The following is a 144,179-nucleotide window of genomic DNA, read 5'->3' on the forward strand; positions in this document are numbered from 1 at the left end:
TATCTGTTCAACACAAGTATAGTAAGTAAGTTTAGCCTTGTAAAGTAATGCGACTAAACTTGCAAAGAATGTTGAATAGATATTTTGCTGGAATGTGCCAGGCTGTAGGGTTAAAATATAATTGATTGCACTATGTATTTTAGTTTTTCCATGAAACAAACAAAAAAAAAAAGATTTTTTTATTTATTTTTTTATTATTTTTATTTTATTATTATTATTATTATTATTATTATTATTATTATTATTATTATTATTATTTTACTCATTGCATTTATTTCAGCTATGCCAGCTATTTTAGTAAAAGTGTGTTCAGCATTTTACTTTCAGGTTACAAAAAGGACAAAAGCACCATAAAGGTATCATAAAACTGGCTATATATTCCTGAAGCCATATAATAATTTAATGGGATGAACAGACAGAAATTAATGTCATTTTCCTTGAAAAACCTCCCCTCTCTATATTATATATATATATATATATATATATATATATACTGTATGTGTATGTATTTATATATACATAATAAACATACACAGCACACACACACACCGGCGGCGCCAGGGGGGGTCTTGGGGGGTCTCAAGACCCTGCCAAAAAATGCCTTGACCCCCCATTTGACCCCCCAGCCTCTTCCTGATTAAAAAAATATATATATTCGGGATAAAGATCCAAAAATGTTTCTCTTCAAACTACGCAGAACAATAATAAATAATAATTATTTCGACATTTATTCATACACTGAACCGAGAACCGTTTCTGTCGGACGCGTCCGATTCGAGAACCGATGAGCTGATGATAACTGCGCATGCGTGATTCAGCGCGAAGCAGACTGACACAGAGCGCATCTGAACCGAACTGATTCTTTTGGTGATTGATTCTGAACTGATTCTTTGCTAATGTTATAAGCGCGGGTAAACCAAAGGCTTGAATGAAGGGCAATCATCGCCAATGACGGCATTACATCGAGCACAAAAGAACCGGTGAACCATTTTTTTTTCAGCTGGTTTATTTGATCGAATTGTCCGAAAGAACCGGTACACTTGAGCACCTGCTCCTTTGCCCCTTAAGTGCCCTTTTGTCAAAGCAAAATTTCCTAAATTTTTTTTTGTAATAACATAAACTTTTGTGAATGCCTGCCCACGCCCAATCATAATATTAGTACAATTTATTAATAATAATTTAGCCGTAAATAAAATGACCAACATGATGACAGTTCACCTGACTACGACCTCATCCAACCGGGAAGATTGCTCATGCTGCACGCGCATTTTTTAATTGCTAGAGGATATTTTCAACATCGTGGCAGCTGGTAAGTGGTGTTTCATTCTCAGCGAAGTGATTTTGATGTTTATTTACTTATTATTATTTTACAAGAACGATGTGATGTGAGAACATGCAGACGTTGTTTATATTGCTGTGTGTAGCCTGTAGTGTAGAAGTAACACTAGCGTGCTGTTTGAGGGAGAAAAGTTTCACAGGCATCGAGGGGTCTGGTCTTTTTTATGTTATTTGAATAAACTTTTATTATATTACAGTACTTATTTATTTTTAACACGTAAAAATAATTATCACAACACTGGTAAGGCTTATTCAGATTTTCTCATTCTCTGAATTATCATTATAAAAATAAAAAAAATTCAGAAATGAATTAAAATAAAATTATATTTTAAATGTGATGCAAATATTTTTTCTACAAAAGCAACAGTGTTTACAACAGCAAGACCACTTTAGCCTGTAAACTCAATAATATCTATCTGGAAATAAATGTAAAAATATCAATGTCAATAAAAATGCATAATATACCTGACATGAAAGTGCAGTGTGAAGGATATGAATAACAAATGTAGCCTGTCATTTGTTTACATTGCAAAGGTGTTTTTGTTGTTTAGTAGCAGAAATATGCAGTTATTAGCCATGTCCACTGTATTTTTTGTTGGTTTTCATGAGACCCCCCTTGAAAAGACCAGGACCCCCCCATTGCCCCCCCAATCAAAATTGTCTGGAGCCGCCACTGCACACACATACAATATATTATGATAACAAAAAACAACAACGTCGTTTTGGATGTGATTAATCTTGATTAATCTTTCGTCAGTGCTAATTACAATGCAGTTGTGCTAGTATATTTATAATAGATTATCAATTATAATTTTGAACCATTTAAACACTGGCAGAGGGTTCAATGGGCTCTTCTGCACTCAGATGGCAATGTCACACACGTTGCTCTTCAGCATTACAGCAGTCTATACAGTGAAGTTTCCTGTGCAACAGTGATGTGTAACCCTGTGACAGTATAAACTTTTCAGCACTGCATTCACACTGAAACCTTCCACCACGTCTCACACATTTAATTGCTGCGAGCCTTGGGCACGGTCTTGTATGAGGATATCACTGTTGACATTTATTTTGACAGGCTCAGAGCGTAATGGCATCAAATTATGTAGCAACACTTACTAAATAATTAGAAATTTGTCATGGACCACACACATGAAGGAAGCATCTTCGTCCTCATTTCTGTATTTTGATAACTAGAGAGGAATGACAAGTGATTTACAGCAATCCCTCTTGTGTTTACTGGGAAACATCATTCTTCTATGGTATTGATGGATGGCACAGTATACTCTATTGGTTACAGGGGTCAGCTACAGTAGCCACTAAATCTGAAGAGCACTTAAAAGGAGTGCAGAGACAGCCAGTAAAACACACCCTTCTGCTGCCCACATCACTCATTTTTATATCCTAGTCTTGGTGCTTTTTAACCTTTCTGAATGAATACTGCTTCCTCTTGGCTGTAATATTATCATTGCATCTTTACGCCACTCTGTAAATGATGGTAACATGTAAGGTCAGCAAGTTAAGTGAAAACTACATCAAAGATTAGCCAGAGATCTCTAGACCAATGGGAAGAATCCGATGGTTTTTGTAGAAAACAGTACAATTATTTACTCCGTTTCTAAAAGAAGTGGGCCATGATATTATTGAGGATGAAAATATATATTTTTTAAATCTATGATTCAAATTTAAACATGGGGAGAAGAACAAAAACAAACAAACATACAGAAAACAAGGATTTAAAAAGTAAAACAGAAACATTATCTAGTAAAATGTATAAATCCTAAAAAAAATTTGATTTAGAATTCTAAATCAATAATATCAACTTAATGTGTTCGATTGAGAGCCAAATTGTTTGCAGCTGAATATATATATAAATTTGACGTATATGATTTGGTTAATAATGTAACAGTGACTAGATTTAACTGACATTATACTCAAATTGAGTCCAGTACACTTACATCACTGTTCCTCATTTACCTTCCAATTCTGTCAGATTTTGTTGTCTTCATTATGAACAACTCTTTTGCTCAAACCACTGACAGTCTTACAGGTTCATTAGCTTTAAATTCATCCGTGCTGCAATGACGGGCCTGTGGGTGGATGCCTCATTGATTTTAATAGCCGTAAGTGATCCACAGACACGTTCCTATTTAATGATACAATACGCTTGCATGTGGGAGGCTTGTACTCCCTGCTTGTTGCCCTCTCTCTTAACAGTTTTTACCATGCATTTCTACACTGGTGAAGCTCATCCCTGAGGCTGTTTATGGTGTAATTACGAAGCTGTCATTTGACACGTCTGAACTGATTTTGTGGTGGCAGTGATATAAAGTGTATTACTAGTTGGCTTGCAAAAAGGACTATAACTCTTGGTTAATAAGGCTGAACGTGTGTTTTGGTGTTGTGGCTCTGTGGATGTGGATTTAATCAGCAAATACAGAATAAAAAAAGACAAATAGCTCTCCAAAAAAGGTGACTGTACTCACAGTTGATGCCAATAGAGTTTAGCATGACGTTAAACTAATGATCCACTCATCAGGAACAAAGCGGGACACCTTTCTGAAATCAGCAGGACACCCTAAAAAGCATAAAAAACAATTATTAATATGCAAATTGATGTATGAATAAAGTTGAGTTATATTAAATATGCAAATACTGATGACATCATTCCAGTTGAATATTTATAAGTACTTAGATAGATAGATAGATAGATAGATAGATAGATAGATAGATAGATAGATAGATAGATAGATAGATAGATAGATAGATAGATAGATAGATAGATAAAAAAGTAAAATTTGATAAAATAAACTGAATGCACATTTCAAATGTAAAATATATTTAGTATAAATTTTGTGTATATATATTTATATATAAATATATATAGAAACTTAAAAATTTAGCATAAGTTGTGTGTGTGTTTATAAATTGTATGTGTGTGTGTGTGTGTGTGTGGTACTTATTTATTTATTTATTTTAATTATTAAGTTTGCATTCATTCACACACATATAATTAATTTATGGGGTTTAGAAGAAATCAGAAGCAGGAATATTAAGATTACTATGAACTTTCATTATAAAAATCTGTTTTGTTTTTTTCCAAATGAAAACTTCAACAGATGTTTGACACCACAGACCTTTTGTCACGACACACCCATGACCTCTGAGTATTAATTATGCTCCCAAATGCTTCTGCATTCATTCCTCCCACATTTAAATCTCTTCGCCTCTAAATGTCAAGAGATAATTCATGGAACAGCTAATGCTGTTTATTCACTTACGACTTAAGCCTTCAAAACAGCGAGAGAAAAACAACACTTGCAGGTATAGCGTCGTTTGAGCCACATCAGCAGCCGAAACAGATGCTGGGTAAATGAAGATAAACCAGACACAGCAGAGAAAGGGGTTTGTAATGGGTGATCAACGGCTGGATTTGCACAAGGTACTGCTCTGAGACCCACAGTCAGCTCAGTAATTGGTGCAGAACAAAGTACCTTTTGCAAACGCATCCAGCTAATTGAATGGAAGCGGGGAGCATATGGTACCTGATAGTGCTGTACTGTATGAAGTATTGTTTTGATGATGCATACCACTTCATTGCACTGTAGTTTGGCGAGCAGAAGATTCCCTAGAGAGAAACACCTTTCTAAAGTTTGTGTTTTCATTTTTAGATTCCTGACATTTGCAAAAGTGATTTTTTTCTGTCTATGTCCCTGTGACATATAGTACCATTCCTACTAAAAATAACTGATGAAAGCAGCATTTTCTGATGTACACAGAACATCTAGACACCCTAAGAAGAACTAAGGCCGTCAAACTTGTAAAAATAAACGTTCTAAAATGGGGTTTTCACAGAAATTCTACTGAATAACCATTTTGGTTTTCCAAAGGACCTTTTAGTGAGCAGTTTTTCTCATTATGAAGAACACTTTATTAATCTACAGAGCCTTTTTTTCCACCGGAAAGAACCTTTTGTGCTCCAGGGATGTTAAAGATTTTTCATCAAACCATAAATGCCAATAAAGAACCTTTATTTTTAACAAAGTAGTGCTTTTCACACTCTGTGTTGTTACAAAGCAGCTTCACAAAACATGCAGTAATGCATTCATATCTTAAGCATTTAAAATGTCAAGGTGTTAAAAAAAGGTCTTAAATCTTACATATGCCTTTAGAAGATTTTTGAAGTGGAGTTTTTAAGCTCCAGCTCTCATGTGGTTTAATCATATTGCAAAGAATGATTGCCCTTTTGTCTGAGACATACCGTCATGGACAGTGCTGTGTCAAAATTTCCCAGCCTTGCACTCACTTTCTCAATTGGACTGTTCTCAAATCATCATAGAAGAAAGAAAAAAATCACACAGAATTATATGAAAGAGAATAACTTCATGTTTGGGTTAACTATTGCTTTAAAAAAATACTAAATTAAATATACATCTTACAGTTCAGTGTTTGAGATCTTTTAGAAGTACAGATGGTATACAGATGATCTTTAGCCAAAATAAAGCCTGACTGCCATAGATGTAGTCCATGATCCTTGCTCCTTTAATTGGTGGCAGGATTAAGTCATTAAGCCCTTAGTAAAGGTCAGCGCTCTCCAAACAGGCAGTGGACGAGAAAGGTGAATGAATCCTTGACCTGCACAAACGAAGTCAGATCAGATACTGAGCTCAGAGACATGACCTTTAACTCCATTACACACGGTGAGAGTGGAAACATGACGTTTGATGCGTGGTTAAAACTCTGTCACAACAAACTCCTTAACTTGAGCTGACCTCGGTAAAGTTTGTGGGGAAGTGGGAAGTGTTGAAGTCATGAATATTCCCAGGATGGCAAGGATTGAACCGTTGATGCTTTATTCTTTAGAGTAAAACTGAGAGTGGCAGAGAAAGAGAGTCCTCTGTCTCTGGAGTGATCAGAAAAGATTTACATCAACCTACCGATCTAAAGTCCACTGAAGGAAGGCCTGCTCGCGCTGGGAGTTTCTTGCTTGAATTATTCCTTATGCGGAAAGTATCTCACAGAAAGAGAGCTGATGCATGTTTTACATGCCAATATGTTGACACACACCTCATGAGGAAGATAAACCCATGAGTTTTCTAAAATAAGGTCACAAAACAAGTAAAGTTAACAAGTTATCATTCATGATAAATAAAGAATGTTTAAATGGCTTAAGATTTTCTGCATTAAAGCATCTCATTTTTACATGCATCGAAAAACTCCCTAACCGAGCACCTGTTTATTGGTAAATGACCGAGAAGGACTTCTTTATGGGTAATTTATTTATGAATTCAACCCTCACGGGACATTTAACAAAGGACATTTGCATTCTTTTTATGCTGAAATTTAATTATCACCAAAGCTTAATAAGTGAACTATTATCCACAAGCAAAACACTGTCATTCATGTTAATACAAAAATTAGCAAGGCCGGCTTGCATTTCCAGTGTGTTCTGATGCAGTTTGAGAATATAAATTAGTATCATCCACACTAATTGCACACAAAACCTAATAATTACAGAAATGCCGATTATAAATTTTTTTTCACTTCAAAAATGAAACTGTAAATTATTTTAATCAATTAACAGCCCTAGTTAGCATTAAAACTAACTGGAAGTAATATCAACAACTACCTTAACATTTACTTGGTGATCTAACAAGAATTCTATATATAACTTAAGATAAAAATTTACACTAGTGTGTTATCCTTTTGCTATGGTTATGCCTGTTGTTTACACTGCTCCAGCATTCTCGACCCTGAAAAAACAGGAGACTTTGGAAAATGCCGCAGACACCATTTTAGTTTAAAAACCTTTGGGGTTGTGTTTCAGTGTAAAAAAAAAAAAAAAAAAAAAAACAGAGACTTTTGAAAATGATGGCATGGCTGCCAACAATTGCTCTGCATATCCTTGACAACCATGTAAACAAAAGCATCATGCTCACTGTTGCACCTGCATGAATGGTCATGTGACATGCATTTTCCATTGTGTAGTGTGGAAGAAGATCATTCTGAAACAGTGAAAACATTAGTTTAGGTGAGGATGCATTCATTTTAAAGGGAACCTATTATGCCATTTGAACAAGATGTAAAATAAGTCTCTGATATGCCCAAGAGTGTGTATTTGAAGTTTTAGCTCAAAATACCAAACAGATAATTAATTTTATAGCTTGTTAAAATGATCACTTATGAGCCAAAATGCGCCATTTGGTGTTTGTCCCTTTAAATGCAAATGAGCCGGTGCTCCTGGCTTTGCAAATAAACATTAGTACACTATTAGTACAAGCTTGTTATCTTTACAGAAAACGTACTGAAAACAGTAATGGTAGACTGGTGCGTCTCACTCAGGGATTTGTCTATGCTAATAGGGCCGAGATCATCAGAAATGGGCAGGACTTTTTCCCTACAATGACATGTACGTAGGGAGAATCTGGAATCACTTGTTCTGAGAGACTGTTTCTGATTTATTGGGATTATAAATAAATTCTAGGTGGATTTTTACAATTAGAGGCTGGTTGTTTTCACTCACTGTGACCACACAACTGTGTTCATACACACATTATAAAAGTGATTTTTGCATAATAGGTCCCCTTTAGTCCTTAGTCTGCGGCCTGAGTCAGATAAATGAAAAGTTGCTGCAGTTAAACTAGTACATTATTCACTGTATAAATCATACTACATTCTATAAATATATATATATATATATATATATATATATATATATATATATATATATATATATATATATATATATATATAGCATTACATTCTAAACACTGCCATGTGACTTAACTTCCCAAACCGATGTAAACAGTTATTTCTTTAAAAGAGACAAACTGTTGTGTTAACATCATAAAATAATTGTTAGTAATTTTTTTTTTAACAACAATTGTCTTTTTTTTCAAGCAACTTCCTGTCAATGTTATTTGTCTGTTCTTGACTTAAGTTTGTTTCACTCAGAGCAAGCTGCAAGAACAGTTTCATCGGTCATAAAAACCTGTGAGTAGCTTATTCCCCCGGACACCTGGACAGGAAGAACACTATAATGACAGTCTAGACACGGTGGAAGAGTACAGGGTGTTTGTGGGAAGGCAGACCCTCCACAGGGAATGAGAAAGAGACTGGAGCTACAAACAAATCCCAACAAGGGATCTCTCATTTCCAGTGTCAATTCAAAGGATCGATCACTGTCAGATCAGCGAGAAATTACAATTTACTCACCCCTCAGGCCATCCAAAGATGTAGACGAGTTCAGAACAGATAGGTAGACATCACTTGCTCACCAATGCAGTGAATGGGTGCCGTCAGAGTCCAAACTGTGTATAAAACATCACAATAATCCACAGTAAAAACATAAATATTATGATGCATTATTACAATTAACACAACTATTTTCTATTTTAAAATGTAAATTATTCCTGTGATGGCAAAGCTGAATTTTCAGCAGACTTGAAATTTTAGTGTTACATGATCCTTTAGACATCATTCTAATATTTCCCGATTTGAATCAGAGGGTTTTCTACTGTCCCAATACTATCACATTCACTGTATTGTGAGAGCATGAGGCTCATTGGCCAGTGAGTATTGGCCAGACCTCTGAGCAACATACAGTCACTGTGCACCGAGCCTTGTAATTATCCTGACAGACGAAACGCTGTCACAATCAATTCCATTATCAGTCAGCAAGAACGTGCTGCAGATCATTCACGCTCCACTCAGCGGAAGAGAGGCCATCTTCATTAACACAAAACGGCACACTGTTCGTTAGGTGAGACACGTTTACGCAGCAAACTGAGCAGCGGCGTGCCTGCAGGGGTCGACGGTAGAGGTTGTTAAAAGCTTGGAGCATGTCTGAACTCCCAGTGCTGGCAAAAGTCAGTGCACATTGTGGGCCTCTTTAGATCGTAATACAAAGAAGCTGCAGGGCATTTCTCTAAGAGCCGGCCTGAATCTGCTTCAGATAATGATCTCAGGCCTCATCAAGAGTAGGAGATTCAACCAACATGATGCAACCGCTGAAATCACGTCCTTTGTTTCGAGGACAGGGTGTCATTGGCTTTTCTTTCAGTGGGGAGGCATTCATTTCCCATGCCAATTAAATTTTACCTTAAAATAAATGTTAATAACTTATCTGAGTGAGATACATTTAAAGGTTCAAGTTGCTTTTACATTTTTAACTCCCATGCTATTATGGGACAATATTTTATAGCATTTAAAAGCTGGAAAATATATTACATCCTGACATACATTAAAGGCAATAATATTTCAATTGTAGACAGTTTTATTTTATTTTTGCTTTCAGCTTTGTGGGAGAGAGGGGTCACAATTGTTACTTTTATTTTTTATTTATTTTTTTGTCAGAAAATGTTTGGCATAAACCTTAAAAATTTTGCCTCACACATAGAGTATTAGCATATTAGAAAATAACAGTACAATCAATAAATAAATAAACATCAATTACATAACTCAGAGTCAGATACATAAAAAAATGAAGGTACACAAAGGTCTATGTTTTATTTTTAACTCCCATGTTTTGTAACTGTTAAATAACAATTTATAAAATTATTTAAATGCCATGAAATATATTACAAATTATATTAACTGGCATGGGGTTATGTACACACACACACACATCTCAAAAATATATTATTCTAATATTAGCTACCTTAATGCATATCCATGAAGGTACTCTAATAATAAAATTACATATATTTTCAAGATTTTTTAATTTAAATTTTTTTTTACAATGGAATGTGGGAATTGAGATGATTTTAGGAAGAAATATTATGGTTAGCTACTATTAACATTCCAGCAACATGCAGAGTGCAAATTAAACACAAAATAATCCAATAATGTAATAATCCCAAAGACACTCGTCCCTTGAGTGAAAAAATAAGCCTAGAATAATGGACAGGCCTGTTCTAAAAATGGCTGCTGTCGTCTTTGTGTGCCTTTTCGACCTTATTTAAATTCTCCACAGCTTCTTTTCTGGAAAGAATGTCATGCACACACTAATTCATGCGTAAATCTGTGAGAAAATCACACAGATGTTTTCTGTTGCTACTAACACATGCTCTGCCATCTGCGGTTGTGTCTGCTTAAAGTATTACAGCGAATTCAAGAATGAAATAGGAACACACGGTTCATACGTTGATCTCTAAATAAGCCTCTTTAGATCAGGGCTGCTCAGGATCAAGCCAAGTTACACTTACACTAACTTTTTATGCATATGCTTTCAATTTACTGAACAAATGAATTCAAATAATGGTTACATTACCGTTATCCCAACCAAAAATCAAATCAAGAAAATCTAAATACTGTAGAAAGTGACTGGCCTGACAATTTAGTCTTAATTTTTTTGTACTATGGCCTCAAAAATTGCAACAACAACAATTACTTGCTGATGTGTCTGCTCTGTATTCACAGTGTGACTGAAGAGTGAATCTCATTTCTAGGCTGGATTATGACTGACAGACTGGAATGAGTGGCACACATCTTATCTTCATTGTGCTGGCGAGGGTGAGCTGCTGACACACTGGATTTTGCAAATGAGCCACTGATACATTCTTAATCGTTTTTTGCTTAATTTGAGTTGGGTTCGTCCGGTTGGACTCGGGAGCAGCAGATAACGGCAAACGGCAGAAAGCCTTAATAGACTTACAGAGTTTTGATCTCAGGGAATTCAAATGCATTAACTTTTACACCGTCTTTCACATCGGCCTCCGATGAGAATCAGGGTGAGGAAGGTTAAAAAAACAATGAATGCAGATGCTCATGACACAATCAGATCACCACAAACACCCTGAATAATTGAATTACAATTAAACATACTAATCTTTGTGATTATGACAATTTTGGCTTCTAAATGAGGGTTGTCATTGTAATTATGTTTATCCATTTGGTGAGGCATTTTAGTGAGTTTGTTTCCTTAGGATAGTTGCACAGTTGCATGCAAAGTTTTCTCTAGTTCTTGCAGAAATATAATCAATCTAATCTAATCTGACCAAAAGAATGATATTTGTTGGGAACAGCAGGGGAGAATTTATGTAAGCCCCTGAATTTAAATATAATCCGTGCAAAACAAAGAAGGCGCATGAGTGAAATAATAAGGAAGTTTATTTCCTCCTGGAACGGTGCACTGTGCTGGGCGAGAAATGAAACTATTGTTTCCGTTGTCATCGCCATCATTTCAGGCTTCAAATTAAATCATCCTCCCTGTTTGGCTCTGCCGTTTAAAGAGAATAAATGGAGGAAAGTTTCACTGAAAAAATAAATGTATTCTTAATTATCCATCCTCGGAGTGCATATGCAAATGCTGTGTTTTTTTCTTTCTTAAAGGAGCCATTTTTTGTAGCATATTCTACACTTTTGTAGCATATTATAAAAAATCATATTCAGCCACATTAAATCATGCACCTTAAGGTTTCTTGTAGCAAAATGTAATGCAGTTTTGCATGACTATTTTCCAGTCAGATTTAAAAGCTCTATCTTTGTCATTGTTGTTTTTGCTACTGTGCCTTCAAGAAACATCCAAATTTCATACAAATTAGCAAGAACAACTACAATTGGTAATTATATATATATATATATATATATATATATATATATATATATATATATATATATATATATATATATATATATATATATAAGATTTTTGTATAACTTAGAAACTATTGTGATTTTTATTAATATTTTGAATCACTTTAAATTTTAGATGTTCTGGGCTGCATTTCCCAAAAGCACCGTGAGCTTGAAACCAATGGAGTTACGTCGATCGTAACTCCACTGGTTTCAAGCTTACAATGCTTTTAGGATACACAGCCCAGATCAGTTCATTACAATTTCAGTTAAAGTTTTAATCATTTTTATGTGTCCTTTTGCCATTTTTAGTAGGTTTTTTTAGGTTCTTGAGTATGTTTTTGTCTATAAATAAATTATATATATATATATATATTCCAGGAGCGTTGCATCTGTATTTTTTTTTTTTTTTTGTAAGTAACAGTTTTTTAATGGTTTTAGTTTATAATAAGTCTGATACTTAAATACTGATATTACACCCAATTTTTCGAAGGTATATTCGGTACATCAGTCACTCTAGTACATGCTAAAGATCAAATACTGCATGCTAGATTAAAGAACAAGTATTCAGAGTAAATATTGAGTGACAGCTAGAGGCACGCTTGCAAAGATCACACACAGGTTACTCGAGGTCAGCTTGTTTGTTTGTGTTCTGAATATGGCACTCTCACCACGAAAAGAGCATCATCTCAAATGAAATTTCATTTCTGTCAAACACATTCTTCCTGTGCCAATCACCTCCAGAGTCATTCATGCTCTGCCCTGACAGTGCTTGAGTCAGAAGGTAAGTCATTCCAGGAGGAGATGAGGTGAAGAGACAGTCTGATGGTGAGGCATTGCCTTCTGAGTAACAACACAATGTTGGAGAGGTCTTCCGTTCTCTGCTGAATAAAGGACATAGATTAGAGCAGCACAGTCAAACGTGAAGCTAAATGCATTTCTTCAAATACTGCCATTCCTGAGAGCTCCTAGAAAGAGGGTTTCAACCCAGTTAATAACACTGGAGCCCAAAGAATGATGCCTTTAGAGTCACACCAAGTCATGTCACCTTCACTGTAAAAACAGGGAAAAAAATACTTACAAATGCTGAAGGCAGAGATGTTATTTTTGGAAGAACTATGCTATGCCTTCATCGACTGCTTGATATACATAGTCAAAGTTCACCGTTTTTATAATGACATTTTAATACGGTGGCCTTTGTTGCCCTCAGCTACCTCTCCTGCACTGAATTAATGCCACAGCACTCAAACTCCAAATAAAACCATGAAATTTCAGTTAAAGAATATAAGCGCCGCTATGCTCCTTTCGGCCAGAAATGAGCTGGATTGCATAGCATGGTCCTCTTATGAGGACGTTCCATGCTGAAGCCATTTAAGTGTGACCGAATTTAAAAGGAAACTCCGCTGTGCACGGTCTTCCATTAGGCCGCTTTCGGATTTCCAATAAAGGCTTCTAAATGTTTCAGTATTGGCTGGTTCTGGGACATAATCACTGACTTTAATTAAAAGCTGTGAATGTGCATCGACGTGCACACACATTGAGCCTGCGGAAAAGCTATTTAAAAATCCTAATGGAATTCATAATTTTCTTCATTTGTAAACGGCTCCAACAAGGGATGAGCAGCTTTGCGTGAACACTTCATCATTCTGTGTGATTGTTTGACAACAGGCCTCTGCCTTCTGTTAGCTGAATCACTAGCGGACTGCACTGAATGCAGATGCCTGCCCGTGACTGTATGCTTCGTAATAATTAAGAACAGCATGACCATTTATTAACTGCTCACTGTCACAGAATTGGCAAATCCATCTATGGAATGTAGAACCAAATGTTGAGTTACAGGACTAAAAATCCCAAATTAAAGTTATCTTTCCTCCTGAGTAAAACGGCATTTCCCACTTAACCATTTAAATGTATTAAATTTATTACATTTTATGTGCACTATTTGAAAGAAGTCGCTTATATGCCTATGCATTTACTGGATCGAAAACACAGTCAAACAGATATATTGTGAATTACTGTTAAATTTAAAATAACTTGTTTCCTATTTTGACATATTTTAAATTGTAATTTACTCCTGTGATTGTAAAGCTGAATTTTCAACATCATTAGTCCAGTCCCAGTGTCATGTAATCCTTCAGAATTAAATGCTGATTTATTTAATTTATTTAATTTCGTAATATTTTTGTGAAGTATTTACTGATAAGTAGAATGTTTAACAACAGCATTTATTTTAAATTTAAATCTGTAGTAATTTTTATAATATCTTTACTGTCACTTTTCATACATTTGATGCAGTCTTGCTTTTTCTTATATAAAAAGTAAATTAAAAATTAAAATAAAAAAATATATAAACAACTATATGTATATACATACAGCATATATGATATAATTCATATTATATATAAATATACATCCCAATTAAAAAATAAAGCAAATATTTTAATGATTCAGTATTTTTAGTTATTTCATATTTCAATCTATTCCATATTTTTAGTTATTCAATATGTATGAAATATGAATATAATATGAAAATTATGAACATTTAAGATGAAAATGACATGAAATTGCCATTATATTCAGTAGATGGCAGCAGAGGATCACTCATTAGATCAGTTACTATTTCCTCTCCCTAGTTTTTAAGTCTTTATTATAAAATGACTATTCTAACAAATTTTAGTATTGTACTGAAGTAATATACCAAGTACAGTTAAATAATAATGCATTAAAATATTGTGAAATATTTTTACATTTAATTTAAAAACAATGACAAAAATGATTGCCTTGAAATGGACACATCAAATAGAGTGTTTTAAGTTTTATCTTTAACTGTAGAAGCTGCTAAATATATTCTGTTGCAGTTTTGTTACTCTGAATTTACTCTGTATCACTTGCTGCACAGCTCTATTTTCGACATCGGCTTGTCAGATTATATAGTTTGTTCGGCCCAGTGCTACAGTTATTATCGTTGTCGGAACAACTTAATGGGTTTTCTTGTGTAATTTTTTACACTTGCCTTCATCACTCCTGAAACAGTTTCCTTGGACATTCAGTCCTCTTAGACAAACAACAACTTTTCTAAGAGAAACCGAGCAAATGGCTCCTCTTATTGCGCAACTGAGCGAGCTTACTCACGCGAAAACTCCAAATATTAATGAATAACTACACAAACAAATCTCTTATTTACATGGTGTGCATGGTTTTTCCTCTCTCATTGTAATAGGTCGCTCTGCAAGTGTGTAGAACTCCAACTTTGACTGGCCATTGCTTTCAACAGAGATGCCTGTGATTGGCTATACTCAATGCTACAAAAACACGTTGTAAAAATGAGTGGTGTTGTAATTCGAAACCAGAGCGCCCGCACAAAAACACACACAAAAAGTTGACTACAAGTGAATAGTCAACCCCCCGCCCCACCAACCGAACTTGATCTACACTAATTACACAAATGATTCAATGTTTTGGATTCAAAACAGCGAGTTTCACCAAAGGTGACAAGTTTGCATCCCTGAATTGAATTGTTTATTTTATGTTTTGTTCTTTGATACTACTTTACCATCACTTGATTTCAGTAAACCTTTAGCTTGTGTTGACAGTTTAGTTCACTGCTAACTTGGCTAAAGCAACAAAACTTAACATGCGAGCACAACATTTTTTCCCTTTTCCCCTCTTTTCATTTGTCCCTGAATCCAGTAGAAAACAACAGCTGTATTTGAACAACAGCCTCAAAGACTGACAATGGCAATGGAGTTGGTAGGTTCTGAAAAACCGACCTTACCAATGAGGTGTATGTATTATTTATCATGCATCATCCTGTATCCATTACAAATTCCCTAGCACATCTAATTATGGACAAAAAAACACATCAATAACCCTGACAAGTGACCTTCTTCCATTTGATATCCGAAAGGGAAAATAAATCAAAACCAAATTACAGTGCTATTGCGCTCTCGGGGGACAGCTGGCCCCGTGTGTGTTTATATTGATGCAGTCATTGTCCATGTGAGAGGATGATAAAAGCATCAGGGCCACAGGAGTCCATAAAATATGAAAGAACGCTGTGTACCTCACCCGCATTTATGGAAACACATTCAACAGGCCAAACCACCCAGATTTACCTGTGTGACACTGCAAATGCTGTCAAATTATGTACCTCTAACACAAATTTAAGCGGCGTTCCCTATGACAGCAGTTTTATCGCTGGAGGTCGCTGGGGTGTAGGCGTTGCTGCTGCTGGATGAGCGACTGGCCAAAGCTTTTGAAAACCTGATCACAAATAAGACATACTGAAAGCAAGATGTCATTATGTCAGTTCATTTCCTTGCAGCTAAAATGAATACTCTGCAGGGGGAAGCATTTGTATAAACTGTAGATTGCAGGAGCGCATAATGCATCATATTACGAACAAGATGATTATCAATGCATGAGTCAAATTCACGCAGATTCTTAACAATTTCTGGCTGGCATGTTATTGGTTTTTGTATTATATCCCTGCATGTGGGGAGAGACAAATCATATGGAACAGTGAAATCACTCAGCGACATGAACTTCTCCATCTGGCTAAAGCTTGAATGCAGGATCTCACAGGAGAAGGACCACATCAGCTCAAGTGTCTGCACTCCTATATGTATTCGCCGCACTGCATCACTGCTCATTTGCATAATGTTAATATCTCAAGTTGCTGGGCACCCCCACATAATGTTGCTGACATTTCAAAAAGGACGAAATTCTTTTTTCTTTTTTTTTATCATCAGTGTTAAGGCCCAGTCACACTAAGAACAATAACTATGAAGATAATGATAATGATTACTGTATTAGCATCCACACAGTGCACAATATCATTGTTTATTATAAATGCATGCTGCAGTTTTGTTGTCTTCAGGATAGATTCTGATTGGCTGTAACTGTTTTTATCTTTCATCAGCTGAAAAAAGAAAATTGTACTGAAAGTGATCTCAAAAATATAATTCCTCTATGCTGTTATTGTTAAAGTTGTGTGAACTCTGCGATGATTTCATTTAGAATTATTTTTTAAAATATTTCTTTATTGTTATAGTTATGGTCCTTGTTGTGAAAAGGCCTTTACATTTTATTATTTAATTATTTATTAATATTTTTATCTTTTTCATATATATATATATATATATATATATATATATATATATATATATATATATATATATATATATATATATATATATATATATATAATTTAAGCACTTTAACTTATTTATTTGCCAAGACAACATAATATGCTTTTTATTTTTATTTTTTATTTCAGCTCTATTTCAGTCTTAAAATATTTTCATTTTAGTTAACTAAAACTATACTTAGTATTAATTTTTAATTTCCAAAACTAAATTGAACTACAACACAACAGTTTATTTTCTGAATTTAAAATATTACAATCATAACAGAAACAAACGCTATTATTTAAATGTGCTCTACCTGGTAGAAATCTTTCATTTAATTAATAAAGATATTTTTTCTATAATATAATTAGTTATATAATTTAGAATAATAATAATTACCAAATAAATAATAATAATGTAATCATAATTGCATTTTTACATTATCACTCAGGGATCACAAACATGGAGCGGATGAGGATGCCACTCAAGCCAGGTTCAATCCTCAGGCTCCTAAAGGAGCACTAAAGCTCAATGTATCTGCAGTGTGTGCACTAAAGGTCACAGCTCCAATACCACCGGCTTCACTTCTGGGTGGTAGGCTATAACACAAAATCAAATTTCCTAGAATCTGTGACTGGTCGTCTATCCTTGTTGTGGAATGACTATTTTCTTTCTAACTGTGTGAGAATCTCTTGAAGAATCTGACTGTTACTTGAAATTCAGTAGATGTTTTAAAACTTGCACCTTTTGTGCTGTGAGGTCAGGTCCTTCCCACTTTGCAACCACCATCTGTGCACTTGATTTGAACACAGACAGATACTATAAAAAGTGATATATTCCTAAATCTATTCCTTCTGACTCTCTAAAACCCATTTCCCAAGTCTGTCAGGTATTCATATTGAAAAACGAGCTTGATGATGAATTTCACAGTCCCAGATGAAGCTGCAGAACATATCAGCGAGGATTCGCAGAGGATTGTGAAGAGTATTGCGATTGAAAGTCAGGGCCGCTGTGAATCCTGATAACCTAGTGGGCTTTGCTTGCGCTGACAGCACAGATGTTGGTCAGATCTGGTAGTCGGGCTAAAACGAAAATGCACTTTGTGCTTTAAATTATATGAAATGTTCTCAATTTCAGGCCATCCAGGCTGTAGATGAGTTTGTTTAAAACACACATCAATAATCCACATGTAAGTAAAACACAAGCTTCGTGTTTATTAATCATAAATACATTTTAACTTTTAACCAGCTAAAGTACGTCTTCTATCTGTAATATTGCTTACTCCAATAAAAAAGTTGTCTCATCTGAATCAGGAAAGAAAAATGCACATACTGTATAAAGCACCATTTACAGGCATACATTTACAGGACATGGAATTTTTCCACTGGAAGAAGTGTTATGGATTATGGACTAGTATTCTTAGTGATGGACTTGGTTTTTAACAAACATGCTTTTCACTTCACAAGATGTTAATGGACTGGTGTTGTATGGATTGCTTGTAGATTATTGTGATGTTTTTATCAGTTGGTTGGACTCTCATTTTAATGGTTCTATGATGACAGCAGAAGATCCTTTGGTGAAACACACTCATCTACAACTTGGATCGCCTGAAGGTGAGAACATTTTCAGAAGCATTTCTGAACTATTCCTTGATGCTACTTGAAACATCGAGTTGAATGCTTTTTAAGTCCTGGACACTGTACATACTTCTAAAAATCCTAAATGATCTCCAAGATGTGAATCTGATGCACTATTCAAATTGTGCACAGAACATACTTTTGGGAGAGTTTTTGCAGAATTTGCATAATTCCTTCACAGCGCTGGGCACTAAAAGAACATCGCCAGTGTACAAATAAACAGTACCTTTCACTGGCACAGTTCATTCCTATTAAGTTCTGCCCATGGTTTCTCTTTTTCCAAGCGTCTGACTTAAAATCATTCATCTTTCAACAGCGTTCACCATAATTAGCGTTTCTCTCACTCCAGCCCGGTACTTTTTTCTCTAGTGATCTTTCATGTAGTGCATGGCCCTGGGTAACAAAACTTGTAGAGAGATTAATTAGTTTGAATGAATCAGTGGGTAAAGGAGTTCAGAGACTTCACCCCACACAAAATACATTCAGCTTTCAAGGCAGGAGCGGACAGGGAAAAGACTAAGACAGCAAGAGTTATACACTAATTGTCTTGTTTGCACCACTTGTATTCAAATATCATTATTTTAAGTTCTTATATAAAAAAAAAAGCACATCGAATTGTACTAACTGGTTATGAAAATGTTGTCCATTCAAAGTGCCATTTTTTTGTCAATTGATCTTGAATGTTCATCAGGTCCCATTCTCATGTTCTGAAAGGTCTTTCAATCCATGAAAGTAATAATTCTTGCACTGCCAAAAGAGCTTAATATTCAGTTTTAAGTAGTCTGGTTTTTAATAGTTTTTCAGTAAACAAGATCAATTTACTTGAAAAGCAACACTTTGTAAAATATTAAGACTAGATGTTGCAAGATGCAATGGATTGGTTGCTTCATAAAAGCCTACTTTGCAAAAGATGCATTCATAAATAAGTTTACAGAATTTATATATATATATATATATATATATATATATATATATATATATATATATATATATATATATATATATATATATAAATATCCCCCTGAGTTGAGTGCTGACAGTTCTTAATATAGACTGGGGTTCATAATAAAATCCAGAAGAATTTAAGCAAATAATTACATTTTCTAACATAAGAAAAACATTGTCTTTAAATCAAAAAATTTGGCCAATATCAGTTCAGTGTGTTGCCAATTTGTCCAACTGAATGCATGGGCTTTCTGACTGACATCTGTCAAAGAGGAATCAAAGTGAGTCATATATATAAAAATTGGCTGCTTTCTGACTAGGCAGAGTGAGTGCAGCATTTTATTTTCCTTGATCTAGATACTAACAGATTTAAACTAAATGTACTGCAGTATGTGTTCGGCAGTATTCTTTGGAAGGGTTCTGCACTAGTTTTGCCGTATTTATATTTTAAAAAGTGAAACAAAGGCAGTATTTGTGCTGAGTGGACTATTTTGTTGTATAAATAAACATAACCCAATGCAAATTCATCCCTAATGAGCTGTTCATCTCTGTGGATTAATCCATAGCATGTTACATGTATAATTCAAAGCAGAATAAAACATATGATATATGGCCTCTTATGTGATTGGGAAAACAAGAACTTAAGCTTTGAATATTATATAATCAATGCTACTTTATGAATTCATACTGTAAAAGCTGCTAAATGCAAGACAAAAATATCTGAGATCACATATTTATATTAATATGCATGACTCATCAAATTAAATTTGTGCATGCCTTTTAAGTGTATAAATGCTCTGGATTGTATAGATTAGCAATTTCTTTTAGAAGTTTACCTGAACTATTAGTTATTTTATTAGTATGATATAATGCACAAAACTGCAAAAATGTAATATGCATTTCATCAAATTAAATTTGTGCATGCCTTTTAAGTGTATACGTGCTTTGGATTGTATAGATTAGCAAGTACTTTTAGAAGTTTACCTGAACTATTAGTTATTTTATTAGTATGATATAATAAACAATACTGCACTACTGTAATAGAAAATAATAAATATACTGAATATTATATATATTTTTTAAATGAATGCACATTTTTTTAAAACTAAACATACCGATTTATATATATATATATATATATATATATATATATATATATATATATATATATATATATATATATTTTTTTTTTTTTTTTTTACAGACAAAAAAGTTTAAACAATGCAGTTTAGATTTGTGTTACTACCTGCAGCTATTCATCTACAATTAGCTTGTCCCGTCACAGAAATGCTAAAGTTTGGCTTTTGATAGGATAAACTGATCCTAGACCGCAGCAGCAGTTATAGGCTGCTTCGTCAAGCTGTCGAGTGAGCTAATTCTAGTGAAATCTCCTGAGGATCATTTTCTCCTCATACTTGGCAAGCCATTTTGGGTGGGCACAGCATGTCACTGCCCCCTAATGCCTACTCCTGGCGCATGACCCTGGCAACGGCTCAGCTGTCAGAAACTAAGCAAGAACTAGTTTACTGGAGATGTAATTAGAAGTGCAAAGTTGTGAATGTCTAACTTCCCCAATGCTCTGCCCTACATTTAGCACGAGGAGAGAAACTCCTGAGGGTTTTGTAAAGTGAGAGTTGTGTCAGTACACGGAGGTGGCAGTCTGATGGTGTCGAGATGGAGTGACTTACACCGTTAATGAGCATGAGAGATCAGGGAAGGGAACCTGAAAGCCCTTTGGCACTGTTGCATCTGTTGTAATCATCTTTCTGTCTCTCCCCAATCGCATATGACAATTACCTCCCACCTTCAAGCCAGATTCTCTTGTCACCAGTTATATGTTTGAGACCTATGAAGACAAGCAAAAACACAAAAAGGGAAGGTATGCGTGCATAGGATGATATAACCACAAATAAAAACAACAACAGCGATGCAATATAAAGACATTGTATCAGAGAGAATGAGAGACTCCTGGGATGGTTGCATGGGGCGCCAATTGTTTCACAGCTGGTGCCTGCGTTTGAACAATAATCCAGCTCATAGTCTAGTGTGATTCAGAACAACAGGATCTCTCCAGAATGCTCCACAGGGTCCTACAAAAACCCACTAAATCTGCCTTTTTATCATCCTTTACTGGGTGGAACAATCAAACAGCTTTAAATGAGCTTTCAATTAGTATCTCCACAATCAATGCACAAGGTCATCTATCTATCTATCTATCTATCTATCTATCTATCTATCTATCTATCTATCTATCTATCTATCTATCTATCTATCTATCTCTCTGTGTTTTCTATTCATCCATCAATCTATCATTTACAGTTTTCTATCAATCTTTCAATTTATCCATCATTCAATTTGTCCATTTGTCTATCCATCATCATTCCTTCCATAGTTCCATCCATCCATTGATCCATTAATCCATCCATTATTCCAACCATCGATTCATCCATCTATTGTTTCCAGTTACCCATCGATCATTCCATTCGTCTATCCATCTGTTGTTTCATTTATACATCTATAGTTCCATTCATCCATCCATGCTTCTTTTCATTTATCCTTCCATTGTTCCATACATAGTTCTAGTCTTCCATCCACTGTTCCATCCATCGATATATTCATCCATCCATCATTCCAACCATCCATTCTTCCATCTGTCATTCCATTCATCTATCCATCCATCTTTCTTTGCATTGATCCATTCTTCCATCTGTAGTTCCATCCAGTTCATTCATCTATCCATCATTCTGTTGTTTCATGTATCTTTCCCTTGTTCCATCCATAGTTCCATTCATCCATACATCATTCCATCCATCTATTGTTCCATCTATCTACTTATCAAATATCCCGTATAGTTTAATCTCACTTCTCCTTCAGTTTCAGAGATCTCAACAATATTATTAGACTGAAAAATTATCCTGAAATTATTTTAAAACCCAATCATCCGCACAATGCTATCCACATTCATAGCAATGTTCCTTCTTTGTCAAAATATTCTTACTTGTGTATATATATATTTTTTATTGAGAATTTTAGAAGAAACATCTGAGACAAAGCATATAAGTAAACATAACTCCATTACATAAAATATCAACTACCGAGCATGACTATTTGCTTCTAGATCTGTCTGGCATTTAGAGTAAAGGCCAGTTCAGAGTGCAATGACTGACGCAGGCAATCAGCAACAGACATGTTTGTCAGGTTTTGTAGGATCAGTGTGTCACCCCTTTGGCATCTGTTGGCGTTGGTCAGCACTTGTTTTAGACATAACACAACCCAACAAACTCCAACTGAATGTGTTAAATATGCATTTGTCTGGTCTTAGAATGTCTGGTGACCGTCAGTCGTGCTCTGCATCTGTGGGCACTGTGTGAATTTACTTTAAAATGTATTTAATAACTGTTAAGAAGAACACTGTATTCCCAGATGAGTGAACTGGCAACACAAGTGGACGTTTTTCCTTCTCCGACCTTTTTTAATTGTTTCTGTTTTATCTCAAAGCAAATGAGAGCAAATAAATCTCACAGATACGGCGTATGCTAATCAGTCCGGCTTGATGTATTCAGCCGTCTCACAATTTAGGTTCTCCACATGAAAATCAAGGTCCACTAGGTGTGTAATTAATACCACATGAAAGTGATTCTGCAGGCTCATATATCACAGTAAAGCCACTGGGTTAGGCAGGTTAATGCGTGCGGTGTCTATGCATCCCTCTGAACTGCTTTGAGAAACTTTTTAAAAGATCTACAATTAAGCGAAATCTTTTTGTCTAAAGCTGTTATTGTGTTTTTCGTTTCTTTTAAACAAGCAGCCCTTCATCAAAAATGAACTCAAGTCAACCCCATGCAAAAAAAGTAGGCAAACTACTAAATACAATATTCTTCTGACATTCAGCAAGCAATCAAGCGAAGTGGAAACACAAGGAAGATAAAACATGTTATATAATCTTAATAAACATTAGCCTGTTTGCAATTGAAAGCTCCACTCTTAACCTTAGTGGCAAACCTAAAGCAGAAATTAATCTAAATCCAAATTCATAGAGAACATTGAACTCTCGTCTGCTTTAAAACACATAGGTAGAATAAAATTTACTGTTCCTATTCAGTCGCATGCAGAGCATGCTGGGAACTGGGAATCCCATGCTCAAATGAATGAAAATGATTCATGAAGTCAAGTCAATGCGAATGCAAAAGGAAATTTAAATAATTTTTTCATGCAACTCAATTAAGTTGCAACAACAATTCAGAAGTTGTGCTGCTTAGGTGCAGCTGAGTTCAGCAAACAAGCAGCAACTCTATTTCGGAGTGCTCTCAATATCAGGGTAGAGGAATTATATATTCAAGCCATCATTTAAAATTACAATGGTGTCAAGATATTAAATAAAAAAAGGATGCTTTCATTAATTGTGGTTTAATTTGTGATGTTTTGTTTGAGAGACACGCTCCTCTCATTTCTAAGAGATCCCAGAGGTTCATCCTCCCACGACTACGAATATAATTTTAGTGCAAAAATGTATGCAGCTAGAGAAAATAACAGTAAGTGAGATTTATGAAGATGCTGCCCACGCCGAGGGCTCCTCGAGTCTGATGAGACAAGACCACTTGATGAAGTGTGTTGTCAGAGGAGAGGAATACTAATTGATGATGGGACTCACCCTCAGAGGTGGGATTATGTCCACATGAGACTGTATATCTCAAATAGAGCTCAACCACTGATGAAATGTTCTATATGTCCCATCACAATCATCCACTTTGCAGTGAGATCCTCTTAATTATAAGTGAAGATAGTGGCGTTCAAAAACAGTTTGGAGAAAATTCATGATCATTTATGAAATAATAATTCAAGGAACACTGTGGTGTTTAAAAACAGTTAGGGGAAGATATAAATAAAATAACAAAATTTTGAATTCCAAAAAATTCCTCAAAAAATAACAATAAAATAAAAATAATACAAAAATTAATACATTTTATAGTTTGTCTTTAACAAGAAATAACAAACCATCATTTGAAGTGATAAATAAGACTGTTATAAAATCGTCTTTACAAATTTGTAAATTAAACCAGTCAAGGAAATTAATTTTGAAATATAATACTTTTGATTTTGTCAGCATATTAAGCATTGAATTGTTGTCGGTGAAGACATTTGCAAAAAAGCAATTACAATACAAGCATATATGAATTACTGTTGTTCAAAAAACTCCACATCTTGAATTTCATCAAGAATATTTTGCTAATTAATTATGCGTTCAGCATTTAAATTATGCAATTATGCAACAAAAAAAAAACTAATAAATAAATAAATAATAAAAGAATACAATTTTAATGATAAATAACTAATATTACAAATAAATTACAGTTAAATATAAATTCTTAGGTCCTTTGCCATATAATTAAACCCCAAGACAAGATGTGAAACAGCCACCCTGCGAAAGGACACCAGTGGAATTACAATCCCTTCCTTATACGTCTTGCTCCCCTGGCAGTCATGTACTAATGATAACTACAAGATAGAAAGTCTCAGATCAGAATAGTGTTGCAAATGGAACTGCTGGAGTGTGACTCTTGATCCTTTCCCTTTGTAAAGCAAATTCCCTATGGGACAGTGCACAGATGAGAACTCATAATCACCAGAGATGGGGCGATATAGATCAGACAGACCTTGAAGTTGAATGCGGCAGGTTTTCGGTCTATTGACGGCCTGATCTACAGTTTTACACTGCTAATGTCTCGGTAAAGCATCTCTCTGCAAATGTCAACCTTTCAAATTTCACTTCGCCAGTGGAGCGGTATCTGTAAATATGAACATTTCTGCCAAAGTCATGCCGTGAATTAATGAAGGACAATGACAATTCTTTGACTGGCAAAAATTATAAATTTTGCAGCCTGGATTTAACAGGCCTTTGGCTTACGCAATGAAAACCAGAGCAAGAATAAAGACTCACAGGAATCCTAGTACAAACGTATCCCTTTATTTAAGCTTCTCACATCAGGTTTTTATTCCATGCCTCAAGGTAGCTTGAAGACTACATTAGCCAGGGGAGAAATATGTGGGACCTGAGAGCATCCATGAGTTATGAGTGCCCCAACCACTGCACAGAAATATTAAACTCTATTGGAAACTGCTCAATAATTAAATACATGTACGAATCTAAGCAATCCCGCTACAAGAGTTATTACTGCTCACAATTCACGCATGGAGAAAACCACTGGTCCTTCAGAACCATCACTGGCTTATTCATTTATAATGCAAATAGCTTTATCCAACTGAATGAACACATAAACAAACAGAGAGAAGAATTCCTTGAGATTTATCAGGACGGGGATCCAAAATAAATCCGGTAACTTTGCGAGATTGGAATTACACAGCATGAAGAACCTATTATTAGGATCATTGCACAGGGACGATAAAGAAATCCCAAGGGCTTTACAGTATATTTAATTCATTTTATACTCTGCATAATGATTTCACTAAAGTGTACAGTCATATGTTCCTTATAAAAACACATATTGCTGCATAAGAATCTGACTCATCAAGCATGTAAACTCACATTTGCAAAAGTTGTAATTCTTATGTCACCTTAACATTTAAATAAAGTTCAAAATCAAAATTCATTTCTAAGGTTTGACTGTGTTTCATTTATGTTGTACAACAAAACATGTCACTTCAAGTAATTTTTATCAGACCACATGTTTTTCATCAATCTAAAAACACTTTCAAATACCCTTTGGAAACCCATGGATCAAAAATGCTATTTTTTTTCCAGGTTTTAAGATTACAAGCTGAACAGCTCTGTTCTCCAATTATGCTTATAATGCTTGGTTTATAGTACTTGATGTATTGAAGTCATTTTGAATCTAGTTTACTTTTATTGATCTTTTTTTTATGAATTCTGTGTGCAACTTCTGCACTTTTTGTGCAGTTGAATGTGCTTTGAAAACTACAAAGCGGTTGTATTTACAGCATCTAAAATGTAGAAGTATTTACTTATGCACAGCTGTACAAATTATTAAAACGAGATGTCCGCAAGGCAGCCTGAGAAGGAATCTGTGAAGCTACCATTGGATCATGTGGTTGAATGGAGAGAAAGAGCTGTGTGTTATCAGCATAGTAATGGTAGGAGAATTCATGTGCCTTTATGATTGAACCTAGTGATGTAGTGTACTGTATATGGAGAAGAGGAGGCATCCAAGAACTGATCATTGAATAACCCCAGCGACCAGCTGATGTGCTTTGGATACCTCACCTCCCAAAGCCACCCTGAAAGACCTACCAATGAGATAAGAATGCAAACCAGCAAAGTAGAATCCCTGTGATGGCCATTGATGAGAGGGCAGACAGGAGGATCTGATGATTGACGGTGTCAAAAGCAGCAGATAGATCCAGCAGAATAAGAACTTATGATTTGGAATCAGCTTTTGCAATCTGCACGGCTTCCGTGACTGACAGTAGTGCAGTCTCAGTCGAATGGCCATTCCTGAAACCTGGCTGGTTAGTGTCCAGTTATTTGTTCTGTGAAAGAAACAATGATAAATGGTTGAAAAAAAAAAAACAGTTTGATGCTTTTCACTATGAATGGAAGGAGACAGACAGGTATGCAGCTATCTGTATGTGAAGCATTTAATGTAGGTTTTTAGCAGTGGGGTTACCCGAGACTGCTTGAACGCAGTGGGGAAAGTGCCTTTGAGGAGAGATATGATGATAATGTGTGTGAGTGCTGGTAAGAGTGTAGGAGAGATTGTTTGGAGGAGGTGTAAGGAGATTGGATCTAGAGGGCATGTTGTAGGATGGCTGGAGAGGAGAAGTTTTGATACAGTGAGGGAACAGAAGGAGAAGATGCGAGTTTTAGCAGTGGGTGTGGTTGCTTTGAGGTGCTGTGTGTGGGGGGCTGAGAACTGACTACTGATTGTTCTAGTTTTGTCTGTGAAGAATCTGGCAAAATCATCAGCTTTTACAGAAGGGGTGGGAGGTGGTGGAGGGAGACAGAGGAGAGAAATAAATGTTTTGTAGAGATTACGTGTGTCTTGAGCACTTTGGATCTTGATGTGGGATAATAAAGATTTGAAAGTATGGATTTCAGCAGAGAAAGATTAAAGCAAAAAGAGACTGATTCATCCTCAGGTCTGAAGGATCTTTTAATTTGTGGCATTTTCTCTCTGCTGCCCTGATTTTGGTCCGATGTTCACAAAGAACACTGGATAACCAGAATTTAGAAGGGGCAGGCCATCCAGCTCTTCTAGGAAGGTTTCCCTTCTCTTTCCCATCAGTGCACAGACATTGAAGAAATATACAGTCTAGGAGACTAAAGTGAAAACAAAAAGCTGTGGCCGCCTTCTTATTAGCATAGCCAATAGCTTGATTGTGACTGGATGGTTTATCCCTCCAGTTTTGAATGGATAGAAGGCAGGGCAGTTAGAAGCAATTACCTGTCTATAAAGTCTTTTCGAGTTTCTATCATGGCGCGTCACTTCCCATTGTCCTATGGGTTGCCCTTTCCGCTAGCATTCTACGGGCACTTTGTCATTCTCCACTTCACTCTTACCATGTGCGATCTTGTTATGGCAATCCTTTCTGGTAAGTTATATTCTTAAGTTTGATATACTGTGCATGTAATCACTTCATAAGAGCATGGATATTGTTTTAGCATATTTCAGACATACCTGTATGCAACGTACTTAGCCAGAGGCTTCGGGATTCAAACTTAACCAAACAATAAGGAAGCGTGATCATTCGGCGTGCTAGACTAAGATGTCCAAGCTTGTTCATCTAGTGTAGTTGTGGGGAGTTGCTGTTGTTCTGCAATTAAAGATGGAAGGAACACACACTCTGTTATGTTTCATGTTGCTTATTGCCGGTGTGTTCCAGACATTTATTGTTTTAATTTTTTGTCAGTTTGTGGGTTCTGATTTGCAACTGTTTTTTTTTTTTTTGTGCAAAATTAATTATTATTGTAAGCAAATTATATATATTTATTTTTTATATGTTCGAGGTCAGAGTGGTTGAAATACCGCTTATTGTTTTTTTTGTTGTTGTTGTTGTTTTTGTATTAGACTGTTGGGTGGTTGATCTATGATGTTATACACTTAGGTTTCTATACAGATTCATACTTGTGATAATTTGTTTACGTGTGTGTGCGTGTGTGTGTGTGTGTGTGTTAGTGTGTGTTTGGGTTTTGCTTGCAGGAGCTGAGGGCTACAGGCAGGAGTTTTCTCTTGATCCATTTGCGTGATGGAGGTGGGTTGAATACCTGAGTAGGGTGTTGCAGTATGGAGCACGGATTGGGGTGTGAGTGAGACTTGGTTCTTTGAAGACTGATAGTATTCTGGTCCTAAGCCCTCAGCCCTATATGTAATTTAGAGTTGTTAATTTGTGTTTTTTTTTGTCATTTTGTTACAATCCTTGACAAGTGATTGTATGAATTCTCCTTTTGTGTGTAAACTCTTTTATGGTTCAAACTATAGCCATGGCTTTCCACTCTGTGTATTAATGACTTGGCTTTATGTATTAATAAAACTACTTTGTATGGGCCTCATGTCTCTGGTCCATATTAGCGCACAATCTTGTGTGCTTTAACTTAGTTTCAGTTATTCTCAGTGTAAAATAATAGAGGGGCATAGTCGGGTTTCAGTAAAGATGAGCTCTTATTTTTTGTAATAATTGGACCCTCTCTCTTCTTTTGCCCTAGCCTGGTCACATATAGCAGGACAATTGCTACAGTTCACACTTAAGTGCAGGAAGAGAGCAATGCAAATAACACAGGCTCCTTCTTAGCCTCTGCAATTATTATAATTACCCGTAAGTGCAATCAAAAATACAAACTGCAACAAAAATACAAAGTAGAAATAGGTAGAGAACAAAATATTCTTTCCTAGCAGCAAGTAGAAACTTAAACAACAGATCTACAAAGTATTAAGAAAAACACTCATGCTCTGCCATCCATCTCTTCTGTTTACTAATCGCTTCTCTCATTTTGGTTGAAATGCAAATTGGTTGTTTGTCGGTTTCTAATTAGTATTCTACTACATTTGATTATTTTAGTTAATTCTTTACTTTATATTTACTCATTCATTAGGAATCTATGTCACTCAGGGTATATCACGCCTGCCGATGTACCCCACAATCACGAATCCTCCAGTCTGATCAATAATCAGAGGTTGACTATGAATTATTTGATGAATAGAAAAGTTACGTTTTTTTTTATTATTATCTTTTTTTTTTGGTATTACTGTCTTTGTTGATCAGTTTAATTCATCCTTAATGAATAAAAGTTATAATTTCAGTAGTGTACATTTTTTAAACATCAAAATACTGAATACCTAAATTTAACTAATGCCATTGATTAAAATCAACCTATTCATTCCATGAATTCAATATTCTATGATCCTAAAATTATTTTTTGTAAATATATTGCACTATATACATTTATATGCAAAATTTAATTACATCATATTGCTGTTGCCATTTTCTAAACAGAAGTCACATCATGCATAAAACCCCCTTAACACTGGTAAAAATCATTGCATTGCATGGCCTCATATGGCTTACTGCTTTAATATATAAAAACTCATTAGGTGGTCAATAACCTCATGCAAAAAAATAAATAAAAAAAAAACAACCCCGGCCAACAATAACCTCAGGTCAAAATCCTGTTCCTAAAAGACTACTTTGCTATTCAATTCGGATTAATATGCCCCTGAGCTTCACCATTTAAATGCTGTAAATTATTACAGATCTTTCTCATATATCATGTCACTGATCTAATTTATCTCAGTGAGCTTACAGACCGAACACATTAAGACTCACCCAGCGCCTCACAGCTGGTGAACTATCCGCAATTTCAGACCTGGGTGAGCTCGTGATTGGAATGCATGCTGTCAGCTCGGCTTGAAAGACAATTTTTTGAACAGTCTGCGAATGAAATGTATGCCTCCCTCCTCAGCTGGAATTTCTGAAGTCAGAGGCACATAATTAATGATGTCACTCATTGGGCATTGCACCACCAGCATGCTGGGATACACAGAGTCAGAGCCGAGTGCACTAGTGTGGCTTTTCTCATTGTGTCCAGGCCACCAAAAGTTGTTGCCACAGTTAGAAAGAAATATGACCGTAGTCTCCCACCTCGATGTGTGTCCATGTGTGCATGTTATTTCCCTGCAGGGCTGTAGTGATGTGGGTACAAAGAGGAAGGCGCACGCACATAAAAATGAGCTACTTTTATGCCCTGTGTGCCCCACTCCCCTCCCTCCATTCGGTTCATGCTGGGCTTCTATATTACACCCACTCAAACAAATTCCCATCCCGCAAGAGCGCATCCCAGTTTAATGAGGCCAGAGAGCACATATTTACTGAAATGAGAAACTCCCAATGAGAGCAATATCTCTCTCTTATGTGCACAGATATTACCAGTTATATGAAAGGTTGTTGAACGCTCGCATTCCCAATGAGCAATCAGGGCTGGATTGTGAATTCACAAAAACCTTAAAAAAAAAAAGAAAAAAAAAAATTGGATGATTTATAAGTTTGTAAGCAAGAAAAGTTTTTTTTTATATATATAATTTCTCTCTCTCTTTCGCATATATACAAATTCATGTATATTATATAAACAAATAAGATACTTGAATGGAAATGTAGTTAAATCTAGAAATAGTTAGATCTGTTTAATATTTAAATAAATAAAAATACATAAGAATTTAGATTTCATTTTCTTCAAATGCAAATCTCTATATTAAACACACACATAGACCCACAGCAAGAACACTTCTAATAATGTGAAATCTTTTTAAAAAAAATATATATATATAATTTTTTTTATGTAACAAGCACCTTAAGGTTTTCTAAAACACAGGTACATTAGACGACAAAAGTAAAATATTGTGGTATTAATAAGCATTATGATTTGAAATGTACTATTTCAGTTATACTGAAATAGGTTATTTATGGGGATGTTTAAGATTTTGCTTAATTTTCTTTATTTGTATTGTTTTTCTTATGAACAATTAAAAAAAAAGTAAAAAAAAAGTAATAATATAATAATAATAATAATCATTTGTGAATCCAGCCCCAGACTCCTTAAATTCCTTAAAATCCTAATTTCAAAGTTTTGTATTAAAATAGTATTTGATTGTTTAATATAAAAAAACAGCAAAATCTGAGATTTGTGTACATTGTAAAAATATAATTTTTCAAAGTTGTAAAAATAAATAAATAAAACAACCTCATTTTTAATTCAATATATTACTCACAGTTTCTTTGTAATTGTTTGAAATGGAATGGAAATTTCTAGTAATTTGCAATGTATTTTTATTTTTCTCTTTTTTTTTTACAGTGTAGTCCACTCTCTCTCATCATAATTTTCAGCACTCCAAGTCCTACCTATCATATCCTGACCCTGTCCACTGCTTCCATTCTGCTTATCACCTTCAGACAGTGAAGAGGAAAAGGGAACTCTGACTCTGGTCAAAAGCAGATAATTCACTGCAGGACAAAAAAAGACTGAAGGTCACAAAGTCTATAATGGAGGAGAGAAAGAAATTAACAATCTCTTGAATAGCTAAAGGACAAGATCTAATGATCCAGGCTTAAACAGTAGACTACAAGCATGCAATCAGCCATTATTGATTGCTTTATAAAATAGCTGAAAGCATGAGTATTTTTGGATGTCCAAGAATGGCAGTTATAGATGGATTATTTGATCAGTGGGTGCAAAACACAGCTATTCTGCATCAGTGCTCTATATAATTTAATAACGGTGAGAAGTAAACTCTTTCCTCTTTTTCAAAAGAGTTGAATTATTCATGTATAAAGCTGCAAGTTTTAGCTCATGTACATGAGCTGATACGAATGCATGTAGGTGCGGCAACATATCAGATCAAATGTGCTGCAGACGACCTAAAAACATGTTTAAGCCATACTGGATTAATATTTAATTTTTGAACATATGCTTCAAAAGGGGAAAAACTGATTAGGTCGGCCACTTGGGATTTTTTTCTAAGTAATCATCTTATTTTGGCTCACACAAGGTGATCTGCTTTGCTGTTCCTGTTCCTAGATCAGTACCTCGATATTATCCCTTGAGACTTAAACATCTGAAAGGCAAAAGAGCAAGAAAGAAAACAGTGTAACTTAATGAAAAGCAGATAAACTCTGAGGGTAAAGTAGTAAGGAGTACTGTATTGCTAAAAAATTGTGAAAACAAAATGAAGGAATGTGTAGGCTAATCAATTTCAATAAATAAAAATAATAAGAAGAAGAAAGAAGAAGAAGAATATGACCTTTTGAACGGATTAATTAATAGACATGTAAAACTGTTGATTAAATTAATGTTTTAAATGTAGTTAAATAAGATATTAAAATAAATTAATAAATAAATTTCTTAATTGAAAATTAAATGGATGTACTTAAAACTTCATATGATTCGTGTTAAAAATTATAAGATAAGACTACGAAATAATGACAAAAAACACTTTCTGTGATTCGTCAATCAAAATGACACTGGAAAAGTTCTAAAAAATGTTTCATGCAAGAAACAGTCACACAGGTTTGGCGCAATGAGAAAGTTTTCATTTTCAGGAGAACAAACAAACTATCCACCCAACTTAGAGACTAATTCATCTCCAATCCATAGTGGAGAAGTTTTTGATCCAAGCAGAATCGCAATTCATTATTTATTTGCCAGTGATGATAACTTTGAGAAACTTTGCCTGGGGTTGTTTAGAACACCGTAAGTCTCACAACAGCCCAAGCGTCCAAAAATAATTGTCTCTACCTCTGTGATGTATGTTTAATTTAAAACAAGCCGTGCAACCGAAGACCTGTACATCTTTGCTTTGTTTTCACCACACACAGCTACAGAGGAACGTGGAAAGATTACAGACAGCGGTCTGCAGTTGTGTGAATTAATGGCCGTATCTCAGGGGTGTTGCTGCTGGCCAGACGTTCCTCTGACTCTTGTATTGTTATACCAGTGTCAGGCAGATTAATGGCAGTAATGGAGACCTCTCCCCAACCACCATAATCACAGCCAGAAGACACCCGGCCTGTTTTCTACATCCGTCTCACAAGTAATATTTTAAGACCAGAGACTCCAGATGTAATCAAAAACATCCTCACATAAAACCGAACCCCGCTCGATCACCGTCGCTTAATGCCTTCCCTGGCAGTCCAGGACATTGGCTCCACCAGACCAGTCATTATCTAGCATGGGGTATAATCAACAAAATCATGAACTGGCAGTTTCGACAGCTTTATTAATGAAGGGTGAGTTCTAGTTTAGTTTGCAGGTGATTTCACCAGACATTTCACTGGTATCCCCCAAAGGTTTTTTGTTTTGTTTTTTTCTCTCATTTCTTTCTCCAAATGGAGTTTGGGATCTTTACACCTTGGTTGAGGTTTTGAATTTGGATTTGTTCATAATTTATACATTTTTCAACACTGACACATTGAACTTAACTGAATCAACATTGAATCGACTGAATAATGACACAACTGTCCTAGTTGATCCGATTATTACAGAATTGAACTTGTTTTGTAATCAATATACTTTATAGGTATTGAAATGAACTGAATCAACAACTAACTTGTGTGGGGGGGTGACACTATTGTCTTTTGTAAAGCTGCTTTGTAGTTGAATCAGATATTGTTTATAATTGAGTTTTGCAACACTGACAATGTTATTGAACCAAACTGAATCATCACTGAACCATCTCGAGATATATGACACACACACATATACACATATATATATATATACACATATATATACATATACATATATATACATATACATATATATACATATACATATATATATATATATATATATATATATATATATATATATATATATATATGAATATATGTGTGTGTGTGTGTGTGTGTGAATAATGACACTGTCTTCAGTTGAGCTGCTTGAATTTAACTTGTATTTTAGTATTGATATACTTTATAGAAATTGAATTAAATGAACACTGAACTGAATTGAGCTGAATAATGATATTGTCTTCTATAAAGCTGCTTTATAGCTGAATCGAATTTGTTTATAATTGATGAGTTTTGCATCATCTACACTGTTAATGAACTGAAATGAATCAACATCCAACCGACTCAAGCTGAATAAAGTCACTGTCTTCAGTTGAGCCATTTATTGCTGAATGAATAAAAAAATTCACTTGTTTTAGAATTGATTTACCTTAGACAGATATTGAACTCAACCAAATCAATACTGAACTGAGTCTTCTGTAAAGCTGCTTTATAGCTGAATTTAATTTGTTCATAATTGACTAATTCTTTCAACATTGATTCTGTTATTTTACTCAACTTAATCAACATTAAATTGACTCGAGCAGAATAACACTGTCTTAAGTGGACCTGAACTGAATATTTATAATTTATATACTTTAGAGTTACTGAACTAAACTGAACCAACACTGAACTAAAAAAAAATTGAATAATGAACTGTTGTTTATTAGCTGTTTTAGAGCATAATTTGGATTTTACTTATATTTGATGAAGTTCACGTCACGGATTCTGTTAATTCCCTTTTTAATACTGTTAGGATGCTTTAAAAAATCTTTATTGTATAAAGCTCTATATAAATAAGGGTGACTTGCTTTGAAGATCATTCATCCAATGCTATAGAAAAATACAAATACCAGTGAATTTATCGTGGTTTAGTGCAGAATAAACAATGCAGTGATATACCTCCACAGTTTGAGAGGACGGCCTTGACCCACTCTCTCAGCATAATATAAAGACCTACGGTTCCAACTCCGTAAGGACTGATGAGAAAATAAGACTCTCGCTGTGATAGAAACACATCCATCACAGAAAGTACAGCGTTCACCAATCGACAGAGGAAAAACTGCACCTAGACACACACAGTGCTCACACACATACACAGAGAGACCGAAAAACTCATTTGAAAACAGAAAGCTGAAAAGCAACATTCATTCAACCATTTTTTTTTTTAAAGCTTGTGACGCCCAGTTTTCAAATCCCGAAATGGAAAAACAAAGTAAATCAATCTCTGATTTATTGAATCAAAGATTTATTGAACCATATTTAAATATATCAAATAGTGATTTTTGACTCTTAGTTTAGCAAGCCGTCTCTGCACAAATACATATTCTGGCTCTCGGCAGCGTAATTACTTTTCAGATTGCAGTCAACCATCATACTGCGTGCAACATTGAAAAATATGACTGAAAGACCCTCATTAGGCGCTCTCCAAGCATATGGGCTTTTACTGTGCAACTGAGACCTTGAGAATTCAGCCATGAATGTGCGAGCGTCTGCAAGGGCATAATTATTGATCTAACAAGATAAAGAAAAGCTCTGTACGAAACAAGTGCTTACATGGGTTTGCGTCTCAATGAGTGTTTCACCTCGAGGTGAGAGCGTGACATTCAGCAGGAAGGACTGAAATTATGATCCACACACCTTTCTCAGTAATTACTCATATTGTGCAAATGCAAATTTGTGCATTGAATGCATTATTTAAATGAGTCCAATTATAAAGCTTCTATTTTGCTTCCCCGTCGCAGACTGAAATTCTCTGAGATTGCCATCTGTGTCATTTCCTTTAAGGTTAAACTTGAGGATCACTTCTGGAGTCTATGATAAAAAGGGCTTCTACACAAAACACTTTACTGAAGTTAGTACCGATACACCTTTTTTTTCAGAGTCGATATTTACTTAGATGCAAACACAAATGAGGCTGCGAGAGATGAAAAGTCAGCTCAATACGTCATATAGACTTATGGTCTTTAGTTACGTTTAACTTTTAAAAGTTTTTTGTCTACAGGGCATTAACTGTAACTATAGTCTTATTTAAACAGTCCATTGACTGATGCAGAGATGTCTATCATACCCGGAGAGAGCTGCAGGAACAACTTACAATGCATTCAGTTCATTTAATTCTCTGTGAATCGAACCATTAAAAGAAGAAATATGAAAAGTTATATAATCTATATATTCAATTAATTTGAAAAAATGTACTAACTAAAACTAAAATAAAAACCGCTTTATAGAAATAAAATTACAGCACCTGACAGTTACAGCATCTACCAGAAGGGCAAACTGTCCATACGAACCAACAACACCTGGATGCATGATGACACAAAAATATTTAATGGATTTAAATATGGTAAAAGTATTAAAATGCATTTTCAAATTCATCAAAACAAAGCACAGCAGAATTCCGCAGACACAGTTTCCGTACAGACAGGCCTGGTTAGAATCCTGTTCTGTGAAATGTGCATGTGTGCGTGTGCATTTCCTGTTGCTGTGCTAATGAAAGCTCATTGAAACTCTGAACACAGCTTGTGCAGCCACTGGGGCATGTCACTAATTAACACCGAAATAATCTGTGTCCCGCTCTGACCTTTCCAGGCCTTCCAAGGTTTGTGCTGCTGGCACCAAAATGTATGTCAATTATTACAGATTTCATGTATTTTCACCATGAATAAGTATTGTCTGAAAATGACTGATGATTATGTTTCATGAAATGTGATTAAGAGGACAAAAGGAAAGTGTGCTTTGAATGGGCTATTCCTGCTTAGTATTTTATTCGATGATGGACACATTTTGATTACATTTCAGATTATACGGTCATTTATCTTGCGCTTTTGGATATTGGACCATAATTCATAAAATGCTAGAAATGGCTTCTGTTATCAAAGTAAGCCCTTCATGATCAATGAGAAAAGAGTCTAGTGAACTTTAAAGGGCTTCTTTATTGAGGATATATAGTGACCCCAAAATGCACTTGAATATTTAAGCCACACATCAAAATGTCTGAATTGTATCGCATTAAATATGAAAATATAAAACAAGGTGGATGATAGAACTTTTCTCTGAACTATTAAAATAATGCATGAGACATTCTGTGGCTTCAGTGTCCAAACACTTTTTGGGGGAACAAGCAATGCATGCTTGGAATAACAAATTAGAACAACTTTTGGGTGGAACAGCTCTGGCAATGGTGCAGAGGAAAGCACAAAAACATAAAGAATAACAACAACCAAAAACTCTTTGAGTGTCAGACATCAGCGCTGTCTGGTGTTGTTTCACAGCTGACACCAACAGATCTGTTTAAAGGGGTCATGTTAAATGCAAAAATATCTCTAAAGCGGCAGCCTCACAGAATGTATTGAGCAATCGAAGTAAGAAATTCCTCAAAACCACCATTAACCCTAAAGACCCATCAAAGCATAATTACAGCACTTGTAAGCTATTAACTAAAACCTATTTTTCACTAAATACAGGTTAACCAACATATTTTTCAACTTTAAAAATGCAGTATTGCAATGTTGTGCACCGTTTTTGAATAATTCACCCCAAAACAAAATATGCATAAAACGTGGCCATCAAAAATGAAACATATTATCAGTATAAATACTTAGGTCTCTGAAGGTTAAACTCATGTTGAATCTATTTCAAGGCCTCGTTGTACCTGAAAGTTGCAGAACAACTGTCATTGTCCCCCGAAGCACCATAGTTCTGAATCTCATAACCATCATCACTTCCAACTGCTGAGGGAATGAAAAGATGCATCAGTTTAGAGAATGTATGACAGTTTCATATTTGATGTATTTCAGGTTTTATACTTAGCACATCTGGCGGCTAATATCCCACAATCTTTTCCCATCTAGTCTTTTCTGCTTCAGTAGTACAAGGCTATAGGTCTACTCAAGTTTTTACTAAGAGTAAATTGCTCTTTGAGTCACAGCTCTAATCTGAAAGAATGCTCTGATGATTATATCCCAAGGATTTCATAACCGCAGATGATTTAGTATCGTGGCACCAACAACAGGAAATAAACAACAACGCCGGTCACAAATAACCAAGGAGGCCATTTGTAAGAATTTAGAAGTGTATTTTCATCACAGACATCCTTCTGAGAAAATGGAACAACGGCCTCTCTCTCACCAAAGTTTATAGATCTAACCGTATTCTTATAGCGTGTAGAAAAATAATAGCAATCTGCAAATCAGCTAGAAAAAATGTCAAATCGGTTCAAATGGACCAATTACCAAGTTAACAACTAACTCACTTGACATGATTTTAGATTCCAAATGAACTTGAACTCTTGAGTTGATATTAGCAACGATGACTCAGCTTGGTGAAATCTGTAACGCCTCTGACCATTCATGACACTTTGCACTGTCTACAGCCAATTTGCTGACTAATGATCTGAAAAGGAGTTGACTATTCATAATAATAGCAGAACAACAGTTAGTGGTAATGAAGTAGAAACAGAAAATATTGATACTGTATTGCTGTTATTGTTTTCTATAAATTGTTCAACTTGGTTTTAATGTATGAAGATAAACATAAGAAAGAATTATAGAATCAGTGTCTGCTTGATAGTATAAAAAGCTTTAAACTGGACTAAAATCAAAACCAAGAAGACTTTGTCTCATTCCAGAAGACTGAAATGACTACTGGAGTGTAGATGTGTGTGCAGTTACCAGGGTTAATTGTCAGTCTGATCCCGAAGATCTCTGTTAGCAGCTCTGCCATGTCTCAGACCTTTCTGCGGTGATGCCTGTCATTAATGTTTCAGAGCTCAAGCACTCCATTGAGATTGTTGCTTGTCTGCTGATGGTGCTGTATTGATAAATGAAAAGCATTAAGCAGAAGCTTGTTTGTTCTGCTCAGTGGAGAAAGCCACAGAAGCTGCTGGCATACAAATTTACACCCATCACTTATCTTTCCTTGGATGCTGTCTCTAAGCACTCATGTTTATTTTTAACTATATATTGTTGATATGAGGTCTTGGGGGTGGGCACTTTTGATATGGGCCAATAAGCAATAACGTAGAAACGACACCTTCAAGCACTATCAAATTGTGGCAGGAAGATCCAGTCACATTTTCCCCCTGTTTTGTAGTCCAGAGAATGGTATACTGTATATTAATATGCAACGGGTTATTCTAGGCAAAAAGCAATCAGACAACAGATCCATCTACTGCAAAACACACTCAGTAACACCTGTGTGTGTTTTGACTGAACTCCCATCTGCAGGAACGAAATGAACTTTTGCAAGGAAAGATGCCAACTCACATCACCATTAAATGGCTTCATCAGTTTGTGCCGCTTGTTTATGCGCTACACAGGTGTCAATACATTATGTAAAATCAAGACCAATATAATGGGCACATCACACTAATAAAGGAGGCAGGAGACAATGAAAAAAAAAATCTCTCAGCTGTCCACGCAATGTGACAGTACAGATTTTTTTCAACACCCACAATTCCATTTGGCTTGTTCTTTGTACTGAAATTGATTTTGTTTCCTTTTCACAGTTAAGTGGTGGGATACCAGTTTGACCTCAAGCTAACTGAAAAGAAAAATGTGTCTAAAAGTATCAACGAATTAGTACATTATCATAAAGACTGATGAAAAATGTAACTGATTTTTGGTTTCCGATGATGAATCCAAAACAGCAGAAACTACAGTATCTAATATTCTTGAAATAATTAATCTAACCAGTTGGACCAGCTTGATAGATTCTACTGGTCACAGACTCTCGTTTATCCTTCTCACGCTTAAGAATGACTGAACTCAACTCAAATAGATAGCTAGATAGATATGAATGGTACAGTGTGTGACAGCAGACAGAATGGAACGCTCTCACCTCAGTTGCGTATTCTTGGCTCTGACATGCACTTGTGCTGTGATAGCTTCACTCAAACACTATCTTCAATCTCTGTTCCTGTGGTTCGAAAAGACAGAGACATTCAAGAATAATACCGTTTTTTTTTTTTTTTTGCCTGGGTTATCTGCACTAGTTGATCATCACACTCTCATATTCGATTCATTGGACTCCTTCTGTGCTCTGGTAAGTATTGTGTTTCTGGTAATTCAAATGGCTGCCTGTATGATAACGCTAATGAGACTTTTTGCAATTAACCCGATGGTCTCGTCAGGTGGGCCTGAGGGGAAATTTGTGCTGATGATGTCATTATGGGTTTAGATCACAGCGAAAAGAGAATATCTGAAAAGAAGAGTCTACAAATACATCAGGAAAGGAGCCAGAGGACAATGTTATGCTACTGCAGAACCGCGATACGATTCAAAAGGGTGGTATTGATGGTGTGTGATGAAAGCAGCGCTCCAGCATGACTGAGGAAGCGTGTGTACAATACATAATGTGTGTTATAAATTATTGGCTTCTTCTGACAGGGAATGGATGGGTTTCGCTCGAGTGGTAATCTTCTTCTGCCTCTCGTCTCCTCCTCTTCGCTTCCTTTCTTCAGTGCCTACTTTGAACATAAAAGAGTTTTACTTTTTTGCACAAAGTCTGTAGATTTTAACTGTTTTAGTTTGAGCCTGATCCATAAGCCTATTCTATCCCAAAAGGACCAAGAATTGACTTCTACCATCTCATCCATTTAGCTGACCTATCGTTGATTCTATACTGGGCTTTGCATAAGCGGACAGGGAGCATTAAAGTCATTCATTCTAATCACACGCTAATCAGTCCAGATTGGAATTGATACAGAGAGAAATGGATTCATCCCCTCACCCCTTGAGATTCTGGAGTTTAATAGAGATGGCTAATGCTTGTGATATCTTCTTCAAAGACCCTCAGATTGATTGTGTCCATCAATACAAAGTAAGCAGATATCCAATGACTGACACTTGAACATCAGTGCTAAAGAACAACCGTCATGAGCTTCACCTGAAGTACAGGACAAATTCAATACTGGACAGTTAGCAAAAATTACAGCAATAAGTATGACTAACATTTATTTGAATAAAATACTACTGACAGAACTGCATCTTTAACTATATGTTGAGATATAAACAATCAGTCAGAAAATACAGTTATTAAAATCTTAAGCCCCATTCACACCAAGAACGATAATTATTAATATAACGAAATTAGCATCCACACCAGTGAACGACATTGTTGGTTTAAGTGCACGCTCGTCAGTTGCTTTAAATTTGAGATCATTATAGCAGGATTGATTCTGATCATTGATCAGCTGGAAAAAAATCATTCTGAAAGTGATTCCAACAACATCGTTTCTCTGTGCATTTATCATTATAGCTGTAGTGTTGACTCTGCTATTCTTAAATATTTGGAACGATTCTTAGAACTATATGTTTATAGTAATCTTTAAGATCCGTTCACACCAAGAACAATAACTATAAAGATACCTATATTAGCATATAGACCAGTCACCGATATCTGTTTATTTTTTGCACACACTCAGGATGGGGGGGGGGGGGGGTGAAATGCTATTTCATGCATACGGAGTTCTTTACACCATTAAAGAGTTGGATTCCCATGCTAAACATGGACAAAGTTTAAAAAATTAAGTTTCACGTTTGTAGGAGTATTTTTGTTCCAAAAATACCTCTTCCGGTTTGTCACAAGTTTCAGAAAGTTTTTTTCGAGTATGGGTCTGTGTGACGTTAGATGGAGCGGAATTTCCTGATATGGGTCCTAAGGGCACTTCTGCCGGAAGAGCGCGCGCTCCCGTATAGCAGAGCACAGACATTCACTGATCAGAGCGAGAGGCCGAATTGTCACAAAAGAAGTGTGTTTTTGGTTGCCAGGGCAAGACAACCCTGCACAGATTACCAAACAAAAAACAGCATTAAGGGACCAGTGGATGGAGTTTATTTTTACAGAGCATCAACGGAGTTGTGCAAGTGTTTTTGTTTGTTCCCTGCATTTCGAAGATACTTGTTTTACAAACAAGGCCCAGTTTGACGCCGGATTTGCACATCGTTTATTTCTTAAGGATAATGCAGTCCCAACAAAAAAGGGTCACGATCGTGTGTTGGAACCGCAGGCGGTAAGTAAAACTGCTTAAAATATCTCTGTGTTGTTAACTTAGCTATCGGCGCGTAAGCACATCAAGTAAACAACATGCGATGTTGTCATCAAACTGTACTTTCCACATGTACAGCTTAAAAAAAAAAAAGATGACATAAAGTGGAACTTAGTCATTTTCCAAAACCGCTAAGCAAATATATACAGTTTCAGTACATACCACATAGAGTCGTCGTTGCTGATGCTGCTCTTGTTAAATTTCAGCCTCTGGATCTGATTCTGGATCATAAATATACGGCTGAATCTGACTGTTAGCCATGGTTTGTTTTGGATGTTTTTTTCCTCACGGTAAAGTCACAGCTTCCAAACGCTCTCAACGCAAAAGCTTACTGGCGCTCGTGATTCTTTAGCTCTGCCCACACGTCACGCCTCCAACCGGTCGTGTTTTTCCGGGAAAAACGGTACAGACTATCTTTCTCTTATGAATATAATAAAACTAAAGACTTTTTGGAGTTATGAAGGATGCAGTACTACTCTATAGGTACTCAAGATTAACAGGATATTGAGTGAAAACGAGCATTTCACTCCCCCTTTAAGCTCGTTATAGCAGGATGGATTCTGATTGGGTGTCACAGTTTTTATTATTCATCAGCTGGAAAGAAATCGTTCTGAAAGTGATTCTGAAAGGTGTGGGTTTCACTATTCTTTAATATTGATGATTAATTTTTAACTGTATTTATTTATTGTTATGTTTATACCTATCATCCTTGGTGTGAATGGGCCTTTAGAGTTAGTTGTTAGTGTCAACGCTAATGCACAATAAAAAATTTTATTATAAGCGTACACTGAAATTTTGTCGTTGCCACTGTAAATGCTTGAGTTGAGTGGATTGAGTGGCTGTCAATGTTTTTATCGTACATCAGCTGAAAAAAAAAAGTGTTCCAAAATTGATTCCAAAGATGTAGTTATTCTTTGTCATTTTACAGAATGAGGACAATTATTAAAACTTTTGTTCTCGTCCTTGGTGTAAACGGCCCTTAATACCCTGCACGCTTCTTATTACTTTAAAGTGCTTTTCAGAGTAAGTAAGGGGCAGTAATGCTCACTTTCGTATGACTTTCTCCCATTCGTCAAGCAGATTCTTCACAAAGATGGGTTTTGGCAGTCATAAGGGAGGGAGATAATTAATGTGAAGGAGAATAAGAAAGCATATTTACCAGAGGAAGTCAAGTTAATGCAACTCCTCAAGCCTAATACAGATACAGATGGGGTCTTAATTATCAGTTAATCAGTTTAATTACCCATAATTAGCCTTTTCTAATTATCCTACCACTTTGGTCTGCAGATACATCATTAACATCCACGTCACAAAAGCCTTGTATTGTCAATTTACAACGAGCCAACACAAGACACACACATCTTTCCAAATGATTGTTGGCCAACAATCAGTCATTAAATCATTAACCTGATTAACATACAGCTCGTTATGATTACACAAAGATGAAAATCAACAGATTCTTTTTTTGTTTATCTGAGCATAAACACATTAGTTTACGGGTGATCCTTAAAAAAAAAATGTAATGCAATGGAGAAAGTAAGTAAAAAATATGCACTCTGAGGGAACTTTTTACAACTTAAAATTATAACTGCTTCTGCCTCCTACTGAGTAAACAGTATGCAATATTTAGCAGTTCTTGTGAAGGAGAAAGACACCTCTCTAATGATCTAATTCCTTATTCACTGTGTGAGTTACAGATGGCGAGGGTAAGAGATTGCATCTATGTGCTAATGACGGCCTGTCAAAGTGATACCGCCTCTCTATACAGCTTCCTTAGGATGGGAATAAGAGACTGCAGATGTAAATATATAACTTAAAAAAATAAAAAATCCAACACACACTACACAACAACACTGCGTCAAGTCATTGTATACATATCACATTCACTTCATGTTTGATTGTCTATTAAGACAGCAATCAAGCATCAAAAGCTTAGATTTTTTCCTTATTTACTGATGTCATAAAACAGACTGAGACTGGAAAACAACTTGTGCACCTATACATGGGGTCAGCATTATTGAAATTTGGGACAAAAAAGTGCGTTATCTATTGAATCAATGTATGAAGCACAGCTCATACAGAAGTCAAGCAGCTTTTTGTTGGTGATTGCGGACTCATGTGACCAACATTTGCCCACATGTAAAACACCAATCATGTGGATTCTTATTAAAATGACTGGAATTTGCCAGTGAAAACTACAGAACAAAGCTAAATGTGTCTGCCCTCTATGAATGCTATTTATCAGACTTTACAATGTGAGCCCACTGAGTTCTTGGGTAAAAGAAATACATATACATCCTAAAGATTTTACAATGATTAATAGCATTGACATAATCGTGTCATATTCCAACATCAACAGTGAAGTTACAAGCAGGACTGTAGATACAAAATTACATATGCTGTCAGAAGTTTGTTCGAGGAAAAGATTAATAAACAATTAAATTATTTCAGTCCAGTAATTAGCCTAGGACAGGAAAATTGTACTTTAGGCACAAAAGGCTAAAAGGAAAAGTAGACTAATGTGAAATTATATATGCACCCACATATAAGCCTAATATATATAATAATTTAGCAAAAACAAAATGTAACACTTTTTTTTTTTGGTGTGGAGGGAAGTTTGATAATGCTTATGGTATGTAGAAAGGTTTGCTTTATCATCCTTTTCGCACATCAATTTTGACCGATTTCCTGCACTTATTTATTTACTATGCTTTATGCATCCCACTGAGTGGCAATATGGCTTTGAAGAGTTTGTGTTCTTATATTTATGATTCCCTGAGTGAGAATACTTTATCAAAGGGAGTAAATGCAAGTGGGATATATTCACAATGTGTTTGATAAAACAGTGTTCTCTTCACATAGAGCATGTTGTGTTATAAAATCATTGCAACATTTTCAGTATTATTCTGTACCACAAGCACTTTCAGTCCCTGCTGATCTTCGGTGGTCTATTTGCTTCTAGCTGCTCCTTGGTAAGATGCTCCTCATGTCCGAGAGCACCATGGATCTGTAGTTGCGTTCCAGCCCCTCCATGTACTCCAGGTAATTACTCACCCTGAAGCCGTGGATTGGCTCCTCCTGCAAGTGGGCAAAAGAAGCACAGATTTGATGAGCAGCGCTTGAGAGAGCCGGTTTGTGGTAAAGAGGTAGAACAGGTTTATAACAGCTTTAGAATAGATTGCGCTCAATCTGTTTCAAGCAGATTATCCTGCACACAGAGTGGCTAAAATCACCCTGAAAATTGTGTACTGCTGAATGAAATCACGCAAGGTTTTACACATTAAAAATATTGTGCCAAATCTCACTGCCTATAGTAACAAATGGCATATATTAATGAAACAAGAGGTGCTATGTGAGATGGGGCTACACATTCTGGTACTAAATAAACAATGCACTGCCTAATATATTCTGACATTTAGCTAGGGATAAATAATATTGTTTAGACAAAGTCAAATGAATTACATTTGGTTTACGATGAGTCAGCGAATGCAAGTCCTAAAGCCATGCCTTAAGTTACAGAAGGACACTTCGGCTCATGGTGAATGGATGAAAATGAGAGAAAGGATAATAAATCTTTATGAGTTTGCTGCATTAAATAAAATACGCCTGCAGTGTAAGAAGTTTTGTGATATAACCGCAGACCACAGCAGTTGGTATGACAATCACAAACAAAATAGATAAGAGCAAACAAAAAACTAATGACTGGAAAAGTCTATTACAAAAACTTTTCTCCACTGCTGATGAAAGCTAGATTATGCCATACATTTTAATACAAAGCATTTATATACAGTACAGCTGAATATAGTCAGATAATAACTGACAATATGTGAAAAAAGTAAACTAAAGAAAAATAAAGATCATGAACAGATGAATTCACCTTCAAGCCAGTCCAAACTTGAAAGAATTTCTTACTTTCAAGGAACACAAAATTAGATACATCAGTACCAGAGGTGCTTAGTATCCCTTATGTCAAACCTGGTGTGATGAAATTTGAATATTACATTTTGGGCTTTTTTTGTATGTCAAAAAGCAGCTTGGAGATTCTGCTAAATATCAAATTTTGTAATGTGTAGAAGAACAAAAACTGAAATTTGAAATGACATGAAGGAAGGGGGGGGGGGGGGGGCTGTGGAGTAGCAAAACAACTACATAAAACCACAGAGCCTTTAGGAAGCAAAACTGTGAAAAGTCCAGATGTTTCCCTAGAAAATTTGCCCACAAAGCTATTCAAAACTAGAAAATGGCTGCACACTGGTGTGTTTAAAATTAAACACTAAAAATGACATTTTAATTACAAGTACCCATTATCTAAAGGCATTAAAACTTTCCCCCTGCCTATTGTTACTGATACAAACAAAGAGAAAAGGCCTAAAATGGTTCTGCAGGATGCTTTGAACTCACTAGCCAGACTGTGTCATGGTTTTCAAAGTGTTGGAGATATTCGGCAGTGACAGACAATTGCTTTTGAAATCCTGCAAACAAAGAATGACTTTAGTTGGGTTTGATTTCTGCAGTGTTGAATCATCCAAAATGGATTCATTGTACATTTACTCTAGCATTCAGCTTCAGAGTGACATCGGGAGCGATTGTCACGAGTAATTTCCTTCCAGATCTTTAATTTAGATGAAATACAGATAGGTTTTGTAATCTTGTATATGTACAAATCCTCAGAAACCTTTCAGGGATTGTCTGAAATGCTTTCACTATTGTACAGGGTACGCCGATGCACAAACAAAGACTGAAAAGTTGAAACTTTTAAGGGTGAAACAAGGACAAGAGTGTTTAATCTGATTTACTGCAGACACGCTTGTATCCTTTAAAACCACACCGGCTCAGGATTTTCTCACCTTAAAGGACTAGTTCAGGCAAAAATGAAAATTCTATCACTATTTACTCACCCTCATGTCTTTCAAAATAAACTTACTTTCCTCTATAGGGCTCTTTTATGAGTTTATATGGTGCCTTTTTATCCTTTTTGGAGCTTGACTGTCCCAGATCCTCCTCCACTTTCATTAAATGAGCAGTGTGAACATTCAGCTGAACATCTCTTTTGTGTTCCACAGAAGATAGTCATACCTGTTTGGACTGAGGATGAGTAAATTATATATTTTCATTTTAAAAAGTTATACTGCACCTTAAGAAAGACCTGCAGGTCCTGTGTCTGTGTGTGCTGCAGAATATCCTGCTGCAGGTGACGGAGGGCAGAGACACACAAGTACACCTGGTAATCTGGTCCCATGATGACGCATGTGGCTACATAATGACAGATCTCAGACCAGTCCAGGTAGTTCCAGAAGCACTGGCCAAGCCACTGAATACAGATCTGCATAACAGGTGGAAGGACAAAAAGAGTGAGGAAAAGAGAGAGAGAGACAGAAAAGTAGCAACGTTTGCACCATGAATGTTTTAAATCAATCGATACGAGATGTTGGAAAAATAAAATGAGAGATCAAAAACTTCTGAGTATCGAACACTAACATGATGCCCTCGAGGTCTGATGCGGTCTATTACTTGTTAAGAGCCATAATAAACCAAAAACCAAATCATTGCATCACTTTCTTAAGTGTATATGCTTTTTTGATATATTCCATTTTATTCAGCAAAGGTGCATTCAATCTGAGTGTCAATGAAGACATTAATATTGATACAAAAGTAAATGCTTAAAATAAATGCTGTTTATCAAAGAATACTGAGCATAACATTGTATAAATACAACATGAAACATAAAAGAGTAAACCTAACAATCTAAAGCAGAAGGGCATCAAAATTGATGGTAATAATAAGAAATATTTCCTGAGCTGCAAATCAGAATATTAGAATGATTTCTGAAGCATCCTGGAATAATGGCTCCTGAAAATTCAGCCTTACCATAAAATAAATAAGTAACACTTAAAATATATTACAAAGAAAACTGCTATTTTAAATTGTAATAATATTAATGTCATAACTGTATTTTGAGCCCTGATGAGAACCAAAGTTTATTTTTGACTTCCATCTTGTTTTAAATATAAATCTAACAAAATTACGTAGTTTCTGCTTATAATAGTATTTTCACGGGAAAACAAGACAAGAAATTACTTTGTATGAATAACAGGAAAAATGTTTCTTGAGATCAGACATAATATATATATATATATATATATATAAAAAATCAAGTCTCTTAAATCATAATTCAGAAATCCCTTTCATCTACAGGCTTGATGCATTTCTGTTTTGTTTCTGTGGCAGTGAACTAAGTTCAGGTCATATAATCCTCCCTTAGAAGCTGTTCAATTATTCTGGGGTATTGTAGATGGGGTTCCAGTTCTGCCACACGTACATGCCTCCTGTACATTCAGACAACTCCAGCAGGCAATTTATACAGCATCGGCGTCTCTCTTTCAGACACTCTTCCTGCTTTGTCTAGAATTCGAAACACTCTCCCCGAGTGCACAGACACGGACGCCCTCTATGATGGAGGTGACACTCAATTTAAAACAGAAAATCTTCTTTCCTTCGGTTTCTGCCCATTCAAAACTAGTTAAAGTTTTAGAACTTTACGTATTTTTGTAGCAACTGCAGAGTGTTTTTGTGCATTATACTGCTGTGTAAAAGATCCCACACTGATGACCTTCAATCATATATCGACTGCAGCCCTTACCAGATCAATACTTCGGTCTGGTATAAATCATTTTCCCGTCACAACTTCTGTCATGGATTGTCATGTTTATTTTTAAACAGATGGTCACATTTATGTATCATATAAAGAGACTTTTTCCCCCCATTGTTCAAGTAGTTGTCTCTCATAAACTCATGTGAAATAAAATAATAAATCTTACATCCTCTGTTTTACAATACAATAAAAGAAGAAGAAAGAAGAAGAAAAACATGTTGCTCAGGTATTTTTATATTTTTAGATGGGTCTATGAGTATGTGTGTGTTTTGGTAATTTAATTTGGTAATTCATTTGTTCCTATTTTTATATATATATATATATATATATATATATATATATATATATATATATATATATATATATATATATATATATATGTAGCTACTAAAAGCATCTTTCAATCTAACAACAGTAGTGAATTTCAGGCACATAGAGAAATACGTTTTTAGTCATGTCAGAGGATTTATACAAGATCCAGGCCTACTGAAAGTGTTCAAAGGATAAAGCATCAAAATATATAAATAAACTAAATGCAGAAAACACAGTTACTCTTCAATATATTTGTCCTTGACTGCTAGAAAAAGGTCATATCTGACTCAATCAGACAGAAGACTTGAGGCAGAGATTTGAGATCATGCATATAAACCCCAGAGAAAGCACAGTGTTGCGTAATCACTGAATGTGTCTATGAAGATTGCCAGTCAGTCAGGTCAAAGCAGAATATCCTTGTATTTTTATATTCCTACCCTGGCAGTGTTGCACTCCTTCACTGAGCGATCACGATTCACACCATCAGTGATTTAACTACCACAGAGGTTTGTGATGAAGTAACATATGATTATCTTAAATACAGGACATGCTGTTGAACATTATTTGTCTTCTTTTTTTTTTTTGCCAATGCTTTGATTAAATGTAAACCTTAAATCTTCTTTTTTTCTGGACAATGTATTGATAAACTCTTCTCTTTACAGATTTGGGAAGAAGGTTGCTGTTCTGGAACACAAAAAAAACAGATCTGCTACACAAAATGCATGTTGGCACTGGCAAGTCTGCTTGGTTGTTTACCAACAGAGATGATTGGTGTGAAGTATTTTAAAATGAAGAACTTAAAACACAGCACCTGAGAGGGAGTGAAGCCAGACATCCTGAAGGCAGAAAAAACCAGAGGAACCTCGGCCTTGAGCAACATTTCGACGTAATGAGCAGTGCAAGAGTAGATGGGATGAATGCCCGACTGAGCGATCTCTATAGGGAGATGTACCTAAAAACATGAAAAAAAAAAATCCATTAAAGTATGAAGATGCATTGCGCAAGATGGAGTGACATTATGCTCCTGCATTAGTTCTTACGTGTCATGACTGATCATGAAGTGCAAGTTAAATTTGAGAAATCTGTAAAGGGCAAGATCTTCAGTAAATAATGACTATTTTAGTCTGTTCTTGACACAAAGCAATGATATCGCTTCATCAGATTCGAACATAAACACAAAACCACTTTTATGATGCTTTCTGCCCATTTCTGGATTAAAAGAAAATAATGACAGAACTGTTCCTTTAAGAGATCTGGCCACCATGGAAAACAACAGAACACCACACATGCTAATGACTCGACCATTAGGACCACGAGAGGACTGAGACAAATGTGAGGGCTGCGTCTTCTCTTTTTCCTGATTGTCATCATTGTCTCTCAGCTAAATGATTTACATGCATGGCCACGCTGACAGCACAGAAATACAGAACTGTAATCAGACAAACTCGTGTGTGTGCATTATCATATCCCGCACATACTTTTACAGCTGAAACTCTATTAACTGAGCTCTGTTTACTATCCGCTGTTCCAAGAGAGAGAGAGAGAGAGAGAGAGAGAGAGATTGCTCCATCCAAATTTTATGGTAACCACTGTAATGACTATTGCCCCAGTAATATCATGATATCCAGCATTTCCTCCCAGTATTAACTTTTCTGCAAATGGAGATTAGAATGATAATGCAGGTCAAAATGCTGAGTTTTGTTTACGGCACATGGATATGAGAGCTACACAAGCATGTGCATAATATAAATTCAGAACATTAGTAAACATGAGAGGGATGCAGCTGTTAAAAGTAGTACAAAATTGCAACCTGGGCTAAGTGCAAGACATTTAAAGGAATAGTTCACCCAAAACACAGCAAGACGGCTTTAATCAAAAATAGAGTAAAAACTGCAATATTGTGGAATATTATTACAATTTAAAACAACTTATAAAGACTTCAGTGTGACATGAACCTTCAGAATGAAGGATTTGCTGCTCAAGAAACATCATTTATTATTTGCAATGTTAAAAACAGATGTTTTTTTTTTTCCAGGGTTCTTTTGATGACAGCTACCCCAGCATGTACTAAAGGTTGACATGAATGAGAAGAAAGAGAGAAATGAAACGGCTGTAACTCACAGAGCTGTGCAGTCTTGGGGGCCACAGGAAGGCAGACGGCAGCAGACGGGAGAAGCGCAAGAGCAGACTCAGAGAACGACCCACGTCGCCATGCATGAGCAGAAAAACTGAGGCGGCAAACCAATCGTGACCAGGATATCCACCCTGAAAACAGGCTGACAGTCGGGTCAAGGAATCTTCAATACATTCTAGAGGCTGACCTATTTTCTCCAACAGCTACGATGGCAAAATACTGCCCAAAAAGTATTTAGACATAAAAGTCAATGATCTCAAGTGAGTGACATTTATACATTCATACTTTTTTTTTTTTTTTAATGGCTTGCGTATGCAATTATGTTTTGGGCTAATTATTCAAAATTTAAAAAATAAATAAATCACTGAAAACAGAAAATGTGTCCTATCAGTGGATGGGGGTAGATTTTGGAGCTACTATTTGACTAATGCATATCTGATACTAAACTTTTGTCTATAAAGGAAAACATTTAAAATGGCATTCAGCTGATCATTATGATTCATCCACATTAACATAAATCAATACGTGGTCTACAGCAAATTAGAATATTGTGCACAGACCCATGTAACGTCTGAATTTTCGCTTGATTAATATTATAAAGTGTAATGAGAAGGATACAGAGCTCAGAAGTGACACTGACTCGTTGTTGAGAGAGGAACTCCTGACAGTGCTTGAGCAGAAGACACAGATCCTGCTCTGAATCTTCTCTCAAAAGCTTTAGGAACTTGCCATACCTACACACACACACACACACACACACACACAGTTTTACATGGCAGCTTCATTTAATATCCCATTCAATAAGACCTTGCTAAACAAAGGTGAAAATACATTGTTAAAATGTTCTTCCCCAAACGCCAACTTACAGACATTTACATAATTAGAAATTTCTCAAGGCAATATTTCTTGACTAATAAGAACAAATTTTGCAACCGAATTAAATTCTGTTTTATCACACATGTACAGTCTCTCCCTGAGAAACAGGGAGTTACAATTATCCCAATGTGCTGAGCACTAGAATGCATTGCCTGATTACAGTCATTGTGGATTGCCTTAAGACAAAATATCTAAATGGGTTCATATTGAGTTTAACTAGAGCGCTGACATACCGCAGAATGCCAGTGGCTTTCAGTGAAGCTGAAATCATTTCTGAATATTCACACTGCAAAAATCGCTTTCCAAAGCAGTATTTTTTTCCTGTCGTCCAGTACAAATATCGGAACATCTTTAAAGCAAAATACATGCGTTTCTTAATATTAAATACATTGTTTTACTTTCATGATGATAATAATAAAATATAAATGTAATATTTCTGTATATCTCGGTAATATAATGATTCTGCATGTTTTATGATGGCAAATTTAAATTACTTTTTAAATGAATTATACCCCCCAAAATAGCTTAACCAGAATATGAAAATAACTTTTACTGTACATTCTGATCACAGTGTAACACGTGCTGTTCTTCCTGCATATTTTTCATCTCGTTTTCCAGCAGATACATTTATTTCAGAAGCAAAACAACTTCAAATAAAAAGTGGGGGAAATTGAATTTAAAATAAGAACAAAAATCTGCCTATGGGCTAATAAATAATTCAAAAGGAAAACAAGCATTTCGTTCATCATTGACAGATGTGTGTTCTTGTTTCAAGCATCACTTCATTATGTTCACTTTTAATGTTATTTTTTGCAGTGCATGCATGCAACATTTACTGCCATGACTATGAATTTAAGACTTTCTGCTTCGATGCAAGACTTTTTTTAAGGCCTTTATTTGTGAAAGGGAGAATTAAGACTGTATACCAATACAATACATAATAATTAGGGCTGGTAATTTGATGGGTTAATTAGATTAATTAATTATGGAGAAAAATAATGCTCCGCTCCACACCTATGTGGATCATCTGTCATTTCATACAGTTGATTGATGACTAATATGAGGCAGGGCAACAACTTACTGTTTGATGGGGCCAAGAAAATATCCCTAAAATTCAAGATATGGGGCTGAATGCACATTTGAAAATTTGTCTCACATGACATCAAAGAATCGAGAGAGCGATTCAAAAGCACAAGGAGTCGTCTGCTATGATCTTGCGTTTCTTTGATCTCACACACCGGTCGGTCTGATGGTGATGATCCGCTTCAAGTCGAACAAGCCTAATGATTCAATGAACCATTCATAAAGAACCATTTACTTCACTCCTGAATCAATCAGACATTTGAACGAATCGAATGAATAAATGACCTGAAGACATTTACCATCACCAACTGGCAGTTCTAGTTTATTACTTAAGAGTATCATTTCATTAAAGAAATAATTGAATATTTTCATAGTAATAAAAATACAATTAAGAAAACAAATTATTTAAGTTATAGTTCACCCAACCAAAAATGACAATTCTGTCATCATTTACTCACACGGTCCAAAAGAATATAAAGGTAATACATTTTATCAAACAAAGTATTTCTTGCTGAACCTACTTTTTGTAATCTCTGTTTGATGCTTTGCACAACAATGATTTTAAATGATCTTTTAAGAGTAATTTCTCCAGATTTGATGTGCGATTAATTACATTAATTAATCACCACATAATGTAATTAATTAGATAAAAAATTGTAATCGCTTACCAGCCTTAATAATATACATTTCTATTGTAAAATATTTTTAAAGTATACATTTGTGTTTTAACAAAGGACTTCAAAGTTGATTCACAAACTCTAACACTAGCATTACGTTTAGCCTGGATATGGCATATTACCTGAGGGATATCCCCACACCTAACTGCTCCACAGACGACAGGCTTCGAGTCTTTACACTGTGGTCCACCACTGAAACCAAAAAAAGAAAAGAAAATCACATCCCATTTGCACCTCCTCTTCAAATACCCATTTCATCTCAGTAAATGGAGCACAGAGTAGCAAAAGAGCACTGCAAAATGTGCTGTTAAATAATACATTTTCATTTCAGCATCGGCTTACCCACAAATCAACATCAGCTGCGTGATCTACATTCGTCATGCTTAAGAATGGCCTTAATTGAGTGAACGCCCTTGGTGAGACGGAAATGGGCCTACTGATATAATTATGGGGCCATTCCTCCATCCTCATTAATATAACAACAATATCAGGGTTGTAATGATGACATAATGCAGAAAGATGTGCACCTAGTGAAGTGACTGGTCTTGACTGGCTGGCAAATGAACCAATAGGAGAGAAGGGTTTAGGTGGAATGACAAATCATACTTCCTGCTGCTCACATCAGTCAGCGATTACGACATGAACGGCTAAGTGAGATGAAGTGTGACAAGTCACCCCTACTCCTCTGCTAAATGAGAGGGGAGGATACAGACCTAGAGGCAGACGAAAGGAGAAAACGAATGCTAAATTAACATGACACAATAATACTTGCCATGTCAGGCATCCATTAATATACCCATAAATCCGATTGAGAAGTCTGATTAATTTGTCTAAATTCTCATCAATTAACCTATCATTCAAAACTTTACCCAGAAGCTACATTTTATGTCTTCTTTCTATAGTAAGCTCAATACCAAAGTATTTAAAAAAGAGAAACATTTTTTACTCGTAGTCTCCGACTCCGGACTTCATAAATGAAAGAGGATGCTTGTCATTAAATTAAAAGTTCATGAGCTTACCAGAACCGAAACCACTAATAATCTCCAGAGTTAACTGACCCCTGACCCTCAACATACTTAATAAACGAGTTTTCAAAGAATTTCAAAGTAGAAAAACTTTAACTCTCTGACACGGAATACAAAATGTGATGTTTTGATAGGGTAGACGTTTTGAAAGATGTTTAATTGATGTCATGGAGTCAAATACAAAGCAAAATAATCCTACATTTAAAGGTATATAAAATATTAAAACACTAATAGGTTGAGATCATTCTTTTGAAGTGGCCACACTACTCAAGCGCAAGCCAGAAGATATTCCTTGCAGCTGGGATTTAAACAAAAAGCATGACCAAATGTTATTTCTGAGAACCATTATGTTTAATAAATGAAAACCCCACAGAGGCTCAACTATTTGCTTGTTTTCTAAATCATTCTGCTTGCGCGAATGGAAAGCTGACAAATCTTGTCCAGATGGATTTTTACAATGAGCATACCACGGAGAACTAACAGCATGTCTTAACCAGGTGGGATGAAGAAAGTTTCAAGCAGAAAGCTATTTTAAATTTTTTTTTCACGATCACACCCAACCAGATAACATTTCATGTTTAATGTATAAGAAGCAGGACTATGGTACGCAAAGTTATATTCATATATATATATATATATATATATCCTTGCGTGTTTTTTATTCCATATATGCCCTCTGAAGTGAATGATCTCATTGTGAACTGTTTACAAGTTGGTCACATAAAAAAAGAAAAATAAATAAACATTAAAGTGGTGTTGACTGACCTTTATATTCTGCTGGTGGAAAGAAGCAGTCAGTGGATGAAGACGAGAGATGCAGCACGACCCTCTCCAAAAAATCGGCAAGAACTGTAAGAGAAAAGATATGTGAACCGTCAAGACAATTTCCTTTTAAATTAAACCTCAAATCTCCAGCAAAAGAGCCTCTTTCATATAAGGAGACGATGCTAGAGAAATCAGAGAATGTCTTGAGCTACAGTACACTGAGTTTACTTTCATGAAAAAGTTTACTTGTAATCTCATTTCTTTAGTGTTGCACGTATTTTCCTGTTTGTTGAAATGCATAACTCCAGCAATGCTTAAAACTCAGGCTGCACAGTGAGAAAATATGAGTGACTGTTAATTGAATATCACTTTAATTAAGACAGAAAAGCCTAACACAGTGTTACACTGAATCAGAGATTGGCAGGCATACAGTAACAGCATGTACTAAGACACTGGCCAATGGTAAACATTCACAATATAACAAAGTCCTTGAAATACTTTACTATCTTAATCCAGAAAACACACATTCAAAGGGTTTTACAGCTCTATTATTAATATACTGAAAAAACAACAACAATTGTCTATAATGTCTGTGGAAATCAGAAGGCAAATTTCAAGGAAAAAAATAAATGCAAATCACTTTGTTCTAAAAACAAGTGTGCACTTCATATTGTAAATTATCTATTCTGAATTTACAGAAATTGGTCTGCATAAATTGATAAGTTTTATTTTCCAAAATAAATAAAAGTTGGAACATATAATGCAACAGAGCTGTTTTGAGCCTTTCTTTATCATTTTATTTGTTTTTCCTCCAGCAGTCATAATTTAGTTTTTTCATGACTATTTTCCACTATCTCTCTGACCCTTAAAATTAAACAGGCCGTTTTGTGCTGTTGTGCCTTTAGGTCCTCTATGTAAATGCCCTGTTTGCATGTGAAATGAGTAACAACACTGACTCACGAGCTGCGGCTTTGCTGTCAAACTCAATATAGTTTGTGCAAGCCCCATCCTTCAACAACAGCCTCTTAGCAAAGCCTGCATTGCATTATGACAGGATCACGAAACAATTTGCTCTGAAAATTGCTGCTGAAAAGAATAGGATTGTAGTAGGACAGGATAGCTGCTGAAAAGGATGGGATACTGTTCATTCTTCTGGCATTAAGAAGAAGGGTCAGGGCCTGAGACCCTCTTATTGGTTATTCTATATCATCCTTATTCCCTCACGGCGACCGGCCAAACATATTGTTTTAAACAGATATCTGATTCCTCATTTTGACCCCTTCAAATGCAGTAAAACTTCAGTATAAGATTAGAGAAGCTGGGCATCTTGCTGTGAATTTCAGACAGAGCTGAATGTGGGTCATACCGTATCCAGTGAGGGTGTTTGACTTTGTAGCCATGATCTTGCAGAACTGTCTCCTGCAGTCTTCCATCCAGCTAGCATCTCTCTCTGTTTCTTTAGACGAGGCCAACAAAGCACAGATCTCTGACTCTGAGAAGAAACCGTGTTCATTTTTAACAGTCGAAATGATTGTCTTCTGGCAAAAACATTTGAACAAAAGTACACAACAAATGCATTTACTTATTACATGCCCTTTGGCAATCTGTGACTTTGACTTGTAACTACTAACTGTATAACTTCTTGGCCTTCAAAATAACACTATACTGTCTCAAGCCTAACATTTAAAGACAGGCCGAAATAAACACCACTGATGCTTCTTCCTGAAGGAAGGGTGTTTTCTAGATGTTAAGAACCTCTAGACTCTATTTATTGAGCTGGAAAAAGCTGTCACATTGAAATTAAGATGTATAGCTGTAACAGTAAAGAAGAGAAATGAGTCTGTCATAAAGAGAGAATGTGTCCTTGAAGTTACTACAAAGCAGAACCATGAAAAACACTGAATTAAACTAACAGTTAAATAAGATAATTGCTTTCATAAATTACATAAATATCACATAACTCATATATACAGTAGTATCTAATTCTTTAAACAGATTGTTCTTACCCTGTTTATTGCGTAGAGTCTTGGGCATGTCGAGGATGTAATATTTAGGCAGGGGGTATGTAGACACCATTGGCCATGGGTAAGGGTCATTCCCCTATGGGAAAGATGGGGCACTTTCCATAAATATGGTATACTGTGGTTTCCAATTATAATTATTTTTTAACCTACAGGAGGCACAATCGCATGGTTTTATTAACTTTTAAGCTATTAAGGTATATAACATAACATTGTACAATGTAATTTTGTCATATTATGTTGAACTGTTATTTAATGTGTTGCAGAAAAATAGTAAAGACTAGATTAATGATACTGAAAATTCTGCTTTCCCATCACAGGAATAAATTATATTTCTCACAATACAGTAATTACTGTTTTACCGTTCATGATCAAATAAATGCAACCTTTGTGAGCTTAAGAAACTTTCAAAAACATGAAAAAAATAATAATAATAATTGTAGTGTAGTAACTGTGCATTTTAAATTATTTTAATTGAATTTTAATTTGGTAAAACATGATACTCACAGTAGCCGTATCATAATTGCAAGTACAACACTGTTAGCACATAAACATTTTCTAATATATGGAGAACACACATTTATCTTCACACCAATCTTCGGTCTAAAACAAGCCAGACACTAGCACCGAATGACAGCTTATTCAGGGAATTGTTTTTTCTAAAAGCATTCCATTTCATTGTGCCAAACCACATTTTTTTTATTCTTACAATAATAAATATTTATTGCAGTTTCAAATCAAGAGTCTAATTTCAGTATAAAACACATGAAAAACAAAGGAATAGCAGGGCCCTGTTTGTCAAACACAAAAGTGTGCAGGTTTATTTTTAGCTCCAGTCGTTGCAATCACCTAAAGATGTGTTGAGTCATCAACCAGAGCCTTATCCTATATGTCATGAATGTCATATTCTGTCATCACTCAAACGGTCACATACGCATCTACTGCCTTGTTTACAAATCTCTTTACATTACAACAGAGGCTTTATCTGCAAAGCTCTTTTTAAAAGCATAATTTTGGTTTCCTCACATGAATCCTGAGACATCTGATATACATTCTACATAAGGCAACTGCCAGTGCAGCAGTAAACCCCTCCATGGAGTTTATGTTGATATATGAATACTGATATATTAGACCCTATTTAGTTTTCTCACATTCAAAACATAGGATGAAGATAAGGCATCTAAAACTAGAATATTGACTGGGGCCTATTACAATGACCGCAAAATTGTAAAAAGCATCCTGCATTCAGTAACGTATTAAATCTCAGTTCACATACCTTTTCCGAACTGAATATCCAATATAAAACTGCTTTTTAATAGTAAAATAATGTTTATTGCAACCAAATTACATCTGGTGGCATTTTGCTTCCGTGGTATTATATCTACAACATGATCAACTCAACACAGTTTATTGTACTATACATACAATAGATAAGGAAGGAAAAGGGAGATGCTCTCACTCTCTGCAGGGCTCTGGGAGGAAGTCTCCTCTCAGATGGGCCACCAACTGTACCGATTCGAACAAGGATATGGTTTCTTTCCACAGACAGTCCATCAATGATGAATTCCCTGAAGAACAAACAATATACAGAATCAATACATACTGTATCTAAAGTATGCTCACATTTTTAATTCAAATGATGTACAGTAGCCTACAGTAAATAAAAAAAAAAGTTTTTTAAATCTATTACTTTTGGAAAGTGACTGTTGGTTGACTCTGAATTAGTGTGTCGTGCTGAACTACATTCAAGTAAATAAAGGAAAGTGAGAGACGGTCACTCACCCTTCACCTGAGGGCGGCTCTGTGACATTGTCCCTCTGACCCTGCAGCAGTAACTCAGAGAGGTTATACTGAGACTCCAGCAGAAGAAAGGAATCCAGGTTACAGCACAGCACGCTCAAGAGCCTGAAAGAGCACAGATGGAACAGAGAAGTGTGTACCGGAAAACAACTAACAAGCAACATTACTTCAATTTTACATAGCTGAAAAGTGCAAAAATGCTTGTTTTTCATCTACCAAAATCTTTAGCAATCCATCTTCAAGACAGTAGCAAAAAACTATGACATTTGCCTTTAAAATCAGACGTGGAGCATCATTTTAATGTCAATTCAGATCAAGTTTACAGCCAGCAGTAGTTGTGTGTACACTATTGGAGAATATTACATTTAAACTCCATGACGCATTACCAGGGAAATTAGCATGAAAGCTGTGAAGAGTAATAAATCATGAAATCCTGCACTGGACTGATGAGATGAAGATATTCGGTGTGAGTGGAAAACAGTATAGTGACACACATCCGTTCTGGAGAAGCCAGAGGGACTGAGCTGCTAGAATGGTGAGGTGACACAGATTTTCCTCTCTAATGGTTTCTAATGATGGGATTCAATGCGGCTGAGCAAAGCTGATTGTCGAGGGTTTTCAATGCAGCCATTAAATGGCACTGTACTGTGACAGAGATTGAATCAGTGCAGCATCAGCGCTTCGTTTGAAGCTAAAAACTACAACCGTTTTCAATCTACATTTTCTTAATACAAACTCCATCTACTGTAAAGGTAGAAACATTAGCTGTGTGCCTATTTGCATACTATACTATTCCCAAAACTATGCACCTTGGAAAATAAATACTGAGCATGCAGTGTTCAAGTATTAGCATACTACCACACTGTATCACTGAGACTGGATGCAACTGTTTTATAACCTTGCTACAGCACCTTAAAATTCATAAATCATTTTTTTATGTTTAAATTCTCCTATCTCAGCTTAAAAATGCATAGCCAACTATAAACCATTTGCAGGTAGGTGGAAAGAGCAAAAATGGCATGTTTAAAGGAGTAGATTAATTCATAAACGTCATGACTCATTAGTAGACATTACCTATGTCTAAAGTTCACGTTTGTTCTCGATCATTAGACATGATGTTATAGTGCCTGAAACCAGTTAACTGGAGATGTGCCTTCAGACAAAACCGCTGGTTAAGCCTTAGCTCGACGCAGTCTCTTCTCTGCTAATGGACAGCGGCTGTGATCACAAGAGTGAACTGTCCAAAGCATAATAACTGTCAGATGTTTGGATACTGATAATCCTAACAGCACTCAGCTCTTCAAAGTCTGGGCAATGCTATATGTATTGACGCTCCACTGATGAAAGATTCTGTGATGCAACACAAAGGCCAGAAGATTTTAGATTAGATTCACAACTGCAAGAGAAAGGGATTTCGATAATCTATTATGTGTCAGAAATACATCAGCAGTGGTGATAAGCCTAAAATGTAAACATTTGTACATCACATGTGAGTAATTTTAACAAACGGGAGCTCATACAAAACGTATGTTATTTTTTTATTAGTACTGTCCTGAGTAAGATATTTTACATAAAATGTTTACATTTAGTCCACAAGACACAAAAATAATTAAAATAGCCCCATTCAAAAGTTTGTGGACCCTCTAATGTGTATGGTTACCTGGATGATCCATGAAAGTTTTTTGTTTTGTGATGGTTGTTCATGAGTCCCTTGTTTGTTCCTGAACAGTTAAACTGAGCACCGTTCTTCAGAAAAATCCTTCATTTCCTGTGGAATCTTAAGTTTTCCAACATCTCTTGCATATTTGAACCCTTTCCAGCAGTGACTGTATGATATTGAGCTCCATCTTTTCACATTGAGGACAATTTAGGGACTCAAACACAACTACTAAAAAAAGGTTCAAACATCCACTGATGCTCCTGAAGGAAACGGTGCATTAAGAGCCAGGGGGTGTAAACGTTTGAAAAGGATGAAGATGTCCATATTTTTCTATTTATTTCTCCATTTAGTAGTGCCCTTCGAAAGCAAAAGAAGATATGAGCATGTTTCCCAGAAAACAAATTAAGTACAATTTAGGTTTATCCTTAAATTCAAAAGTTTTCACCCCCGGCTCTTAATGCATCGTGTTTCCTTCAAGAACATTAGTGAAGAAAACATCTTGATATGTAAAATATCTTAGACAGGACAGTACTACATACAAAATAACATGCATTTTGTATGATCTCTCTTATTTTGTTAAAATTACTCACATTTTCACAGATTCTGCAAGAATCTATAGACAGTCTACAGTCTATATTAAAAGATTTTAATACATTATCTATTAACATAGGTTATAATAATATATAATTACATCAGATAATATATATTCCTGTGATGGCAAAGCAGAATTTTCAGCACCCATTACTCAGTTACTACATCAATGTTAAATTTTTATCTTAAAGAAAAATCTAACACCTTTACAGGTCGGATACATAACTAACAAAACTGGTTAACCACAAATATTTTAATATTGCATAATCTCAAATCTGACACAAGGGGGCGATTTACACACCCGGAGTAACTGAGCAGCATGCTAATATTTCGCAAACGGACCATCTTCCACAAACACAAGAGTGTGGGATTGGTTCATATATATGTGGTTCTCTCCACAGACACAACAGTCACCGACCCATGTCCAAGAACTCATGTTGTTTTATGTGCCTGTTCACCTGCCAACAGCCAGATATCTCGATTCATAAACCAAATAGGTCCCTAAAATTCATCTTGGTCTCCTATTCCTAGATCGAAGCTCCATTGCAGAGGAGATCGAGCCTTCGCTGTTACTCGTCCTAGTCTATGGAACAATTTACCAGCTTCTTATTAAATTAACACTAAATGAATTACTGAATTAACATCTTTTTTCAATAGCTTTTATCTAGCCAAGTCAATTGTTTTGTTATATTGTGTTTTGCTGTTTTATGGTTTCTTATTTGTATGATGAGTAATTGTATTAAATCTGGCTGTGGTTATCATTACTCCAAGCAATGTCATATGTTTAATCTTGTAAGTGGAAATCACAGTTTACGGTTACTTTAAGAGTTATCTTAGATAAGTAGACAAGAATTCAAAAGAATGAACCTTGACTCATTTCTGGTTGCTGGTTAGCTTGCATTATGTGCTGATCAAACACTGTGTGGATGTTTTCTGAGACTTCCTTCCTCTGGAATGATGTAACCTAGTGGATGTGGGCAGATAACTGGAAGGTTGCTGGGGAATGGTAATATTACTTATTTAGTAAACAGACTTGAAGATTTCCCAGTGCAGATTTCGCAACGTATTCAAGTTGGTCATGTGGATTCACCACACTGAACAGAGGAAAGTTGATTGGTTTGAAAGTGATCTCTGTATTAGCTGTGCTTTATACATCATTATTGACAAAAGGCACCCCCCCCCCCACCCAGTTTCATGGAATTTTACTAATGTGACAACACCTTTATCTAAGGACCAGACCATCATCACACACATTTTTTTCTTCAGAAAATCGAGTTAGTAATTGATACTTCCTCTTTATTTCTCTGTATTACTCTCCTTCAATTCATCTCACTAACTTTTGAATGCATTATTATGAACTGTTCTAGATAAACTGGGTAATTATGAAAATGCTACATTTACATATATTTTTACCAGAATATGCCTGAGGATCTCACTCTGGTCTATCTCATACCTTACATCTTGACTTTATTAAGGGAAAGACAACAAAACTAACATGACAGCAACAAATGAACAGCACTCAGTTTCATCATCGCAATCGATCTTTAGATTGCCAAAGGCAACTTCCTCTGCACTGAGGCGAAATGCCATATAAAGATTTAGATTCAGGCGGAATAACACAAACACACGCTAAGAAACACACACAATGTTTATTTAAAATCTCAATCAAAATTGAGATGTTAACCTAAGATCTCAGCTGTCATGCTCCACTGTGTAAATTCAAATGATTTGAATACTCAAGAAAGACACCTTTTGGTATCCATTACATTTTTACATTTAAATAGATAACCTAATCTTCTGAGATTGAAAAAACTTGTTGTACTCCACCTCAGTGGTTCTCAACAGGGAAAAACAAAGCTGAACCAAATAATAACTTCTGCTGTCAAAGGCCATACATCGTATTGACCTCTACAGTATTTTGGCGCTAGACTAATTAAGTAGATGCCAGCATTGGCAGGTTGCTTTGGAATCTCCTCAGCCATGAAAAGCACCAATAAAACTACACGAGACAAACTAAAACACGATAAAATAAATAAGCTCACTAACTGAGAGCGTAAACATGGTTTACGCTGACCACAACGTGTTTTTTCTAATGAGAAACCAGCATGAAACCACTGAAAGTCTGATGAGTTTTTCAAAAACAACAGGATCTGAGCACACAGTGAATCAGCAAAAAAGAGAGCCTATATAAAATTCAGGTTCTATCATGTAATAAATAATATAGTTGAGCTGTTCATGGTAATATTAATACATTATTTTTACTACTACCTTGTTCCTTATACTCAAATAATTTTTCTTTTTAGAGTCCTAGATTCAGGTTTCTAAAAAAGGCTCTTTATGAAATGTGGTGATATTGACATAATCCTTTTTAATATAAATACCACTGGTAAGGGAAATAATCGCCACAGCACTGTTTATCTATGTAAATCTGATCTCAGCCTGTGGTAAGTGATCTAAAGAGCTAACCCCATTCTGTTTCTTAAAAAACAGAATTTATTTTTAAACTACGGTAATTCCTTGATACGTGTTGACCGAATGCATCAACAGTGCTCCTTTTAAATGAGTAGGTAGATTACACCAGTCTTTCAATTCTACTTCCTTTGAGAGCCTGAGAACTTATTCTTATCTTGGTATCACCCTGTCTGGCATTAATTCGGAATAATCATAACACAGTGAACACAAAGGGCTGAATCAATCAGCCACTGATCCCCAGAGAAAAAAGGCTAATCAGATAATAGAGCTCTATAAGGACCCTCTATCAGTTCTGTGCCCTTCCTGTTCATTTACTGGTAGAGAGGACTGAACTATTGATCTTACCTCAGGCCAAACGTGTGGGACTGCTCATAGTTGAAAAGGGAGTGAATCTTTGCGTCAGAGTTAATAATGATGAGGCGGTCCATCAGGTCCTGACGGGAAGAGTGAGTGAGTGATTATCAAAAATGCATGATTTCAAAATAATTGTTACAAGGACCACAGCTAGTCCTGGGATGTGCGGTACATCATCAATCAAAGTCTGCCCTCAAACTGTCATGATTAGAACTGCAAATAAAGAAAATCTGAGCTTAAACATCACATTCATTACATATATTAATACATTTTAAATCATGACTTATTCTTGTATGGCAAAGCTGAATTTTAGCAGACATTATTGTGTGCACAAGATCCTTTAGAAATCATTCTAATATGCTGATCTGGTGCTCAAGAAACACACACACACACACACACACACACACACACACACACACACACACACACACACACACACACACATATATATATATATATATATATATATATATATATATTTATTTATTTATTTATTATTATTATTATTAAGTACACTTGAAAACAGCTGCATATTTATTTTATTTTTTATCTTTTTTGTAGAAACAGTGAAACATTTTACCAGGATTCTCTGATCAATAGAAAGTTCAAAAGATTAGGATTTATTGGAAGCAGATTTTACTATAACCTGTCACTTTTGATCAGTTTAACATCAGTTAATATTCACTTTATTCTGAATATTTTTTTTTAATTGTAGTGTATATATACTATGGATAACTATCTACCTTTAGTCTGCTTGTACTGAGTAATCACTCAATAAATCAAGATCAGTGAACAGACTGTGGACGGCTCATGATTGTGGGTTGAGACTAGACATGTAGGCCAGTATTGGTTTGAGACGCAGGTTGTCCAGTCTATTGTACTCACTATAACTGATGTGGCCATCTCTCTCAGATTGTACTCGGTCTTATTAGGAAGCGCTTGATGTCCCAGCAGCTCCCACACAGCGTGAGGTGAAGAAAGCAGATTGACTAGAGAGAGGAAGGACTGCGCACACACACAACAATTACTACAGCTCACTCATAACCACTTTGAAATAGACACTCTAAAAAATAAATTATTTATATTTTGGGCCAAATAATGTAAGAGGAATTTACTTTTTTTTTTTTAAGGCTTATAAGCTTTTATCAAAATGTATTAATTTGCCACTGGTTAATGTTAATCAAGTAAAATGAGTTGTGAATGCAATTTCATGTTGACTTTCAAGTGGTCGGTGGTTGATTGTGTGCACTTCTCCTAAAATGATTTATTTATGGAATTACTCAGTGTAGCTTCTACAGGCACACTGTGGAAACTGGAAATCAGAGCCTTATCTAAATCCATAAAATCTCAATGAAGCATGTCATTTGCTTCTAAATAACTGTAAATAGCAAAACATTACTGAATATTTATTGCAAGGTAAATAGTGGGGGAGTCATAACCTTGAGGCAGCTCCTGTCAATAGGGTCCATTGGAGTAGATTTTGGATGGACCACCCTTACATCCTCTCGACCACATTCCAAGGCTGACCACAGCTCCACCACAATCGTCTGGACAAATCCTGTAAATCCGCTCAAAGTTTAACTAGTTTAACGGCATCAGATCCTAATTTCCATGTTAAAACATTAGCCTCTGTTTTAAGCAATGCTGTCTCAGTAAATAATGTCATGTACAAGCCCTAAATCAATATAGTAACAGGAAATGTAATGATTGCAGAAACACTAACAGTGTAAAATACATTCAGAAAATGTTTAACATGACCTTTGCTGTCTGAATCTATAAGGAGAAAATGTAGAAGATGCTGCTCTTAACTCTCAAGATGGACATTAAATTGATCATAAATGAGTCTTCTAGCTACCTGAGCTTTGCAAGGCCGTGATGCCTGGAGCTGTAGCGGCCACCTGGGTCACCATCACACCGTAACCAAACTTCTCACACCTGCTGACCTGAGATTAGAGAAAGAATGGAGGAAATACACAGTAATAGGTTATCTTTCTGAGTCTAGCAACTTCTCAAATAATAATAACATTCATTGTGCCCCGTGACAACCGAGTAGACACAAGCAATAAAACAAATGCTTGCTACAAATTGTTTGTACATTTTTTTTACCAGATTTGTATTTTCCTAATTAAAATAAGTAATGCTTGCACATGCAAGACTCATTACCACTATACTAGGGCACTTTGCAGTGTTGCTACATATATTATAAGATAAAACAATATGTTGACCACCATATTGAGATCACATGATCATCATCAGATCCAACAGCAAAATATAGACAAAAATATGTATTGTTATCACAGGTAAAATTGTTTATTTTATATAATGTAATTCATGTTATTGCAAACCTCTACTTATTTTTTGGAAGACATCTTGAAAAATTTTTGGTAACCAATTTTGGTTCCAAATTGACAACACTTTTTTTGGTCATACAATCAAAGTCAATGGGAAATTAAACCGTTTTATCACTAACATCTTTTAGAAGAAACTGAAGGGCTTGAGGGTGAGTAAATGATCCCAGAATTATCTTTTTTGGGTGGACTATCATATCACTAGCCACTTAATATCAGAATAAAACACTTTTGAAAGTGGCATCTGGTTTTAATACCTGTAGTTTTTTGGTAAATCTCGAGAACATGTAGGTGACGCACTCATTGATGGCTCCGGTCTGTTGGAGGAGCAGCAGTCCTTTTGGTGTGGCAGCGAAATTCAGCAGATTGTCCAACAGCATCTCTTCCCAGGCCACCCTGCAGCCCAAGGACAAAAGATTCAGCATGAATGCACATTTTTTCTTGTTCTTGTTGATTTATTTCCACAAAACAGCGCTGGCAGGCCAAGCTCAAGTTTAACACAGAAATAAACAGCTTGTGTAGGAACAAGAGAACACTGGAGGCGTGATGGAGGCATACTCACACGCTCTGCAGCTCCTGGGAAGTGATCACTGGGGGAGCTCCAGGAACAGGAGTGGGAACTCTCTCCGACACGGAGCTTGTCTGCGGGGGAAGAGAATTTACTGTCAGGCTGGACTGCTACACGCCATTTATACCCTTCGCCTAAATAATGAAGACGACGCGTTGAATGCAAAGTTGATTCTTCACACCGCTCCAACTCGCCCTTATGAAGGCAGGGGAACCCCGGGAGGTTTCATTACTGATGGTGCATCACTTTACTGCTTCTTATGTATTCTACAAATCCTCTTCACACAGCCCACAGAAAAGGACGTAGTTCTTCCAAAATGATTACTGTTTTGCTTGGGGAACATACACTGTATGTAGGCTGTAAATCTGCTGTCCACACAAAGTTGAAAAGGCAACTTTCCATGTTTTGTCTCACTAAACATGTTTTAGTGAAATGCTATTATGAATTAATAAACAAACAAAAAAAAATATTTGAACACAAATTAAGTTTTAAGCTGTGTGCCAAGAGATACACTACTGATTAAAAGTTTGGGGTCAGCAAGTTTTTGCTTTATTTAATTTTTCCCATTATTATTTATCTATTTAAAGAAAAAAGAAAGAAAATAATTTCATATTCAAAAAGCATACATTCCATTTGTTAAAAGTGACAGTCACTTATAATGCTACAAAAGATTTCTATTTCAAATAAATGCTGTTATTTTGAACCATTTATTTGGTATTTATTTTTGATTCAACAAAAATACTAAGCACAACTGTTTTCAACACAATAATCACATCGGGTGATTGTTTTGATTCAATAAATGCAGCCTTGATGAACAAAGCAGACTTTTAAAATCATTTGAAAAAAAATCTTATGGAAATTTTGAACAGCAGTGCATTTGTCAGTATGAGACAGGGAGGGGTCAGATTCCCAGACAAAAATTCATCAGACAATTTAGTAGATGATGTGTTCCAGTCAGTGATAAGCATGACAACATCAAGGACAGATTACACAAGTTACTTTCCGGTTAAAGGATTGCTTTTTAAAGTCACCAAAAACTCTGTGCCACTGACCCCATAACATTCATACAACCACAGATCACCAAAAGACTAAATATGATTAAATTCTGACTTTTTTATAATCATTGACAGGATAACCGAACATCTGTAGGTTTAAAGCCCACAAGGGCATGACAGTCCACTCCATTTTAATTGAAAGGGTCTACCTCTGTTGTTATTGTATTGTAAGTCTGGAATGAACAGTCAACCAAAGAGTAAACTGAATAAGTGAGGCTGCTAGTGTGTATAAAGGTCACCGTTCTCCAGGCTTTAGCGATGCACTCATGCAGGCTGTATGGCCGTAGGACTTGCAGCCCCTCGCAGGTGTTGTACATCTGCCGACAGACAAAGATGAAGGCCCCGCTCACACCAGGAGGAATCTCCAGCTCGCTGAACACATGCAGCTCTTTTGCCAGCAGCCTCTGGGTAAACTGTACCACCACATGTGCTGCTGAAATACTGTGAAAATAACAAAATATTACAAAACAGTGATATAATACCATATTAAAAATACGTGGACCTCTGAATAGTTTTAAACTGCACTTTTAACTGCTGAAATTGTTTTTTCCAAATGAATTGTGGTACAACTGTATTCAATGATAACCTGGGCTATGCTATGCTATGCTATTCTATTCACATTTTGTTTCTTTTACAAAGTATGCTACAACTCATCTCACTGAAGACACAGGTGTCAAAGGTTCCCTTCTTTTATTAAGAAACTCATTCTTTCATCTATGCATGTTGATGATATATATGGCACAAGTGCCGACTAGTTCGAGGTGACACTAGCAGGAAGAAGAAATAATGAACGTAACCTGAGAGCAATATTAGATTTACTTACCTTTCACCCTCGGCCGAGACGAGATTTCTGTCATAAAGCAGGAGTGATAAACCTCGTTCGGTGCTAGCGATCCTCGCCAGCGTGTCTGCTATGTGAGTCAAGGCACTTTCTAGGGAATTTAATTTGGGCTGCAACAAAAGACAAATTGGAAATCCTGGGGGTGAACAGTATAATGCATATAAAAGGCTGCAGATGAGGTCTCTGATTAGATGTTATATGTAAGGTTACTCTTTTATTTCAAGATTTAAATTAACAGGCTTCTTCTGTAGTGCTATATCTAAAAAAAATAAAAAAATAAAAATGTATGTTTATGTTTTCCTTGAAGATACATCATGGAAATGGCATCAGCTCCTTTCTTATATGTGCTGTCACAAAGTTAGCATGGAATCGATCGTGTTATTTTACATTATATATAATAGATTGTTTTGTTCTATTTTTTAAATAAATTCAACAAGGATGCATTGAATTGATCTAATGTGATAATGAAGACTTCTTTCAACAACCAATAACAAAAAAATGTTATAGCTGCACTCTAATATGTATATACTGAATTAAATGTATATACTGTCTGGCTACACAGGAAATTGTTGTTTCAATGTTAAAATAGGTTAATAAAATCCAATGGAACTGATGTCATGTTAACAAATTCTTCCCATGTTAGTATTTCAATTGCTATAAAGTATTCAGCAACTTTTCTTTTTGCGGGAGTGTGAACTACAGTACTTGTGAAGACTGCGTTTTTCATGTCAATTCAATGACATTTTTTCATTATATAAAACTGTAGAGTAGGGCCTAGTTTAGAATGATTTCATAATCATGTCTAGACTCTTGATTACGTGCTGAAGGGAGTGTTCACGTTGTGCTGACCAGCTTTCCTTTGAGCAGGGAGATAACAGGAGCCAGGAGAGTTTCTATGACAGGGACCTGGTAGAGACACTCCACAGCACACTCAGTGCGGTCACACAGGGTCCTTAACACCTCCATCACAAGATTAGTGGGGGACAGGGAGTCTAGAGAATACACACAAACAAACACACACATACACACGTCTGTGAAAACTTGTTAGGAGCTTCAGGACACCTTGTTTGTTATCGGCCTTAAGTGTTACTGCAGAGCTCAGTTAATGAATGATTTAAAGTGCAGCACAAACTGCCCAATAAGAAAAAGAAATGGGAAAAAAAAAAAACATAGCCTCTCTCTAAAAAATTATGTGCTTCAATATGTGATTTGTGCTTAATGCTACATGGTTAAAGCCTGGTTCACCTGAAAATGAGAATTCTATCATCATATGCACCAAATTTGTAAGACTTTCTTTCCACTGTGGAACCCAAAATGAGAAATGCTGAATAATCTGAGGGTCAATGTTTTCGATGCAACTACAATAGATGGGGATTGAAGGTTTCAAACATTAAAAGGGACATGGATATTATTCAAAAAGTTCGTGTTCCATGCTATTCCATGCTAGACAGAAAGTCATATAGGTTTGGAATGACACAAGATTGAGTAAACGATGACAGATTAATATTTTTAACTAATTAATAATCAGTCCCACATAATAAAATGCTGTAACTAAGTTTTCTTGATAAGACTGAGTCATTTATTTTCCCAGAGAAGTGAGGGACATTAACCAGAAGAAGATATAATAAAAGTTTATCCTGGCACTAACAGTAATGTCACTATGAGATGGTTGATTTGACACACCCACATCAGCACTAACATCTACATAAAAAGTCATAAAGATCCCATGCTTAGACTTTAAGACACAGGCGTGGTTGATTCTGAGCTAGAGTCGATCAGAATTGATTTCTCTAGTATTCTTATAACGCACCTGCATGTGTCATCTCACCGCAGGATGGTTTTGGGTGTTGGTACATGATATTGATCAGAATCACAACCAAGTCGGTCAAAGTTACCGGATCTGAAACAGACAACAAATGTAGAGATAGTTTAGTGAGTCAGAGTTGTTCTTCTCAAACATTATCCACAATCTGAGTATGTTTCCTCCCCTCTGAACCTACCTCTCCGCTTCTTCACTTTAATGGGAAAAAGTTTCCTTCCATTAGTGTACATCACAAGCCTCCCGAGCACACACAGCGAGTGAATGAGGTAAACAAACTCCAGCTCTTTAGAAGTGTAGAGAGTTCTCCGAGCAGGGCCTGAGGGGCAAAACACAAGAACATCTCATTCGTAGAGCATGCTCTAAATGGATTCAGTCATTTGCATGTGACCTCCTGTTTCTAAATTAGCACTGAAATCTTAAAAAAAACCTGAGAGCAGAAAGGTTGAATATTTAAAAAGCATTAGAGAAGAAGTGGAGTGGTTAGGATTATTTTTCTGAATTCCATAATCAGAAGAAAGAAATTAAATACTGCTTCAAATTTATAAACCAATTAAATAATATTTTGTAAATAGAAAAGCATAAAGATAAATATTTTTAATTTAATTTTAAATAAAATAAAAAAATATTCTGAGTTTTTTAATGTAATTCTCATGACAAATTACAGTAAGTACATTTCCTCCAATGGCTCCCATAATGCAAAAAAGTTATTCTCCATACTGTAATTATGATTTTTGTGTATTGATAGATGATGGTATACCTCATTTGATTTATGCTGATTAAAATAAATAAACTGCAATCATCTAATCGGAATCCTCATTATGAGCAGAAGTAAATTTAAACAAGCAACATTAAAATGTCTGTACGTTAAACAACTGAGAATTTGTGAACGGAAATGTGCTGAATTGCAATGAAAATGATGGATTATCTTTTTTCCTTTTTTTAAATGTCATCTGTATGTTTCTATGATATTCACCAGTTAGATATTTTACAAGTGTTTTGACCTTTTAAAGATAAGGTAGATTGATTCCACTGAAATGTGACCTCTTTAATTTGTTGTAATACTATACGAGTAACCAAAGTGACTGTGAAACAAACATAAACTGACCCTGATTACAGAAACTAGATAAGCATCTTTTGAATACTGCTGATGTGTTATGAATGTTTTACAGCTGTGGGCGGTTTGAAAGTCTGATTGCTATGGCTGGTGAATACAGCAGAAGATCAAGTACATACTGTGTGCTTGCTTTGGTGATTTGTTTTTGTTTTTCATGCGAATCTTCCAACTACAATACAGAATCAGAATTCTCGTAAAGCTCTTCACTATCCACAAATTCTTGGAATTATCTCTGGCAATGATAATCTAGCTAGTTGACCATGAGAGGACAGTCTGTAGCAGCATACAGGGGAACATAAGCCATCTGTCAGATAAAGTATGAGACTCCATGTGCAGATTGTGGGTAAAAGTTCAGCCGTACCAATCTGCTGATGTTCAAGGCTGTGGATAATTTCCAAGGTTTCTTCTCTAACTGCATCACAGGAATCGAAGTAATAAATGCACTGCTGCAGAGCATTAACAATCTGGGGAAAAGGATCCATAAAATCCATTATTAATTACTTGAATACATTATATCATTAGCACTGAAAGAAAAACTGTCCATTTCACCAATTACATTTAAACTAATCTGAAATTTAAGCCAGTGAATGTTGATTATGTTCGGAATAGAAAATTATAATACGACAAAATAACTTATAATTTCTACAATGTAGAGAATGAATACTGTGCTATTGCATATTTTAGATGTACATCGTTAAAACATGCTCATAAAATCACGTGACAACAATGTAGTGTAATATTTTTTTATAGTCTACTATAGTTTTTACTGCATGGTATAACTACATGGTATAACTCACCAAAGTCTTGTATTTCCTCTCCAGAAGTCTTAAGACAACAGTTCTGCTGTAGTAGCCATGCTAGGAGACAATAATTTGACATCCGTTTTAACAGAATTACATACTGTATACATTATTTCACAGGAAACGTACCTAAACAACCTGAAAAAAGGTAAATTTACTTGAGAAGCAATTGAATTTCAGAGTAAACTGAACTGAAAGTTTTCCTGTTTTAAGTGTAAAAGACCTGTTCATACCAAGAACAATAAATAATACTCAAAGTTTAAAAAATCCAGACTAAACCGATAAAATTGTCAGGCAATAACGACCCTTACGTAATTTAAAACATTTACAGCATTTATATTAACAGAACATAAATTAATTTTGTGCTTACAATAATAAAAACATTATGACTAATGTAGTTATTGTTATAAGAAAAATCAACTCAAGATATATTCAAGGCATGTTCCTTTGTTTTAATGAAAAAAAGTAAAGTTAAAATTCAAAAATATTTATTTCGAAAATGGTATGTGCGTTTAGTTTTTTTGGTTTTGTTTATTCTTTGATAAAACCTTGGCTCACCATCCATTTCTTAAACCAGGTGGCTTTGATATCTAGCAGAGAGATTAAGTGTATAGGCTCTAGGGATTTTTCTGAGCCGGGGCTGCTCATGCCCTGTTCAGAATGCAGAGCGAGAAGAGAGAGGGTGTTCTCAATGATTTCCTCCATGTACCTAGAGCACAAGGGGAACAAAAATCATTTCTATTTAAGCCAATCTGACACAATAAAGACACAGCATACAATATTTGGGAAATGTGAACGCTCACTTCTCAGGATGGCGTATCCAAAATGTTGTCACCTCCTTCTGAAAGTCATTTATTAATCTCATCTAGAATGACCAGAAAGAAACTCATCTTTATACAAGCAAGCGAAACTTTATTCATATTTGTATCCAAGCTAGCTAAACTTTACTTCTCTTCATTCATAGGAGGAAGGAAATGTCACATACTTGTTTGAGGAGACGGGCCATATCTGGTCTGTTCGCATCAATACTTGTAGAGCCGCTGGGAAAACTCAACTTATGGTAGAGGAAATGAGCCTCCAAGCTTTTAGCTGAAGAGAGATGTTGACACCGTTGACACTGGCGGACTGACGTTCACATACTGTACATACTGAATATTAAAAGATACTTCATACTGCTAAAATAAGGTTAATCTATTACCTATGGTACTGTAGATATCCTTAGTCACATTTAATGGAGAAGAGGAAAATGTTTTTGCAAAAAACTGAAGGACTTTATCCTGTGAAAGCACAACATGTTAACAACAGTGTTATTTAGGACCATCCTGATAATATGTATTAATTCATATTCTGAATTCGTTTAGAAATACAGTTTAATTCTTAATGTGTTTCTATTTTTTTTTCTATATAGTTTATATTATTAATAAAATGTATATAGTATATATATTTCACTTAGTTTCAGTTACTGGAGTACACCAATTTAAACTAAGATAAAATGTTTAGGGTTTTTTAGTAAGTTTTATTTTACTTCATTTAATTATTTTATTTCAAGTAATGATTTTTTACATGTTTTTAGTTTTAGTTGATTATAACAACCCTGGTTCACAATACTTATATTAAAGTAATACTGTTAGTAGAATAGGTCATGGCCTCCCATTTTCACATGACACCTCTTCTCTGTCAACTGCTTGTAAATGTTGGCCCTTGTATTTCCACATTAAGCAGCTAAGGAAACTATTTTGTTGTTCAGGGTATGGCTAAGGTCAGTGCTTATTTAGCACTTATCTCTTACGCTGAGCTCAGGGTCAGGGTCAGTGAGTGCAGCAGAGAGATTTCGGCGCAGGCCAGTCCAGCTTTCACAGCTCAGGACATCAGAGGGAGGGGCATAGCACAAAGACTGCAAAGCTTCCAAGCGAACCTGCAATTAAACAGTCCAGGATGACCACATCACCTCTGAATCAGAATGACTGTTCTCTTTCTACAATTGAAACTATGGGAAGTGGGTGTGTCAATAGATTTCACCTCTCGTGGTCTACCGGGGTCAAGCTTCTCGGCGATGACTTGAAGTTGTTCATGCTTGATAAATGCATAGCTCTGCGTGTTGAAATCATTTAGTGATTAAGTTTATGGTATGAATGTACAGTCATAGAGTGAAAAAGGCGGAGATAATCACAATGATATGCTTGTCCAAGAAACAATAGAAGCCTCTGTAACATATCTGAACTTATATAACAACAACCTGATTGAATGAAGAGTCACTGTCAGAGCAGTTGTCAGTGTAATGACTGCTTGACTGCTCATGTTGGCTCTTCCTGTCCATTTCCTCTTTCTTCAGCTGATCTTCCTCAAATTTATTGATCAGTGATTCCACAACCACCATCATGGTCTGTTTCAAAGTCTGCATCATCTGTTTATACCTACAGATAAAAAAAAAAAAAAAAACACATACGATGTACTTAACTACCCATACTCGGAGATATCGCCGAAACAATAAAAACAGAAATCACTCCCATGAATCAGTCATAATACCATAATCAAGTTACGACAGTAACGGAATGCATTTACTTGAGTATTGTATTGTATTGTATTTTTATTTCTTTATTATAGGCTGAGTTTTATCCGATTTTGAATCCATTCAGCTGATCTCTGGGTCTGGCGGTAGTACTTCTTGCTTAGCATAGATCATTGAATCTGATTAGACCGTTAGCATCTAGCTCAAAAATGACCAAAGAGTTTCAATAGTTTTCCTATTTAAAACTTGACTCTTCTGTAGTTACATCATGTACTAACGCAGACTACCTTTTTTATATTATGTAAATGATTGGCGAGCACAAGAACAATTTTTTTTTTTCTTACCTACCCCTAACTTTATTGTACTTATATATATATATATATATATCCTCTTGTTGGCTCAGATTAATTTATGTAATTTGCAATGCTTTATGGGATCCATAGTTAATTTTATCCTATAAGACATTATTTACATAGTCTTGAGCCTGTTCTCTGTTTAAAATCAGTGACTGTAATGTTTATTTATTCGGAAGATGGCTAGTTTGATTCATGGCTTAGAATTTTTATTGAAAGAGCTTTGAAAATATTTATGGAGAAAATTATGTGAAATAATTTTTGCATCATGAAATGAGAAAGTGAAGTGTTTAATAAAACATCTTATTAGTTACATCGGGAAAACACATGGTACGTTGACTTTCATCACAGCATTACATCATTATTTTCATTTTCAAAAGATTCCTGACAATATTTACTTTCTCCGTTGCATTGGTTCAGATATGTTTGCATCATGCAGTGAGCAAACATCCACAAAAACATCTTATAAAAAATAAACACTTGGTAACCAGAGTCATAAAAACACATACTGTGCGGACTCCCTAGTCCTCTTCGTAACAGCGTGGACCAGGGTGTCCTGTCCCGGCCCAATAGCATGACCATCACCCCTGGTGAAATTCTCAGTCTCTTCTTCAATAACAGTTCCCAAACTGCTCTCTACATATGCCCGCAGGTACTTAACAAATTCATAGCTGGAAAACAGAGAGAGGTCATGAAAACAGATCAAACAAACAGTAATCACAATCAGGCTTAACATGTACTGGAAGAAAAAGGTCTCTCACTTATGAAAGTTCTTGTCAGTTTCCTCCAAATGAAGCAAAATCTCCTCCGCACATTCTACTGATGGTGCTCCTGAGATTCTATCTTTGACACTTTTCAGGAGCTCTCGCAGCAGGCTCTGGAGCTCCGCCTCATCCTCGCTGGAGAACTGAGACATCGCTTCTCAGGGGTGTGATCAGCTCTTCTCTACAGGGGGTCTCCTTGTGAAACAAGGTGCTAAGTAAGGTGTGCTTGACCTGTAGTAGCAATGGTGGGAAGTATAGACAATCTATGCGTTATATATTCCCACAAAGTTTAGATTCCTGGAATGATTTTGAAGGATTGTTTGCTGCTTTTCCTTTGGTATCGGACACATTCCATAATACAGTAAAATAAACAATACTTTTTAAAGATTAAATTAATATGTAGCTACAAATTGCATTTGTCTATAAAACTAATTTCAAACATGAAAGCCATTTCCAAATCTTAAGAAACATAGAATCATGTCTTGTGTGCTCAAATTTGATTGGTTTATCTACATACACAAGGCTACCTAATATCTCTAATAATATCAAACATGGATACACTGATAATAACATTTAGGCTACATCATATCCCATCCCATGTCATTAAATATCATGTAAGTACTTAAACTTGAGATGTTCAGAATTCAACTGTTGGTATTAAGCTTATATTTTCTCATAAAGAAATATAGATTACACATACAGCTCACAGTTTCAAACATTACCTGCAATAATTTCACATCATGTCCAAACAGCTGAGCTACGTCGCTTCCATAACATTAAAAATCTTTCATAATCAGTCGTTTCATAAAGCACGGCGCTGTGTATAAATCAGCTTAGCATCTGTTAGCACTACACGTTTCTATGGAAACAAGCCCAGCTGAGCTAAATCATCCGCATTAAAACACCCGTTATTTGCAAAACATTACCTTCACGGTGCAACCGTAAGAATATATCCGGTGTCTAAACGTTTACGTTAGCGAATACTGTAAAAATAAATAATATAAAACCGCAGAAATACGAATAAAGGTGATGTTTGCATTTGTGTGACGCTGACTGAAAACACCAGTGTTGGTCACGTGACGCGAGTGTATCACGTGACTTTTAAATGTTCCGGGTTTCCTGATTCACGTTGTGTGACAAATCCAAGGAGGAGAATCTGGTGAAATAGTACTCGTATTAACAAACGTACTCTAGCTAGTTGAGTGCAAACTAACTCGTTGAATTAAAAAGAATATTATTTTTCGTTGGCAACTCATATAGAGTAAATAATTGTAAGCATTTCAGCTTATAATGGCTGCTGTTGACAGCTTCCAGCTTTTGTATAGAGAAATTGCCAGATCGTGCAGTTGTTATGTGGAAACGCTGGCGCTCGTGGGTGCGTGTTACACAGCCAGCAAGGCTGTGATATTTATGAGGGACTGCTATAGTCTGATAAGGCTTCACTTTATTCCTCGTCTTGTCTCCCATAGAGATCTTAGTCAGCAGTATGGACAATGGGCTCTTATATGTGGTAGGTTTAAAAGCGAATAATCATCATGTTTGATTATCTAATTCATGCATTGAACTTTAGTGTTATAATACTGCATACTGATATTTACCAAACTTAAATTGACAAAAATGACCCCTTCTTCCAATAGGTGCTTCAGAGGCAATAGCAAAGGCATATGCGGAGGAACTGGCCAGGCATGGCATCTGTGTGATTCTGATCAGCAGTGACACCAGTAACTTAGCTGACACTGCCAAAGCCATTTCAGACACATACGGGGTAGAGGCCATTTTAATTGAAGCTGATTTCAGTCAGGGCCACTCAGCCTGCAAACCTATTAAAGATGCCATTAGCGGTAAAGATATTGGAGTTATTGTTAACAGTCTGGATGGATCTCTGGACCTCTCTCAAGGCTTTATGGACATATCTGAGTCTATGTTGTGGGACACTATCAATAGAAATATAGTAGCTGCCACTCTTGTCACCCGTATGGCACTGCCCAATATGGTGGAAAGGGGAAAAGGAGCAGTGGTCAACATTTCTGATGGGCGCTGCTTGTGTCTGACTTCCAGAAAGGCTGCTCTTTCTGCATCTACGGTCAGATCTTTACTCGTTTTCCTGCCATGACAATGTATTTTTGTAGACCAATCAGGAAGTGAGCATTACCATGGTTTTCTTGACAACACCCCAACAGGATTTTACAGGATTTTGGATTATTGCAGAAAATAAGCTCTGTGACTAAAAAAGTAATTCTCCATGTTTGGATAATCATGATAATCTTCACAAATGAACACAATAGAATTTAAACTACAGAACTACACCATGGTCACATGACTTTATCACATGACTTTAACAACAGCTCTTTTCTCTGAAAGTTTGAGTTGGAGTAGTTTATAGTGGGACTATTAACGCAGTGAGACTGTAAAAGTTGACTAGTGAGTAGATGAGTTTGGCATGATGACCTTTTACTTCAGGAATCAGGACAATGGAACCAGAGTTGTTGTTTTTTAGCCTACCAAAATGTCATCTCTGCAGCACTCTATATACTGTACACTGTTTTAATTTGTCTTATGATTCCCTCGCATTTTAAATCCCCCACAGGCTTTTCTTGATAACTTCAGTCGCTCTCTGCACTATGAATATGGCCATCGAGGAGTCTTTGTGCAGAGTTTGCTGCCTTTCAGAGTCTCATCTCAAGCATCTGAGGGTTACAGTCCTGTTGGCTGGCTGGAGCCGAGCCCACAAGTGTATGCCAGCCATGCTCTTTCAACTCTAGGCATCTCTCACCGAACCACGGGATACTGGCCTCACGCCATACAGGTAGTCAAGCAATCATTGTAGACAACTTTCTATATTATAAGGTATGTGTGTATTTAGTATTTCTGTGCTTTTCTTTGTCTAGTTTCGACTGGTGCAGTGCATGCCAGAGTGGGTATGGATGCTGGGATCACGCATATTCACGAGGGCCACCTAACAGGGATGTTTCCCCTCCATGTGAAAGACCAAGTTGATTTTGCAAAGTTGATTTTGACCAGACTCATAATAACATGAGTGATGAAAGGGTTGAAACTGAAAATCAACTACTCACCCAGTCCCTTTACCGCCTTATACTGAGTTCTGAGTGAAATGCCTCATTTTTTTCAGTATATTTGTTTGCACAAATATAAAAAAGTTGCTCGAGAGGTTGGAACGTGATAACAAATCTATAATGTTTATTTACTACTGTTTTTTTCTTTTTCTTTAATCCATTCTTTATTTATTTGCAAAGGTCAGATTCATATATTAAAAAAAGAAGTTTTAAATTAAATATTTATTTTAGATTCCAAGTGTTTTTGAGTGTACTGGCTATACTCAATACAGTAGATATTGAGTATATATTACTACAGTGTATCTAATTTCTTTGTTGCAGCTATGAAATTATCAATAAAAAGCTTGAATGTTTAAATTCTGATATCGTCTTCATTAACTGTAATGCAGTTTAAAACTACATGAAAGTGTTTTGCAATAGATCAAATCTATGTTGTAAAATTACTTCGTAATAGATAAAAGGTCCAAGATTTATATATGCTGTCAGCATGACAAGAGTTTATACAATCCATTGTATAAACTCCAGTCATGCTCACACAGCCAGTATTATCTTTGAAAGTGTAGAAAGTCTACTGCCAAGAACACGTAATGCACTTTACTCATGTAATATTAACATAGGTCAAGTAAAGTTCTATTGTTATTCTGCTATGAGTGGACATACAGTGGAATGAAATGTCTGACAGGACCATGGTTCTAGATTATTAAACACAAATATGAACATACAACAATAGAAGTAAGAAACTATTTTGAACCTATGCAGTACATAGCAAACCTACTGAAAGCTGTAATCTAACTATACATACAGTATACTATAATAGTTGACTATACATAATCTAAGACAAACAATACAAGTACTTTACATAAATACTGTACATGACATTGTGTAAAAGAGGTATTTCAGGGTAAACGGTGAATAGAGCACTGTGTATCGTGAAAATGTCCAGGATGGAGGGGAGGGGGCGCCGAATATGCGGCTGAAAGACTGGTGAGCAAAGGAGTATGTTTAGAAAACCTTTTTGAAAACAATTACTTACAATATTAAGATTGGAGTAGTGCAGGAATGTAAAGACGTGTAGTACAATATATAAAACAAAAGCTATTATATAATGCATGTCATATAAACTTACATACAAAACCCATTAGAACATACATGACTAAATCTTCCAATTCCAGATGTCAAGGCTGAGAACTGGTAGTAGTTCACATACTGATAATGTCATAATTGTTTCAAAAGCTGCCTCTTTATGAAAAGGAGGCTTTGAGAAAACCTGTTATACCATCTCCCTGGAGCCCTCACTGAGCGGGTGAAACTTCATCTCCGTCTTATTAAACTTGGTAAGCAGCACAACTGTTTTCAACGTGGATAATAGTCAAGACTGGAGTAATAATGCTGAATAATTCATCTTTGCCATCACAGAAATGAAATAAATTCTTAAATATATAAGATTCTTACAATATTTCATATTGTAACTGTTTTAATGGATACTTGACCAAATAAATTCAGCCTTGGTTACTATAAGACTTATTCCACTAACATGAAAGAGTTTTATTAACCCAAAACTTTTGAATGGCAAAAATGGTTAAAACAAAAAGAAGAAGAAAAAGAAAATGTATGTTCAACTTATGCCTCCAGACCTTTTAACACAGTATTTTCTGAATCCATAAAGAGTGCTTGCATAAAATGTGTGAAAACCAATTATGAGCATCGTTGCATGTAAATTGCCGAACTGCAATGTCCAATAAACGATATTGTCCTTTCTTTCAGGAATTCAATTAGCATTTAAGACGGGTGATTGGGACTTTCTCTGAAGACTGCTGGATAGAGTCCATGCGCAGTCAATGGTGGTGGGAAAATTCTGTCTCACTTTCCTGTTTGTGTTTAGCATTGTAGTCCTCTGCGCCGGTGCCATGATACTGTGATACATGATACTGACGAGCAGTCGGACTTCACGTGCAACACAGAGCAGCCGGGCTGCGAGAATGTCTGCTATGACCAGGTGTTCCTCATCTCACACATCCGCTTCTGGTTACTGCAGATCATCTACTCTGACCTACCTGGGCCACGGATTTCCTGAGTACAGCAGGGACAATGGGAAGGTCAACCTTCAGGGGCATCTCTTGAGATGATACATTCTGAGTTTGCATTGCAAGATTCTTTTAGAGATGGGTTTCATCTTAGGCCAGTACTACCTTTATGGCTTCATTCTTCAGCACCAATATGTCTGTGGCCGTTTTCCATGTCCTCACAAGGTGGACTGTTACTTGTTGAGGCCTACTGAGAAAACCATTGTCATTTGGTTTTACGCTGATGGTGGCCTGCCTCTCTCTACTCCTTAATGTGATTGAGATCTAATATCTTTATGTCAACGAGTGTCTCAGTTGCAAAAAGGACTATGCCATCACTCCTGTGACCCCGGTTGTAAACAGGAAGGACTTCAAAACTACAGATCATGTGATACTTGATGCACCATGAGCTAAAGCTTCAGAGGAGGGAGCTTGCAATGAGGCAGCCAAGAGCGTGGCTTCAGAGAACCTCAGTGCTGACATGCCAAAAGTCCATATCTGTTTAGCAGGTCTCTGTACACAAAGGCTTTCACACGGTCAACTTGAGCAAACAGCCACTGATCCAAGAGACTTGTGCATGGTCAAGACCCCCCAACTTCAAGCACACTATGACTCTCTCTATGTTTAACAAATCAATAATGTATTGCTGGAAATGCTTGTCTGTTTTTGTTTTTCTTCTTTTCTCATTTAAGTCTGAAATTGTACTCTGTAGAAATGTTCAATAAAAGTAAAGCATCAAATTGTGTCGTTGTTGTTGTTGTTGTTTCTGCTCCCTTTCTGTATTTAGGGGAAAAAATATTTTTTTAAGGCGGAAATAATAAAAACTGAATTTATTTGATCAACAACAATTTGATAAATAAGTCAGTTTTCTATTTTATTATATTTTAGAATACAAATTATTCCTGAATATTTAGTAGCCATTACTCCACTCACTGTCAAATGATCCTTTAGAAATAATTTTAATATGCTGCTTTGGTGCTCAAAAAAAAAAAAAAAAAAATGATTACTATCAATGTTGAAAACAGTTTTGCTGCTTAATATTTTTGTTGAAATCATTATTTCTTTCAGGATTCTTTGATAAAGTTCAAAAGAACAGCATATATTTGAAATATAATTCTTTTGTAACATTATGTAATGTCTTTAGTGTAACTTCAATTCTATGAATATCTGATGAATAAAAGTATTAAAGTACCTTAAAATCATATACACGTATAGATACTTTAAAAAAAAAATTATAATACAGTGTAATGTTAGTTGTGTGGTTTAGAGACTTAAGTATTGTTCAAAAGCCTTTCAATCATTAATGTGGCACTCCTGCGTACTTTCATTCAAGATCTTGTTCTTTTACCGTTGGACAACGTGACAGCAGGCCACTCTCAGCTATTACGCAAACTTAGCAAAGCCCAAAAATCAAGGTTCAACTATTCTCAGCTATCACTTGGTATGCGGCTTAGATTCTAATAGGAAGAGGTACAACTAACTAAAGGTAAGTGTGAAATCAATACTACATTGTACATTTTTGTTCAAGTATACATAGTTATAATGTAGCATATAAAAAAGCTGTTTGTCTTGTGGAGTGAAAAGACAATATTTAAGAATTAATTAAACACAAAACATTAGAATCCAACTAATCACGCTAGGTGCTTAATTACTAATATCCAATCAGTCAATTTCAGTAATTGCATTTTTTAATACAGTAAATGTTTTATAGACAGAGTGAAGTTTTAGAGGATAAATTGAGCATGTATTTCATGTAAATCCATTTTTAAGTATTTTAGATTTACCAGTAGCCACGGATGCTTAGTCAATGAATAAGATTCAGAAATAATTATTAATAAGTTATTTCCATGATCCAGTAAAAACACTGTGTAGTACATTTAGATGCTTGCACCATATGTTAATTTATTACAATCATTAATGCATTTTATATAGTTTCATAAAATATATACTTTATTTAAAGTTTGTTGTTATTAATTTATTACATTTCTTAATAAAACCTCTTTTAACCGTACAACCTTTTTTATGTTTTGCTTTTCTTTATGGGCACAGTAACAACTTGTTTGAAGGAGTTATTAATGATTAAGTATATTAATCTATTAAGAGCATACCATTAATGATGAACATCATTTAAAGGTTTATTGATTAAGTTACGTCTAAAATGAACTTTGTATTTAATCTTCCTTTTCTTCCTTATGTCTTTTTTTTTACAGGAAAGTCTGAGTATCCGCAAAAATGGGAGACTGGGGATTTCTCTCGGCATTATTAGACAAAGTACAGTCTCACTCCACCGTCATCGGCAAGATATGGATGAGCGTCCTTTTCATCTTCAGGATCCTGGTGCTGGGAGCAGCGGCGGAGAGCGTCTGGGGGGATGAACAATCCAATTTGGTTTGCAACACGATGCAACCCGGTTGCGAGAACGTGTGCTACGACTGGCAGTTCCCCATCTCTCATATCCGCTTCTGGGTCTTGCAGATCATATTTGTATCCACTCCAACTTTGCTGTACCTGGGCCATGCAGTGCAGGTCATTCACCAAGAGAACAAACTCAGGGAGAAGATACAACATCTCGGCGAGGGCCACAAGTTGAAGGCCCCCAAATACACAGATGAAAGTGGCCACGTCAAAATTAAAGGAAACCTGCTCGGCAGCTATCTAACCCAGTTGTTTTTTAAAATCATTTTGGAGATTGCGTTCATTGTCGGACAGTATTATTTATACGGCTTTGTGATGATCGCCAAGTTTACATGTTCCCAATCCCCCTGCCCTTACACTGTAGAATGTTTCATGTCCCGTCCAACAGAGAAAACCATCTTCATCATCTTTATGCTAGTGGTAGCCTGTGTGTCTCTGGTGCTGAATGTCATAGAGGTGTTTTACCTGCTGTGCACCAGGGTCGGATGCCGGAGCAGCAAGAAACGCACACATAATATCACTTCGGCTAAAAACCCCGCAAGTTTGCCATCATCCTGGATGACCTCTGAAGATGCGCTGAAGCAAAACAAACTGAACAAACAGTACGAGAGCGGGCAGAGTCTTGGAGGAAGCCTGGATGGGGCGAAAGAAGAAAAACAATTGATGGAAGACAATTAGATTTAGACTTGATCTCCGAAATGTCTCCAATCTGCCAAGTTTAGAGAAACATATCTACAGTTTGATTTTTGTAGCCCTTAGCTTATGGTCCATTATTTACACACTTGAAAAAGGAAGTATTGGTATAATACACCTCAAACTGAGTGTTATTTAATTATTTTATCATTTTGTGCACAATGCATGTTTGACTTTTAATTGGATAGTTTTGATATAAAAACTCACTGTTGTATGATTGTATATATTGTGTGTAAATATATGTATTAAGAGTCAGTAAGCGACTTAAGCACTGTCTGTTTGTGTGATGTTGTCATTTTATTTGGCCATATTTTACGTTACAAAGAAACTAATTTGTGTTAATGTGTATTCTGAATGTAAACTGGCGTCAGTGATCATTAGAGAGCATGATGACAATATCCTTCTTTGAAATAAAACTTTTAAATCAGCAGAAGTTTCTTTTTTCCCCGCAAAATATCTTCTCCTGTTTAAAACCTGTTGCCTTGTGGTGGAAAATAACACTATTAAGGAATGAACAATTTCTTAATTAGACTAATAATTAAACAATTAAAGATTGCTAACATCTAATAACTGTCTTAGTAATTGCTCTTTACCTTAAAGACACAGAATGTTTTAACATTTCTGTACAAATTCAAACAATGAATGCAGTGCTGGTGCTTTTATTTATTTTACTTATTTTTCAAAAGGTACACTTTGTACCTATTAGGTTTTTAATATGTACACTTTAAGTACCAATATGAATCTTTAATTTACAGTCATGTTCCCCATTTACGTACTTATTATAGTAATTACAATAACTATGTAATAACTAGGTACTAGCCCTGAACCTACCCCTAAACCTAACCCTAACCCATGTAGTTACCTTGTGTTACCAGAACTTTCTTAGATAAATACACTGTAAATACACTTTAAGTTCACCATACTGTAAGTACATGTAAGTACACGTACTGTAAAATAAAGTGCAACCATGGACCCTTTAGATACAAATATGCACCTTTTGAAAAGTTACCACTCCTGTGACAGCTGTTGTACCTTTATTTCTGAGAGTGTACTGTATGCACATAAAAATGCATTTTTTTTAGTTATTCTCTTTGTATTGCTCTGCAAGTTGCGTTATCTTTACGTTGATATGTGTTGTTCTCGCATATCTCAAATATGACCACGCTGCTGATTTTTATCACTGTTCTTCAGCGTAGAATAACTGCATCTTATAGAAGATGAATAGCCTAAAGCACTAAAACGCAAAGATTCATTATGTTATAAAAGCTCCTTCTCTTGTGAATGCCAAGAGAATATTTATTCTGTTCTCTTCTCTTATGATGAAACATTCAAAACAGAGTGGCTTTTACTTCACAGTTTTTATTGTGTTCAGAAATTTCAGTAATGTTATGAATCACAGTGATGACAAATCAACCCCTTTGGATGGATTTATCTGTATCTTTTATATGCATGAGTACATGAGAATATAAAGGTACAGGGATCTTGTCTCACGTATCTCTCGTAGATTCTCTAACAAGATTAATAATTAACTTTGGACTCAATTTCATCCTGTTATCCTAAATATGGCCATGGAACTTTAATCAGACGTCAAGAGGAAGGTGGCAGCCAAAAAAAAAAAAAACAGACATTGTGAAATCCAGTGCACTGAAGTTCAATCTTTACACCTGACACATCTCATTTAATCATTGAGCAACACAGTCAATAAGCTCCGCACTGAGACGCAAGCTGTCACAGGTAAAAATATGTAATTTCCATATTTAAAATTCTTCTGTGTTTCTTTTATATGTGATCTTGTGTATTTTAAATATGTACCAAAACTGATTATAATTTAAACATGTTAAATTGTACTGATATACAGACGGATTTTGGTGATTTCTGAATGTTAACCATTCACTCTTTCAAACTGAATGCTAGATTGAAAAAGTCAGTCATTCACATTGTTAAAACATTTCCTATTTTGAAAGCTGATATTGAATCATCTGCTTGCTAATTATTTGCATATTCTATTCCTCATTGTCAAAGAGCCCTTGAGGATATATATATACAGCAATCAATGTCGTTTTGATTTTGTCAACAGAAGTGCAACTCATAATTTCTTTCTAAGTATGTTTTGATGTTCAATTCAAATTCATATTTTTTTTGCTTAATGCGATTTAAGTTTATAACACCGTATCTTGAACGCTCTTATCTTCTGAACATCAGAATCCACAAAAGTATTTTTTTTTTTTTTTTTTTTTTGGTATACAGAATTATCTAATTATTTTCTGATAATCTTGCCTTTATACCAATACTCTGTGGGCCGTGTGAAGATTCAAAATATTTATGACTTTATTGAGTTCATGATATAATTGATTGCAATCAGCAAGCATTGGACATTGAATAATCACAAAAATTTTGCCTATGGAAAATAGAAGACCATGCAGTGTTAAAAAAAAAAAAAAAAACATTAAAATGAACTATCCTTGATGGGAATCCCTCCTTTTTGGAATTGCTTAATGCATAAAAATTCTACTTGAGTTCACTGAAAACTAATAACACATTGCTAAAATTTGAATTTCCTTTTTAGTTTTTTTGTCTTGTTTTTCATAACAAATATCTAAATATATATATATATATATATATATACAGCTTTTATATACAGCAGTCAACAGGCAACCTTAACAATAAATCCTTTTATTAGTTTGTGGATTTGCTTGAGCTAGAAAGAACTACTGAACATAAATAAAATGTGCAAAAGGATTTTGAAAATATACCCTTAGAAAGAGCTACTGCATTACTGCATTCAAACTTCCAAACTGACTCAAATGATTCGCGAACCAGCTCCGAACTCCCGAACTGACTCAAATAAATCACGCTCCGAACTCCCGAACTGATTCAAATAATTTGCGATCCCCAAACTGACTCAAATGATTCGCGAACCCGCTTTGAACTCCCAAACTGACTCAAATGATTCGCGAACCCGCTACGAACTCCCGAACTGATTCAAATGATTTGCGTTCCCCAAACTGACTCAAATGATTCGCGAATCTGCTTTGAACTCCCGAACTGACTCAAATGATTCGCGATCCCACTCCGAACTCCCGAACTGATTCAAATCATTCGCGATCCCCAAACTGACTCAAATGATTCGCGAACGCGCTTTGAACGAACTCCCGAACTGACTCAAATGATTCGCAAACCCGCTACGAACTCCCGAACTGATTCAAATGATTCGAACCCTATACGAACTCCCAAACTGACTCAAATGATTCGCGAACTCGCTCCGAACTCTCGAATTGATTCAAATGATCCGCGAAGCAGCTCCGAACTCCCGAACTGAATCAAATGATTTGCGATCCCCAAACTGACTCAAATGATTCGCGAACCCGCTACGAACTCCCGAACTGACTCAAATGATTCGCGAACCCGCTCCGATTTCTCGAACTGATTCAAATGATCCGCGAAGCTGCTCCGAACTCCCGAACTGACTCAAATGATTCGCGATCCCGCTCTGAACTCCCAAACTGGTTCAAATGATTCATGCTCCATACTCCGAACTAGGAAGAATTAGGAAGCGTGCATTGTGAAGGGCGCTCTGAAAAATGGCAGTGAAGGCAAAGGATTAAAAGTTCTATTAAAACAGATGTCCAAATTAACTGTACCTGTACGCTAAAAGCACGTTCTGGGCAAGGAGAGGTGGTGGTACGCTCAAGACAAGAGCTATATTTGGAAGGGGCGGAACTGAGTACCAGTGCTGGAATATAAGTCTTAATTTCTTAAGTCTTTTTTTTTCTCGTTTAAATTTAAGAAAGTTTAAATATTTGAACTGGAAAACAAGATGAACATATTGACTAAGAAATTCATTATTTATTATTATTATTATTTTTTTTATTTTTTTTTCACTGCATAAGGGATTTGATTTTGAGTAAATTCATTTATAGGTCAAATAGATAATATATATATATATATCAAAACCCAGCACCTCAAAATGCTGTCTTTTCTCCCCTAGTTTTCCAGGCAGAGAAGATACTAAAGGCACAAGCATGGGAGAGTGGGGCTTTCTCTCCAAGCTGCTGGACAAAGTGCAGTCTCACTCCACGGTCATTGGGAAGGTGTGGCTCACTGTCCTCTTTGTCTTCAGGATCATGGTTCTCGGAGCCGGGGCTGAAAAGGTGTGGAGTGACGAACAATCAAAAATGATCTGCAACACTAAGCAACCTGGTTGTAAAAACGTGTGTTACGATCACTCCTTTCCAATCTCCCACATTCGCTTCTGGGTTCTTCAGATTATCTTTGTGTCGACACCAACGCTTCTATACTTCGGCCACGTTCTGCATATCCTCCACAAAGAAAAGAAACTGAGACAACAGATTGAAAGCCATGAGGAAAAGCAAGGCCTCAAACATACCAAATACACTGACGATCATGGCAAAGTTATAATCAAGGGCCAGTTGTTAGGTAGTTACCTAGCAAGCTTGTTTGCTAAGATCTTGCTTGAGGCTGCGTTTATCGTAGGCCAGTATTATATTTACGGGTTCGTAATGATCCCTAAGATAGAATGCTCCCAATCTCCTTGCCCTTATACGGTCGAGTGTTACATGTCTCGTCCCACAGAGAAAACCATCTTTATCATCTTCATGCTGGTGATGTCGTGTACCTCTCTGCTTCTGAACGTGATCGAGATGTTCTACCTGATATGCCGCAGGTCAAAGAGACATCGTAGCAAACAGATGAGCACGTTCTCGGCAGGTTTAAACGGATCTAAGATGTACATTACAGGAACTTTAAAGTCTACCTAAACTTAAGGCTGCAAAGATTGATGTTGTAAGCTTGTCCATAGCTTAATGAATGTAGGGTGTGGGTATTCAGATTCATTGTGATCATTTTGTTTTGCGGTCAAATGATTATGTATTTTGAACAATGTTTGCACCAGGATGAATTTTGATGAACATCTGCATGGTGCCGCAGGGTATTTCAGGTAATTTTATTTAACTTTAACATTTCTTAAAGTTATGTCTTGTCATATGACTTATTTATCTCTTCTTATAAACCCTTGTTAAACTCTATTTGTTTTGAATTGTCATAAAACACTTAGACAATTGTTCATTTAGTAAATTTACATATGTTCATATTTTCCTCTCTATGTTTGGTTAAAGCAAACCACATGTAACTATATGAGAGCAGTGTTAGTATATGATATTATTTGTTTTACAAAAGCATAGCTCACGCTAATTTTAGCACTTACAACATTGTGCTTTAATCATGAACTGTTTTCATTATTTGTGTTAAAAATTGAAATAATGTTACTATGTTTTTTCTTGTTAAGGTATATTAAAGTATTGCTGAGTAGTGCAGATCGACGTGTAGGCCTATATCAGCAATTGTTAGTTTCCTTAATTTTAGCAAAAAATTAAAGGAGCATCCAAACATATATATTGGCACCTTTTTCCTCACATTGTTCCTCACATAAAAGCACTTCACACATCTCATGTGCTGTTGGAATCTAATTGGTCCTATTTGAATATGTGCATATTTTAAGGTTTAACTCATAAATATTCAAATAGGGTGTCACGAGTCACTGAAGATTTGACATTATGAAGCCAACACTGTTTCTCGGGTGTCTTGTTACTGGCCTAATATTTCCCTTTGGGGGTCTATGGAAGAAAGAAACACTTTTAAGTAAGTTTCTACACTTGTAAGGATTTTTTTTTTATTTTTTTTTTTTTTACATTTATCTTTAAAATATTTTTTAATAGAAAAAATGGTGTAATGTTCTAAATGTTAAAAAAATATATTTTTTTCAGTTCATCACGCCTATAAATATTGTATTAATCTGTCTGAAGTGATATGTTTTATGCATTGAAAATACACCGGTGTCTGAGTTGCCAGAGCTTTGAAATATTTGTAATCCTCATACGCCCTCGTGTGGTGGAAAGATGGAAAGACTTTTCCTAGTAATTTCTCTTGCATCTTACAAACAACATGCTTGGTTGATGTTTTATTTATATTTGCACACATGACATGTTCACATATTACAATAATGGCTGGAATTGCTACACTGTCAGAAAAAAAAGTACAAAATTTGTCACTGGGCCTTTTAGGCCTACCTTATAAAAAAGTATACTGCACCATTAAGGTACTAAAACGTACCATTTACACTCTTAAAAACAAAGGTGCTTCACAATGCCATAAAATGAACTTTTTGTCTAAATGGTTCCATGAAGAATAATCTCTTATAATCTTCTTCAGATTATAAAAAGGTAAGACAGAGATGGTTCTTTAAAGAGTCTTTGAGTGAATGGCATCGATGTGAAGAACCATTTAAGCGCCATTATTTTTAAGAATGTAGGTACTAATATGAACATTTAACACACATATTTTTATGGATAAATATGGCAGAATATGGTATTTTATACCATAATACGGTATAAAATGGTGTAGTCCACCTTCTGAAAAGGTACCAACCTGCAGTTATGGTGGGACTGAAGACATCCAGGGGTCTTTGAAAAACAATAATCTTTCAGAATGTGTGGGGATTTGTATTTGTGCGGGTTTATAATAATTGCTACAATCACCGGTATTATAGTTCGAAATGTATGCATCATTTTTATAGTCGTTGTAAACAGTTAAAATTGGATTAGAGTAAATGCATAATTTGTTTCCTTAAACCAATAAAAAATATGGTTTATTTAACAAGTAAAAAGTGCTGACATTGTAAAGTTAGTAGATACAGTAAGTTTTATGGTAAATAAGATTCATTCAGCAAAATGTCTCGGTGGGGGTTAATTTCTGCATCTCAGACCTTGCAGATGTCCTCCTCTTGTGTTCGCCTCTACGACCCATCAGGTAGAACATCTCTCCTAGATTTAAGACTAAGGACACACACGCCACAATGAGCATGAAGATAATGAAGACGGTCTTTTCAGTTGGGCGGGATGTATAACAATGCAGACCGATCTTAGGGCAAGGATCTACCTTACATTCTAACTGTGTGGGCATCCAAAGGCCGATTAAATAATACTGGCCCACAATGAACCCTGCTTCAAACAAAATGGTGACAATGAGACTCAACATATAGCCACAAAGCAGACTCCCTTTGTAATAAATCTTCCCGTTGTCATCAGTGTATTTGGGCATTTTTACCCCCCGTTTCTCTGCCTCGTTTTGTAATTGCTGCCTCAGTTTGTTTTCCTTGTGGATGACGTGCAGAACGTAGCCGAGGTAGACCAGATTTGGCGTGGCCACAAAGATGATTTGGAGCACCCAGAATCGCATGTGAGAAATGGGGAAGATGTGGTCGTAGCACGCGTTCAAGCAACCAGGAGTTCTGATGTTGCAGACCATACTGGACTGTTCATCTCCCCAGACTTTATCCAGCCCAGCTCCAAGAACCATTATCCTGAAGATCAGAAGAACCGACAGCCACACTTTGCCAATATTGGTTGAGTGAGACTGCACTTTATCTAAAAGCTTGGAGAGGAATCCCCAGTCGCCCATGCTGACCTGGAAATGAGAAGACTTTTGAAGAAAACTAGAACATTGGAGAACTGGAGTTACATGAATATTAAAGGAGTTAGATTATGTGATTTAAAATGTTCCTTTCTCTTTGGCGTGTTACAAGGTATTGGTGCATAAAGAAGATCTGTAATGTTGCAAAGACTAAAGTTTCAAATCCAAAGAGATATTCTTAATCAAAGTTAACAGTCAACCACACCCCTCTAAAAATAATTCCAATACTCAATAATCAAAACAGTTTAAGTTATTCCATTTTTTAAGTAAACTAACCTTTTATATGATGACAGGTCCACTTGTTCTTTATTTGTGTGCAGATGAAAAGATGATATCAAAGCTTTCAGTCTTTCAAGATCTGACCTTCAACGCGTTTTGTAATTTTTATAAGTGTAGGTTTCATTTAGTGTCCACCCACAAAAAAAAAAAAAAAAATCACTTCGGGTCATTGAGCACGTACTCATACCCAGTCCAAAATCACGCAAACAGTTTTACAACACATCACCCTTTACATTGTCCAGCTTTGAGATGTTGCAATATACGAAACCAAGAAATGTTAAGTCACTTCCCACTTAACATGAGCATGAGATTCTGTGATGAAACATTTTCCATAGAAAGTTCTTTTTGAAAACACAAACTCAATGTTAAATGGAAAGACAGTTTGCATTTTGCTAATTCGGTTTGTTAAAATACCTTATATAATACAAAGCATTAAAGATGCAGTCCAAGCCCATGATCATTACAATATTTTATGCTGGTTTTTGTCATAGGTTCATACAATGTACTGTTTCAAAAATACGCAGATATGGCATTTTTTGTAGTATTCATTTCAATATAAACGTCTGTGATACAAAAGCAAAGAAATCATTTGGATAAATTAATCTGCTAAATGAATAAATTAAAATGCAACTGTTTAGAAGTGTAAACGTAAGTAACATGCACGTCTGAACTTTATCCAGTTATCATGTACAGTTACACCACAGCTATTTCCTACATTCTCCACAGAAACCATAATTATAGAAGAAAATGGGAAAAACAGGATTCTTTTCTTGAGGTTCTATGAAGTGGTGTTGTACAGTGTAGATATGGTTGTTCACACTGAATGAAAAAACACAGAAACGCCACATGAAAACACAAATTTTGCACTAAAAATGTCCTCACCACCCATTTATAGATCACCCAGATCATCTTAAATATCATAACTGAATGATTGCTTTGTCCTGCTCAAGTGGAGTCTTATTGTTACGAAGAGAGAGTCAGAGACTTTCGGATCCAATTGCAATTCCAATTGATCAGGAATGGCGTCAGGTGTGTCAGGGATAACCAGAATCGTAACCAGAAATAAGCAGACATCGGGACGGGCAGCATAGAATCAGAGTCGGAATACACAGTCCAAAGGTCCAAACAAAAATAACAAACACAGGGGGAAAACTCTCAGAAATGTAGACAGGGCTAAACAAGAGTTCGCAGTGAGGGAGAGTGATTGTGGTGCTAATATGTGTGTGTAAATGAGGTGCAGGTGTGGCAAGGAAATTGGCTGATGAATGAGGTGCAGGTGTGGCAAGGTGATTGTGATGCAGTGACTCATGGGAGATGTAGTTTGGGTGTGGTGCAACAGGGATTTTAATTTTAAATGAGACGTGTCTTTTGTTTTGTTGCTGCTGCTGTTGTTGTCATCCATTTTTGACCAAGTTTGTGCATCTGAAAGAACCATGTGTTGGAGAAGCTACTTTGAACCTGTAACTTATCAGTCTAGCTACTCATGATTTAGTGACAACCTCAAACTTGAAAAAATATCCTGCAATTACATTAAATAGGCTAACTGTTAAGGACATATTAGAATAATCCTTAATTTATACAGAAATTAAGAAAATATGTGATGAATAAAAATACAAAAAATGGCCTTAAGCGACTCGAATAGTTAGAAAAGTTAGTGCCTCAGTTAAAGCGGCACGTGAAGTGATCACGTCTTCCTCTATACTAGTTGTAGCATGAAATAAACATGAATGATAAGAAGGTATCATGTGGAATGTCTGTGGAAAGGCAACAATACACAACATTTTTCAAGTTCACTGACATTAATCTCTCTGGTCTGGTCTGGTTTGTTTGTCAGACAAAAATGTTAAATTATGGGTTATGATTGGTCAGATCACCTGTCAATCAAGTTGCCCGCAAAGGATAATAGAGTAGGGGAACTATGAATTCAGAACCCAGAAGATTAATTTGCTGCGGGTTCCTTCGAGATCTGCCTATGGGGTTTTAAAATGGGGTTTTTCCTTTTTTTTAGTAAAATAAAGCCTGTGATAAACATAACTTGATGATACGTTGACGTTTTGTTCTGCAATGTAAACTGCACAAACTCACAAACATACATTTTCAAAAATGATCATAACTGCTCCAACATTTTTGTGCTGGGTATGGATGTGTGCATGTGGTGAAATGAAGTTTTTCAGATCCCAAGTGTAAAAATGTTCGTTATTTATGTCCCGTAGTTGTCCCCTAGATCTCACTTCAGTGTTTCATAAGATTACTCAGAGACTCGAGACAGACTAAAAGTTCACTGTGACGATGACTATCCACAAATATCTCTCCCACAGTTACCACAACTAAACAAGAAGTCCAATTCTTGAGAAATAAAACTCCTTTTTACTGGGGGGATTCACTTGAAAGAGGTTGTCAGGGTCAAGTTGTTTGTGCAGAAAATTATAAATATATGTTTTCCTCCATATTTCATGAATTAAATGTTGGGATTCATAAAGGCGTGTTTCTAATTAGGCAAAGTAATATGAATGGTGCTTTTTATTTAAAATTCCTTTTAATTGTTAGGTTGATTTATTATTGTCATTTAATTAAAACTAACAGATTTAAAGGTTTCATTATAACATATGTCATTTAAAATGATCAAAATTGATAAGAGTTCAATTGTGTGTGTGTGAAATATATACTCTATTTCACAAATTATGACTCTTACTCAGTTGTAACACCAGTTTCAACACAATTACCAAGTTTGGCACCAGTTTTCTCAAAAGTTAGATCACCTCATTTATTTATTTATTTTATTTTTGTACAAAAAAAAAAAAAAAAAAAAAATCAGTGTACATACACCATACACTGTGTCAGTGAAGAGCTTAAGAAAATCAAGGTAAATATAAATTATTTTGCATACTTATCAATAAAGCATGTAAATGTAAAAGTGTGAACATATTGTTCATTTGCATTAATTTAGCCTACATTTTTATTTTTTTGTTCAGGACAGAAAAAAAGCAGTGGTTAAGTGTCTTCTCAAGGCCATAGTGATTGTTCCTCATGGGACTCAAACCCAGCAACCTTACCAGGCTTGATCTGTTGCCACTACACCACCACCATCACGTAGAGACGCCGCTTCCACTTAGCGACATAATGTAAACGAAGCTGCCGATTGCGCTGAATTTCGTAAGTGTGTGAAAGTGTACTCCAAAATAAAGTGCTGAATTGGTCATGATGTAGAAAAGAGAAGTGGAATTGTCTGGATTTACTGGTTTTCTTATCATACAGATGGGTGGAGCATCCAGTGTCCCTTCACATATATGTTAATCACATTTTACAGAGAGAAGATGATTGATTGAAACGGTTAAGTCTTGTCTGAGAGTCTGCATGTGATCTCGTTTTGTTTTGGAATTGATTTTAAATTTCAGGAAGCTGAATAAGGAAGTTTGTTAATTTAAATACATGCTTATAAATAATGTTAAAATAATATTTAGGATCATTTGTAGCAGTTAGAGCATTACGGGAAATTACCGTCCGGATCCATTTGTTCAGGTAAGAATATTTTGGAATTTGTTGGAGTAAGTAACTGCATTCCCAATCTTATCCTTAAATTCTTTAAATATATTTATATATAAAAGAATTTAGATATGCATTCTTTTATATCATTAAATCCTATACGTTTTAGAAACATCACTCAAAAGTAACTTTTCTTCAGATTATTGAGTCTTAAATATCAAATGTATTTAAATCATTCAGATTAAGTTATTTTTTTTTTTATCAAATGAAATACATTTTAAATATTCTACAGTTAAAACTATTTTAATATCTTAAATGGAATAAGTTTATATTCATTTATTTTTCAATTATTTATTCATTAATTTGTCAATAAACCGAAACTTTGATTTCAGAAGATTCTGAAAAAAGAGATCTTGTTCTAAACCGTAATTATGATTTTATATTTTTATAGGGTGGCAACAAATACAGTACTCTGAGATTACAAGACAGCATTTATTCTCCATAATATCATTTGGTGAGTATGAAGTTTAAGAGATCAGATGTAGAGCAAGCTCTTTCAATAAAGTAGAAATATATTGGCAAAGTGAAAGCAGAAGCAAAATGGTCCGTGTGCAGTAGTCTATTAAAAAATCTCAGTTGCTGTAAGTGCTGTTGTAGATTTGATCAGGTCTGTATTGTTGATTTGCTCTGTAATGTTCATGGTGGTCTTAAGGTGACAATTTACATATTCCTTTGCCTTTTTGACTATAACAAGAACATAGATTGCTCATAACGAAGAATAAAAAACAAAAAAGTTGGAAAAAAAGACCTCCTCTATATAGTTTTGATCTCCATGGTGTTATGTAGAAAGCTATTGTGGACACTTCAGTGTAAATCTGCTGTTTATCCTCCAGGGAAGCCCTGAGCAACTGAGTACACAATCATGGGAGATTGGGGATTCCTCTCAGCTTTACTGGACAAAGTACAGTCCCACTCCACCGTCATCGGCAAGATCTGGATGAGCATCCTCTTCATCTTCAGGATCCTGGTGCTGGGAGCAGGAGCGGAGAACGTGTGGGGTGATGAGCGATCCAACTTAGTGTGCAACACCAACACGCCTGGTTGCGAAAGCTTGTGCTACGACTGGAAGTTCCCCATCTCTCACATTCGCTTCTGGGTCATGCAGATCATTTTCGTTTCCACTCCAACTTTGGTGTATCTGGGCCACGTGGTGCACGTCATCCACCAGGAGAAAAAACTGAGAGAGGAGCAGAAAAGAAACCCGATGTCAAAGTCTCCAAAATATACGAATGAAAAAGGGAAGGTTGAAATCAAAGGAAGCATGCTGGGTAGTTACTTGACCCAGCTGTTTATTAAAATCATTATTGAGGTGGCTTTCATCGTTGGCCAGTATTATCTGTTTGGATTTATTATGGAGCGCAAGTTCCACTGTAAGCAGTCGCCATGTACGGTGGAGACAGAGTGTTTCATTTCTAGACCCACAGAGAAAACCATCTTCATTATCTTCATGTTGGTGGTGGCATGTGTGTCTCTGGCCTTAAATGTTCTAGAAATCTTCTATTTGCTTTGTAAGAGGATAAGTGGGAGAAATAAGAAATATAGAAATGTAACGTATGCTGGTGATTCCCATTATCCTTCACCTTTTTCAGCAGAACTTGATTCGGCTCATTCTATGAGACACAATGAGTTAAACATGGCCTTTCAGAAAAGATTGGCTCAAAGCAAAGGCAGCCATGATGAAGCAGAATCTGAGCCATAGGGCAAGAAGTCATTGTGGTAACATGAAATGCACATAACTTACATATTCAACTTTGTATATCCAACAGAGCTTATGAAAAAAAAAAAGAAAAAAAAAAGTATTTTTTGCTAAAAAGAACACTAGATGGTGCTGTAAACTTCTTGAGATGCACTCACTAACCCCTAACTTCTGTCACTACAAGGCCATTTTTTTTTGTCTGAGTTTTTCCTTTTTAATGTTTTTTTTAGCAATGCAACACGAAATATGTATAAACAACCTTTTATTTTGTGCACTAAGAATAAACATTGTAAGATAACTAAATAAATGAATGTTTATCAGTTGTTTTCTTATACAGAAGGGACATCAAGAAGAAATATATTAAATTATTAATAAACATGCAAATACACACGCACATGATTGTGTAATATTTAACACTATACGTTTATTTATAATATATTTTATATTAAATATTTATCATATTACAACACTTAAATTACTTTTAATATTTACTGAATATGTCAAATTAAAACAGCAGTAAACAAGAATAATGTTTTTTTTTTTTTTTTTTTTATAGACATATATTTATATTCTCTAAGGTAGGCTATCAAATGTTCCCTTTTAGGGTCTATTAAATTCGGATAATCATGGAAATTCCCGACTGCTACTGCTTTAACGATTCAATCACGTTAGAAATGCCATTATAGTATGCGATATTTATTAATATGCAATTTATATTGTATCATCATTGTCAATTTTTGTTTATAAAACAAGTTTTCCGAGAGAAACATTTGTTCGTCTGAGTTCACCAAGCTAAAGAGTGCGTGAGGAGGATCCAAAAACTCTTTCTTGTGACGTACCCAGTCATGTGACCTTGCCAAACTTTTTGTGCGTCTGCTTTCCACTCTCTTCCCTCTGAGTCTCTTATAAGCAGGGAAAGTTTGACAAGTGTTCCTCAGTTTCTCCATAGTCGCTTACTTGGATTTGGTGACTGATCTTCGGAGTGACGGAGTAAGTCCATAACAGGGCTCTCCTCTATTTACTGCTCTCCATGTAAGTTTTTACAGAAAGTCTTAAGACTTTTCAGAACTTTTTATTTATTTATTTATTTATTCATAGCGGCACTAATATGCAGAACTGAGCAACACAATGGAAAGTTACTTTTAAAGAGTGTTTACGTTTTAAATGCCTCTTATCATATTACATTTGAACGTAACATTTGAGTTCAGAAGTTCATGTGATTATCGTAAATCTTATGAAAATAAATTATAGTGACATGGTTCAGTCTATCATATTTTCGAATTTTATTCACGCTCGGGGAAAAATAGCTCATTTAAAAGGCATTTCAGTAATTTAAAAAAATAAATAAATAACAGACATTAAAAAAAAGAAAAACTTTGTGTGTGGCAAAACGTTTTGAAGAAAAACGTAAACAGGTATCAAAACCATTAATTTAATAGGAACTAATTATAACAACAGTTTTTTCTCATAAAATACGACGAAAAACAACTGTGGGTCTTTTCTTCTTTTGTTTTTAGAACTGTAATAGGACTTTCTGGTGAAAAAAAAACCGATCCGTTTCGCCTGAAATCTGCCAAGTAGGGGGCGCTGTTCAGTCCCTCAATACAATGTTAAGCGGCTTGATTGTGGCAGGACTTTAACCTATAAGTCCCAAACATTCCTACATTATTTTGTGCAGTGGATGTAATGACAACTTTGATTTTTATGTGTTTAAATAAATGCAACAAACAGTTATTATTCTATATACTTTACTATATAAAGATCAAAATTCAGTAGAATGTGACATTGAGCTATTGAAGACACAAATTAAAGTCTTTATGTACTTTTAACAGTGTTATAATATAGCCTACATTCCACATACTCCATTTAAACTTTTTATTAGTGCCACGAGACCCACAAATTGTCCAGGATATTGAAGTGATGCTCTGCTTCATGCCTGCACCACATGAATCAGGCGGTTCTTTAGAACTTTTTAAACAGTTCCTTATGATATTTGATTTTCCATGCGGCGCAGAGGATTTAATCAAAGACTTGCAGCCCAATTCTATTCAGATTTCAAGTGAATGTTATTGTTCATTATTTAAACATCTCTGATGTGACTGGAGGGACCAACATCTTGCTAAATAAACAAGGATCTTTAAATTCTCAGTTTTCCTAGAAGCTTAGTCATGTTTTCTTCATGGCATTTAAAAGGTTTTGATCAGCAGTTAATGAGCCACTTTCTGTCATGGTAGCAATTGCTTGAGATACTGTATTTCACAAAGCAAAAGACGGCACATCCTCGCATTGCTGGCAGTTATCTTTACAACCTCAAACCGAACCCCTCCGTGTGTGAGCCACATGTTTGTTATCTGAGCTATCTGAGACCAGGTGTAGTTTATATTATGATAATCTTGAGGTCACTGTCATGATTATTTTCATAATAACATCCTCAGCAGGTGCTGAAACTAACACTTTCATCATGTGCTTCATGTACAGGAAAATACACTACATGTGGCCACTTGCTTTGCATTACATAACTATATGTATGTGTGTGTGTGTGTGTGTGTGTGTGTGTGTGTGTGTGTGTGTGTGTGTGTGTGTGTGTGCTTGTTTAAGGACCGAATGGATGTGGATATTCCCACAAGGATAGTAAAACCTGAAATTTTGCGGTCCCCACGAGGAAGGGAAAAATATAAAAAAAAATATAAAATTATGTTTATCTGAAAGTGTAACAATGCAAACAGGTTTTCTGTAAGGGGAAGGTTTAGGGTTAAGGGATAAAAATATAGTTTGGTGAGTATAAAAGTAATAGAAGTCTATGGAAATTCACCTCAATTCACAGAAACAAATGTGTGTGTATGTGTGTCTGTTTGTATATACGAATATGACATCCACTAAAAGTGATGGACTGTTTGATTAAAAATGACAGAAAAAAAATCAAAGTGAAATATTATCCGTTCAGACATGTCACTTTGGTATTTTGCATCTAATGCGATGATATTCAGGCATACAAGTGTCACTGAAGTCTCCAAAAGTGTCTAAATACATTTTGTTACATCTCAGCTTTCTATTTTCCACTAGAACTCCCTCAAGATGGGTGACTGGAGTGCATTGGGAAGACTTCTTGACAAGGTGCAGGCCTACTCCACAGCCGGAGGGAAAATCTGGCTCTCTGTGCTCTTCATCTTCCGGATCCTAGTTCTGGGAACGGCAGTGGAGTCGGCCTGGGGTGACGAGCAGTCCGCTTTCAAGTGCAATACCCAGCAGCCCGGTTGCGAGAACGTCTGCTATGACAAATCGTTCCCCATCTCGCACGTGCGCTTCTGGGTGCTTCAGATCATCTTCGTGTCCACGCCGACGCTCCTGTACCTGGCGCACGTTTTCTATCTGATGCGCAAGGAGGAGAAGCTCAACCGCAGGGAGGAGGAGCTGAAGGCCGTGCAGAACGACGGCGGTGACGTCGAGCTCCATCTCAAGAAGATAGAGCTCAAGAAGTTCAAGCATGGCCTGGAGGAGCACGGCAAGGTGAAGATGAAGGGTGCCCTGCTGCGCACCTACATCGTCAGCATCCTTTTCAAGTCCATCTTTGAGGTGGGCTTCCTGTTGCTCCAGTGGTACATCTACGGCTTCAGCCTGGCCGCCGTGTACACGTGCGAGCGCTCGCCTTGCCCCCATCGGGTGGACTGTTTCCTCTCCCGCCCCACGGAGAAGACCATCTTCATTGTCTTCATGCTGGTGGTTTCGCTCGTGTCACTTTTGCTCAACATCATCGAGCTCGTCTACGTGCTCTTCAAACGGATCAAGGACCGCGTGAAAGGCCGCCAAAACCAGTTCCCCACCGGCACCCTGAGCCCCACGCCGAAGGAACTGTCCACGACCAAATACGCCTACTACAACGGCTGCTCCTCGCCGACCGCGCCACTCTCGCCAATGTCGCCTCCGGGCTACAAGCTAGCCACCGGCGAGCGGACCAACTCTTGTCGCAATTACAACAAGCAGGCCAACGAGCAGAACTGGGCCAACTACAGCACAGAACAGAACCGTCTGGGCCAGAACGGCAGCACCATCTCCAATTCGCACGCTCAGGCCTTCGAATACCCTGACGACACTCACGAGCACAAGAAACTGACACCGGGCCACGAGCTGCAGCCGCTGGCGTTGATAGACGCTCGGCCATGCAGCCGTGCCAGCAGCCGAATGAGCAGTCGAGCGAGGCCTGATGACCTGGACGTCTAGCTGTGCCACATCACGACACTAGAGGACTGACCCAGGCAATGAGACACGCTCATTTCCTGTACTGAGGGGGTGGGGCTTCATCCGCACAAGTTCCTCACTCTTGACTCTAGTCGATACAGAGACATAAAATTACTCACACTGCTGGAGGTACTATTCATTAATAATGATGTTGAAACTAGCAGAGCTAACATGTCCTAACAACCGATCAGCCAGCGGGGACTCGGAAGGGGCACAGACGGGGCCATACCTGGCGCATCTCTCAATTCTGCCCACCAGAATATGCCTTGGTGATGTGATTGATTTTGATGTGCTTACTAGTATTGGGTTTATTAAAATGCCACACAACAATTCCATTTTAACAAGTTGCACTCTTACAGTAGTTGTAGATTTGTGTTTTAACCCCCCTACAGGCCATCCCGGTTATTACATCACATGACCTCAAATCCACATCGTCCAACAGAGTGTTCACAGTCACAAATTAATATTTATTTATTCATTACCATTAACAGGACATCCACCACTAGATGAAGATTGACTACTACTCAAGGTCATGGCTACATAATTAATACCATCCAAGTGCATATTTATTGACAATAATCCAAATTTCAGCAATACATTCATCAGCAAATACATTTATTTTTGATTAATCATAGTGGACCGTCATTTTCCTGATAAACTTTGAATTTATGTGGTGTTGGTTTCTGTTAGTTGATGATATTTGTTGATTTCTGGGTGGTGGTATGAGACAGAAATGTCTATTTGTGGACTGAGCTGCTGTACCCACTGTTACGCGGCTTCATTTTCTTTTCGGCATTTAGATTTTTAATGAAATTTTCTTTAATAGTGTGCGAGAGAAAGGCCTTGTTTTTGTTCTCTTAAAAATAAAATCCATTTTAATTTCCTTTTTGTTTCTTTTTGGAGGGCAGACGGAATGAACTAGTTTTGAATTAGAATAAGTAGAATTAACGTCTTAACTCTGAAGTGAATGACCTTTTTAACTCAATGTAATCATTGCTGCTTGAGAGATAGAGTTTTAGTACTGTAAATCAAGCTAACCATGTCACAAATGTGAGTTTTATTTTTTTGTTTTTTTTTAGAAGACTGCTTTTAGAGCTGGACTAATATTTAGTCAGTTATATTAAGAGATATATGCCAGCGTAGCTCCACAACTACCAAACACTAATAGATTCAATTTCATTATGGACATTCTTTCTTTTGATTTTTCAAATTGTGCATCATAGTTCATTGGTACTCATTTGCAGAGGCTCATGGATTTTTCAGCTACAATGGTGTTTGCACTGAGATTTTGGCTAGGGTGTTATTTGATGCAAAAAATGACGAAAAGTTCTCTGTTATGCACGTAACTAATTTATTTTACAACACACTACGAGGCATAAAATCGCTACACTTAAACAGTGCTCTCACAGAATCCTTGGGTTTGGAATGTTGAGTGACTAAGGCAAGATTTTGCATCTGGTAAGTTAGTGCAAATTGGGTTATAAATCAGAACAAAACTGATGTAATGTAATTCCACGGGAATCTAATGTTGTACAATGCGCATGACAGTGGAAAAACCGAGCTATCAAACAAAAACAGACATTAATCAAAATCTGTGAAAAAGCAATTTAACCAATAAAGGTTTTTTTCTTTGTCATCTTGTATTGGTGTGTCTCAGTCAAACTCTTTTATTTGACCGAACTAATGCTCAAACTGTGTTTCTAATAGACATTCACTCATTTCATTTTATTTTTTGTTTGCACCCTGTGAGTGGCTCACAATCAGAAAAGACAAAAAAAAATGCAATGCAATTTGTCTGGTGCCAGTATCTAAAGGAGTCTGGTGCAGGCTTTTTATTCAAGAGAATTAGCCCTACACAAACCACTGTGTTTAAACAGCTAATAGAGGCAAACGCAGTGTAACAGCCAAGATCCGTCTACGCCAAGACCTTGCAAACCATAAGACTGATAAGTTTTTACATGTATGTTTTAAAATGCCCCAGAAACTTTCAAAATTTCATCATATAAAAAGATTCAGTGCCTTTTCTCTTATCCAAGTTTCCTATTTAACCTTTCCACAAAGCTAAATAAAACCATATGCCTGGGCTGAGTCTGTGAACCACATGTGGCTAGAGCAGAAGAACGTAAAAAAAAAAAAAAAAGCAGGAGACTTTGATCTAGTGCTAATTAATGCAGATCTTTTTAAACCAGATTTATCACACAGTGCTTTTGCATATACCAGAGGCTGAACTGATAAATTCTGCAGGTTTTCATCAAGACAAGATAAAAGAAAAGTATCAGCTGATGCAAAAAAAGAAGGACTTGAAGCCCAGTGTCTTATAAACATATATTACCATTCAAAGTTATAAACACTATAAAACAGCATTATTGTGAATTATTTAAAAAAAAATTGAATATAGTTTAAAATTTAATTTAATTTTCAGCATCGATCCTCCGGTCTTCAGTGTGACATGATCCTTGTCGAATGTCGATTTGCTGCTAAAGAAAAAATTGTTGTGATTATCCATGCTAAAAACAGTTGTGCTGCTTAATACTTTTACGAAAACCATAATAAAAAAAAAATGTAAAAAATATAATAATAGTGCATTTTAAAGAAAGATTTTTCTCTCACAATTTATGCTGTCACAATTAGAACCACAAAATACTTCAACAATAAAACAGAAGGGACGTCAGAGAAACCGCTCAAGGGATGGATAAACATGTCTGAGGTACAGTTTTTTTTTTCATAGAGGAAGATGGGGACGTAAGTAAAGAGTGTCAAAATCGACACACAGCAGGCTTGTGCCCACAGACTACTAGAAAGCTCGATGTGTGAGTTACATTTCCTGTGCGCATACTGCCACCCAGACCACAACTCCTGGGTGGTGCTGGGAATCCATGTTAAAGCTGCTAAGTTTGACTAAAAATGGCCAATGGACGTTTTAATATAACGTCGCCCATGTTTGATAAAAACAGCTGCTGTGCTTCTCTTGTAACATCTTAAATTGGACACCCGCCTGACTTTATTTTTAATGACACGTCTTTCACAATCTGAAATAAACCATTTCCCCCTCGATAGCCATGCAGAGCAAAATTGCAATAAATGTTCTGGTGAATTTTAGCCGTAATTCTAAAAGGCATCGTTTGTGTGATGATTATCTTCCTGAGAGCACTTAGATCAGAATTGTGATTCAATATCTGCATGCACCTCTCTCCTGCTGCTATATGGCAGCAGTTCCAGGTATAGGTATATTAAAACATCACATGTGATTCCTGCAAACGGTCCGGCTCTTCCTGGAGCTCAGCTAGAGTGGTGGAATGCTGGCTATCAAACGCGCAGGGTGTGAAAAATCTGCAATACTTTGTAGCTGGTCAACAGTCACGGACTGGCCGCGTTGCACTTCCAGGCACTGTGGATATCATGCACAGTCATGTTTCCTGAGAGATCTGCCCATTCCCTGCTGTTTATATAAGCATAAGCAAAGCAAAACAATAGGATGCTTCCAATTTTACTATGGCGAGAGCTGCCAATCCCAAATGGTGTCTCAGCTTTCCGTGCGGTTAGAAATTGGATTCGTCCTCATCGCATTTTTCTTTGAAATTTTCCACTGCTGGATGGACCGGGACTGCTGAGAGAAAAGCTGTGGTTTTATTAAACATGGACGAGCAGCTCCCAAACATGTCTAATAAGCTGGAGAACATGCACAGAGTCAGAGGAACTCAGCACTAATAGACTCTCTCTGTCAGCAAGAGGATTTAACTCTCTCCTACTCTCATTTCTCAATGCATCATCAGCTGACACTGTCAGGAGTCTCAGTCTCACCTTATATATTACCCTGTTTTACTCCTTTGCTGTTTATTCAAAGTGCATTCATGTTGCCCGTAGGCCATGTGAGCTCCTCCCTGCTAGGTTAGGCCTCTGTAGTACTCACAGGATGTCTGCAGGAAGACCTGAGGCACGTGACCCCAGGCCTTGCCATTTCCTTCCATGCAAAACAAGGCAGAGTATTAAAGCTCACAGTTGTACCATGGGTTTCTGATTATGAAAGCACTATTCAACCTTTTTTTTTAACCTTTAGTTCATTTCTTTTCCAATTACATTCAAAAGTCATCAGTATGAAGCACCTGTGTTTTTAGTGGAGTTGCTCAATTATCTTGCTAAAATATCATGTGACTTAAAAAAAAAAAAACGGTATATAAATACTGACTGCTGATTGCTTGCAAGCAGTTTGGTTCTCCAACAGGCCATATTTCATCTGTATACTTTTGCTCTCACTCAACACACACACACACACACAGAGCCATAATTTTATGTTCCTTCATTTCAGGGCGCATAAACCACTTATTGTTAAAAGCTGTCTTGCAGACATTTAAAGGCAGAGAGAGACAGATTCAGCTCCCTCAATAGCTCAGACAGAGGAAAAGACCAGAGACTGACTCAAAACACAGACAAAAAAAGGAAATGGAAGACGGGAAATGAGCACAAGCACTAAAAATCAGACACACTGAAGAGTAGCTGATATCTCGGTAAAAGATATCAAGAACAGAGCACGGCTTCAGAAAGCAGACAGATGTGCACTGGAATGCATGCAAATTAAATGAGGCAGATGAAGAGAATTAGGAAGGAAGAAGTGCAAATCCAGAACATGAGCAGCGGGAAAAAGCAACAATATTGCATGACGTATGTGCACATGCAGCATATTCCTGTCTGTCCGGAGTGAATCAGCAAAGGCCTTGATGAAAGAACAGATACAGAGTCTCTTTTTCAAGGTACATGAGGTTCATGCGTCTGTGTCACTTTTGGAGCAGGATGTCGGCCATGTGGGATGCATTATACAGCGGTCCGGCCACTGTCCACTCAGCTCTCTGTAACCCAGCGCCACCTTTGTTTTGATAGCACTAGCGGCTCCCCTGTCCTAGTGTCAAGGCCATTAAATTGTTAATGCGGCCGGCTCCTGTGCGTCTCAAAGAGAGACTTCAAAGTTAACCAGGACTCTGCAAGATACCTCTAACTGAGGTGGATGGGGTTCGGAAAGAAGGGCACGCTGGGTCCATAACGAAGCTAAAATTACGAGACTTGTCATCGGTTATGGAGAGGTCAGGAGAGAAGAAACTATGCAGCCCACATCCAAAGTCAATAGCAGGTTGACTGGCATAAGCAAAATATTTCCATGCATCACCCCAAAACAGCACTCTGCGTTTTTTCCCCTCACTTCCACACCAGCTCTCACTTACGGCAAAACGTCCAATATTTCGACTATGGTCATTACTCTAAATTTAGCCAGATGCTCCCCGGTTTTCCACTGAGAGGTCCAAATCGGGAAAATCAAGCCAGGAGTATTCTAAGAATGGGGAATAAGATATATTTCATTCGCCTGAATGTAACCAGAATCTATTCAAAGAATGCAGCAATCTGAATCACTTTCAGCACTGCTCTTTTGGCAATATGTATTTGCCATAGCTATAATTTTAGAGGGCTGTAGATGCTTAAACAGCTGCTAAGCGGGAAAGAACATACTGTAGTGTAAGTTCTGAGCATCTGCAACAAGGAGGATTTACAGGAGTTAGTGGGTCAGGTTAAAGCAGACCTCTCCATAAAATGCCATTAACAGCATTAACCCTTAGCAATGAGAATTTGTGTAGGCTAAACTACACAAAACTTTAATTTTATTTTTATTGGCTGTTCATGACAATCTGCATTAAAAAGTAATGAATTGATTTTAATTTATTGTCGCTGTTGTTGTCATCCCTATTATTTTGTATCACTTTTGAATACCACACATATTGAATCAAAGCAGCTTAAAGTGTTTTTGTTTTAAATTTGATCATTTCTAATGTCTTTTTATATGTATTTATTTGATTGCATTTTCATAATAATCTAAATTAATGGATAATGAATGCATTTATTATCATTATTATTATTATTATTGTTAGGAAAGTGTTTTGCACTAGCATAGTCATGATTCTCAGGGAATGCATGGACTGAAAAATAATTGTGTAATTGTATCACAAAGAGGAATATAAATGCAAAAAAAAAAAAAAAAATAAATAAAAAAAAAAAAAAAAATATATATATATATATATAATATATAATATAATATATATATATTTTAATTTTGCATTTATATTCCACTTATTGTAATTAAAAGTGTGATAAACATGCAAAATGTTTGGCAAATTTGCTCGATGGCAAATTTGTTATGCTAATGCAAATTATTTTATTTTTTAAAAATATAAATTAATTCAAACTTCACTTAAGATTTACACCATGGACACATGAGGGATCTTCCCTCTTATTTGTGGACACTTCAGGACTCAGAATAATGTTATTCTTGTTATCTGACGTGCTGCACTACTGCTGTTTAGGACATTTGAGCCCTGTGAGAATCTATACGCTTTTGGGTTTTCTTTCTAAAGCTATGCGGCCCTTGATCATACCTCCACTGCACTGCCTCTCCATCTCCAGAAAAGTTCACAAGCATGTTTACAATCGCATCAGGAATGCTAAAGCAGCTAACAACCTTGTTAAAAACTAGGCTTTGTATGTTCGCTTTTGCTGGCTGCACACTTGGCAAGGCAGTAGTGGCTCTCAGATGCTGAGGAACTCTGAAATCAGCAGAAACGTGTGCTCCTCAGGCGTATGCAAGCTGCTAAGACAGAAATGAAAAAATAAAAAATAGTACTCTGGGAGGATGACATAGCACTCGTTTAACTGCTATAGACACATTCAACAAACAAACGTAAGTGCATGTCCACAAACTTCCTAAACTGTTCTTGTTTAATTTTGCCTGCTAGCACATACAAGGTTCTCAAACCGGTGTGATTGTAAAAACAGACAGTGTTGACTGTGTGTTTGATTATATATCAAAATGTGCATTGTAATATAACATGGCTTTGATGAATGGCTGTTTGAGCACTGAGGATGGTTGCAATTCACTGACAGAGGGTTTCCTCATTTATGTAACACTGCAGCTTGCTAAGCTCATGAGGAATCACAGTTTTCCTCGGCTGTCTTCTAAACGTCTGCGTAATCTCACATCTAAACTGTCTCTATACACAGGTGCACATTTGTTCCGTCTGAAGATCACATTGCTCTTCTGCAAATTTGCAGATTTCAAACTGTCGTATAGGCAGGGGCCACTGTTGCTCACACGAGAGGAAATAGTTTCCCTTTTCCTCCTGATTCAGAAGCTGATCTCTAAATGAACTTGCTCATTAAATTTGAATGTTCTTATCACATCACAAAAATCGAGCATGCTGTTCCAGAATGCTCTTATGTGTAGCAATGGCTAGCCTGATTAGCATAGCGAATCAGTTCATTTGAACTGTCCAAGTAAATGAACTGATCACAAAGAAATGATAAACTGATTCAAATTTTAGATGAAACTGCTGCTAGTTTAAATACTTAAAATCATGAGCTGCTTGTAACAACACTGGTAAACCATTAAACAGAAATATGTTATATAATTTTATTTTACACAAATATTTCCAATGTAAACAGGGTATCTACAATGTTTTAAAGTATTTTAATTTAATTTAATTAAGTAGTTTTAAATATTTTTTTAAAGACTTGCACAAGTGAAATTAATATTAGATGTCCATACAGAGCAAACCCATATATCTCAAAATAAAACAAATGTATATAATTTTGATTCTTTTTTAGTTAATTAAACAAGCTTCAACACACATTCAGCAAGTCAGCAATACATGATAACTGCAAGTTTAAAACGCTCAAGACATATTTTTATTCACTATACCTACAGTATTGACATAGGTTTATGTAGTAATATATCAATGCATAGAAATTAAAGGTCAACAATATTAATATGTTACCTGGACCACAAAACCATTCTTAAGTAGCACAATTATATTTGTAGCAATAGCCCAAAATAGATCGTATTGGTCAAAATTATCGATTTTTCTTTTATGCCAAAATCATTAGGATATTAAGTAAAGATCAAGTTCCATGAAGATATTTTGTAAATTTCCTAACAAAAATATTTTTGATTAGTAATATGCATGGCTAAGTACTTCATTTAGACAACTTTAAAGGCGATTTTCTCAATATTTAGATTTTATTTTTTATTTTTTTGCTCCGTCAGATTCCAGATTTTCAAATAGTTGCTTCTCGGCCAAATATTGTCCATAGGAGGCTTATTTATTCAGCTTTCAGATGATGTATAAATCTCAATTTCGAAAAAAGGTACTCTTATGACTGGTTTTGTTGTCAAGGGTCAAATATGTTTAAAGAAATGCAATAACCAACAAATCCATGTTTTGACTTTGAACATGGAGAACATTTATTTAATCACAACTTTTTTTAAGTTTAATAATCACATTATGCCAAATTGTGATTCCTGTTTTTTTCTGTCCCCAAAGGTATTAAATAAAATATATTTAATACATTTATGGACTTAAATTTGATCGGAATTAACCTGAACTGAATTTAAGACTTTTTAAAGACCCGCAGGGAACTTGGTAAAGTAAACTGACTCAACCAGCAGAAAGCAGAATAATAATGTGACCCTGGACCACAAAACCAGTCTTAAATGTAAAATTGAGATTTATACATCATCTGAAAGCGGAATAAATTATTTATTAGGATAGGGCAATATTTGGCCGAGATACAACTATTTGAAAATCTGAAATCTGAGGTGCAAAAAAGTCTAAATACTAAGAAAATTGCCTTTGACATTGTCCAAATGAATTCTTAGCAATGCATATTACTAATCATAAATTAAGTTTTGATATATTTACAGTAGGACATTTACAAAATATCCCCATTGAACATGATCTTTACTTACAGTAATATCCTAATGATTTTTGGCATATAAGAAAAATCGATCATTTTGACCCATACAATGTGTTTTTGGCTATTGCTAAAACATACCCCAGCAGCTTAAGACTGGTTTTGTGTTCAAGGGTCACTAATGTCAAATTTGAATTAATAAGGTTCAGTTAAATCAAATAATGATAAATCAACTAAATGTTCTTTAATTTATGTATGTACAGTATGTATGTATGTAATATTTTATTTTATATATGTTATGTTATGTTATTGTTTTGCTTAGTTTTTTTTACGTGATTGCAAGAATTTTGGCCAAATGCCAATCTGTACAGGGGGGAAAAGAAAATAGGCTTCTACATTAAAGACAGAGAATAAAAAAAGAGATGGATAAAAGATATGCATCACTGAGGAAATGAAAAGGAGAGTCAGTTATGAATGGAATTATTTCACAATATAGAGTCTAGATTGGTTTTGTCCAAGTCAACAAAAAAGGTGCCTCGGGTTGTTAAAGTTCCTGGAAGCCCCATGTGCAAAAATTCCCAACACAATTTCAAATTGAAAATGATGAGAAGGATGCAAAAATGTTATAAATAAACCCTACAGTTGTTAGCAGGCAAACATTTAAGTGCAACCAAACAAGAGAATTTGGGAAAGGTTTCTGCATCGTCAAAGCAGAAAGAACTCACAGTAACCATGCCAAGCAAAAACAACAAACAAAATGAACAGGGTGCTAATTAGCAATCAGCTCACAGCGGAACGGGCTGCTCTTACTAGGAGCTTGGACATGGCACAGCATCGAGCTAAGCGGAGCGGACTTTGATATCCCCGCAGCTTTTTCTTTTTAATCTGCAATTCCCACAACGTTTAAGAGCTACTAACCAACAAAGAGCGCAAATTTTTTTTAAGATGAATGCTAAGCTAATGATCCAAGCCAGAACAGATAATTCCACCATTTTCCCCAACGAAAATAGCAGAAAAGAGGTGCTATTTGAAGCACTCTTAGCTTCTGGTGCGGCACACATTGGATTAAGGCTTGATGCAAATGCTTGCACGGGGTTGTGTTGAGGACAGGGTTATCGGCTCAAACAGTTGAAAGAAAAAGCCTTCAGTACAGCGCTGCCCTCAGCTGACCTCTCATTTGATCACAAGTTTCATAGCTCATAATGAATGTCTAAAATCTCATATGTGCCTGAATGAGAGCAATAGTGATAAACCTCCAATAATCAAACGATACCAGCTAAACCGGTGTCACTGTTCTGGTGGTGAATTTGTGCATTTGGAGAAAGCAAATTTAAAAAAGCTTCGCTATATACACAGTGTTCCCATTTTAAATGCTGCACAACACAAGACAAAGAGAAAAACATCAAAAAGACATGCTCTCCAACCCACACAACTAAACGCTTTTTCAAATTTTCACCACATGAGTCCGTGGGAGGAATTCAGTTCCTATGCAACCCAATTCTGCTTTGCACGTTTCTGAGTTTGGCTCTGTAATACTGGCAACAAAGAGTTTGACACGTACTTAAACAGAGTGCCAAGCTCTGGATGTTTTTATGAAGGCTTTAAAAGAAACACCTTTAAATGCAAAAGTATGTATTTCATCAGCACAGCCTATTTGTATTGCAATTATTTCTGCTAAAGAGGCTATTAGACAGGCAACCCAGAAGCAATGAAGTCCGCTTGATGCACAGCTCGATGCTGACATCATTTCATTGCCGATGCCTGAAGTGTTGTGTTTGAGTCATGATCATTTGAAGCCATGAGCTCACCTGGGAGAACGTTTTAATAATGAACAACCTCCACTGAAATGTTGGTCTACAGGGCTGTATAAACAGATTCCCATGAAGAAACACTCTTATCGTCCGAGTGAAGTCTGGATGTACTGTGTACAGTTTTTTTTGTTTTTTTTTTATAATAATTTTTTTATCATTTTTGTGGATATGATCCCAAAGCCTCTGTCACCATAGCTAAATCCAACAGCACCAGACAAGTGTTTAATTTGGCTCTTCCTTTACTTCCAATGTTGTGTCCTTCCTTCCTGTCTGTAAAAAATCTTTGTGTGGATCTCTTCAAAGTCGAATACTTTTATATGACATTCTTTATTTGGAAATCTGGACATGAGTTTGTCTTTTTTGGTTTGACAAATCACCATAGGACCATTTTATGCACTTTTTTTTGGCATATGAAATAGGCAAAAATCTGCAGCATGACCTAAAACGTTTTAGCTTATCCAGAATAAACTTTACATAAGTATTTCAAGTATTTTACATCATTGTCATACTTTTCAATGCAAATAGGCCTACACATATTTCTATGCAAAGTATTCCTATTCAAGAAACTCTCTTTATGTTGTGCTTTTTCAAATTCCACTCGTAACCATCGTCCAAATGATCAGGAATTGCATTTTGAAGCTGCATTCAGAAAACATTTTCACATGCTTTTATTATACTGCTCCAAAATACTTAACTCTGATTGGTCAGTCTCGGCCTTCAGGGATTTTGTACCATACCCTGCCGTTCAATGCTATGTTGCATATCGGTCCAAAAATTTAAACAGGCGCTACATTCATGTTTGTGAATCCACGTTTTATTTATTTATGTTTTTTTTTTTTTACAAAGGGGTCATCTTGCATATGACTGCAGAGAATTTAAAGAGCTTGCTTTTAATATTATGCGCTGACATACAATTTATTAAAATCTAATGAAAACAAGATAACTTCACGTATGAAGTCCCAAATATACTGTGTGAGTAAAATATTAAATGTGATTTTTCTATACCACTAATGACCATGACTGTCAGTTCGAACGGAATAATTATGATTAATCTCATGAATTCCCTTCTGCATCATAAAATGTGGTTAATACGACTTTGTCAGTCAAAAAAAAAAGTGTGGTTATGGTTTGAACCACAACCCAATAAATATGAAAATGAAAGGAAACCAGTTTGAAGCATGATCCGGTTTCAGTCAACCAAGAACAGTCTGGCACACAAAGGAGATTAAGTTCCTCACACGTCAACAGTAATTATTGGAATATAATATGCCATATGAAACCTTGTGGGTTCTGGAGATTTGCTGATGTCTAACCCTTAAATAACCACAACATTTGCTTCTGATTAATAGTAATGTGCTGTTGTGCTATAATCATAAACAATTAAGTGAAATCACTTGAACCCAGACAAAATGAAATGAGTTATAATTCCTAAATTATATGATACGTGACTTTCTGGGTGTTCCGTGTTTTGACGAAAACACATTTAAATGGGTCTAAAGGCATACACACGCATGAGCATGTCATCTGGCAGTTCCCATGAATTTACTAAAAATAACAGATGATGCCTCATGCCATCACATCATGGAAAAGAAATCTTTATGAAAGAATGGGACTTAACACAGGTTAACACAGGTTAGCAGGCAAACGTGCTTCTCAGCTTGTCATTTGAGCACAAGCCAGGAGTGCCTAATTGGACAAATGGAAGGAGAGTAATCTGTGATTTACATGACTGGTATTGGTCGATTTGAACAAATAATGTCTTTCCTTTTTGCTGGGCTCAGCGATAAGTAATGAAATTAAAGCGTTTATAAGCAGTAATTAGTGAACTGCTTGGCCACAGTCTGTCAGACATAGACAAGGCCTAATAGGCCACTTCTTGCATTTTACTGCCCACAAAACAGCTTAATAAACAGTAGCTACCCATATCACCTGCTGGGAAAGCTGGGCTTTGGAAAAGCGGCCAGCCAGAATTAAGACTGGGAATATTGAATGCCACTCCGTCAGCCCACAACGGGTCTTCCCGTGTGTCACCCTCAGGCGCGTCTCGCCTCACAGCTCTTTTTATTGATTGAACAGTTAATTGTGGAGCTGTTGCAGAATTAGCCTGCATAAAATGGCTATAAAGTGTGAAATGTAAAATGAATATCAACTGGAGAGAAAGCTGGTAACTTGAAAGATGTTAAACCATTTGCAAACCGGATGGCTGTTGAAAACGGTTGTTCGGTTATTCATGTCTACACGTGTTATTTATGTGAAAGGAAATGGGTTTCAAAACTACAATTTAAACACAGAATACAATGCTTATTTGCAAGTAAAAAGTGGCTAAAACAATTGCTAAAACAAATCCAGTTATATATAAATATTGGTTGTGTTCATAACTCAAAATCAACAGTGGCTCCAAATCATAAAAGTCATAATTGTGTATGTGTTTGTGCACATACACACACACACACACACACATATATATATATATATATATATATATATATATATATATATATATATACATATATATATATTCATACACACACATAATGCTATAAAGAAAAAACTTTTTTTCTTGCATATAAACTTTTCTCTCTCTCCAAAATGGAGTAAAGTGTGTCAAAGTTGCATCTGAGTAAAATGTGTCAGTGGCTTAACTCGCAGTGATGGTAAGATTTTTTTTTAAATCAAAATACAGGTGATACTATTACAAGGGTGTCGTTGAAAAAACTTGAAACAGAATCCTTATCACTTTGAAGTACCAATAAATAAGCAGATGAAGAGAGTCCCACCTTTCAAAGAAAATAATCAACTTTCATAGAAAATAACCAAGGATTTGTTTCCCACAAAATGATGTATTGACACACTCAGTTGGGGGAAATGCAAACAGGGATCAACATTTCATATTCCCCTTTAACCTTGTTGGTGAGAATGTGGAAACACAACACTTTTAGATTGAATCCAGTAAAACTCTAAATTTGTATTCTTAATTTGTTTTCTAAGAATCAGGACCCATAAAGTTACATAACATTTTATGTTTGCTAAAACCAAACATGTTCTTCGGCAACTGCGTTTTGGAATTTTAAAACATCTCCTGGCTGGTTCGGGAACATTTAAGGAAAGGCAAATAATGTCTAGCTAAATTACACGTTAGACTGGGATAGTTTTGGCATAAACTCATTTATGTTCATTTAAGTATTTTAGATGAATTAGATGAAATTATTTACATATAATACAGCTGTTCCCTCGGCATGGCAGCTTTCTCTTTGTCTAAAGGAGAATTTATGCAAAAAAAAAAGAAAGAAAGTGGCACAGCTTACAATGTCTTACTCCCCTAGACTCCCATCTGTTATTCAGTAGTAATCAGGGCAGTCAGAGGCACCAGACAAACAGTTAAAAGCTGTTATCGTAACGTCTACCTGGTTTGGCTTCTATACTAACATACAATTATGCAATACAGGATAATAGCATATTATGCACTATGATGTCAAGAACATGACTAATGACTAAAGCTAAAAACCCCTGACAACAGCTTCTCTATAGTTACACATGCCAAAAAAGCCTATGTGTTAATCTGCTATAATAGTGGATCCTTACAAAATATATGGGGTTAGTTTGCCTTTTCTTTAAATGCAGTTATTTTGTGCTTGATTAAACGTTACAGGCATCATTTATGTGGTTGTAAATTAGTGGTCAGCAGAGACTGAGGGCATGTCTGTTTGAAACACAACACAATAAGCTCGAGAGACACTTGATTTAAGAAATGTGCAGCCTAAATCACTCACAATCCATCAGCACACACAAAGATGCAAAGACTTTCTCAAAGATTTATAGTCTAAATATGTTTGATTCTCCAGTAAACTGGACTGGGGCCGGCACACATTTCCTCGTGATTCTAAGAGATCTGCCCTTTAAATAAGAATTATGTTGTTTGAGGAGCCATTTCTGCTTGTTGTAGACATTCCTCTTGGAAACCATAGACACTTGGGAGCCCATGAGATGACACCAACTTTGTACTGCAAAACTGTTTTACTGCAACTTCTCAATGAAAGAGATTGTGTAGTCCATTTTTGGGCGAACCATTCCTTATTTAAACATTTGGTAAATGTATAACAGATAAGACCTTATTGTAAAATGTTACCCTGCAGTTTTCTAGGATTCTATTCTATTCTGTTCTCATGGATATGTGCAGACCATTTGATTGATGCCACAGAGACAAATATCTGTTTTCAGTTAAACATTTATTTTTTTCCCTCAAACTCTTTGTGTGGCATTGCGTTTTGGCCAAGATCCTGGATTTTCCTTGTGGATAGAAACATTTTCTCTATATAGCCTGACATTTTTAATTAGTTGTATGCACCAGTAAGATCTTTCTCTCGTGCAGTTTCTCAGAAGGCATGCCTATATGCTTTCAACAACAGCATACAGTAACAATACAGCTAAAGATTATGTAGAAGTCACTTTTTCCTGTTGTTTTTTTTTTTGGTTTCTATCTTTTGGAGGCTTGGTAGACAAGAGCTCCCCATTACTTCTACATTGCTGAACGCTCATATCGTGATGAGGCAAGGCATCAGAGAGCAGCTCCGGCCTTTTTTCGGTCAGCACATCAAACAGCACTGGCACTCTTATGACCAGCCAAAGCAATCAGGCTCTGATTGTCAGAGCCATCCAAGGCCTTATTACACGCAATCTCCGCTAATGTTGCAGACAACAGAAAAATCCCAATATCTTTGCTTTGTCCCCTGTGAACTGATTTAAACAGCTCCTAGAGGACCCAGGTAGAGCAGTTCTTGTTCTTAGATCTGAGATATCCAGTAAGCCACCAGTTTCAGGACAGAGATGCAGAATGCTTCGGCGCCTGCTGGGGCCGATGCCTATCGCTGCGTTTCAGAGTTTCATGCAGAACACCTTCCTAAAAGGTCATGGGGTTGTTTAATAGAGCTGATCTCTGTTTGTCCTGCATGCAGTCATTATGGAGCTGAAACAAAGAAAATGATCGGTTTCAGTAAGTGCCGCTGGCTGCTGCACACACCATTACCCTCTTCCTGTGTTGAGGGAAACCTCTGAGGAAAAAAGACACCATCCATCAGCCTGTCAGGGGCGTTTATCTTAAGCCTGCAGTCACCTAGCTGGTGAATGCTGATGAACATTATTAGATCCTTAAATAGCGCTCATTAGAAAACTTTAGCATCATTGCTAAAGAATGATGATATTTCACTAACCAGCTACTGTTGCCTGAAGTAACCATGCATTTTTACTGATTCTGACGTAAAGGGTATTTCAATCAAAATAATAATTCTGTCATTATTTACTCATGTTGTTTCAAACCTGTATGACTCTATTATTTTCCTGTTGAAGACTTGTTCAAGCATTTTTATCCATACAATGAAGTGACTTTGATTGTACAGACCGGGGGGAGGGGGATGATGGGGTGGGGTTCATATATAATATTATACAAAGATATACTAATATTATATATAATAGGGTCATTATAGCTAACTAAAACCATGAAAGTTATTTTTGTTATTTGAAATCAACATTAATTGAAACATATTTTCTATTAACTAGCTACCAAGGCAAAAGTTTGTAGCCATTGACTGCCATAGTATGGAAAAATGTACTATGGAACTGTATAGCTACCATCAACTGTTTAGCTACCAACATTATTAAAAAATATCGTCTTTTGTGTTGAACAGAAGACAGAAACTCATACCTGAGGGTGAGTAAATGATGACAGAATTTTCATTTTTGTTTGAACTATCCCTTTAAAGCGCCATATGACATTGTTTAAAAAGAACTTTATTTTGTTTATTTGATGTAATGAATGTCTTTAAAAGTTCAAAAACACATTATTTTCCACAACCTGTACATTATTGTTGATCCTCTATACCCTGCCTTTCTGAAACGAGTAGACTTTTACAAAGCTCATCGTTCTGAAAAGCGAGGTGTATGCTGATTGGCTAGCCATCCAGTGCGTTGTGATTGGCCGAATACCTCAAGCGTGACTGAAATTTAGCACCCCTTACTATACTGTAATGCCGTTTCCTGACAAAAACAATGAAACCCATTACAAACCAGGCATTAGTCGCATCCAGTGAGAACATAATTTTTGATTATAATGACTTATGCTGTCTTTTTACGCTTTGCATTGCGTCACGCAAACACGAAACCATGTCTGTATTTGTGATCGGAAAATTACAAACAACAAGCGCTACGTTTGAATCATCATTGGCAAATTCTTTACATTTTGAAAACACACATGCAACGTCCATAGTAAAATTCTATTATTGTTTTCTATTCTATTATGACGTTTCATGCATTTACAATTATTCTAGAATATTGCAAAGCTGCAGTTTTATTTACCATGCAGTTTTCTATTCACCATGCAGTTTTTTATTCTATTCTATTCTATTCTATTCTATTATATTCTATTCTATTCTATTCTATTGTCAATTTACTTTTTATGAATGAAATGTCTATCCATAATCCATCATTTGATTAAGATTGTGTTGTCTAAATGCAGATAAATACATCTGGAGCATTGGGTGATTTAGTAAGGATCACATTGTCTGTGTGGTTTAGTGTATGTTGTTGGACAGCGTTCATTTCAAGAGGAGAACATCCGCTCCAGGTCTTCTGCATCATTACATCCCAACTGCTGTCAGCACTGACCACCTGATCGCACTATTTTCTGCTCAAGCACCAAATCAGAAAGCAATTCTGTGTGCTGCATTTCACTCTCTAATGGTTCTCACAGTATGAATACAGGCAACCAAAAGGCTCTTTGGCAGAAAATATACTAAAGTGCAACCATGCATTTCAAGAGTGTGTTGTAAGTTATGTGAGCTATTAAAGGTTGCTTTTGTTTGGTCTTTAGTTTTATGCCATGGCATTATGTTGGGTAAACAAATAAAACATGAAAAACTGAATTTATTGATGCTGATTTCGGGGCTGAAAACAGCAGCAAGCAAATGTAAGAACCACATCAGACAAAAAAAAACTATGCCTGCAACTAGTAATTATGTTTGAAACATAGTAACCAGGAACTGAGACTTCCAATTATTTGCGAAGTCTTCAGAGATATAAGTCTGTTTCACATGGTTCCACTTTACAAGCTTCAAGAGAAACAAACAAATTGCACCTCATTTGGTTCACCAGGGATTTCTTTTTAACTGCCTTTGGCTTATGCGACAATCAATAGGGAACGAGAGCTGCTCGGTGCTTATTCATCTAAACTGATCAGAAATTTCCAGAGCTTGGAGACAAACAATAGGCCAGCGTTTCTGCACAGTAAAAAGAGGATGGCTAACAGGCCTGGCTGGGATTGTGGTGAATGACCACGAACAATTAAAACTACCCGTCCTCGTGACTCCAAACGCATACTTCAAAAAACCTCCAGGGTCCCAAATGATGACATAAGTGGGATTTTAAAGGTCTTTTCTCATACCATTCAGAAGCATCCTTTTATAAAGTTGGCCTTATAATTGGGCATAGAGTCATATTTATTCAGTATGTCCTCACATGCGAGGCCAAGTAAGTGGGCGCCAAATTGGACTTCTGCTGATCCAGCCTTGATGTAATTGGTCACTAAAACAGGAGGCAGTGGTTCAAGCAGAAAATAAAAAGAACTTGGATTGGCTGTGATCCCCCTTCTAGGGGCTCTGTGCTTAAAAGAGAGAGAAAGAGAGGGAAAAAGTGGGAGAGAGAGTTAAAGGTTGACACCGTGAGGAGTATCATGTTAGCTATGAGAGCTTTACAGCGCTGGCTGCTGAATCATCCAAACGCAGCATTTTTTGGTCTTGTTGGGTTATAATTATGGGAGGGAAACTGGACAGTCAAACGCAGACAGGGTGTTTAGGACCATTCAAAGTGACTAGGAAATTGGTCACGTATAAAGGTCATCACACAAAAATATTTGACCACAGAATGCTGTGACTGACCAATGATAATCAAACATTTCTGAGTGTGATTATTTGGTATGTGATATTGCTTTTAGACGACAGTTCATGAAAAAGTTAATATTAAGTGACTTTTAGACACGGTATCAACAGTTACTTTGTTTCTTTTAGCTGTGTCCATGAGAATAGTTCCACGCATAAACACAGCATAATGTTTTGTTCCTAAATGAATCACTGTTTTCAGAAAAAAATAAAAAATAAAAAATTCCATAAAGTCAGTCATTTAATGACTCACTCCACAAAAACAACTACATCAGTCACTTGCAGTCACTGATTTTATTCCAAAATCAATGTTTTTGTTAAATGACATGCTCATAAACGCAGTTTCTTTCCAGTGAATAAGTGCTTTTGAATGAATTGATTGAGTCATTGATTGATTAATCATTTTGACAGTGACAGTATTCTTATATTTATCAGTGTTCTTGAAATGCTTATAGACTATATTAGAGTAATGGATCTAAATTCTGTATAATTATATGTATAATATATATATATAGTGCATTATACCTTTTAATAACTAATGAAATATTGAAGCTTTAAGAAAAGTGGCTTTTTTAAACAAATTAATACACTAGTTTGGCAAGGATGCATTAAAATAATGATGACAGTAAAGAATTACAATCAATAAAAAAAAATGCACAATGCCAAATACATATAAAGCAGTACAACTGTCTTCCACATTGATAATAATAATAATAATAATAATAATAATAATAATAATAATAATAATAATAATAATAATAATAATAATAATAATAAACGTTTCTTAAGCACCAAACATATTTCCTCTCATAAACTCAGCATGTAAGATTCAGTGTTCACAACAGTTTGGCATTAACCATATTATCAACTGATTTGGTTCACGCAACTCTTGTCTTTTCTATAGGTTTATTAGTTTTAAACAATCAATGCTTCAGGCATGCTGCTGTACTATGCATGCAATAGAAGCCGCTTCTGTCCTCTTAAAAGAAACAGTTCAGTAGACACTGGGCCAGTCTGAAAGTGTATCTGAGGGGGGCGGGAGGACAGAAGGAGGTGCTTTAATCCTCAATCTTAACACTAAATCTTCTGTTCTTTAAAGAACTCCTCACAAGCTTTTTTGAACTCAAACACAAAAAGAGAGCCACTGAAGTTAATTTGAAGTTCAGCAAATCCAAACTAATTAACGTGATCAAATTGGTAATGTCAGATTGTGTATTTCTGTTCTCCTTTACTGTAAAAGCACTTTGCGCAATAGACTGTGGTATTTTAAACCGAAAAATGTTGCATTTCTAACTTTGAACTGTATAGCTATGAGTAGATTCCCTTTATTGTTAATGCCAAGCTTGTGGGCTTGAGGTGGGTGCTGAGAGACTGTGTCCAGTACGCCTCTCACTTTGAACCTAAAATCAAAGGCTTATTTTTGCCATGTTTACAGGACAAGGATACAAAGAACTGTGAGGGGAAAATGTGCATGTTATTCCTCAAAACTCTTTTGAAAAGCCCATTCTACAGCTTTGTATTTTAGAAAAAAAATAACATTTTTATTGTACTCAGGATAAAAAGATTATATGTCTATCCTGAAATGCACAGCATTGTTGTTGGTGCTTGTGTTCATTCGCTTTGGAATGGAGGAATGAAGGGACATTTGAGGTGAACAGCTGTTGTGGTTTGAGGGGGTCAAGCCCCTTGAACAACCACAATACAAACTGCTGTTGACCACTTGGGCTGATTGTTCCCAGCCGACTGGTGTCCACTCACAACTGGAGAGAAGTACACTGGAAGAACTTGACCTAGTACTGCAAGAAAGCTTGTGTCAGACATGCGGAACTATCATATGCAAGCCTTAGCTATAAATGAAAAGTATATATGACATTTGAAGAAGAAAAAAGCGTTGTTACTTGCCATTTCTTTGTAATGACTTGTGAAATTTACTAGCAATTTTGGGGTAATTGTTTATGCACTCAATTATTTTCAGTGATTTGCTCATTTGCTATGTTTCCATTCAAAGTGCATATATTTAAATTAATGTAAATAATGCATTCCTAGCAATTTACGAGTATTAGTGCTGTCAAACGATTAATCACGATTAATAGCATCGAAAATAAAGGTTTTTGTTTACATACTGTATGTGTGTATACTGTGTATATTTATCATTTATATATAAATGCACACATACCATTTATATTTTGAAAATATTTACATGTGTTTCCATATTGATATTATATATAAATATTTCAAATATATAAACATAGCATATTTTTCTTAAATATATCCATGCATGTGTGTGTATGTACATATACATAATAATTACACACAGTACACACACATAGACAGTGTCTTCCACTATTATTGGTAAATTTGACCAAAGGAGGTTGTGAAAATAAATCTGCATTGTTTATCCTTTTGACCTTTCATTTAAATAATTTACAGAATTTTAACCTATCATTGAAGTAAAACAAATGAAAGTGGGTAGAAAATATCATTGTGAAATAAATGTTTTTCTCCAATGCACGTTGGCCACAATTATTGACACCCTTAGAAATTCTTATGAGTAAAATATTTCTGCAGTATATTCCCATTCATTTTTACATTTTGTTAAAACACAAGGGTGACTAGGAGCATGAAATTGTCCAGCCATGACTTCCTGTTCCACAGGACTATAAATATAAGGAACACAAAGGCCAAATTCCTTTAATCATCCATCACAAGAAATAAAGATCTGATGTGCAGAACAAGATTGTTGTTAATTAATTAGATTCACAAAATACAAAGTGGCTTTTATAAAACAACTAAAGCATTGAAAATCCCCATTTCCTCCAACAGAGCAATAATTAAGAAGTTCCAGTCGACTAAAGATGTTACAAATCTGCCTGGAAGAGGACATGTGTCAATGTCATCCAAATGCAAGGTGAGGAAGAGAGTTTGAGTGGCCAAAGACTCTCCAAGGATCACAGCTGGAGAATCGCAGCGAGTAGTTGAGTCTTGGGGTCAGAAAACCTAAAAAAAAAAAATCAAAGAGCCCCTTTTTCAAACAGCTTTTTGGCAGAAAACCCACCAGATGGGTTTAGTACAAACAGGGATAAAATGTACCCCACGTCCAGGGTTAAATATACTGCTAGATCTTTAATGTTTTGGGCCTGTTTTTCTGCCGGAGGTCCTGGACCTCATGTTCAGACACACGGCATAATGGATTCAATCAGATATCAATAATCAAAACCTGGCTGCCACCATTAGAAATCTTATAATCGACCATGTCTGGATCTTCCTTTAGGAGAGTATTCCAAATATCAAAATTAACACAAAATGGGTCACTGAGCACAAAATGAAGCTTCTGCCACGGCCGTCCCAGTCCTGTGACCAGAACCCTGTAGAAAGTGAGTGGGCTGAACTGAAGAGAAGAAGCACCAGTTTCTGTGAATCTGAAGGAATTCTCTCTGATCTTTTACCAGGTGATCTCCAAACTCATCAGGCATTATAAGAGAAGACTCTGAAAAGCTGTTATCTTGGGAAAAGGACAAAATTGTGGCCAACATGAACTAGAGAAAGCATTTATTTCACAATGAGATTTTCCACCTACTTTCAATTGTTTTACCTCATTGATAGGTTATAATTTTGTGAATAGTTAGAATGAAAGATCAAAAGGATAAACAATGCAGATTTATTTTTAAAACAAAGACTTTTATTTCGGATTCGATTAATTGTGATTAATCGTTTGACGGCACTAAAAATATATATATACATTTTCAAGGTGTATATGTAAATAAATGTATTCCTAGCAATTAAAAAGTATAAACACTAACATCTGGCTTAAAATAAATAAATAAATAAATTCAACATTACATTAATCTTTTTGATTCATGGCAACAGCTAACTAAATTATGTTTACAACAAACTTTTTTGATTTAGAAGAACATCATTTGCATAGAGGAGCTTAATTTAATAGCATAAAATGAGATAAAAAAAAATGCAAACTTATTGCTACATTGCAGTAAATGTGGTGAATTTATTTATTTATTTTTTGTATTTATTTAAGTTGTGGCAATGAACCCCAAACCCTTAAAAATGAATTTAAATCCTGGTGTTTCTACTACTGCCAAACTAGCATAATACATGGTAACTCTGCTTATGATATTGTAGTCACTAAATATGCTTCAAGTCCCCCCATTAATGTAAGTCTAATGGATCGTTTACTGTGTTATCAATCAGCAGTTTTAACGTAGAAAAGTAGCAAAATACTTCTTGCCAATAAGCCACATGATTTTATGTCCACACCACAAATGATGCACTAAAGTTTAATACTCAGAATTAAGGGTTTGTTGAAATTTCTAACCCTAAGTATAAGCAATAGAAAAAGTGATGCTTCTCTTAGAATTAATTACTCTAGTATATAATTTAATGAACTGCAGTCAATGGAGTTATGCTTAACATGTGCTCCCAAGGAATTCAACTTTAATCATCTTTATGGTCATGGCCAAAAGCATCTAATTTTTGGCACCACTGCATTGTTATAAAGAGCATATTTTTACAAAATGATACCAGTATGAGGAAATGCAATTGCATGTTATGTAAAATGACAACGTCATCTGCATCTGCCAGAGGTTTGAATCGCAGCCAAAAGCCACATCTTCACTCTGCAACGACGTGACTGCAGAGATGTGCTTCCACTTATCATGTTCCAACACTGAAGATAAAAACGCAATGCAGCTTCTTTCAGGCCAACTCAAATCTGGATAACAGATCTGGGTAGAGCTGTTTGATGCTAATATGTTCTTCAGATGTGACATGCTGTGATGATGAAAAAGACTCTGGGGTGAAAAAAAAACAAAAAAATGTTAGCATTTTTACTGATCTAATTATTTGGACAAGTCTTTAAATAAATAAATCTTACCTTTTGTATAATATGGGAGTGCGGTTAAAATTAATAGAATATAAGACTGAGACGAAATGTGCTGTTTTGCAAGGAAGTCATTTCAAACCTGAATGACTTTCTTCCATGAAAAAATAAAAATAAAAAAACAAAAATTTCACAATGTTGTGAATGTTCAGCATTGCTCTCAATGGAAAAAACAGCAGGAACATTATGTAAAAAATTTCCAGGGAAACTAAAGTCAGGTTTGGAACAACACGAGTGAGTGAATGATGACAGAATCTTTTCAGTAAACCATTCCTTTAATACGGAGTGAGCACCTGAGTTTTGACATTATTATGGGTGACATCAGAGGTCAAAGGTGAAGTCAGTCTCAATAAATACAACAGAATCATCAGCGCTATTATTTCCACTCCATCTGCACAGCAAGAGCAAAACAGAGAAAGTGAGAATCCGAGACAAAGAGAGAGAGGGCTAGAAAGAAACCTGCCACTACTGTAAACAAATGAAGCACTAGGTTGTTTATCTTGGCAAATCTAGCATAAAAAGCTAATTGCTCCTGAGAAAATCTACTGCATAAGTACTCTGGCTCCAGCACTGTTATTTAACACGTTTTTAGTGCATTAAGCAATGTACCAACAAGTGAGGGGTAGTTAAGGTCTGTGGCTTTCACCATTTTAACACTTTCAGCAATCACTAAGGCATAAAATCTGTTCTTTTTTTACCCATACAACTTACAGTGATTATAATGCACCTGGCAGTTTTCATTATTATGGTATACAATGTCCCATGATTTTTTTAAAGCAATATATATATATATATATATATATATATATATATATATATATATATATATATATATATATATATGACCAATTCAATTAAATTAACCTAAAATTAAAAATGTTAATTTTGGCCTGTCCTGTCTCTGTATTACGCAATTAAAGTCATACCATATGCAACATGGTGTGAAGACAAGTTAATCTCATTGCATTTTCTTATTTCTTAAACAAATTGTTTGTCGAGCTCTGACATTCAACGTTATTCCCATGTTACCAGAAGGAAAAAATAACATTACATTATTTCAAATGTTTTATTTATATTATAAATCTTATTTATATTTATTTTTATTTGTTTTATTGACATTTTTTTTTACTAAAGGTTTGTTTAATATGTTTAATTATTTAATAAATTTTATTTAATATCTTTAGCCAGTCTAGAAAAAAAATTGTGGCTAAGTAAATTGTAAGGAAAACATTTTTTTTTTTTTTTGAAAAATAAAACTACAAAGTAAAACAATAAATACACTTTTCTATCTTATTTTAATTTTTTTAAATACTGCACTGAAGTATTCACAGAGAAAAAAAATTGCGGGAAATGAACCTTGGTGACGAGACAGTAAACACTGAAGAGCCGAGTGCGGAACTGGCTTGATGTGTTTGAGGTGTGATGGTACGTCTCTCACGGAGCAGTTCCCATGTCTTGACGTAGGAGTCCGTTATTGTTCACCTCTTCCACACAGGATGTCACATGGGCCCAAGTATTTGTGTCAACGTGGGAAGAGGCAGTTTGGGAATCCTAAGTGGAATCAACAGGAAGAGAATTAGTGTTGGTTCTCCCTCTCATGTCTGACACCGAACCCCAGCATGCATGATATCCGCTTCCGCTGCTCGGGAGACGCCGTCTCCAGGCAACAGCCGAGACTAGCAAAGTCCTCGGCTCCTGCCTCCACGATTAATGGGTAGCATTTAATAACTGCACTTTCCCAGAATGTAACTGGAATGTTAATAAAGCTACAGCAACACTAGGGAAAAGACTTTTGGATCTCACTTTACAGCTTGTCTACACATACGTGGCCCAATTTCACGTCCCATATAAAAGTTGCAAAGTAGAAGGGTGACAGTGTTGATGCTTTAGCATCTCGAAAACACACTTTTGTCCTGCCAAGATCTCCTGAGCATGTCAAATTCTCTGGTTGACGTCTTCCCTTCAGCACCTGACCTGGGATCAGGTTTCTCTGAGTAATGGGAAGGAAACTAAGCCAATGTCAATGCCTGACATTCGCTGGAACGTGAAGTGACAACGTGTTGTTACGCCAGCACTCCTCATAAGAGAGGATGTGCACATGCTCACTGTTTGACAAGAAGGTCTGGTGGCCAAAATAAGCCTCCATATTTTTTCACCAGGAATGACTTTGGGATGTCTGTGTAAATGTTACTGGACTGCTTCAGGGAAGAGGTTTAAAGGCGTGCTTTGTCAGGGATTTCAAATGACAGTGCTTCTTTCGCCTGTACATTTGAGTTCTATTTCGGTGTCTGTTCAGTGTGGTTTCCATTTGCTTGTGCTGCAGAAATCTGCAAAACGGTTGTGCACTGAAATGGCCTTTCCCTAGAGATGTCACCTAAATTCATGGGGGACAGAAAGACACAACTAGAGCACCCCATTCCTCACAGGTCCTGGGATAACATTCTCCAACAAATGCCCTGCATTCACAAACACAGATAAACATATTGTGAATAAAAAGTTTATGAGATTAGTATATTATTCAATTCCTTTTTCACGCACAATTTGTACAGTGTCCCAACTTTTTTGGAATCGAGTTTGTATTTTCAGTGCAATTATCCAGCCAAATTTTCATTACATTAATTTAACAATTATTTATTTACTTATTTATTGTAATCCCCATTATTCTAAATCCAGACTCTCGTTTAATAATGTTAATTAAAGTATTACAATAAAAATGTTTATATTGTTAATGATTTTAGTTTCAAGAGATGTTAATTTCATTATGTATTTGTTAACATAATGTTTTGTGATTTATTATGAATAATTAAAGAAGAATTGTATCTTTATTAACTAACAGAGATGAATAAATGCTGTCAAACATACATTGCTTAATGTTAGTTCATGTTAACAAATGCAACCTTATTTTAAAGTGTAACCAAACAATACAATACATTTTTATTCATTCATTCATTCATTCATTCATCTTCTAAAATATATTAAAATAAAATATAAATTAAGGGCAGAACATCAATTAGTACCATAATGCAAAAATACTTGAATGTCGTGAAAATGTCAAACAAACAAAGAAACAAAAAAGGCCTAAGAACAGGCTTTATTGTCTTTGAGCAAAATTAATTCAAGACAAACAATTAGTTGTAACCTCAAACTCTGCTGTGCAAAAATACCACTACAAGAAAGTTGGTATCTTTAAATTATATTGTGAGTGGTTAAACAAATATTTTAATTGCTCTTCTGAAAGCTTGTAAAAAACACCAAAAGAGGAACAAATACTTGAACTGGGGGATTGAATTGGCAAAGAACAGTTTCAAATGTTTAGCATTTGCTTTCTTTTGGCCTTGATGCTTGTGCATGTGTAAACAACCTTTCCTACAAACCCGAAGGTCTGTCTTTAACCCCGAGATCTCCCATGGCCTTTTCTGCAGAAGGGCTTTATTTTTCTTCCCACAGAGGAGCAGTAGCAGGAAGTTGAACTACTTGTGTAGAGGAGTGCACTAGGGACAATGTACATTAAACGTGCTGGACTGCACTCACACACACACACACACACACACACACACACACACACACACAACACCAATTAGACACATCATTACCTTCCCAGATTCGTACGCACTTGACTGGAACGGCTACACTCAGCCCACTGTCCTTCACACACTGGTGCCACACACGTCAGCACTCCCTTACCACAGCAAACAGACACACTTTGCTATGTTTGGTGTGTGTGTGTGTGTGTGTGTGTGTGTGTGTGTGTGTGTGTGTGTGTGTGTGTGTGTGTGCGTGCGTGTGCATGTGTGCGTGTGTGGGAGACACCACACATTAACCGTTTGTATGTACACAGTTCCACGGCACTGACCAGAAATCATAAACAGAGAAAGAAAGAGAAAGTGGGGGAGGAATAAACTCATTAAACTCTGAGATTTGATGTGCTAGGAAAACTCTTCTGCCATTTTACTGTAACTGAGCAAAATTTAATTTGTATATGCGTGTGAAAATTGGCAAAAATAATCTTGATGTTGTTTTATGTTATTTGTTATTATGTGTTATTAGTTTGTTCTTTTCAAACCCTCATCAGCGAGAACAACACTCTGTAAATGATAAATGAACGTGTGTCCTTGTCTTAACATCTCTCTCTCTCTCTCTCTCTCTCTCTATTTTGTTCTGTCCATCCATGCAGCCTTTGTTCTATTGTTCTATCAATTTATAATTCTTTCTATCTGTGTATCTATTCATCCATCCATCCATATATCCATCATTCTATTCGTCCATCACTCTATACATCTGTCTACCCATCTATCCACCAATGGTTCAATCCATCCATCATTCTATTCATCCATCATAATTCTAGCCATCCATCTAGCCATTTATCCATCCATCCATCGTTCTCTCTATCATTCTATTGTTCTTTCAATCCATCCATCCATCTAGGCAATCATCATTCATTCTTTTGTTCAGTCTATTGTTTTCTATTGTTCCATCTATCATTCTATTGTTATTTCCATCCATCCATTCATTCATCCATCATTTCTCTATCTGTGCATCCATCCATTGTCCATCATTATCTCTATTGTTTGCTATCCATCATCAATCCATCATTTTCATTCTGTTTCATAATTCCATTGTTCTCTCTATTCATCCATCGTTTGTTTGTTCAAGCTATTGTTTTCTCTAATATTCTGTCTATCATTCTATTGTTCTTTACATCTATCTATCAGTCTATCTATCAGTCTGTCTGTCTATCTATCTATCTATCTATCTATCTATCTATCTATCTATCTATCTATCTATCTGTGATAGTTTCTCTTGATTTCACTGAACAATTAAGAAAACCACGCCGTGTTAAACTCCAAATGATTAAATGATTCAATTCAAATGATTATTATGTGATGTTTGTACAGGATACTTCCTGTACCATTGTATGAAGAGGTAAACCACGGAGCCAAGAAATGCTATATGATTTAATTTTCAGTCATGTACTTTAATCAAATTTTGCTTGTCCCAATTGCCAATTACACAGAAATGTACTGATTTAATAAGAGGTGAACACAACTTGGTGACTGAAGAGCTTACACCACTGTTACGTGCTGAGTTAAAATAGCCCCGATCCCATTCATATTTCATATTCTGCATACACTCAAATAAAATAAACAGGACTTTTGCTGGAGAATTATTCATTTTAATCCTTCCTGGCCACATGTAAATCACAATGGAAAGTCAGAACAACGCTGGAAATGAGATAGTAGGGTGAGAACAAGTTTTCCTCACTGATAAAATCTAAATTCAATTATTTTTCAATTTGTTTATAGCACAATAACATGACGTCTTAACTGCACTAATATTACCACCAAGAACCTTGTGTTGTTTATTGTCATTTGTTCCATACGTAATTTGCTAAATTCGGCCCATTAAGAGCTAATGCAATTCTGACGTTCAGAGGTTTGTGTTGTTCCCCAGTGTGTCAGATCATGGCCAGACCCCACCAGAGACACACTGTTTTCACAACTCACAGCACAACAGCACACAAAAGTCATGTTTGCCAAAAGTCATTTTAGTAGATCAGTACGAACTGATATTAACTTTCAAGGTATTTTCTCTCTGTAACCATTTGGCAAACTCATGTCTAAGCTATGTTCTTGAAGGCAAATGAAAGTGAACGCCATGACCAATGATTTTGAGATACACCTTGGAGGTTTCCAAGGTAGACGACTATGTCATGTAGCTGGACGTTACGAGGTCTGATTCATGCCTCCCTTGTGTGAAACAACATCCAATATGTCAATGTTATCATGTTGATACAGTGTTATCGCTGTTATTTTAATGAAAGCAGAGGGAAATATTTTTTCTTTAGTAGTATCATACTGAAAACAATCACAAAGTGGTTAGGAAAGAGGTGCTCAAGAAACATTTCCTATTATGTTGAAAATCGATGTGCTGCTTAATATTATTGTTGATAATACTGATACTTATAACTGATACTAAGTTATTTTCAAAATAACAGCATTTGTTTAAATTGAATGCCTTCATACGTCATTGAAGTGACATGAATAACTGAAAAATCAAGAAAAGAAGGGTCAAAGATGAGAAAACACAGGGTATGAAAGACGTGTGATGGCAGAAAGAACACACTTTAGATTTATGAAGTTGAAAAGTAGAACGTGCATGAATTCAATACATAATTTCCCTTCATCCTCTGACTGCAAAGATTGAGAGGAAGTGCAACAGGCTGTTGAATTTTTTTTTGGTGTGCTGTTTGTCTCTGAGGGTTTGGCTCTGCCATCAAACCAGAAATATGTCTCTTTTAATCCCATGAGTTCCGTTCAGAGGAAGAGCATTTATCTCACATCTGCAATAGACTCCTTTCCTTGTCTATTTTCAGCATTTATACTGGTTTACCATAATTTGATCTTATAATATGGCCAACTGTGTGCAACTGTGTCTATGCTCTAAATTCACTTAGGCAAGCATCTTTATTCCTAGTTCATTACACTCTTGAAAATAAAGGTCCTTTATCCATAGTTCTGGTTATGGCATTCATAGCAAGAAGGCACACAACGTCATAAGACCACAATCCAATGCCAAATCAACGTCTATTGTCAATGTTAATTTGATGTCCAATACCGACATCAGCTGACACTGATATTTGTTGTTTTTAATTTGTGTATGTAATCCACATCAAATTGGCGTCAAATACTGACGTCCATTCTTAACCAAAATGCAATGTCGTTCTGATGTTACATTGTCGTCTTCATGGGTAGCTCCATGAAGACCTTTTAACATCCATGGAAAGGTTCTGACGTGTTCTTCACACCAAGAAGAAATGGCTCTTCTACAGCACGACTGTTAAACCTCTCATTAAGAAGCTTTATTTTTAAGCATGCAGAAGAAAATGTTTTGGAATAACCCATCAACCGCACAGATTTCAGCTTTGAAGTTGCTGAAGCTGAGGGTTCGCTGCTCCAGTCTTTGTTTTGGGTACACTGGGCCGAGTCTCTTCCTGCCAACCACACCCAGATCTGCACTGTAATGATACTGATGATAGCCAGACACAAACAAGAGCTCAGACGAAGGTGCGTATCCCAGCATTCCCATCAGCCTTTGGCGCCGATGCATCAATTTCCACTAAGGTATTATGCTTTTGTCGTGTTAGCCTTCCTTACAATTATGAATGGAAACCTAGTGCTACTTAATATACAAAAATAAATGCACGATGAGGAAATGTTTAAAGGGTTAGTTCACCCAGATATCAAAATGTATGTAATTAATAACTTACCCTCATGTTGTCTCAAACCCGTAAGACCTCAAACAAAACGAAGCTCACGTTCCATGTCCCCATCCAGTTTCTTAGGCTGCTATTTTCTAATTAAAGGGGTTTTGTTGAAACGACATCAAGTAGTGTTCCAGCTGTCTCTCCCTAAATGTTTGGCAAGGTCAGTCGCCCACAACTTTTCATGTTTGTTTTGCCCTTCAGTTTTATGACTTGTGCTTGAATAAGGGACTGCCATCTTTTGGTCTACAGCAATGTGCAAATAAGCTAAAGGTCATAGCGCTGTATAACAAAAAAATAATAATAAAAACTTTTACACAAGCTTTCGTTATATAACATACACACATAGCATTCTGGATGATTGTTTTTAAATTGTTGTAGGGGGATCAAACAAAACAGACAGTGATTCCATTTCATATTCATATCAAACAAATATTTTAAATATGTATTTTCTAAAACAAGCTTTTAATTTAATTTAAGCTTCAAAAATGTATCTTCTGTTATAGATATCTGGTTTAGATATTTGGACAAACACACTAATTAAGAAAAAAAACCGAATGAATTTATTCATTTAATTATTAAATTGGTCAAAAAAACAGCCAGTAACACATCCCGTGCTAAAATGCTGAGAAATGTGTGCCGTCAGCTGCTCCCAGAAGTTGATGTTTCATCATTTTCTTTCATAATGAGCTTCTCAAATTTGTTTACTGTAACATCTGACCTCTGACCCCAGTCCCAGTCTCTGCGCTTTGGTTTCAGGCACTTGTTACTGGGGAGGACTGTTTTGATTCATTTGAGCTTCTCTCTGCCCTGCTTTGAGAACTGTAAACGTGGACACGGGTCACATCCTGTTGTAATTGCCTTCCTCAACATGCAACGGTCACAGTCATAAATAGCTTTGACGAGTGAAAAGCATCATTTCCCTTGGAGAAAGAAATGGAAGAACGGTATAAATAAAGGTCTTCTAACAATGCTCAGTACTTCCAAAAGCAAGGACACTGAGGGTTTCCTAAGTGTCACACTAAGGGACACTGCATTGGTCTAATGAAACGCAAACATATACATTCTAATATGCTGATTACTTTTTATTGTCAATGTTGAAAATACTATAAAACATAAATATAAAAATATTATAAAACATATTTTACTGTTAGTTTTGATCAATGAATATATATAAATATTTATTTTTTTTTTTTAGTTTATATATTTTCCAACATGTTATTTGCTGTTTCTTGAAGTTTACTAACAATTTCAACATGTAAATGGTTTAAAACCAAATTTTTTCAGTGTACCTCTCTCAGAAATAAAACTTACGTTCATAAATCTTGAGATTAAACAATCAAGATATTCCTTTGTCTTCCCCTGCCAATCATTTCATCGTCTTGGGAAGGTAATGTAGAGTGTCAGTTGCTTGACCTTTTTTGTCATTTTCCTGAAGGACATCCTGGGAACAGACAATACACGAGAACAAAGCAAAGCAGCGGTTCCCAAGCTTTTCTGCGCCATTGTTCCTCTCACAATAGTACCATACAGCCCCCAGGGCCACGGCACCTGCAGTTCACTGTAAATCCCATCAAAAAACCCTGTGCCCACTCTGAAGGCCACTGCAGTCAACCCTGGCGGACACACTCAAAAAAAGCACATTTCAGATGTTAGGTACAAAAGAACATCAACAGCAGCCATTTAACATTTCATATTTCATATTTTCAAACATACACTACCTAGTTAGATTTAAAGAAAAAAAGAAATTAAATCTTCGATGCATGTTCTTTTTAACTTTATATTCATAAATAAATATTTTTTTTAAATGTGTGGTTTCCACAGAAATGTTATGCAGCACAACGGTTTTCATCATTGATAATAATAAATAATTCTTGAGCAGCAAATCAGCATATTAGAATGATTTCTGACGGATCATGTGACACTGAAGACTGGAGCAATGATAACAGAGGATACAACTTTGCCATTACAGGAATAAAAGACATTTCAAGTATATTATAGAAAATTTGCTATTTAAAATTCATATAGTATTTTACAATATTATTGTTTTTACTGTATTTTTGGTAAAATAATTGCAGTTTTCATGAGCATGAGTAGAACATTTAAATTTGATTTGATTTGATTTGTGTTTGATTGCATTACATAAAATATTAAATCATGAAAAAAAAAAAGAATAATTTGTTCGTGTAAATATGATTTAAGTGTGACTTGAATTGCCAAATACATTTGGGTCCACTGCTTAGTGAATCAAACAACTGTTAAAGCTTATTTATGTGCGTCTCCTTCTAGATCTTCCGTGTTCTTTCAGCTTGATCTGACACAAACGTCTTCAATCTGTTTATAATAAAATGCTACAAACCGCCCATAAATGTGTCCAGAGCCAAGACTATTTGTCAGCACATGTTTATGAGTACACATGAATCGAGACAACTCGGGAGGAAGCTAAACATAAGCAGGCCTGACCGCACCCGTGCTCCCCTGAGCTCCAGTCCGGACGTCACTGTCACATTAGCGACGAGTCTCTGCAAAAACCACTTTTTGTAAACACAGCGTGAGTGTTACACCTCCAGTAAACCTTTGATCTTCAAGTATATTGATTTAGTGTGCAATACGCCAAGGGCCATTAATGCTGATGTCAAGGTACATACAGCAGGAACCCAAATTGATGCGTTCTTCGTTCCCACCTAAACAACTGAACCGCGTGGGAATGGTGAATCAGAGTCTAGCAGAGGCTGTCGAAACATCCTCAGTGGCTTCCTGTGAGCTGTCGGCCCTTCTGCAGATTCCAGTAAATGAGCATTGTTTCTTTTGCTCTCACTGTTAAGAATCATATTCGCAGTGGAATCAATCTAGAATGTATATGAAGCTGTCACTAGGAAGGATGCGAAAGTCAATTTACTTCCTCTGTTATTTGCCCTTGTCTTTGGCAATATGAAAAAGACCCCTAACAGGGACAACCACACTGGACTTCCCATTATTGTTTTGCTAGCCAAGATACACTGTCTTTTTTTCCAGGTACCTCCCTCCGTCTCCCGGGCCCCCAGGTACAGACTTGGGAGGCAGAGTTTCTTTGTGAGAACAAAAGGTTGAAGAGTCCAGTTCCCATAAAAGTGTAATCACTCTTTTTCCTCGCTCTTCTTGACTCCTGAGCGGTAGCTGAATGAGCAGGACAATTTTAATCTTGTAGCTCTGGAGGGGTGCACAATACTGGGAATCACCAATCCCATATTAATTCCTAGGACAGATAGACCGTGCACAACTCCAAACTTTTGCCCCCACCTTCACCCTCACCCTCCCAAACACATCCCAGATTATTCTCTTTGACATTTTCTGTTGTTCAGTGAAAAGAGGCTGGGTGTTCCCTCAACTGTGGGCACTACTGGCAATGTGGACTTTCAGAAATGTTTTACACTCTCTCATTAGTTTATTTCATTTGTACGGCAATAAACCACCACATTTATCACTAATTTATTTTGATCATTGTTCTAAACTAGCAAATGTCATTCCAGTACATCTCAGATTATTTACTATATTTGATATGTGGTGGGAATTACATTTGAAACATTGGTCTAATTTCATAGTTATCATCAGGGTTATTGTAGTTAACTACAATTAAAACTTAAACTGAAATTAAAACCATTTTAAAACCATTTCAACATACTATAACCTTTTTATTTTAACTACCTGCAAAGGCATCATTTCTCACACATTTAATGACATTTGCGCACTTTTTATAATTTGACAAAATGACTGAATTATTTGAAATAATGCACAACAAAAATATTCTTTCCTTATGTCAAAGTTACCTCGATTTTTCTGCTTTCTTTATGCAATGTCTCATACTGACACAACAGAAAAAAATTACAATATAAATATTTGAGTGTAGATTATCAGAGTACAAAGAAATTCAATCATTTCAATTTTATGAAAATATAAAAATTCATACTTTGACAAAAAGTCTGATTTGTGACTGATAAAATATGAAAAAGTTAAAATAATAAGAACAAGAAAGAAAGAAAGAAAGAAAGAAAGAAAGAAAGAAAGAAAGAAAGAAAGAAAGAAAGAAAGAAAGAAAGAAAGAAAATCAAAACATAAAAGGCATCTAAAAAGAAAAAAGAAAAAAAAATGTTTCCAAGATCATATGACAAAGAACATTTTTAATAAAAATCAACCCCAGGACATAAAAGCACTCATAGTTGAAGAAACAGAGAACAACAGGAGGTATAACCGTCAACCGTCAAATCAAACGCTGCCTTGCATTATTGAATTTCCCAATGATGCTGCGCCCTTCACCCTGGGTGGGGTATCTTGTGGTAAATGCGTGACTTTGTGGGCCATTGTTAGAGCTAGGTGTACTTTGGGATTCAGAGTCTCTATGGGCCTCGCTGCTGTGTGAGCACATCACCTGTCCAGAAACTACTGACCCGTTACACTGGCCAACTCCTCGGTTTCTACAGCAACACCTCTGGAATGCCATCGCATTCTTCCTCTAATCCTCTCTCCTAAGAAGAGCTCCAGCTCTGTGATTCCTACAAATCCATGCTATGAAAACAACGCACTCAGCATTCAGGGATGTTTAAGCAAGCGTTCAGACAATGGTTTTGTTTTGATTTCACTTTTGAGAAACATAATGGATGATTATTGCACTCACAATGTATGAAAACTGCGGCACTTTCTCACTTGACAATGGGAAAACTATGAGTGCAGAAGATTATCATACAAAATATAAATCATACATGGACAATACATCCACAAATGCATTCCTTCAGATGTTTCAGGACTGCTTTTTCCAAGTTTTAAATAAAGCTCACTCACCTAACAAAGATTAGCAATGGCTCAGTAAACATTTTCATGGGAAGTTGAATGAACTGGCGTATGTACAAATCACTCACTTAGATGATTGGAGAAAGCGCGCAGAGATCTGAGATTAGATAAACTGCAATGCACTTCAACAGAGGTTTGAGAAAAGCAGCTACCACACAAAAAGCAGCATTTTTGTTTCGGCACCAGTGACCACTCTGTAATTTAGCAAGACTCGCCTAAAATAAAATATGAAACTTGCGTTTCATTTGGACAAATTGCTATTGAGGAAAGTTTGTGCACTGGACCACTAAGTACAAAATACGGCACCATGCTGGTCAAAGACGCAAGACTGTTTTACTGTGGGAGTCAGTCTAAATGTCAAGTGGCTGTATTTGACATTTATTACTACAAATCCGTTTATTCTCTGAGTTTACGACGATGCTTTGTGCTCATCTGGACATTTATGAAAGACAAAGTTGGCAAATCAGTTTATTTTTTTACTTGACAAACCCTCCCACATCCTGTTGACAAATCAGCAGAAGATGAAGGCCAAACCATGGTAGACAAAATAAGAAATAATTAGATACAAGAAACTTAATTAAGAAACCAAAGTACAGTAATTATGTTAAAATGGCCAGATTGAGAGAATGTTGACTTTGGTTGTTAGGAAACAAAGGCATCACTGGTGGGGGACCACCCTTCATTATTTTTTTATATATATATATTTGGCCACTAATTTCATTAAAATAAGCTTTAGAAATTTAGGAATTAAGTGAGGTGTGTCATATCTTTAATGCTAACACAACATAGCACTTATCAGATTGCCAGGCCAATTGCAAATTTATACTGGCTTGGCTCTTACATTGTTACACAAAAATTCTAATAAACACTGTTTATTTGAACTTCAGGTTCATCAAATAATCCTGAGAAATTTATATATAAATATGTATGTATATATATATATATATATATATATCAGGGTTTTCACATAAATATTAAGCAATACTTTTTTCACCACTGATAATTATAAGAAATGTGGCTTCAGCCCCAAATCAGCATATTAGACTGATTTCTAAAGTATTGTGTGACACTGAAGAATGGAGTATGAAGCTGAAAATTCAGCTTTGTCATTACAGGAATAAATTAAATATTAAGAAATTTACTGTCAAAAGCAGTTATTTTAAATTGTAATAATATTTCACAATTTTGCTGTTTTTAACTTTATGTTTGATCAAATAAATACAGCCTTGTTAAACATCAGACTTCTTTATATATATATATATATATATATATATATATATATATATATATATATATACACACACATTAGTGGGGAAGTAATAGAAATTGAAAAAGCAAACACCCTAAAATATCCCCCCAAGCAGTTCTGATTGTGTTTAGTCAAATAGAAACATCAACAGTTTTCACTGATTTATGATTATGACAGTGGGTGTGTAAATTAATTAAATATCATGCTAGCTAACAACAAAATTGTAAATAATACAACTGGGAGCTGCAGTTGAGTATGTGAAGAGTGTGGCAACTTTAGTTGTTACTTTCACACTGGTCTTAATATGATTAAGTTGTTTACTTGCATATTAAAAATGCACTCTAAAGTGACAGTGGAGAATATGTAAAGAATTGCCCCACATAAATCACTGAACACTACTACTGTAGCTTGAATCTCCAAGAAAAGTCATCAACCAAACTTTGCATCAGCCATAAGTCATCGAAATACAGTACCAAGACTAACATCAGTCATCTCTGATTGATCTCTGATCTCTGATCTCTGATCCGTAGAGTGAATATGGAGCTAGTGAAGATCATGTGACTGACTATCCTCACTTTCAACATCCTAAAGTAAAATCCCTGGTTCTCCGGTGGGATTCAGTCTAATAGCAAAAGCCTTAAAAATAAATGTTTCCCCTTTGTCAACTGTTATTTCTCTGTAGAGCCATGATAACATGGTAAGGTTGGTAAGCCTTAACATCACAAAAGCTTGTGATTATACTTTCCTTCGCCAGATAAGCCTACCTTCAACAAAGACACGATTTTGGGTAATTACCCCTTGATCTAAATTTGATCTTTAAACCTTTTACTGTAAATCCAGCCTCTGAAAAAAAGTAAAGAGTCCAGGTAAGCCAGATGTGTTAAATAACTGGAAAATCCCTCTGCTGTGAAGCTCAATTGCCCTGGTTCAACAAACTTGAATTGAAGTCATTATGCACTGAAAGTCAATTCCAATTCTATTATTTAGAAACAAATAATAGAACCATCCATTTAAAAAGTGATAGTAGTAAGAATACATAAATCACAATTTGATATCTATTATTTGCACACTTCTCAAGCAGTCCAATTTGGTAATACATATATTAAAACTATCTTTTGTTAATAAATACACCTTTAATACATGGAAAACAAGATTTAATCAAATATTTTTTATAATGAAAAATTTATAAAAAAGGAACATAGAAGACTCCTGAAGTCATATTTATTTGTGTGTGTGTGTGTGTGTGTGTGTGTGTCTGGTTTTCAGATAAAATGTATTTATTTATTTATTTATTTGGGGTGATTATGTCCCACTCTGATGCTTTTAAAACAGTTGAACCATGCTATGATACATGATAATGTCATAATACAGCTCAGTATTTCTCTAATGAAACCTTAAATGGATAGTTCACCAGAAAATGAAAATTGGCATCCTTTACTCATTTCTTCTACTGAACACGAAATGAGATATTCTGAAGAATAGGAGTAACCAGTTGCTCATCGAATTCAACAGTATTTTTTGAAACCATACTCTGGAAGTCAGTGGGGACTTCAAAATATCTTCATCTATGTTTAACAGAAAAAAAAAAAGAGTAATACAGAAAGTCAACAAGATATTGCTTTATAGTGCAGCTTATCTGAACCTTTTTGACTCAACCAGCCATGTTTTTATTTTCAAAGCTGGAATCTGCTGATGGGCCCTGGTGCAGAAATAACATGTGCATTCTTCTCATCTAGTGAGTAAGAGGGAATGCAATTAGCACGTATTAGAGAGAGTGGAGTAGGGCTGTCAGGTTGCTGGAGAGAGCCCAGGGGCCAGCCCTAGTGAAGTCCTTTCTAGCATCTGGCTTAAGGATGCTTTAATGATCTAGAGCTGGGGAAATGTGAGATAATATACTGAGCTTGGCCCTGCAGTTAGGCCTTATTTACACTCACATGACATCCATGTACAGTATGTGGGTCAATATAGGCTATAGCCCATTCAAAGGACTTAACTTTAAAAGCCAGGCGGCATAAGAGAGAGAGCAACACTTGCACATTTTAAATAGCTGTTGATTGACTGGAAATGACCATGATAATAACCTAATTAAATGTGAACCCCATACAATACACTTAATTAAGCCATTTTCCTTGTGTGTAGCTGAATTACATGATTTGATTTTCCAAAGCCATTCTATACATATATACTGTATATATAGCCATTAAAAAGATTGGGATCAGTATGATTTTTTATTTTACTTTTTTAAGTCTCTTATGCTCATGAAGGCATTTATTTGACCAAAATACATGTACAAAACAATAACAACAAAAAATAGTAATATTGTGAAAAATTATGATGATTTAAATAATAATAATAATTATAAATAATTATAAAATAATTATATATATATATATATATATATATATATATATATATATATACACACACACACACACATATGTAGATATATATATATATATATATATATATACACACACACACACACATATATATATATATATAGATAGATAGATAGATAGATGATAGATAGATAGATAGATAGATAGATAGATAGATAGATAGATAGATAGATAGATAGATAGATAGATAGATAGATAGATAGATAGATAAACATAGTTTAAAATCTAATGTACTTCTTTGATGCAAAGCTGAATTTTACTCACTGAAATACATATGACAAATATGAATTTCGATTTTTTTATCACTAAATTAGAATACAAACATGTTCCCTCATGCTTTTGGGCCCCACTATACCTGATATGTGCCTTACATTCACAATGTTTATGTAGCTTTCTTTTATCCTAACTTACTAAAGACAGATTTGCCTGCCACGTGGCAGCGACCTCTGTTTGTTCAGGGAGAAATACTGGACTGAGCTCGGTGGGTTAGGTCTTTATCCTGCTTTTACAGGTTTACAAAATGAAAACAGTGCCTGATATTTTAGACTTTCCGTTCCATTTTTGAGGAGTTTTTAAACACCGAGGTCTTGGCCAAACACCTGTGAGCTGGCTCTGTGTTAACACCTTACACTGTATCCACAAAACATCTGCAAAGCTCAAGTGAGATCTCGCATGCATCTACTTTATTAAGGCCTAAAACAGAGCTAAAACGTTGTTAAAAGGAAGATTTTCTCAGTTTTAAAGGGATATTTCACCCAAAATTAAAAAGACATCATCATTTACTCACCCTCATGTCATTCCAAACCTTTATGTGGTTCTTTATGAACACAATGAGATCATTTGAAGACATGTTTTCCTCTCTGCAACACACATTTAACTAAATTAAATCCTTTGAAAACACTCTCTACATCTCGCATGAACTCTTTCATGATTTTAATGAATAGTATATTTGTCACTTTGAGCTAAAATGATTCTAAATAACCATTTTTATGGCACTTTTTCATAATTTTGGAGTATTACAGTCCTCAATATCTTGCCTTATATTTTAGGAGTAGGAGTAGGAGTAGGAGTAGGAGTAGAAGTAGAAGTAGTATAGTATAGTATAGTATAGTATAGTATAGTATAGCATAGTAAAAATGACAAAAATAGTTCATACATTTCTAAGCTACCATCATGGTAATATGGCCGTCATTTTATAGAATGAATAAGAGAAGTGGGTTTGCTTTGGGTGCAAGTTATGTTAGTGCTTAACATATTAAATCAGTGTTCCTGTTTGCATTTGAAGCAGCTGTATTAAAACAAATGGCTGAATGTCGCCCTAGGATAAACATGAATAATTACAAAACATCGCCATGCTGTAGATACTTTGAAGAGAATTCATCTTCGGTTATGAGGCACATGAAGTGAAGTGTTTGCTTTGTGATTTCTAAACACAGCTGTTAATCACTGCGAGACCTTCAGTCTGCCTTCTAAAGCTGAACAGTCAGTGTTTTCACATTTTATATTAGCTCTTTAAATGTCCTTACAAAGTGCTTTGAGATGTACAACTCTGATTAAATAAGCACATCACTCTCTCTGTGCTTGTAAACTAGAATAAGCAAATATTAAAGAGACAGTCGTCCAAAAAAATGAAAACACTGTCATCATTCTCTCACTAAGAATGCTAAGAATGTTGATAACCAAATGGTTTCGTTGCAGTAGACTTTCATAGGCATAAAAATACAAATGAAAAGTCAATGTGAATGGAAACTGTTTCAGTTTTGGAACAACGTGAGGGTGAGTAAATGATGACAAACTTTTCATTTTTGAAAAATTGACAATTATTCCTTTAAAGGATACAGGTGCACTTTTTTTAATGAATAGTACCTTGAAGTGATGCCCGCCACCATGCTGAGATCACATGACCTGCTTGTTATAGCAAAAACATGTTTGCTTTATATAGCGCTTTCATAGCTCAAGACGCTTTAGAAAGCATAAACATCTAAGTACATCTAAACAGAACAAGCAAATCAAACAATATAACAGCATATACAATATACAAAGCACAGACACAACATAACAATGGAGCCTGAGTCAACAGCATAGTCTGGAATGATGGATTGGCATGTGCGCGACCAGACAATCCAGTGGAAAAATTAAATATCCAAACAAACAGTTTTCCCACTGGAACGCCGGAAAAAGTTGCGACGCAGCTCAGAAAGCAGAGTGCAAGCAGACGACCGTCACAGCAGAAGTTAGTAAACAATTTCATGCTTCCACACCAGTAGGTGTCAGTATGAGGTCTAAATCAAGTGGGACGAGGAAGTCTGAGTGCAGCTTTAAATAAATATCATGCTTTTTTTTCCGGCTATGACTCATCATAGGGCCTTCTGGGAGTTTTGTCGTGTGGAGGATTTGTTACTGCGAGCTCCAAGCATAATGTTTCTCGACATAGTGTCGGCTAGGGCGATGCTGCAGATCTGAGATCCTCATGATTGCCCGCTCTGACCCTCTTCCCAGAAATAAACAAACACACGTGCTCAATGTAAACCAGTCTGAAGCACCT

The 144,179-nt window shown here is 35.9% G+C and overlaps 7 protein-coding genes, 1 long non-coding RNA gene and 1 pseudogene across 10 annotated transcripts in view; 6 read left to right on the forward strand and 3 right to left on the reverse strand.

Annotated features, from left to right (window-relative positions):
- Window positions 1-43,768: 43,768 nt before the first annotated feature.
- tbc1d32 (TBC1 domain family, member 32) lies at window positions 43,769-78,128 on the reverse strand. 2 transcript variants are annotated; one of them, XM_026290653.1, is made up of 34 exons: window positions 77,780-78,128; window positions 77,055-77,288; window positions 76,803-76,964; window positions 75,668-75,845; window positions 75,451-75,522; window positions 75,221-75,346; window positions 74,630-74,708; window positions 74,417-74,520; window positions 74,235-74,296; window positions 73,990-74,140; window positions 73,429-73,488; window positions 72,993-73,095; window positions 71,696-71,833; window positions 71,506-71,595; window positions 70,545-70,687; window positions 69,678-69,805; window positions 69,094-69,295; window positions 67,794-67,873; window positions 67,489-67,627; window positions 66,739-66,826; window positions 66,323-66,441; window positions 65,769-65,888; window positions 64,875-64,963; window positions 59,789-59,911; window positions 59,466-59,574; window positions 57,992-58,085; window positions 57,352-57,477; window positions 55,986-56,069; window positions 54,318-54,387; window positions 52,178-52,293; window positions 51,547-51,701; window positions 50,237-50,377; window positions 47,596-47,784; window positions 43,769-45,539 (listed from the first exon to the last, which is right to left on the reverse strand). In XM_026290653.1, the coding sequence occupies exons 2-34, from the start codon at window positions 77,207-77,209 to the stop codon at window positions 45,420-45,422; spliced, it is 3,915 nt and encodes a 1,304-aa protein (XP_026146438.1). In that variant the 5' UTR covers window positions 77,210-77,288; window positions 77,780-78,128; the 3' UTR covers window positions 43,769-45,419. The 2 variants fall into 2 exon arrangements, with proteins under 2 accessions (XP_026146438.1, XP_026146439.1); XM_026290654.1 differs by having other exon boundaries at window positions 77,984-78,127.
- Window positions 78,129-78,172: 44 nt separating this feature from the next.
- Window positions 78,173-80,487, forward strand: LOC113120689 (inactive hydroxysteroid dehydrogenase-like protein 1). Its single transcript, XM_026290655.1, has 4 exons — window positions 78,173-78,567; window positions 78,695-79,140; window positions 79,645-79,863; window positions 79,946-80,487. Exons 1-4 carry the CDS (start codon window positions 78,348-78,350, stop codon window positions 80,015-80,017), a joined length of 957 nt encoding a protein of 318 aa, XP_026146440.1. The 5' UTR covers window positions 78,173-78,347; the 3' UTR covers window positions 80,018-80,487.
- An 816-nt stretch (window positions 80,488-81,303) lies between these two features.
- Window positions 81,304-82,840, forward strand: LOC113037900 (gap junction Cx32.7 protein-like; annotated as a pseudogene).
- Window positions 82,841-83,544: 704 nt separating this feature from the next.
- Window positions 83,545-85,733, forward strand: gja13.1 (gap junction protein alpha 13.1). Its single transcript, XM_026290656.1, has 2 exons — window positions 83,545-83,680; window positions 84,405-85,733. Exon 2 carries the CDS (start codon window positions 84,427-84,429, stop codon window positions 85,285-85,287), a length of 861 nt encoding a protein of 286 aa, XP_026146441.1. The 5' UTR covers window positions 83,545-83,680; window positions 84,405-84,426; the 3' UTR covers window positions 85,288-85,733.
- Window positions 85,734-86,932: 1,199 nt separating this feature from the next.
- gja12.1 (gap junction protein, alpha 12.1) lies at window positions 86,933-90,711 on the forward strand. The gene is made up of 2 exons (XM_026290657.1): window positions 86,933-87,036; window positions 89,291-90,711. The coding sequence occupies exon 2, from the start codon at window positions 89,325-89,327 to the stop codon at window positions 90,078-90,080; it is 756 nt and encodes a 251-aa protein (XP_026146442.1). The 5' UTR covers window positions 86,933-87,036; window positions 89,291-89,324; the 3' UTR covers window positions 90,081-90,711.
- A 553-nt stretch (window positions 90,712-91,264) lies between these two features.
- LOC113120693 (gap junction Cx32.2 protein-like) lies at window positions 91,265-93,206 on the reverse strand. The gene is made up of 2 exons (XM_026290658.1): window positions 93,067-93,206; window positions 91,265-92,784 (listed from the first exon to the last, which is right to left on the reverse strand). Exon 2 carries the CDS (start codon window positions 92,776-92,778, stop codon window positions 92,041-92,043), a length of 738 nt encoding a protein of 245 aa, XP_026146443.1. The 5' UTR covers window positions 92,779-92,784; window positions 93,067-93,206; the 3' UTR covers window positions 91,265-92,040.
- A 3,152-nt stretch (window positions 93,207-96,358) lies between these two features.
- LOC113120694 (gap junction Cx32.2 protein-like) lies at window positions 96,359-98,611 on the forward strand. Of its 2 annotated transcripts, XM_026290659.1 has the most exons (3): window positions 96,359-96,588; window positions 97,004-97,066; window positions 97,446-98,611. In XM_026290659.1, exon 3 carries the CDS (start codon window positions 97,475-97,477, stop codon window positions 98,309-98,311), a length of 837 nt encoding a protein of 278 aa, XP_026146444.1. In that variant the 5' UTR covers window positions 96,359-96,588; window positions 97,004-97,066; window positions 97,446-97,474; the 3' UTR covers window positions 98,312-98,611. The 2 variants fall into 2 exon arrangements, with proteins under 2 accessions (XP_026146444.1, XP_026146445.1); XM_026290660.1 differs by lacking the exon at window positions 97,004-97,066.
- Window positions 98,612-99,189: 578 nt separating this feature from the next.
- On the forward strand, window positions 99,190-104,185 carry gja1b (gap junction protein alpha 1b). Its single transcript, XM_026290662.1, has 2 exons — window positions 99,190-99,340; window positions 101,372-104,185. The coding sequence occupies exon 2, from the start codon at window positions 101,384-101,386 to the stop codon at window positions 102,524-102,526; it is 1,143 nt and encodes a 380-aa protein (XP_026146447.1). The 5' UTR covers window positions 99,190-99,340; window positions 101,372-101,383; the 3' UTR covers window positions 102,527-104,185.
- Window positions 104,186-132,635: 28,450 nt separating this feature from the next.
- Window positions 132,636-144,179, reverse strand: part of LOC113120696 (uncharacterized) — a 15,156-nt gene continuing 3,612 nt past the window's right edge. The window contains exons 2-4 of the long non-coding RNA XR_003294650.1: window positions 134,477-134,790; window positions 133,884-134,085; window positions 132,636-133,444 (exon numbers count right to left, since the gene is read on the reverse strand). This is a non-coding gene — a long non-coding RNA (uncharacterized LOC113120696). The remainder of the gene's footprint in view (window positions 133,445-133,883; window positions 134,086-134,476; window positions 134,791-144,179) is intronic.

This window comes from Carassius auratus, chromosome 20 (assembly GCF_003368295.1).
Source record: "Carassius auratus strain Wakin chromosome 20, ASM336829v1, whole genome shotgun sequence".
NCBI classification, from domain to species: Eukaryota; Metazoa; Chordata; class Actinopteri; order Cypriniformes; family Cyprinidae; genus Carassius; species Carassius auratus.

Excerpts from the sequence above, each read along its gene's own strand:
- tbc1d32 (XM_026290653.1), bottom strand. The coding sequence starts at position 77,209 with ATGTCTCAGTTCTCCAGCGAGGATGAGGCGGAGCTCCAGAGCCTGCTG. Across the intron at positions 75,846-76,802 it reads AGGACTAGGGAGTCCGCACA|GTATAAACAGATGATGCAGA; the intron begins GTATGTGTTTTT and ends TTTTATCTGTAG. Across the intron at positions 75,347-75,450 it reads ACCCCGGTAGACCACGAGAG|GTTCGCTTGGAAGCTTTGCA; the intron begins GTGAAATCTATT and ends GTTTAATTGCAG.
- LOC113120689 (XM_026290655.1), top strand. The coding sequence starts at position 78,348 with ATGGCTGCTGTTGACAGCTTCCAGCTTTTGTATAGAGAAATTGCCAGA. Across the intron at positions 78,568-78,694 it reads ACAATGGGCTCTTATATGTG|GTGCTTCAGAGGCAATAGCA; the intron begins GTAGGTTTAAAA and ends TTCTTCCAATAG. Across the intron at positions 79,141-79,644 it reads CTGCTCTTTCTGCATCTACG|GCTTTTCTTGATAACTTCAG; the intron begins GTCAGATCTTTA and ends AATCCCCCACAG.
- gja13.1 (XM_026290656.1), top strand. The coding sequence starts at position 84,427 with ATGGGAGACTGGGGATTTCTCTCGGCATTATTAGACAAAGTACAGTCT.
- gja12.1 (XM_026290657.1), top strand. The coding sequence starts at position 89,325 with ATGGGAGAGTGGGGCTTTCTCTCCAAGCTGCTGGACAAAGTGCAGTCT.
- LOC113120693 (XM_026290658.1), bottom strand. The coding sequence starts at position 92,778 with ATGGGCGACTGGGGATTCCTCTCCAAGCTTTTAGATAAAGTGCAGTCT.
- LOC113120694 (XM_026290659.1), top strand. The coding sequence starts at position 97,475 with ATGGGAGATTGGGGATTCCTCTCAGCTTTACTGGACAAAGTACAGTCC.
- gja1b (XM_026290662.1), top strand. The coding sequence starts at position 101,384 with ATGGGTGACTGGAGTGCATTGGGAAGACTTCTTGACAAGGTGCAGGCC.